The sequence below is a fragment of the Onychostruthus taczanowskii genome, unplaced genomic scaffold (genome assembly GCF_017590055.1).
Source record: "Onychostruthus taczanowskii isolate IOZ18803 unplaced genomic scaffold, ASM1759005v1 scaffold1, whole genome shotgun sequence".
Lineage (NCBI taxonomy): Eukaryota > Metazoa > Chordata > Aves > Passeriformes > Passeridae > Onychostruthus > Onychostruthus taczanowskii.
In genome coordinates, this window is record NW_024496525.1 from 26,384,377 (window position 1) to 26,499,159 (window position 114,783).

General features: G+C 38.7%; 1 protein-coding gene across 3 annotated transcripts; it reads right to left on the reverse strand.

The window, feature by feature from the left end:
- Positions 1-36,902: 36,902 nt before the first annotated feature.
- On the reverse strand, positions 36,903-103,284 carry DICER1 (dicer 1, ribonuclease III). Of its 3 annotated transcripts, none has more exons than XM_041414088.1 (29): positions 103,214-103,284; positions 85,614-85,679; positions 84,579-84,679; positions 77,072-77,261; positions 75,998-76,160; positions 75,458-75,588; positions 74,437-74,571; positions 73,515-73,675; positions 72,116-72,284; positions 69,548-70,020; positions 65,786-65,918; positions 64,593-64,835; positions 64,343-64,497; positions 62,892-63,024; positions 62,365-62,440; positions 61,134-61,273; positions 57,529-57,708; positions 56,483-56,696; positions 56,248-56,401; positions 54,616-54,798; positions 54,204-54,309; positions 53,933-54,108; positions 52,869-53,652; positions 51,336-51,491; positions 47,280-48,162; positions 44,973-45,241; positions 42,163-42,325; positions 41,991-42,066; positions 36,903-41,700 (listed from the first exon to the last, which is right to left on the reverse strand). In XM_041414088.1, exons 4-29 carry the CDS (start codon positions 77,213-77,215, stop codon positions 41,535-41,537), a joined length of 5,766 nt encoding a protein of 1,921 aa, XP_041270022.1. In that variant the 5' UTR covers positions 77,216-77,261; positions 84,579-84,679; positions 85,614-85,679; positions 103,214-103,284; the 3' UTR covers positions 36,903-41,534. The 3 variants fall into 3 exon arrangements, with proteins under 3 accessions (XP_041270022.1, XP_041269954.1, XP_041270108.1); XM_041414020.1 differs by lacking the exon at positions 103,214-103,284 and adding an exon at positions 102,990-103,189 and having other exon boundaries at positions 77,072-77,264; XM_041414174.1 differs by lacking the exon at positions 103,214-103,284 and adding an exon at positions 101,948-101,962 and having other exon boundaries at positions 77,072-77,264.
- Positions 103,285-114,783: the final 11,499 nt, after the last annotated feature.

Here is a 114,783-nt window from a genome sequence, read left to right on the forward strand (position 1 = left end):
TTCACATCACGTTGCTGGCATCGGAGAGCACCTGGTGCTTCAGAAAGAAAATGAACTAAAGTTAGCACATTGATGAGAATCAGGATCAAGCCTTGAATTCTGGAGGACTCCAAATTCATGCTTCATCACATAAGGGAAGCACAATATTTATACATCTAGACATGTGTGTGGAAGCATATACCTCAATGCCCATACGCAGTATGTAAGGCACGTATGCAATGTTTATACAATTTAATAGAAACATAATAGAAGCTTCCTTCTAACTTGCAGATGCATTTGGGATCACATACTGGTTCTACAAGGCCATAATCATACCTTCTTAGGCTAGAAAATAGCAACCAAGGAGCGCAAAGCTGATTTTGACAGTGTTTGAAACTCAGCTGGTGCCATGGAGATGTCAGTAGCTCACAGGGCTGCAGTGTGCTGTGGTTGCTAAGCCCAGGCTGCTGACACAGGCTGTGTGACTGCTGGGCTTCTCTGCTGAGGCTGACCTGCCTGCCAGCGAAAGTGCTGGTGTGGGCACTGCAATGGCCAAAGAGATGGCCTAAAGCTGAAGGCTGGGAGAAAAGAGTGAGGGCTTCCTGCAGCCTAGCTGACTGTCTCAAACCTTTCTGAGTACAAGAAGCAGGACAGATTTGCTTAACCTAAACCCACAAAGGCTCAGGCAGAACAGAAGAGGCAGGCCATTGCAGCTGTCGAAGACAAGACAACCACAGGCCTGCGTGTGAATGCGAGTTAACACCATCAGCTTCTCTTCCAAATTCTCCTGCATGAATGAAACAAAATATCTTGGGAAAATACCTGTTGTTTCATCATAGATTTCCTGGTTGAATTTGAAAGTCACATACTTCTGGAAGTTTTCTAGACTGGAGGGCAGGTCTGCTATGATGTGCTCCCAGGTTGGCATGTGCTGACCTGAGTGCAGACACAGCCCCTGGTGCCCTCGCGTGCTGCTCCTCCCTTTCTCACAATGGAGCCTGTGAGCACATGGCATTTCAGAAGGGCTTTGCTGGCATTCCCCACCAGGGAGCCAGCACATGGCAGAGGCTGAAGGATCCTGTTCTGAAGGATCCCATGCCCTTCCACCCACAGTAGATGTAGGCTCAACATCATCATCATCATCATCCTGTTTTTCCACAATAAGGATAAAGGCCCTTCCTGTGTGTGCCCTGGCCTGTAGGTTGTAGCTCCTCTGGGGAAGAGACTATCCATCCCTGGGAAGTGAAGGAAACACCCAGCACAGCGGCGTGCCATTTCACCCGGGGCCTCTAGAAGGTACTGTAAGACAAACAGAGAATAATCCTGCTGCATGGATAAGGGCTAGACAAAGACCAGGACACTGCTCAGGGCTGTGTTCCCATCTCTGGTGGAGCAGTGGTGCAAACAGATTGGGAACACACAACCAAGATTTCTCCCATCTGAAGCTGCCCTAAGCATTACCTCAAAAGATGAATTCTCCAGCAGCAGCAACTACAAAAAGGTTTCTAACCCCATTCCAAGAGCAAAATGTGGCTTGAACTGGTCAAAACCTGCTGACAGCCTTAAGCAGCATGAGAAACCTGTTTCGTGATGGCAGTTGGTTATTTTAAAACTGAGCTGAAAGATTAATGGTGAGATTTTCAAAAAATGTAGGCTCTCAGTGACAGGAACTGACAATTTGCTCATGCAATTTCCCATCGCTGTGTGTGCAGTAGGGAGGAACGGGTGGGCAAAATGACACACAGCTATTCTGTGCCTACACTTTTTCTGGAAATCCTAGCCCTGAAAAGACAATAAGCAAATAAGAAAAGCATTTATATGAAAGGCAGAAAGACTTAGGCTGAGAAATACATTGATATTCTTTGTTAATTTTTTTATTCAATTAAAAGGCACATGCTGATTATTTTTAGCAGTGTCCCCCTGATACAATTCAGATGTAAATCACATTTCTGTAGTCAGCTGCTGCTGTTTAAGCAGAAATATTTTGACACTATAATTACAGGGTTGAAACTATGCTTTACATTAGTGTATAAAACACTCATTAAATTAAAATTCCTCCATGAAATCATGAAAATAAACAGTCTGTCTGAACTAGCATCAACAAATTCACAGGATGCTTCTGCGTTTTCTCAGGGCTGGCCTTCAAGTGACTGTGTTACAAGGCCCTTATTTAACCGTGAAGTGTTAAAGGTTCACATTCTTTTGAAGGTCCCATTCTGCTTATTTTTAAAATTATTGCTTTAATTGTTTTTACAACTTGTAAGATTTTAAAGCTATTAAGCCTCAAAGTTGTGGGAAAAATTAAAATTGTGATTATTACAACTTGCATAAGTCTGTGAGATGCCTGTGGCGCTGCATTTTTTTCCAAGCTGGATTAAATAAAAGGTGTCCGTGGCACCATATGTGACATGTCTCATTGGTCTATTATGGCTGAGAAGCAGGATACATAATGTATACACAGCACCTTGAGGGATGGAAAAGAGACCAAAAACTTCAGATTGTAATGTGTTAGGGGATCCTTCTTGTCCTCTCCTTTTCTCCCAACCATCTCCTTGCCTTTCATTTCCCTCCCATCCATCACGAACCTGATAGTCCTGAAGGCAGCAGGTCCTGTCTGTGCCTCAAAGCAGGCAGAAGTTTCTGGCAGGAGGTGCCAGGACAGGAACATCCCAGTGAGGTTCATCCACATTGCAGGAGTGGGAATGAGGGAAAGAGTGCCTTAGCCCTGCCCTACTAATATGGGGATTCATTTACTAGGTCTGTTTTCATTTGCTTTTCTTCCCAAGGATAAGAAGACAAAAAGCGAGGTCGCTGACCATGGGAAGAGAGTCTGCTCTGGCCTGATGGTCTCATCAGAGGGACCACTGATGGGCAATTGCATCAGTCCAGGTCCCTCCACCCCCCACCATGGGCAAAGCTTCCTGGGTGGGACCACGGTCAAGACCCCTGAGCCTCACAGGCATTCCCTGAGCATGCTGGAAAATCTGCATATGTTAACACACTAATCCCTATAAGCCCTGACTGGGTTTTGTTTGTTTTCTCTTCATCTGTACAGTGTCACTGGTCTTCACAGTGCACCAAGCGAGCTGTGGCTGTGCTGGGTTTGGGAGTGAAAGCACGGGATCTTCAAGATGCAGATGATGTAATCACAGCGGTCTGAGACATTTTTGCTACATCTATATTCTACCGAAATCCACAATTATGGTTGACTTTTCTTTGATTGAAGATATTCCAGAAAGATGGACTGCAATGGTAATTGCACCATTTTATCTTAAGATATGAATCTGAGACTGATCCCTCTGGTCTTATGAAATTACAGTCAACATGTTATTTTCTCCATTTGTGCATGAAACGTATATGCAACAGTGGTTGCTGCAATGTATATTTAGCCTTAACTTGTCAGAGCCATCAGCTAAAAAATATTCAAACCCTTCAACCATTTTATTAATTGGGATTATGCACAAGAAAGTCTGTTTCAGAGTGTAAGCTTTAGTACACACTGTAATTCAATAGTAAAGATTTTTTTTAATGTTGCAGTTGTTTTCTTTCAGCTGGCACATGGAGGATTGTTTTTTCTGTCCAGTATTACTAGCATTATGGTTAGCCCTCCTCTACCACAGGATGACATTTTCCAAGCTGGGTAGGAATAACCTTCTTTTCAGACCCTAGATATTATAGCCCAATAAATAAGAAAATAAAACATTTTACCACTGGAAAACATTAATATATTATTCTGGCTTCACATTATCATGATACCTGTGGGGTATGTTCGGTGTGATTTTGAGAAATCCCACTGATAATAGCAGAAGTTACCCTTTTATTTTTGTTCCAGACCAATTCACAAAATATATTTAGTTCTCAAATAAGATAACTAATGAATTTTTTTTTTACTTAATATGTTTATTCAGATGAATTACTGGAACTCTTGGTCTTGGATTTTCAGGTTCTAAACAGAATCTCACGATTTTTTGAACACTTCATGTAGTTTTGTTGTTAAACGAGGAAAGAAAGCCCAGAAAGAAGCATTTCTTGGCTAATACAGGCTTCTTCAGAAGAAGGACAAAGAATTTTTAAAAATCTAATTTTTTTTCTTGAAAAAGAAAAACAGGCCAAAAAATATTTCTAGTAATTTATTACAAATATCCACCATTAAATTTCTCAAACACATTGCTTTTACTGCCTCTGTTTGGATTGCCACAGGATAGGTGTTTATGAACCCTTCTACATAGTTATAGTTTGCTTTCTGTTGATATTTTCTAGAGTCCGCTTACCACTCTTTTTTCTTAAAAACATCACTGTTAGCAAAGTTCCTGTCTATGACAATCACAGAAGAAAAACAGCTGAAGTGAGCTCAGGACTTGTTTTAAGAAAAATATTTTTCTAGAAATTCTTTGCTGGGACTATCTCTTATTAAAGACATTACATACATAAAATTTAGTGAGAAGTAAATGATAACATATTGGTGTAAGGGTGAGTGTAAACTCTGAGACCTGTGACTTAAAACAGTACCTAGTGATGGCAGCATAAACAGACATTAGTAAACACTTGCCATGACCAATGCCCAAATAAATCAGATTACTCTGCAGTATATATGTTTACAGAAATAGTCATTTTGATGAATTTAAGGCACTTAAGATATTAGCCTCACATTTCAGAGCTGTGTGACTGCCCACTGATGTCAGCGAATTTAACTGCCTGGTCCTACCTCTTTGGGCACAGCTTTTGGAATATTTTTGAGTAACTCCACAAACACAACTCCATAATCTTCATTTTCCAAAGGCTGTTCTACCTCCCCATTTCCCCCTGTGACTGGAGCAGCTCTAGGGATACTCAGGAAACACAGAGCTCCTTCTGGCTGAAGACCTGTCACCGACCATGAGAATTAAATATCCAGCCCTGCATCTTTCAAGAGAGGCTGTCTGACACCCATTTTGTATTCAGTTTCATCTGTCTCTTGTCGCTTCCTGTCCTTCAGGAACAACTCCATTTTTCCTGCCCTATGGTAGGGTGGTCCATTTGTGTCCCCTTACTTTAACAGTGATGATGAAGACATCTGAATTCCTCTGTGTCCAAGATCAACAGCTGACACAACCATGACTACAGACTTCCTCTTCTTGCCCATATCTACCCCAGCTGTGGAAATTCAGGAGCTTGTGACTTCCTCAGCTTTCCCATGGACAGGAAACACCAATATAGTCTAAACCATTGGGAAATATTAGCTCTTCCCCTATCTTCTACACATCCTTCCACATTTTCTTACATTCTCCAGGATGAAGTTTGAAATCCTCTACCTTCTCACATGCAGGAGTTGAAAGAGTAAAGTAGGGACTAGATCTCTGTCCTTCTTAAGATCCCAATTGATGATTGCTGCTATGGGGTGGCTCAGGCATCTGGGTCAGCACCATCAGCTGGCTCTGCTGGCAGACAACTCAAGGAACATACAGCTGAAGTAGACAGAATGAGGAATTATGACCAATAACCTGCACATCCTCTCAGTAAAGCATATTTCTGTAGGGATGAGCATTTTACTCTTTTTTAAAGTTGAGGAAGCTGCAGCCTAAGTTCTCCACTTGTACAGCCATCATCCCAGCTGGAAGGCCTTGGTGTGAGGTAGAAGTAGAGGTGACAGACAGACAGTCTTTAGAAAACGTGAATGTATGACACGCACACACTCCCCCCACCATGATGACAAAGACTGTTAACTGAGGACCAGATCACTGTCCGTGCTGCAAATGGTAGCAGACTTCAATTTAATGCTCACATTTTTCCTGAAAACTGGAGAGGCGCTTCAGGCTCCTCTACTTCAGAAACCTGGGAAATATTTAGGAGGCAAAAGAAGGACCAGCCCCATTTTAGTGCCCAAGACTTCTCCTGGACTTGCTCCAGAGTGGCTTGAAGGCCAATTTCCACACAAGGCCTCTGCCTGAGCAAAGTGCAAGGGTCTCCTGCAATATCCAGTGGAGATCAAAGCTTGAGCCAGAAATGCAGTGTTGTTCTACTTCTCCTCCCTCATGGCAACCAGGTGTGAGGCAAGAATAAACAACTCAAGCCTTGGAAACATACCCTTAACTCCACTGTGTCCCCAGGGGTTTGGAAGACGCTGGTTGCAGGGAAGGTGCTAGACAGTAACTCCTGAGCATGAAGGATAAAACCTGCAGGGCAGCACCCACAAAGGGGCATCTGGCTGCCCTTCTACCAGCAGGCTTTTGGTAACTAGGTGTTAATGGCCATCTTCACTTCAGCTGACTGTCCAATGATGAGGTTAGAGCATTAACACCCAGCCTGACACAGAAAAAAAATCGATGGAAACATTACTTGGCCTTGCAGGCAGCTAGAACTCCCTCTCTCCACCACCTCCACCTCCCTCAGCCTCTCACTCACATGTCTCCAGGCACACTTGCAGCCTCTGATCACTTTATTGGTTCCAGGGGAAGAACACTACTTGTTCTTTGCACAGATCTCTCTGCCTTCCCCTACCTCTCTCTTTCTTCCCATCCTCAATTCCTGAATATGTTAGTAGTACTAAATAAGCAGCACATCAAATGGTTTTGAAGCTTCCTCTGGCAAAACCATAAAATCTGCACTGGTAAAATATGTATATATTTCTGTCCCAGATTCCCAATCTGTTTCCTTTAAATCCAATAAAATTTATATCATAGGGCTTAAGGGCAGAGAGCTTCATACAATTGAAATTGATTCAGTAAATGCAAAACATAAAAATAAAGTATTGGCATTCGGTATTGCTATGTTTCAATACTGCTTTGATATTTCACTATGAAACTTAAACTGGGCTGGGGTTTTATGCATTCTTTTTCCCCCTCTTTTGTTCCCCCACTTTTTCCTTTGAATTTCATCTCTTTAATCACTGGACCATGGATCAGAAATTCTCACAACTTGTTTGTGGATGGCCAGAGTCTAAAGCAACAGCTTGTTTAGGAGTTATTTCACCATCTGTTCTTGCTTTTTCCATTAGATGGCTGGTTTTACACAGAGATTCATTTTATCGTTCTCTCTGTAGTGCATCATCTTGTTTCATTCACATACTCACACAATTGCTCACTTATCTTCCTGTTTGTGCACAGTACCTATTTGTACAGGGAGTGCACATTCTTCAATAGGCAATATTCTCCACTGACTTTCACCAGGACCACATGTGACTCATGGGAGCCAGGGCTGGGATTTCCTAAAATTGTATAATATATCCAAAGTTCTGGTGGCTGAAAGGGGCTGTTATGATTATCTAGTCTGACTTTTGATATAACAAAGGCCATAAAACAACAAAGACGAAGAAGCAATTCCTGAGCCAAACAAAAACCCTTTGGCTATGCTGGAAAATGTTAACAGAGATCTCCAGTTTGGGTAATCCACTACAGCTTTGGAGAAGTTGTTCCAGCAGTCAGAGGTAGCTGGCCTCTTTTTGTGAAGAAAACCTCACTGCATTCTAAAGTTTCCCATTGCAGACACTGATTTGTATTCCCTTTCCACTGATAAAATCAAGACCTATCTGATACCCAAAATTTTCTCCCCATAATGGATTCTGGGTGTGCTGGTGGCCCCCAGAGGAGACAGCAGGCACCCAGGCTATCCTTTTGAGCAGAAGTGAGCTGTTGGAGTTGTTCCACTTTCATCTGCAACCATGCCCAGTTTCTGTCTGACAGAATAAATAGGTTGCATTGCTTTCAATTTTTGCTATAAAGCAGGTTTGAAGACCTTATCAGCTCAAACATTTCTGAACACTTCTCAGTCGTAATCCTGCAACAGACCAGCAAGAAATGGTGTTGCAAAATACTCTCAGCTCTGGGTTGAGGAAGCTTTTTCATCATCAAGGTGAATTCACCTGATTCCTGTCTGTATCACAGGAAGGCTTGATCTCTGCTGTCTGAAAGCAAGCACAGATGGCATAGGTCACACACTTCTGATCACTTCACCTGCACAGGAAAATGCAGATAAGACCCCACATGACACATGAAGTTGATCCCATCTCAGCAGAGAAAATTAGAATAACTAACTTTTTGAATTTCTTCCTAGCCCTGTTTCCCATGTGTCTAAAATACATTTAATTCACAAGGCTGTGTAATTAATGTTTATTTTCCTACCATCACCTGCATTCAATGAGTTAAACATCTCCCTAAGGCTTCCTGAGGCAATTTCGAACAGTCATTTAAAATACTTATATAGATATACTAGAAAAATCTTTTATTTCCTCCAAAACCTGGGATTCTATATCAATGTGATAATTTCTTGACATCTTCTCCTTTCAACATTTAATGTGATATAGTGACATCATTTCCATAAGTAAAACTACCATAAGCTGAGGGGCTGACAACTCACAGCCTGAAAAGTGAGAGATTGGAGTCTTGCACTGCTGGGAGGGTGAATGGGGCTGGAGCATGGAAGGGTCAGCCAGTACTTGCCCCAGCCCTGGACTAAACAAGGGATTAGACATGAAAACCTGAATGGTTTTAGCTTTGGAAAAACTATTTTTCATACAACTTTTTATCTATTACTTGGTAAAATTTTCCACCCAAAAAAGTGGTATTTGTCAATGAGCTTTTTTCAGAACATCTAGTCTTTAGCTTCTCAAGAAGGTCTTTGTATGGGGAAGATTTTTGCTGTTCACTAAGGAAAGCAAAAAAAAAAAAATTTAGGAAGCTTTATAATTTTTTTTTTCCTTGATAATCCCTTTACATTCCTGGTTTATTTGATCTTATGAACTATTCTTGAAGTTACCAAGAACAGCACCTGGCCTATGATTTCCTCCCATGTAGAGGATGTGTGTCTCCTTTCTTGTCATACTTGGTGGCTCATGGCATTTTTCAGGTTTTTTCTGAGGTACAGTTATTTTCAGAAATTCATTTTTTCATGTATACAGAGACATTTTGCTATGGGGGCCTGAAAGAGACAGAATTCAACTGGAGTATCACAAGTTCTGAAGCATCCTTTTAATGGCCAAATAGCTGACCTCTGATTCTTGGGGAGGAGCCCTGGGTAATTCAGCCTTTTCTGTGGGGTGATTTTTAAAACTTAAAACTGCCATTTTAAGTCATATCATGCCTGTTTGCTAGTGCAAATAGCTTAACACATCCAGCTCTTTGAAGACAGCAAGAAATCAGTTTGACAAGCATTCATTATTCTGAAATCACATCTTAAAGAGAGTAACATTTGCAAAAGTACCACAACTATTAAGGGAGAAGAACTTATATGAGGTATAACTTTACTGTGCAGTGGGTAACAGAAGCATTAATAGGAAAAACCTAAGTGGAAACACTTGACAAAATAAATTAAAGCACAACCTTCCCCTTAAAAGTGACTGAAAATGGCATCCTAGGGTCCCATGTTTATTATGTGTTACCAAGTCCAGATCAGATTTGCTCAATGTACAAATAAGGGGTGAAATTCTAGCTGGGTTGAATTCAACTAGAGCTTTGCAGATTACTTCAATGGGGCCAGGATTTCATCCTAGGAAACTTTTTTTCTTCCTTTTTGAGCAGTCTGTGGAGACTTGACTTGGAAGATCACAAGACTGGTTGAAATGTGAAACAGAAAAATCCTAAAAAATTTTAAAATTGTTTCCATTTTGTAGGGATGAAAACAGGTCAGTGTTTAATTTCTGTATTTTATAGCTGAAGATTTTGCATATGGTGTTTTTTATCAATCTTCTTATCAAGGATATCACTGACATGTTTATTGGCATTCTTTTCTGCCAGAAACACAGAATTTGGAAAAATGAAAAATCTAAATGATCATGTTGGCATTGATCTTGATACACTTGTCAGCAAAAATGTCAACAAAAAAAAAAAAGAAGCCAAAACATGATGTGAAAAAGTCCACTTTTTTCTAATGATCTTTGTCTTGAGAAAAAGTGAGCTTTTGAAAGAGAGGAGGACAGAATGGCTTCGCCACAACACGGACTCGCATTCCCCAGTGGTTTGTGTATGTGGACTGTTTTTTTGGGTACCTCAGGTGATTTCTCAACCTGCAGCCCATGAAGGCTGGTGGCTGCTAGCCTTGAGTGCTTTAAGATGTTGCAGAAGCCTGTGGAGAAGGGTAGCCCACTGTGCTTCCTCCTCTCTGGCACTGATGGGGTTGTGGCTCGGGCTGGGGAAGGAAGTTTGTTTTGCCATTTCCCATGCTGTACTCTTTCTGTGGTTAAAAAGAGGCTCCAGACTCCAGAGCTGCCAATCTGGCACTTTTCACTAGCACTTAAAAACAATTTCAAAATCTATTAAAAAAATGAGATCCCAAACCTGCTGTATGCAAACAGACAACAGCAAGAGCCATATCAAGGGCTTTGATTGCAGGCGAGGCTGGCTGGAAAGAGCCGGTGCTGTGCGGATATTGCATTTTATTCTTGATAGCACAGGACCTCGCTGGGCTTCTGTCATGTTTAAGCTGTCTGTTTCCATCAGGGAAAGGTCTTACAAGCACAAAACACATGGTCAGCCTTTCAGCCCTGTTTCAAATTTCTGCAACACAATAAATCCGTTTGTTTTTATTTCTTCTTTCTGTAAACATTTCTCCATCTAACATAGTAACCGCTGTTTATACAGTGCAGTAAAAGCACAGGTCAGAGCACAATAAGATTATAGTCTTACTTCAATATGTCCAATCCACAATAAAATAAAACCTTACAAAATATCCAGAGGAACAGTTTGGGGTTCTCTTCATATTAATGTATCTCGTATGGGAGGGTTGTATTGGGGCATAATATTTTCCACAGCTGTCAGGACTTATTTAAAAGGCAATATCCTTTTTCTGGGATTTTATTTAGGTTCTGTTTATACCATGTGTAGGATTGTTAATCCCATGATGTATGACTCAGTGGTGTATGATTACTTGAAGGTAATATGTACAAAATGAGCTAAATATTTTGGGATAGATCCTTGGGATTAAACACACTGGGCTCACAAGAGAGGGGCAGTATGATAAGGAGGGGACAGAAAGGTAACTCCAGTCTGCTTTTGTGTTGTGTGCTTGGCCCAAAGGCAAACATCAGTCCTGCTCAAGTGCATTCCCCATCCTCCGTGGCCCCTGTGCTCCCTTCCACAGGGAGGCTCAGATGCTTTGAAAGTCTTGAATCCTTTTCCACAACTCTCTGTGCTATACTCCTCTGGGAAGGAAGGTGCATTTATCCCCCTGCCCTGGCTCTGTTCCATTCACTGGGGCATGCCTGAAGAGGCAGAAATCCTAAAAGGTCAGCTACCTCCACTTTCATGGATGAGTTAACCATGAATGTTGATACAGCATTCTGTGGGCTATTTGACAAGAAATACAAAACACATAGTATGTCTTCAGGTTTAGAGAACATGAAACGTGGGTTCATTTCGTGGGCAGCATGAATGTCCTGAGATGCGTTTCCGATCAGCTGAGAGTTCTTTGAGATGGAAAACAGAGGCATACCTAAATCCACTCAGCTAAACTTGTCCCAAGTGTAACTTTGGCCTTACACCAGGAATGTGTTTGGCCCACAGGTACTTATTTTTGTCATTTAGTCAAATTCTTTCCAAATGAATGAAAATGAAAGGACCTATTAAAAGGCCATAAAGGAGCTGTACTATTAGGCAGCTAATTTTCTCAGTGTGTTTGGTAACCAGCTTGTTTGGTTAGAGAATTTGCAGAGACACCAACTTCAGTACTACCAAACTCTAGGTACCCCTGGAAAAAGATGAAATATTAAGAAATATGGACTTGTTAAGGTACCAATAAGCACCAGAGCAACAAGGTGCAACAAGGCCAGAGCCTCATAAGTATTTAAGTGCCTGGAAAAGAAGACAGACTCCCAAGGGGATTGTTTCACATTGCCCATATGCCTGAAGCTCCCAGGTCATGCAGGGGTGGTTGAGATGGGAAGGAAGAGCTCAGACATCTGAGTAAGATGCCAGGCCAAGATGATTTAGCAGCTGAAATCAAGGTAAGTGTTTTTGTCATTTTAATAATCAGCTTTTGAAGGGTATAAAGCAATACAATTCTCTTGAAGGACAGGACCTGAAAAGGACTTAGTTGCTGGGTGCATCACCAGGAGATATCAATGTGAAACCTTGAAATCTCTGAGGCCTTGGCTCATCCCAGCCCTGCAGTTACCTTGAATGATGCTTTTGAGCTCTGAGCACCCCTCTAATCTTACACAGCTGCATAAAACTGCCAGGAACAGCCTGTACTGCTGTACAGTGTTCAAGGTCTCCTACCAGAAAGAGCTGAGAGAGGTGCTCCACCAATGCAAGGCTGCTCAGGAGGCTGGGAGAAGGCTCTTGCCCCAGCCACGGGCAGGCAAGGAAAAAGAGGCAACAGTAAAGTAGGAGGAGAAGAGGTGATCCCCCATGGCAGAACAGGCCTGCTTTGCTTGAGATTTTGGAGACCACCTGGAGAAATAGCATGTGTGGGGCTGGAGGGTACAGCCTCCTGCATTGCTGCTTGTTGGGTTGATGCACAGGGCAACACGGGGCAGAGGGAGAGAAAGCAGCTGGGAAGGGTCCATGAAATATGGGGAGAGCCAGTATGGGACAGCATGGGACCAGGATACTGCTGTGTTACCTCAGCATGAGGGAGTTGGGAAGGACATGGCCTGTTTCAGAGAAAATAGATGGGCTTGAGGCGCTTTCACCACTTAAAGCCAGATTCAGAAGTATTTACGTATCCCTAGGTAGGGATCTGAAACCTGATTAGAGGGAAAGGCTGGAAGGTATTCAGCGCAGCACAGCTGTGCTAGGCTGTATTTGTACATTCCCCAGGTGGAAATTCATACTCAAACTTTGCTCTTATCATGGAATCATGTATTAGTTTGGGTTGGAAGGCACCTTTGAGATCATCTAGTTCCAACCACCATGCCATGGGCAGGGACAGTTTCCACTAGACTAAGTTGCTCCAAGCCCTGTCTGGTCTGGACTTGGACATTTCCAGGGATGGGATATCCACAGCTCCTCTGGGACAACATGTATCAGTGTCTGACCACCCTCACAGTGAAGAATTTCTTTCTAATATCAGATGTAAATCTACTCTCTTTCACTTTTCTGCAACAATTAACTCTTTTTAAGCTCAAAGAGGCCATATGGGCAGCCTTGGCATCACAGCTGAGGGCAGGAACTGAGAGGAGGTTGTGAAGAACTGTGGGGAGAAGTGGGGAGATGTCTAGGGCAGTGGGAAGGGTGCTGAAAGTTCTCCCTAGGCTGAACTAGGTGATTGGGGCAGTCATTTCACCACCACAATTACAGGCAGCGTTCCACCAGCAGTGCAGCAGCCTTGGTTACAGCTGAGCCGTGAGTGCTTTGATGGAAAACAGCTCTTAATGGGATGAATTTTGTAACTGCAATTTTCCTCCAGACTGCCAGTATGATACTTACTCAGCAGGGAAATTCCTTTTAAGGAGAGTGGCAGAGCTTTTCTCACACAGGATGTTAAACACAGCAAGATGCTACTCAAACATCTGTAGGTGAGATTCCAACCAGCACACATTGTGCTGGCCACTGGCAAACCAGGGGGCTGACACAAGCTCTTCTTCCCTCTTGTTCCCAGATGCTACCCTGCATTAAAAAAAAAAATAAAGAAGCAAAATGCTGAGTAAAATTACTTTTCTCATGTCAAATGCTGGAAAATTACAGAGAGACAATGTGATGCCAGAGAGAGGGGAACAGGCAGTGGGATGCATCCTTCCAGGGATGGGAACAGCAATGAATCCTCACAAAATTGGAACAGTGGCTTAAAAATAATCCATGTGTTTCATTTGCTTAAAAATGCAGGGCAACTGCTGCCTGCTCTCCTGCTTTTCAACCCTGAATAATGAGTTTGCTTCCAGTTCCAAAGTTTTCTGTGTCCCCATGACATCTAGAAATTTACATTTCTTCATTCAGAAGTTAAGGAATATTGATTGTTCAGGCTTTTTTTTTTTTCCTACCAACACAGTGGGGCATTATGCAATATACTGGATATCATGATATTGGGTAGCTTCTTTTGACATCGTGTCTTCATTAACATACAGCCACAGTTAGAAAAAAATTGAGAAAACTCATGTACACTTCATAATCTGACAGACCTATCCTATTTATCATTTCTATGGGCCAGATCCTGAAGATATTTATTAGCTATGGATAAGATTCTTGTTTATTTTTCGGTGCAGATAAAAGACCTTATCTCAGAGCAGGACCTTCTGCTGGATGCTGTACAAACCTTCCTTTTAGTTTAGGGAAAATAACATTTACACGGTGTTTTCCAGGCAAACATTGCCTTGCTCTGCCCGTGCTCAGAGCAGAGTGAATGCAATGGGGTTGTGTTAGCACAGTGTGGTATCTGTCCTAATCTACATTTCAAATTATTAATAGGGCTGCAGCAACCATAAGTTCTGGTCAGAACAGGCCATAGCAGAAGAAGTTTTTGTTTGTACAGTACAATGAGACATTAAACCACTTCAGAAAATGGACAGAGCAGGCTCAGATACAGGCAAGCTCTACAAGTGGCTTGCAGAAGCTGCTAGCTTAAGTTGGTGAAAGATGCAGGATTTTCTGCAATTTAATTTTTTTTTTTTTACACATAAAAGAGGCTGAAGACCTTCTGAAGCCATAAATATATCTGGTGAAAACTGTGGAAATTGATGGAAGCTTTGTCTAGCCTTCCTGTAAGCACTATTTGATGATGAAGGCAAGGCCAGAGTGGTACCTGATGTAGCTAACTCTTGTGGTTAGCTCTTTGGAACTCCATCACACTAAAACCACGTGGTTTCTACAAAAACCCCAACACTTCCCCATGTGGCATGATATTTGGAAGTTGACACTGTGACCGTGTTTTGGGCCCAGTCAGAAGCTGCAGTCTCCAATTTTCTGCATTGTGCAGCACAAAAAGAAAATTAAGATTTTATGTTGGCATTCTTGAGACAAAGAAGTTCCATGGTGTGCCTGGTATCCAAGGGCAGAGGCTTTCCTCTAATTCTCATTACTTGTGACAAGCTCTGGTTGCATGTAAATAACTCCTGCTCACAATAATGCTATTATCCAGTAGTGTCTTTTTCTTGCCTTTCAATATCATTGTCAAGTTTATTTACATGGCCCCTTGCTCTTCAGTTAACACTCTTCCAGACATACTATTTTCTTGCTCTGTAATTATCTAGCCATTGTAAAGATGAATTGGCAGGCACTATATTGTAATTCTGGCACTTTTAGCCTAATTGGGGATAACTACATCAAGAGAAGATGGTCAGTGGAAAATGAGCACTTTTTTACCCTGAAAAGTAATAGTTAGCTGCTACTTCAATCATTTTTTGACAGTTTAACATTATAATATTTTCAATATATATTTCTACAAGAAGAAAGCTATTACTAATACACCATACAAGCATGTCCTGTCCATAAATCTATATTTTTTTTTATTATGGTACAGCTTCACAACTCAAAACAGTGTGGGTGACTTTCTGCATTAATTTCAGTAGGCATGTCTAGCAAGGACTACAGCCTCTCCACCTGGTGAAACAGGACCAAGAGCTGCTAGACATCCTGTGGGCCACTAAAGGGTCATGGAACAGCTTAATGGACAAATCAGAGAAATCAGGGCTCAAGAGAAATATGTGATAGCAGCAATGTGAAAATATGGGACTGCTGTCCCTGGGATTACAGAGGTTTTTCTACACTTTGAAAAGTATTTAAACTCATTCATGACATATGGGCCTTGGAAGTCAGACAAGTCTTGTGAGATATTAAATATGGAATGCCTTGTGGTGACAAATGCACACTGCTGAACACAGGGTGACAGGGCCGTGTTTTGGGACAGCTTGTTTTGTCTTCTCTTTCTGGGGGTTGACGTGAGCACGGAGCTCAGTGCTGGGACATGCCAGTGCAAACATTCTCCATGACCCGTCCAGCATCCCAGCCAACACAGATCCCCATGGGCTGTCAGAAGGGACTTCAGATCCTCCAGAAAACTTCTCATGACACCACAAGGCCCATGGGGATGCAAGAGACCTCCTGCCCCTCCAAAGTCTTTCTTCTCACCTCAGGTCAGCTTCAAAATCCCTTTGGTCTGTGGGAACCCAAAGTACTCTCAATGAAACACTCTTTCGTTTCACTCTTTTGTTGGTATCTAGTGCAGCACAAAGTAAAATAACTCAAATCTTCCCTAGGCCTTTAATCTAAGAGTTTCAACCTATACATTTGTACCTCTATTAAATATCTTGCTTATTCTATCTCAGAATTTCTGCATAATCCTTCCATCCAATACACCCTATAGCAAATATTTTGCCCTGTCATCTCCTTGTAAAGAGAGGGTGTCAAATACATGGCCACCTCATTGGACACAGCTAGGGAAACAGTTTAGTCTTCCCAGTGGAGTAATTAGAGAAATCATCCCACCTAGTTGGTCAGCTCTAACTACACACCTAATCAACCAGGCTGGAAGCAGGAAACTTGTGATACACATGGACTGAAGGGGAGGGACATGCAGCACATGTAGTCATACATGGAGAATTTATGGTTTTGACACCAGTGCTCTCAAGGATCCTACAGTGGGATTCAGTCTGAGAAAAGTGGCTCTGAAGACCGGAGAGCTGTTAAAAGGCCTATGATGGACTGTCCTGGTAACTCCTCCAGGGAAGGCAAACCTTTGAGCTCAGCTGTGGTTGTGTACATTGTGTCCCTTCTTGATTAAACTGCTATCACGTTTTGAGCAGCAGCACTCCAGCTGCAGTCACAAGCAAGTCTTGCCCACCCAAACAAGAAAAAAGTTATCCATGAAACTTCTTTTGGGCCAGTATTTGTACAGTATAGTTCAAAAGCACTGTATTGCATTGTATCCCACCATGTCTGCTACAAACCCTGAGCAAAAAGGATCTGATAACCCAAAGACTGGAGTTTCTTCCTTTCCTCATTTTCTTGAAGTTTCTTTTTGCCCTACTTAGATTTGTGCTGCATGTCAAAAAAACCCCAAATTCTCCAAACCAATAATTGTCTGTTGTGACAATACTCTAACTCAATAACAAGACTGGAATTTAATTAAAATCTCTTATTTCAGTCCTTCTATGTACAAGTTGGCAATCCGTGAACTTTTCGTGAACTAAAAGTCTTTTTCAAAGAGCCAGGCACTTTGGCAGAGGAAAGAATGGAGATGAGTAAACTTGAGATGTGCATTGGCATCACTTCTCTTTCTGTGTCTTCAGTTCTTGAAATGGAGAGAAGAGAAGGAACTTGACCAATATTGACAGACAACACTCATTTTTGCTGTGTCCCATGGTGGCAGTGCAGGAATTGTTTCTTGTCTTTTTTATTTAGTACTAGGATTTTAATGGGCTTTCTTATTTTTCTTCTTCATCTCCATAGGGAAGAATATTTCTTTTCCTTTCCATTTTATTTCCATTTGCCTCCCCAAAGGAACTCTTCATAGAAAAAAGAGAAAACTGCAACAGAACTGTTCATCCTAATGTGTTTCTAGCATGGTTCCACATTTATAGATGAGACTTAGCTGTGCTTCTCTTATGTGCTTTAATTAAGTCAAAGTCCCACCATACCCAATAGAAACCTTTGGCATGGAAGTGTGACTGGAGGCATCAAGGGGAAAAAGGAATTCAGGGGAACAAGGCAGTCAGTGCACTAATTAGTGTCCAACATCTGCATCAGAAGTCTAAAAATTGTGATTTTGAGCCTGCGTCTGAAAGGGCATGAACTGTTCTTTCCTTTGTGCTCAGCCACGTGTACCTGTGCCTCGCTGTGCTCACAGCAGGACTCAAGGAGCTGAGGCCATTGGATGAGGGAACTGATCTGACTGACCTAAGGAAACACGAAGCAAAAGGACAGGAATATCCAGTACAACCAGCATGTCTCTAGGATGACAAGGAGGCAACAGCTGGCTGTAAAACTACACCCAGGTATATGGAAAGTAACATTTAAAATGTCTGATCTCTGAATATTTATTGCTGTGCATCAGCAGAATATGCTGTTAGCATAGAATAAATTCACTCCAGGTTTCTCCTGCCTCAGCTCACCAGAAAATTTGTATGTTTAAGTTCTCAAACTCAAACACAAACATGTTTCTTTGAAGAGTGCAGTCTGCTTGGAATTCATAAAAAGTGTTCTTGTATTATGGATTTTAATATTTATTTTAACTTTCTGAAGAACCAGAAGAAAAGGCTCATTTATCAATGGTGCATTTCAGCAGGAGAAATTTGCTTCTGCAGGGGTGTCTGTCAGCTGCTCTTAGGAGGAGGAAGGCAGCAGGTTTCCAAAGCTTTGTCTGTTTGTACCAGAGGTCTCAATTAGGTTAGGGTACCTTGCTTGCTGAAACAGGCTGCAGTGAGATTTCCACGCTGACACTACTAAAATCCTGTAGAAGAAAGAAAAACTGACTTGTGAACTGAAATGAGGCTTTTGATAACTGCAGAAGTGAAATAATACATCCTATTCAACAGTGATGTTTAGATGTGTCACAGTGTAGAAAACATTTCAGAATCATTGATTAGACATCTGCCAGAGAAAGGCAAGCAAACCTCACAGGAGAAGATATTTTTCAATCAGCAGTGCTCATAACACTGCCCATGGAAGCTGTTCCATTACAAACAGCTCTGTTTCCTCTGCTGAAGGTATAGTGGAAACATCTCATTTTTATTTAGCTGATCAGACAGCCATTTCTTTGCAAAGTGGAGTGTGCTATAAAACATGCAGAATGAGGTCTTTAAGTTATACATTTTCTTGGACAGTTTTTAATTTTATACGTCTGAGTCTTATTACTGTCCAGTCAGAGCTTGTTGGCACTTGGGGAGTGCCAGCTTCCTTAGTGTTTGAAGTGACAACTACATGAACTGTGACATTTTAAAAGCATGATGTCTGCTAGGCTTGTCTCAAAAGTTGTATGTGTTTGTTAAGTCCATAAATCTTCATGTCCACTTGTTGCATTACAGTTTTAAATTCAGATTCCAACTTTTGCTTCTTTTTGCCAAAAAAAATGTATATGCCAGTGTTTAATATTTCACTGCAAATTTATTAAAACTGGGAGAACTCATGTAGAGTAAGACTCTCAGACAGAGGGTGTGTCTATACTGCAGCCTGGAGGTGTGACTGTGACTTGAGCAGACAGCAGGAGTAGTTTTCATCTGGCTTGCTGGGTGCTGATAACAGTGCAGTGATGGCAGCAGAAGGTTGAGTAGCCTATGGAGATCTGTTGTGCACCTTCCCATCATTTCCAAGCACTCTGAGGCTGCTAGCTTCAAGCTGGGTTGGAGAGTTTTCATGAGCTGCAATCCTCTTTGGGTTTCTACACATGGACACACAGAAGCAAAAGGAGACTATATTAGAACTCCTAATATACTACATTAGTTATTTGAACTTACTGTGCAGTGACCACACACTGGAAGAGAATATCCAGAGAGGCTGTGGAGTCTCCCTCACTGGAGGTATTCAAGAACTGTCTGGACACCTTCTGTGATTCTGTATCTCTTGCTGAGCCCATCTGATTAGAGCTTCAGCTCATCTGTGGACGAGGAGAGTAAGGGAGCAGCAGAGGCTCTGAGATGTCTCAGGACATGCTGGGTGAAAAGCTGTGAGGAGGCAGGAAGAAGAAGGTACAAGAAATGCCCATGGGGACATAATATCTTGTGTGTAGACTGTTCACTCCACTCCATCCTATGGGACTGGGCCAAGCAAGCTCAGAACAACCAAGAGGAGGCACCTTCTTACCCAGAAGGTGAGACAACATGGGATGACACTGCTACAGCATATAGCCATGATCAAAATATAAAAAGGATTCAAGAAGGAATAAAAATTTTAAAGTGTTTATTAATCCCTGTGGTGGGGACATAACCTCAAGCTCCATTAGGAATCCACAAGGTATGAAGCCCCAGGATTAGATGGTTTACCAAGAAGGATAGCTCTTCAATAACTCCATTGCTTATGTTCTTTCCTCAGACACCTACAGACAGCTGCAAAGGTCCCTCCTGGCAGGGCAGCCTTCCAGTCTGATCTGTTCTGACAGTTGTATGTAGTTCACCCCCAGAACAGACTGGCTTCCTCCATATATATGTTTTCATTTCTAGCTAACAACTTGCCAGTGAAAAGAAGTGACAATGAACCATTTGTAAAATGGCAATCTACAAGAGTGACAGATCTGGGACACAATAAGATATTGGTTTTTACATTGTTTGAACAAGCAGTTATTTTCCAGAGCACAGAAGGAACGAGGGTGAGTGCTGCTCTAATAGCTCTAGAGTACATCTGCAGTACTGTATATTTAATAGGAAATGTGCTTGACAGAGTGGATCAGACCAGTGGTCTACTCTCTTCATCAGTAGTTATTCCCAGAGAGTTCACAGGAATGTGAGAGACATCCCACAACAGACCACTAGAAAATAATCTATTCATAAGAAAACCATCTCCTTAACTCACTTTGTTTAATGATGTCCTCCCTACTTTGAAGGCTGATACCTTTTCCACTTTGAACCTCTTATTATTCATATAAATTCCTAACCCTGCAGAGCGGTTGGCCTCAGTAATACTTCCTGGCAGAAAGTTCCACAGGTTAATTATGTGTTAATTATTTCCCATGTTCCCTTTAAAATACCTGCATCCAAGTCAAAGAAAATGCTCACCTCCCTTTGGTTTCAGTAGACTCAGGGGCTCTAGGCCTTGGCAGTTGGGGGTGGCACTGACAAGGTGGTAAGGAATCCAGCTATACATGCAGTTTACATTAAATGGAGCGTACTCCAGCTGCCCTCATTTTTGATAGAGATCTGAGCGCTGCAGAGATTTAAGGTTCCCCACAGTGATCCATCACGGCTCTAGACGCAAACAGAGCTGCATTCTGGGATGTGCAGCTCCCCGTGGAGCATTCTCCACTCCAACAAAGAAGTCATTGTGTGTGTGTTTGTGTGCGTGCGGGGTGGACGGGGAGCAGGCAGTGAGCCACAGTGCACAGACTGGTACCCGCAGAAGTATTAAGTAAATTGCTTCTGTCCCATCCTCAAGGTAAATTGTTAAATGCTCGCTTGTGTCTGACACGAGGATGCTGAGCTGGTGCTTTGATTTGTGCCTTCCAGGTCCAGTTTCACACCACACCTATTCTGACCCACTGTCAACCTGAAAGAAATGGCCCAGCTCTCCCTCACCTGTTCACTGTCAACCATTTCCAATGAGTTCCTTGTGCTGGGACCACAGGACCACTCCATACTGACACATCAGCTCACTGAGTAACCTGAGCACCAGGGCAGCAGCTGGTCCTGGTGATGTGGCCGTGGCTGGTGTGATGGGATACACAGGCTGGAGCACATGGCTGGAGGTCTCACAGAAGCTCACAGCCAGGGGCACAGGAGATTGGTGTCAGCTCCTGAAATTTTTATGCAGTAGGTCAGATGAGGAACCTGATCCAGCCTAAAGCTAACATGACCTTAAAACAGAAAAATACCTTAAGAGATAGGCTGTGATGAGAATAGTTCTCTTGCCCAGCTTAGTGTGCAGGCTGCAAACACTGCTGCTGGGGTGGCAGGGGCAGGAACACAGTGCTGGGAGGGCAGGAAAGCAAGGTTGGATGTCAGTCTACACAGTGATTAGATTACAGGGATTGAAAAATGATAATCTTTTTCACCTTTGAGTCCTTTCATTTGGGAAATTCTAAACATGCTACCGACACAGCCAGCAGCCTTGGGTTTGCACAGCATGTTGTGCACAGATGCCGGCCCGTCAGTGAGGCTGAGTGCTCCCAGCCCAGGCTGCACTGATCCCATGTGCCCTCCACAGCACAGGGGCAGGATGTGAACGGGAACATGAGATCCAGCAGGAGTTCAGATAAGGGGAGCCTTGCAAAGAAAAGGAAAACAAGCAGCACAAGAGAGTTTAGGGATGTGAAATCATAAGAAAATTAGGTGAGCAAGAAACAGATTTGCTTTCCAGGGTACTCAAGCTGAAACATCATATGTTCTCTTGTTCTCTCCCTCTGGGGACAGTAGCTGCTCAGACGTGGTGGGAGGTGACATCTGATAGCCTGGAACCTCTCACCCAGGTCTGAGAGACCAGACCAACACAATGGCCCTGCTAGACAGGATGCGCATTTTTTTGCAGACCAGAACACCAAAGCTATTATAACTGTGCTTAATGTCACAAGAGTTTCAGTCTTATCTTAATGGATAGGCTGGTCCTATTTTTAGAATCAGTCATGAATCTAAGATCAGCTCAAAACTGAGCTTCCTCCAGCACCCAGGTTACATTGCTGACTTTGAGGAAAGAGAATAAACCCAGAGACTGAAATTTCAAAATAGAAACACATGAACAGGGATATTTTAGGATATAATTTTCACAGGTCATGGAGTGCTTGATGGATGTGTCTGATGTGTGTCAGAACTGCTGGCTCCTGATCCAGTAGCCATTTCCTTCCATATTTCCAGTTGTAGAACATTTTTTTCCATGGTCTTAGCAATACATTAAGGATGGCAGCAACGGGACAAGGACCATTGACTCTGCACCTATTGGAGGTTTCCTAGGGAATGGTGCAATGACAAATTTACCCATTCCAGCCTTAAAGACAAAGTCTGAAAACCCGGCCTTCATTCTTTCCCTCTGTAAATGTTGGGTTTTCCTAGCAAGCCAAAAATCATAGCACCTAAATACTTGGGAGAGAACAGTCATCAAGAACAGTATAAGCACTTTTGCTACACCTTGGCATTAGCAGTGACTGCGCTGTTTTCTTTAGAAGCTTCAGAGTGGCAGGAAAGTGGATGTAAAAAAAGAAGAAATAGTTAGAAATTGTACAATATTCAAGCAGACTGTAATAATGTTAAATACCATTTTAAAGCCCCTAAACTACTTTAAAAACAACAAAAAAGGGACTGATTTACAATCTGCTTCACAGTTGAAGGGTGGAGTCCAGTAGGAGTATTTGCCTTTGGATATGCTATTAAAATAACAAACGTATATTAATCCAGCCTTGAACCTAACTGCCAACATTTTGAGTATATCCGTCTGTTAACAGCACAGCAGAACAGTCAAAACAGACTTTATTTTAAAAAGGAATAAAAAGATGAAGGCACCACTAAGACAGAAGTCAGTTATTCATTATAATACTTTTTGCAGCAGTGCTTCACTTCAGAAGCTGGAGAGCTGGTGGTTTCCTTTGCTTTGTCGTCAGATGTTTGACATGCAAGTCGTAGATGAACGAGTCATATACACACCCACTTACAGTGTGTATGCATATATGAGTATATTTACAGATATATATGTACTAAAGATTGAATTAGTAAACTTTTTACTTGTGGAAGAGGCATGAGGTATAGATATAAGTCCCAATGCACAGAGAAAATCATATTTTGATCATGGTTCGTGGGCACCATGATAGAATTAGGTCACCAATCATGTACCCTCTTGTGACCAGCTCATCACAATGTCAACAGCTCATGGGCATGAAGGAAGAGAGCAACTACCTTCAAAGCCATTGAACAGAACAGGCATGTTTGAATTGAAATGTAACATGATGGGGCACAACCATGACTGGCAAACAAAACAGGGAAGAGGTACCTAATACCAGCAGCTCCCACATGACACTGCCCTGTAGGAAGGGATGTGCTGCCAGAGCAAGGTGACTGTGAGAGACAGAACAGCTCAGCGACGTCTCTGCAAAACTCAGCTGATCAGCTCATGGTGCTAACAGCCTTGCTCAAAATTGCTAACAGATTGCAATTATTCACACCACACAGAATACTGGGAGTGAACCGAGATGTCTCTTATGGAAACCATTACAGAGCAAACCACTGGGCCCTATCTTGTCTGCATAGACAACAGAGCTTGACTGAGTCAGCAGAGGTTCCCCTTTTAACATGAGCAAAGAATGTGGCCCCCCTGCTTCAAGCCCTCAAAACATGCCAAAATTGTCACCTTTAAGGTCTGAGTGAGCAAAATTTGCTCTTTACCTCTCTAACAATTCTTTCACCAAGTCCCTCAACACAGGAGAGTAAAATAAATTGAAATATTCCAACCCATACTTGAACAAAAATTAAATAATAAAAAAGACAGACTTACAACAAGAGAACAGGTTGTGCTTGATTGGTTGTACCAAACTCTTCCTCAATGAGAAGTTTGATTTTTGTCTGTTTCCCAGACAGTTGTAGACAACGTGGTGGAGACACAGGCCTGCCCCAGCACCAGTACCTGGCAGATGACACAAGGCACATGACAGGAGGAAAGCACCTTTCTGTATGTGCTGGGATCTTGAAGAACCACACTGCTAATTGCCCTCACCATTGCCAGTAGTTTGTGACTAAACAAGAGCATCCAAAGATGTCAGTAATAGCTATTCACTGTAGGGATTACTCTAAAAATGAGTGAAGAAATCTTCTCTTCCCCACGTAACTTCAAACACAAAAACCAGAAGTCTAAGGGCATAAGCACAGGCAATTCTAAAATAAAACAATTTATTATAACAAACAGCTCCCCCACACACTTGTCCCAAAAAATACTTGTTGGGTATCCCTCATTGTTCATGGCAGAATAGGAGCATTTTGAATTGAAAACAAGTGCTCTTACCATTCTTTTGTTTTTCTGCATACAGAAAAGCAGCCCTCCACCTCAGCACCATTCTCCAGTTAGCTTTCTTCTGGTACATCCATGTCAAATTCAGGATGACACTGGCACCCCAGCTATCTCCATCAGGCAGCTCCAAAATGACAGCTCTCATTTTAATGACAAAAGTTTATAATTATGTGGTAATTATCTGTGATTTGGGCTTCTGGGTACTATTTTTACCTAAAGCAAAAGAAACTGCTGGTGAGCTCCTGAGCACACTGGAGCCAATGGGTCTGATGGATCTATGGACTCAGGCCAACAGTATGAGGTTCAAGGCCAATTGCTGCATTTGGCCACAACAACCCCAGGCAGTGCCACCGGCTGAGGACAGAGTGGCTGGAAAGCTGCCTGGGGCAAAAGGACCTAGGGGTGCTGGTCAACAGCAGCTGAACATGAGCCAGCTGTGCCCAGGTGGCCAAGAAGGCCAATGGCATCCTGGCCTGTGTCAGCAGTACTGTGGCCAGCAGGACCAGGGCAGGGATTGTCCCCATGACTGTCAGCACTGGTGAGGCTACACCTCAAATCCTGTGTTCAGTTCTGGGCCCCTCATGACAAGAGAGACATTGAGGGGCTGGAGCATTGAGGGCAACAGAGCTGGAGAAGGGTCCAGAACACAAATCCTGTGAGGAGCAGCTGAGGGAGCTGGGGGTGTTTAGCTTGGAAGAAAGGAGGCTCAGAAAGGACCCTGCTACTTTCTACGACTACATGAAAAGAACTTCTAGCTAGGTGGGGATTGGTGCCTTTTCCCAGACAGCAAGTGACAGGACAAGATGACATAGTCTCAAACCATAGGAGGTTTAGATATCAGGAAGAATTTGTTCTCTGAAAGAGTTGTGTAATCGGCTGCCCAGGAAATGGTGGAATCACCATCCCTGGAGGTGTTCAATAAATGACTGGACATGGCACTTAGTGCTGTGGTCTAGTTGACAGGGATGTGATCAGTCCAAGATTGAACTTCATCATCTGAGAGGTCTTTTCCAACCCAAACAATTTTGTGATTCAGTGACTTTCACCATTAGTATCAAAGGATCAGGATTTCAGTCCATACTCTAGCTCAGTCTATAAACTAGGCTGGGCAAATTACTTAACAAACCATTTAACAATCTGTTGCTTTTGGGAGAGTTACTTATTTCCCTCTGCCTTTGTTTTCTCTTCTGATAGAACACTCAGAGCCTTATAAACCATAATTAGCAAGCTTTGAAAGAACTCAGAGATCTTGAGATAACAGCACTCTACAGGTGCATGGTGTATTTATTCTTAACACTTCAGGCCAGCAGTCCTCAGCCTAGAAGCTGCAAAGCCATAGCTTACAGAGTTGGGTTGCAAGTTCATTGGAAGTACAATGGCTGACAAGTAGAAACCATGACATGAACCTAGAAGTGGTATTGGGAATGAGGTCACGAAGCTGCTGGTGAAATCAGAAGAAATGTCCATCCATTTTTCTAGTTCCAGAAGAGCTTAAAATAGCAGGCTTTGTGCTTATAATTATGCTTCCACTCAAGGCTACAATGAAAAGTCCCACAGATATGTTTTTCTGTTGAGCTCTCCCTCAAGAACAACAACAGAAAGTTGTACCTATGCCAGTGATCTACTCAATTAGATTTTATTTCAATATGTGTTAAGAGATTGGAACAAGATTTTAAACAAATGTTTACCTTCAAAAAGAGCCTTAACAGAATCAAACCTGTATTTCCCATGTGTATACATCATCCAAATAATAATAATAAAAAGTCTCTGGGACATACTGTGAATATCAGTTTGGCTACCAGCTTTACTGCATGGAAAACTTCCCAGCAGGTGGTTGTAATCCTTCTAGAGAGGAACAGGGCTGGATCAGCAGCGCCTTGGGGTGTTAGGTGCCCGTCTCTTATAGGATTTACACTGTGATAATCTAAGCACAAAACCATTGCTTCTTGGGTTACTTCATTAAAAAGCTGACATTTTGGTTCATGAAGCCATGACCAATCTAAGCACTCGGTTTGCAGTCAGTTTACCAATGGCAAAAAACTGGTGTCTTCAGCTTTTACAAAGCTTATTGGTTTTTTCCTGGGCATAGGACTCTCTCTTTGTCCTAAAAGTATATTTCATTTTCCAGAAACATTGTGTCCTGGAAAACATTTTTCATAGGGCAATAATAAATAAATAAATAAATAAATTCCCCTCCAAAGGGTTTTCATTTGTCACATATAATTTATGCCCACATAAGATTCATTCCTTAAAATAAATACTGGAACCTCAGAGAAAGCCCTTGTTCAGGTCTGCAAAGGGAAAAAGTGCCGTGTAAATGGGAGTGGTGGTTCGGTGCAGCCTGAGCCCCACTGGTACCCTCAGAGAGCAGAGCAGCAGACCAGGATTTTTACTGGCCTCTGTTGTGTCTGTTGAACTGTTGCTCCGTCTTTAGTGAAATCTCAAGCAACAGAAATCCTCTATTAAAACCACCTGCACAGCTTTGTCAGCCGAGCTCCGTGCTGTCAAATGACTTAGCTTCTTAAGCCAATACAAGTCATTAAGAAGAAGGTGAATTAGAGATTTAGACGTTGCCGATAGTAACTATCTCTGATCAATTGATATCTTCCTCTGATAAAGCGGCGCTGCCCGGCCGACCCCCTCCTCTGCCTCATCCGCGCGGGCCCCGACCACTGGATCTAATTACGGCTGAGGAACACCAGGCCCTCGTCAGCGCTGAAAGGCCATCAGTAGGCCTATCCATTAATAACTCTCCTGTGCGCTGTACATTGTAATTGTCAGACTGCAATTTACAGTAATCCTCCAATGCAAAAACTTAAATAGCTGCAGCTGATTTGAAATTCATACAACCAGTTGAAAGAGAGAAAAACAAGATGCACGGGTTAAAAGGCCAAATTGTGCAAGTGTGTGCGCTGAGTGACAGACATTTTAGTACTAGCCTGGGACCATATTTTAAAAGGTCACTGAAAACTTTTGGCTTGGGCCCTCTGACAAACAATGAACTTTCCATATATTTATTTGCCATCTCTTTGTTTTTACAGCAAGCAGAATAAATGAGTTAAATGACGTTGTGCGGGTCTGCACATTGTCAGCACAGGTTATAAGTCATTATTAAACTCCATCAAATCAGACCAAACCCGGTCTAGGCAATGAGACTAAAAGTTATTTGCATTCCTTCTGTCATAAAAAATCATATCCCCTTACCCAAGACTTTCGTTTCTTTATTAAATGCAGCCACAAGAGTATTTCAGGTCTGGCAATGTGAGCTCAGGAAAACCTACTCTGTATAACTCAGTGTAACAGCTTAGAACCGATTCCACTAAAATGTCCCAGTTGAGTGTATCTGGGCACTCAATCAAGACACACATATTACTTTTAAATAAGATTAGCCTTTATATTTTGCTGCTTAAGTTAAAACTTTTCATGTCATTCTCTCATTTTATGTAAACTCCAACATAATTCTGTTTTAGAGAATACTTCAAACAAATTAAAATCCTCAACTTGAATGTGTCTAGCAAAACTCACCTAATGGCATAGCAAGCTGTTTGGTGACACTAAAACACTTTTAAATAAGATGAATTTTCCCTGCGTTGCCCTGGCTTTGTAATTACTGCTGCTGAACAGCAGACGCCTTTGGTTACAATGGCAAAAGCAGCGGCTTGTGCTCTGAAACTTATTTGACAAATAACTTACAAGTGACCTGCAACATCTGTTTAAAAAATCGTCCTTTGGTATCTGCCTCAAGTCGAGTTCAGCATCAATTATGAAACGCAAACATATCATCTGGGGCCAAGGGCAGCTTTTACACATACACAAGGCACGGTGTGGGGAGGGGGCAGGCTGCAGGCGCCTTCCTTACGCCAGTCAAGGGGAAAGAAAATGTGTAAGTAAAACTCCAACCCAGCTACCAGCTTGTAGCATCACCTGGTGAGATCCAGTGACACTCAGCCACGGGCCTGACTGCTGTGGTGCTCGGCTCCTGGGCGTTCAGGAGGGCTTGAGCCATGGTGGGATGGGACTTGGAGAGGTGGGCAGTGATGACCAGGACTTTCAGCCACCCTGGACATCAGCTGGAACAGCAGGACCACAGAACATCCTACACCCAGCCATGAGCATCGCTCATCTGGAAGGTGCCAGCAATGGCCATGGAGGTGTGTAAGTCACATCAACCCCTCAGGAGCTGAAAACACCTACTTAGCAAGCAAAGGACTCCACACTCCAAAGAACACCAGCAAAAGGCGTTCATAAAACTAATGACAGCCTGGTTTACACTCACAAGATCCTAAAGTGATGGAGATGATGCTCTTCAGTCTCTAAAGTTCTCCTCAACCCTACTCTCAATAGTTTCACACTGTGCTGCTTGGCATAACAACAGCCCAGGCTGAGGTTTTGTTCATGGTACAAAAGCAGATGGAAGAGTGAAATAGAGCACTTCTCTCTTCTTCAGAGATTGGAAAAATTTTTCAAGTTCTTTTAAGTCTTTTTATGTGGAAGTCAGTAAAAAATAAAAATAAGAAATTCTGACTGTATGTAATCCCAAATTACATTATTTTGGATCTGATTTAAAAGCTATACTACAAGGTTTGATTCAAGTAACATGTGCAGCACAGATATCCCTTCACATCAATAAATATAAATAGTTTAACTATTGAATATAAACTTTTAGAGAACTATTTCATTATTTCAATCAAAATAGTCTGCTTCTAACTTATGTGACAGCACATGTAAAATACAGGTTGAACAACACTGAAAATATTGATTTCTGCAGCTTTAAAAGATATTTGCTTGTAAGAGATCAAAGGCAGATCTAAAAGTTTACTTATGCAGGTCTCTTTTTCTCTCTGCTGCTTTTTTCATTTACTTTCTTATACATGAACTTAACCAGCCACCAAGCTCAACCATCAAGTGATAACATTTCTGCAGCTAATTGTAGCATATTGGAGTCTAGTAAGGAATATTATTAAACTGTCCTATAACTCACATTTTGTGTGAAAAACTGGGACTTGAAAAACACCTGCCCAAACAATTCATAAACACACAGCACAGCAAATACCTATGGTAATTCACTGGATTTACAACCGTCATATTATATTAAACATACAGTATCAAAATTTATCACCTATTACACAGATTCCTGTTTTAATAATATCTTGTTCTTGTACAATTGCACCTTCTCTCCCAAAGGGTCCCAAAGCACTTTAAAATCATCCATACAGGAATTGCTTCATTCGCTGTGGAAATACAGCTGCCTCTGGGGTGGAACAGGGGTTAGGGCAGCAGAGGAATTGTGCACATTGTGCACAGTCATTACAAGCACTGACAGAGAGAGATGATGGCTGGGGACAGGGAGCAGAGAAAATTACACCCGAGTCTCAGGAGCATCGTATAAAAGGCATGATCACAGTTGCAGGTGAGAGACGTGCACAGGCAGCTGTGGCAGAACTCAGCACAGTTCGGGGCATTCTTGCCCTAGCCACCACTGGTAAGCAATCCTACCACCACTGTAGGGCCAGCCTTCAGCTCCAGCCCTCAGGCAGTGGGTCATGGACAGGGATGAGCTCCCCATGGTGCACCTCTGGCTGGTGAGGGGGTTGAGCTGGAAGTTTGAAGGCTCTGTCTCAGTATCACCACATGCAGCGCCCAGATCCCCCAGAGAAAACCCCAGCTGTGTTTCTAGGAAACCACAGGAAAATGGGAGCACATGATAGATGTCTCTGTGGTGGGCAACTGGATGAAATTTTATAAAAATAATGCAATATTGGGACAGATCAGGAAATGCATGGATGTTTGCTAGGCTGTTTACCCAGTTAGAAGTTGCCTGTCAAATACTGTTGCTACCTACACCACTGAAAAATGTTTGTGTTCCTCAGCTGGCTTCAACTGCAGTTTCATCTCCTTCATACCTACCATAATTGCCAAAGCAGTCTCATGTGCCTTCATGTCAGCCCCAAATCTCTCCAGCTCACCCTCATTCAGGACCTTCTCTAACCGTCTTTGATCAAGGCAAGGAATCAACTTCTGAATCGTTAGATTTAGCTTTACAAGGAAATCAAGTGAGAAGCTTAAAACTGGCTTAAAACTGAAATTCACTACCAGTGGATTTACTCCTGCCTGCTAGACTACTCTGGTTCTGCCTGTTTCCACCACTGCCCAGCTCTTCCCTACAATGCTCACCCCTTTTCTGGGTGTGTTATTTATCTGCTGGGTTGCCCAGCTCTGTTTCCTTTCCTCTGTATATTTGAAGTGTCTCTGAATCTTGGCATTTCTTCCAGCATATTTTCAGTCTGCACCTTTCTCTATTTGTTGATACATTTCAGGTGTTTATGCAGGTCCCCCATTGCTCCTTGCCTCAGTGGTTGCAGTTTCTGGGATTTGTTGATGTGACACACGTCAACACAGTGTGTCCTACAGAAAAAGCAGCTGCTGTATGTCTAGCATAGACCATGTACTCACATCTAGTTTAGTTCCTACAGCCTATGTGCCATAAGGCTCTGCTGTGATTTATCCAGCTGCTGCATTAAGTAACCCTTCACCTTAGCTAACTTGCCAATAAACCAACATCACTTTACAAGAAACCTTCCACAGAGCTTGCTGTATTGTTATTTTATACTAAATTCAACAGCTTGCTATTAAATGTTGAGTAAAATAAGGATTTCCCTCTCAATGTGCATGCACAAGGATGTGTGTTTGATTCAGCCCTGCAAGGTGGATGGGGAAGGTCTCACTTGCCTTTCTCTGCCTTGCTGTACCTGCTGAGAAGAGGGGAATTCTTTGGGAATTCAGCCCTCCGTGGGAGGCAGTATATTCAGTGCTCCGTGCAGGAACCCTCCTAGCTGACAAATTCCACAGAAAGAAACTTTTTAAAGCCCAACAAAGGCATTTGGTCTAGCAAAAAATGGTTACCAAGTCTTCCACAGATCCCTTCCCATCTCCACCACAAGCAATTTCAACATCATTGTTGAGGCAGAGTCCCAGGAATGCTTGCCCTTGTTCTACACGAGGTTTTTGCTGGCCCAGGCCTGCACAGCAGCCAGCTGGCCAGACAGGGAGTCCAGCTGCCTGTGCCATGCTTGTTTGTATAATGAGCTCTCTTTTGCCTAGAGCACATGTACTATGTAAAGCTGGGAAAAAGGTGGTGAGTGTTGCTGGCAGGGACATAATGCCCTGCTATTCCAGCTAGAATCACCCTGAAAGCAGTAATTTCTTAACTTGAAATTGGTGCTGCAAAATAGCGTAAATTGGTATAGTTGTGTGAGGATTGGGCAGATCTTGGAATAGGCAGAGAAGTGGTGAATGCCCAGTCCCTGGAAGTGTTGAAGGCCAGCCTGGATGGGGCTTTGGATGGAGCTAGTGGAAGGTGCTCCTGACCATTGTGGGGTATGGTGAAAGATAAGATCCCTTTCATTCCAAACTATGACTCTCTAATCTTAAACATCAAGCTCCTGAGGCTCTACTGAATTCCAGGAGGGTTCCATTCAGACACTTTAGACAGGTCTTGTCGAAAGTCAGGTGGTGACTGGCAAATGAATACACAAAAGTAAAAACTGAGATCTAAGTGGCTGTAGTATAAGAACATGGAAGCAGATGTCTGTGCTTAACAAGACATGTTTCCTGCTTTTTTCTAATGATGGTAGTGAGACAGGCAACACAAACACCAATAGCTCTGCTCTTGATGTTGCTGTGTAGATGAGAAGCTAAGTAAAGTTAAAAGCCTTACCCTAAAAGTGATGTGAAAGTGCCACTCAAGTACTTCTGTGATAGCTACTTTTTTAAAGGAATATACAGTTGAGGACTGGACTGGTGATCCTGAAGTCTCCTCATGGAGCTCATGCCTCAGTTAGCTAAGTCTGCAACTTAGCACCAGTTTATTACAAATACTGGAACAGCTGCAGCAGTTCATCTCTCCTTCTTCAGGCCAAGTGGCTGTAAAGAAGAGAGGATCATCCTCACCTTGTAAAGAGATGAGAGTGATCCTGGAGTAACAGGTGACTCCCTGGCCATGCTCCACTCTGATGAAATCTTTTCCCTTTGTTCCATCACTTTCCCTGGAAGAACATTTCCAGCTTCAGGCCACTGTGTGAGATCTGTGTCATCAGCTGAGTGCCATCCCAAGGTTAGGGAGGAAGGGGCCTCTTTCTCATTCAACTCACCTCATTTTGAAAGGGTGATCTCAGGACAGGAAAACCAAATGGTGCCCTGCAGCTCTGCTGACAGCAGAGGAATGGGTGGGCGTTAGCCCCAATGCTGTCTGCAGAGGGCACATTGGAATAGTCAGAGTCATTGAGTTGTTTAGGGTAAAAATTATCTCTAACATCATCAGGTCCAGCCATTAACCCAGCACCACTCTGTTCACCACAAAACCATGTCCCCAAGTTCCACATCCACATGCCTTTTGAAGACTTCCAGGGATGGTGATTCTATCAGTTCCCTGAGCAGCCTCTTCCAGTGCCTGACCACTCTTTCAGTAAAGAAATTTTTCCTAATATCCAACAACCTGCACAACTCAAGTCCATATCCTCTAGTTCTGTCACTTGTTACTTAGGAGAAGAGACTGGGTTATCTCAGAAGCAGGCAGCTAGTGAATGTGCCACATTTTATTGAAAAGCCTGAAAAAACAGAAGCAGAACAGCAGAGGCTGCCTTTGCACATCCCTGTGTTTCTCACCTTTTGTCCTTGACATCTGGAATTTACACTTATCATGTCTGAAGGACTTTTGTGTTAAATTCAAATACACACAAGTTACAGACCCCAAGTGGATGTCTTCCCAGTGACTTCTGTGAGAGCCAGACAGGAACTCAGAACTACAGGAAATTTTCAAGCTAACAGAAGAAAATTACTTCAATTTAAAAGCTAGCATGAGACTTTCAATAAAATACACATAAAGAGTAATGTTAAAAATATAGTATAAGCCAGGTAAGTGGAGATGGTTAAGCAGCAAAACAAATGATACTGTTTCCATAAAACTGGAAAGGTTCTTGGTTATTTTACTCACCAAAATGAAATTATTGTTCACATTCTACAATAAGGAAAGACCTAATCACTGCTATGAGGAAAATAAAACGTGCTTACATGTCAGTACTGCCTGTGTCCACTGACATGGAGATTTCCTCTAAGGAACAGATCCTGCACCTGGACTCTGGCAGCAGAGTTAAGGGAAGCCCATACAGACACCAAACCCACTCCTCTGTGTTTCTGGATTTGGAGTTATGATTAGCTTTGTTACTGCCTCTTTTCAGACAAGCATTGTCCAAAACTTACTCCCCTCAGTTTTCAAATTCCTTTTTTTGGTATGATTTTACTTGAGAGTAATAACAGCTAACCAATTGCATCTTATTTCAACTGATGCAATTATGAAACACATTTTTTTCTTGTAATAAGGAGATGAGAAACCAGTACCTGCAGACTCTTCCACAGATAGACAGGTGTGTTCTCTCTTCAGTTCCTATGAGGTGAGCACTGAGGATTGTCAGAAGGACAAAGAGCAGAGCTTCAAACTAGCATTGAAGGGGGAAAGGGTCAAAACCAGGCTCAGCAGTGATGAGTGATGGGATGATTTGCCAGAACTTGAGGGAAGGAGCTAATGGGATCTCTCAGTGTCAGGCATTGGCTAAACTGCACTACCCCTGAAATGTTTCTACACTAATGCACACACCATGAGGAGCAAACGAGGAGCTGAAGGCTTTGGCTAGTCCCAGAGGTCAGACATCACTGGCATAAGTGAAATCTGGTGGGATGAGTCCTGTGACTGGAATGCCCTGTTGGAGGGTTCCAGGCTCTTCAGTAGGGACAGGCAGGGCAGAAGAGGCAGGCAGTGGTACTGCAGGTAAGAGAAGGGATAGTAGAATGTATGGAGATCACAGCTGGCAATGGCACAGTTGAGAGCCTCTGGGTAAGAATCAAGAAGCAAACAAATGATGTGGATGTCATTGTGGGAGTGTCTAAGGGACCTCCCAGCCAGGATGATGGCAATGACAAATTATTCTCTGAGGAACAAAGCGTCACTTTCAAGTCAACTTCCCTCATCATTATGGGAACTTCAACTTGCCAGGAATCAATTGCAAGCATCACACAGCTGGTTGTACAAGCCAGGCCAGAAGATGCCTAAAAAACCTGGATGACTTTGTGAAATAGGTCCTAAGTGAGCCAGCTCAGAAAGACACCCTCCTTGGTTTGCTGCTTGTCAGCAGAGAGGACCAGTAAGCCAAGTGGAGATTGGTGACCACAAAGTGATCATTTGAAATCTCTGGTGACATGAGGAAAAGAGCCAGCAAAACCTCAACTCTGGACTTCAGGATGCTCACCGTAAAATCAAAGTAAAATCTCCTGGGACAATGTCTTTGCAGGTGCTGGGGTTCATCAGCGCTGGTCATTTTTTAAATGTCACCTCCTAATGGCCCAAGAACACACAATACCCAGTGGAAGGTGACATAGAGGAACAGAGATGCTGCTCACCACTGGAGGGAGAGAATCCCTGTGGCCAAAGCTCAGCTGGAGTTGAAGCTGCTAGAAATATGGGGACAATAAAGTTTTTTTCAAATATGGCAATAGGCAGTGTAGAAGCAGTATCAGCCCATTCCAGGACACCTCACAAACAGACAGGAACAAGATAGAGGTGTTTAATGCATTCCTTACCTGTCTTCAGCATTAGTGATGGACTGAGAGGGCCTCAGGTGCCCTGAGCTGGAGGACAATAACTGTGACAATGATCGAACCCCAGTCAACCATGAATTTGTGTGCGATCTGCTGCTCCAACTGGATCCCTATAAATCTATGGGGCCTAATGGGATTCATCTAAGATTCCTCAAAGGGCTGGCTGATGTTATCACAAAACCTCTCTTCGATAATTTTTGAGCAGTCTTGGGAATCCAGGGAGGTCCCAGCTGACTGGAAGCTGGTGCATGCTGTCCTCATTTTCCAGAAGGGCAAGGAGGACTCTGGAAACTACAGGCCTGTAAGTCTCACTCCAGAGCCTGGTAAAGTTATGGAGATTATTCAGGGAGGTATTAAAACACTCCAGAAAGGCAACAGTCACTCACTGGTCACAGCCAGCACAGCTCCATGAAGGGAAAGTCCTGCTTATCAAATCTGATTTCCTTTTATGACAATGTAACCCAGGTGGTTGATACAGGAAAGCCAGTAGACATAATATGTTTGGACTTCAGTAAAGCTTTTGATACTGTCTCTTGAAAGAGTTCTTCTGGACAAAATGTCCAGCACACAGCTGGATAAACGCATCATGGGAGGGTGAGCAACTGGCCCACATGTCAGATACAAAGGGTTGACATCAGATTGGGGACCTGTCACTAGTTGAGCTCCACAGAGCTCCATCCTTGGCCCTGTGCTCTTCAACTTCATAAATGTCTTGGACGCAGGACTGGAAACAATACTAAGCAAGTTTGCAGACAAAAAAATGCCTTTGAAACAGAACCTCTACTGATCTTACACCTTGACTTTCTGGAGAACTCCATCTGCTTCACAGTGCTACTCACCTTCTTGCAGACCCCAGTTGAGAAGCCCATCCCTCACCTCACCACCACCCCACAAAAAATTGTAGCCAGTTTTGCCACAATTAAGAGGGTATAATGGCATCCTCAACCAATTTTTAATATTATTATTTTCTGACCAATTTTCCTGCAGAAAACCTGGGGGAAGTTTTCTGATTTGACTCACTTGCTAGAACTGAGGAGGTGGGGGCTGTGTTGTCATCATTACAAGCCCACACACTGGAGCCTGAAGGGCCTGGCCCTTAAAGGCACCTTTTCCAAATCCAGAAAAAGCTATCACCATGCCTACCAGCAGCCTAGCAGGCTTTTCTCTGTAACATAAAACAAAATGAGCAGTAAAAGATGCTCACTGCAGATGCCAAACAAGTGACTGCTACACTGTTAAGTTTTCAGGAAGGAACACTCCTGATCATTGTCTGGCAGGTCTGACTTGTCTCCATAAAAGATACAAGACACTGCTGTGCCAGTCAGAGCATTCTATAGACACACTGCCAATATTCAGGATAAGCAAAATACTAACAGAAACCAACAGAAAAATAATGAAACTGACATTATTAATGCTGGACTATTAGCTCATATTAACATATAATTTTTAAAACGTGCCAGTCATGCAAACCTGTGTTCCAGAACCCTTGTGCTCTGGGGCTTCCCCGCTCCAGCAGACATTTTGCAGGTTTAATGGTCAACACAGAGATCAAATCGTAGCACATACACCATCATTTTTAACCTGAGTGTCCCTTAAGAGTCTTCACATAGCTCTGAAGACAGTTCATTCATCAGAGGAAGGAGACAAGCAGACTTGTCTTTAAACAAGGTGAAGAAATATTGTTTTCACAAATGTTTTCACTTTTTTTTTAAAATTTAGACCGAACAGCAATTTTTTTGTAAACTCAGGAAGATTTATGGAGATATTAACAGGAATTTTTAAAAAAGCAAAACAACAATACAAGGTGAACAGACCATAACTTTATTGGAGATATACTCAGCTACAATTATTACAAAAAACTATTAAAGGTAATTGTGATCCATAAGGTGCAGATTGCAAACTTCTGCAGCATGATTACAGTATGAATGAATTACATTTTATGTCCCTTACAGACAGCTGCAGCATGTGATGGTAAATATTTTATTGTCCATCAAATTATATTTGTTATTCTTTCTACTTGATTTTAACCATCTTTTCAGTCACGCTATTTACAATAAAAATGCCTGCAATTTCCAATTATTGTTCACAAACATTTTTCTTCCCAACTTGCTGCTGCAGTAAATTCTGAGTGCATCTACAAAGCAATTAAAGTAGTCTGTGGTTGCCATTCAAATAAAAGAGGGAAAACCCCAAGGATTTTATTGGATGAAATTTATTTTCAAGAATTTTAGTTAGCTTTGATAGAAGTTAATTTTAACTGCTAGTGGAGTATACTACAATGACCTCTAGATATTTGCTAACATAATTCATATTGAGTTACAGCTGATATTTAGATTACATTTGATGGTCATGAACTGTAGTGTTTAAAGTTTAAAATCTAATATGAAAGTAAAGAAATTAACTTCTTGAATATTAGAGCAATTGAAAAAAGATCAATGTCAGTAATTAAGTACCAAAAATCAAAATGCTTCTTGTTTCATTCATATAAAAAATACAAGAGATTTCCATGAGAATGTGTTCATGGGGAACCCCATCCAAAACAAACCCAGAATACTGTCAGAGTCAAGTGCAGTATCACAGCAGACCACAATGCTATTTGTCATTTTTGGACTGTGTGTGCTGCTGTGACCGGACACAAAGAGTTCATTTTCTGTACAGATAAATGCATAGAATATGTAGCATATGTTTTGTCATATGCAGTAACATAAACCCCCCACATTTTCCAGTTGATGGTTCTGTATCTGCTCACAAGGAGGAAAAATGAAACTGAAACACACATACAAGCACAAGATCTTCAGATATGTAAATGAATGCAGTTCCATTGACTAAAATGATATAACATCAATTTGCACCAGCTGAGGATCCAGCACCTCGTCCCTGGGCCACACTATATTCCTCCCTGGCACTGAAACTGGTTCTCTTTCAAGTTCTGTACTTGGCAGTTGCAACATACTACTGTGTAATGAGACTTAAAAATAGTAGGCTTTTTTTTTTTTTTTTGTATGGACTTTAGCAGCATCAGGCTGAACAAACACTTCAGAAGTCACTACTGAGCACTCAATATTCAGACTGGACAGATTTAGTTGAGGTTGACCAAATTACTAGGGGCTGTCTTCTCCCAAAAACTATATTATATGTGTAAAATGTTGGTTTGTTCAGAGATAATTACTGGAGTGTCAGTCAGAGGTCATTCTAATTTTAATTACTTCACATAACAGTAAAATGATGCAGTAGAAAAATAATAGCTTTAAAATACAATCAAGAGTTGTTGCACATCTTTGTTGTATTTTTTCCACGTACAGTAAAAATGCCACAGACGTTACAAATGACCTATTTAAGTTGTGCAAGTAAATGACACATTGCAGGCATTAAAAACTATCTTTTTCAAAGTCACTAAATCAGAACAGCAGCAAGGCCAAACCACATTTTTCCCCTCTGTTAAGCATTTTTTCCTTGAAATGAGGTAAAGCATGGTACCAAGTGCAATGCTTATTTGTGCTACATGAACAGAACAGCGCAAAAAAAAAGCCATAAAAATAAAAACGCAGCATAGTTAGGAGGACTGTTTAAAGTACAGTATAACAGGACTTAGATAAAAAACCCCAAGGTTCATGCCAATTAACCCCCACACCATTTATGATGAGCCTGTGTGGTTGCTTTTGAAGATGGGCTGCAACAGTCCGCTTACACTTGTGCTTATAGCATGTCAAGTGATTTCTATCCCAACCTTCAAATGATCAGATTCAGGTCTTTAATAGCGTACACTGTCCAGTATCAAAATCATATCAACTGTAGGGTAAAACACACAAATGTGTAACATGGAAACTAATATGGATTTTCTGCCTCAAAAGATAAAAAGTATTTCAATGAGGTCACACTGGAAAAAATCACGGCATTTAAAATGCATTTAAAAATGCATCAGCAGCAGAAACTACTTTATAGTCAGCCACTACACATTTCAGATGTCCAATTCATACGCTTTATCTAGTAACAAAGTGATCATTAAACTGTTCTGAAACACAGAGTAGGTTCAGCTGATTTTGTCTGCACCCAAACACTCCATAACCACTTCACTGCTAACAACTACCCGAAACCCCTGAGAATCTATAACCTTGCAACAATCAGTAAGAATTTTAGGCATTCAAAGAATAACTGAAATTTTAGCTTTTCATAATGCAACTAAAACTACTTAAGACTTTCTAGATGGTCTGATTTAATCTGCTGATTGATGTCTGGCCAGAAACACAGAATTGTTGACATGAGCAATCATGTATTTTCACTAAGAAAATTCAGTCCTACTAGAAGGAGCAAGCTATAGCTTAAATCAGTGACCTTTTATAAACAGCTACGCAAAGCAATTTACATTTGAGAATTCGGACTGCATGTTTTTATTGTTCCATATCACTATATCATCTACTTGCTGTTCTTATATCTCCTGACTGAAGTACCAAATACTAGACTTTTTTATAAGCTAGTATCTTAATTCTTGGTTTGACTCCTATAACAAGCAGCTTTCAAATACAAGAACAGTCCTTTTCACAGACTGAAAAGTGACTGAGATAGCAAATATATGAAATTTTGAAAACTGTATTTCAGAAAAGCTTAATGTCTGCCCCTTGTCACTAAGGCATTCACTTTATTTTTTTGTTAAGAAAGCAAGAGCTGACAGTTTTTGTTTTGTTTTAGTGTGCATTTGTGAGGAAAGGAATAGGGTTTAAAAGCAGGAAATACAGTATTTGTTTGTAATTTAGTTCATAAGACACAGCATCAAGTTCAAACTATTGTGCTGGAAAATGTTAAAACACCTTGCTCTGCTTTCTCAAACTTCAAGCATAATTAACAGGGCAAAATTGCAGCAAACCTCTACTGATACTGGTGGGAACACAAGACCCACAGCTTTTTTTAAAAGGTAAATTAAGAGGTATTATAGTTACAGTGCAAAAAATTAAAATTTCAAGCATAATATATAAACATAGCACCAAAACAGAAAAAAACCCAATGCATGCAAAAATAAAAAGGAAAAGAAGAGAAAAAAAGAACTGAGGTATTTAAGTGAAGAGTGCCTACAAAAATCTAATTAAAGAAGTATAGGCAAAGCCTAAAAAATACAAGTATGACTTCCCCCCACGCTCCCAGTAGACCAAAACATCAATGAGCTAGTTTCTCTAAATTAAGGACCTAAATCACAGATGTATCAAAAGTACGGCAGTTATATCTCAAACATCAACTTTCATGTAATTTAACAGCACAGCTTTGGTAGATGAAATATGCATGCAATTCTGAAAAGTACAGTAAGAAATTTACGTGGAAATATCTCTAAGTGTAAAGGTGCTCTGTTTGTTAAATACGTAACCAATTGACTATAAAATCTGCAGCATATCTTAGGTGTGATATGTCTAAGGTTGTTTTGTTAGTGACAGTTTGCACTGTGCAATTATTTGTTGCTGTTTCCAGTATTGGAACTATCTAGCTTGCAGGTTTGTGTAAAATTGGAATTTTAGCCAAAGACCATATTTCATTTATGGTATAAAAAAAACTGTAGACTAACCACCTCCTCAGAATTGTTAAAAATAACCTAATTACATATATATGAATATAATTTCTATTATAATCCTGTAATAAGTCACAGCTATAGTAATGAGTTGTACTGTAAATATAGAGCTGTATCATTGTAAAATGCATAAGAAAATGAAGGGAATGTAAAACAGTTTGTTCCAAAAAAGATCAGAAATTAAAGATTATTAATGAGGGTTTATTTATTTTTAAGGCAAGAACCTTTTTTTATGCAAGACTGCGTGGCATAAGGAAACCGAAGTTTCACTCTACCAGTATGCCAGCCATTTCAACTAAAATCTGTCCCTAACAAATAAGTGCAATAATGATTGGGAATGCCATCTTAATGTAAAAAGATGACATGGAGAGAAAAAAAAAAAGGAAAATAAAAAGGAGAATACTGGCACACTTAATCTTTCTTATACCCAATCATCCAGTACAGTTTATCAACTGCTTTATGACTGGCACTAGTGCACAGATTGAAAAATTCCAAGATTACTATATATATAAATCTAGCAACTGCATTAGGCATAAGCTCCCTGGCCTTCTAATACTAAGCAAAGCTGTACTGACAAGAAAAGTAAACCAAAAAGACCTGACAACAATTATTCTGAACACTTGCTAATGTCATCATTAAAGCACTCTCGTGATTAAACAAAGCAGAAGTGAGGAAAGAAGACAAGATTGTGTTTGCGCAAAAAACTATAACTACAATTAGTTCGAAAATTTTATACATGTTAAATGTTTTGTTATCTATTCTGTTATCAAACAAACTTTAAATTCTGTCTTCCAATTTGTTCCTCTCAACGTCAACTTTTAAAAATTTGCTTTATCTGCATGTTATTTTTTTCCCCATTTCATTTATTTTTAAGAGGAGTCTCAGCTGTTTGGGACCTGAGGTTGATTTGCTTTGAGGCTTCGTAGTGCTCTTCTCGCAGCTGCAGATTTGGCAATCCTGTAGCTTCTGCCAACACCTTTAAACTTTCCCTTTCCTACAACTTCCACTGTAACTCTGACCTTCCCATCGTAAGTTCTTTCTGCAGGACTGCAAAAATATACACAAGAATTACTTACTGACAAGGCAAGGTAATGTGAAATAAGAGACATACATTCTTTTTTCTACAGTAGTTAAAGCAGTAAAATTAAACAGAAATCATTACATTTTTCAGAAAACTATGCAAGAAAAAAAAAGAACAGTGCACACAATGATTAGGTTAGGTGCTTAGTGCAAAAGAAATTACAAGTACTTTGTGATATTTAAAAATTCATGTAGTTCAAGAAGCACAGTTTAGAAACACTTTCTGTCAGTGTGTATGGAAGAAAGCATATTCTTACCTAAATTTGGCTGTCTCTGGCTCCATTTCCAGCAGCTCTCGCACTGGGGAACGGGGCACATTAGCAGAAAATTTTTCTATTTGGAAAAAAAAGTGAAAAACAAAAATTAGCTTTGTTCTTTTCACAGCAGATGGCATTTAATTATTAGTAATTTTCTGAAAGCTGGCAATACCTATTAGTGGCCTCATCATTGGATAGTACACTTGCCAAACCATTTCCAAAGACATTCCACTATCCATATAAATGGCACCAGCAAGGGACTCAAATATATCCCCCATGGCCTTTGGTACTTCAATGTCTTCCTCTTTTTCTTCATCTTCTTCAGATCTTCTGAGCTGTTGGCAATTAAAAAAAAAAAAGACAAGGATGGGAGGGAGAGAATAGGGGAGGGGAAAAGAGAGAAACAATTGCTTCAGTTACAGTAAAACAATGATCTTCAGAAATGTAAGCTCTCCTATATCCTGTGATGCCTCCTTTAAGTTTCTAACTGACAACCTTCCACAGCAAAACTGTTTGTTTTATTCCCCAGTGAAACCAAGCTGCTGGTTGTATAATTTTTCAAATATGAAAAAAAAAAAAAAACCAACCAAATACCATTGGGTACAAAATACTTTCATACTACGTGAATTCCTTCTGTGACAATTCTGTAGGATTTCACCATGGGTCTGTTCTTCCCAATTAGAACCAGACTTCCATCAGTTAATATAAGAAAGCTACTCATAACAAAGGAAGAGTTCACACATCATCTATCTCCCAAAAAGAGACTTTCAAAACCTCTTTAAGTCCAGTCTCTGGATGAAAGTTGCATGTACCTCTCCTAACCTTATTTACCCCTGAAGACAAGCATGAAACAAGCACTAGTAAAAGAAGACATTAATAACTGAAAAACACCAGCACCAGACTGAGCTAAAAGATACCTAAATGGTATCTTTTTATACCTAAATGGTGTTTAATACCTAAATGGTTTATACCTAAATGGTGTTCAATGCAGCAGGCAGTGTTTTCTTCTATGCTACCAATTTAAGACAATAATCTATTCTCATTATAAACAAAAATTATTATTCTCAAAAATAAACTTTCAGTGTATGTCTTAAAGGTCTTGAGCTAATCTAATCCTTTACTAAAATACTTTAAATACATGTAATATACATTTGACTAACTCTAAATAAAGTAACTTGAAAATAAAGATTTTGACCATCATGCTACTCTGCCTGAAGAGAAATAAGTTTCTATCAGTCTTCTCCCCCAGCAGTTACACTCTCACTCTGTTTGGGGCTTAAAATCCAATTCAGCTCTCTTAAGAGTGAGCATAATACTTCATAAATGTGTTCCACCCAGTATTTCTACCTGAAATAAATCAAACAAGTAGTCAGACCTGACGCATACAGCAATACAAACGGGAATTCTGATGTTAAAAACCAAGTCCAACCGTTTCGAATAGGGCACTTCATACCAGTGTAAACTGAAGCACTTTTGCATGATACTGAAATAATAGAAGAAGAGAGAAACTAAGAGCAGTAAGGCAAGGGACAGATGTTTCATGAGTGAGATTTGAAAAAACAGAAAAGCAGATGACGTGGAGATACACATGGAAACCAGTCTAGCTGGCATGAACTGCAGAAACAAAGACTCTTACATTAAACGATGAAACAAGAGTTTCAGTAATTCAGTGCCAGACCAAGATAGGGAGCAGGCGTAGGGAGAGTGAAACAAGGATTTTATTTGAAACAGCCATCACACAATTTGGTTGCAACTTTGGTGAAAGTTTCTTTTTGCATACTTGCAAATAGTGAACAAAGCAAAAAACAACACAGTAAGCTCTGAAAAGAAGTTCCTAGCCTTTTCACTCATATTGTGGGGAAAACAAAAGAGATAAGAGTTTAATCTCCTAATGTAAAGTAATTTGTATTATCTAAACTTGAGTGGCATGTTTCTTATTCAAGGTTTAATGAATTTTTCCCTTAAAACCTGGTTTTCACTTTGCAACAGAGTGCAAGGGTTATGAACGCATGTGACTGAAATATTTTGATTCCTTAAGTTTCAAATTGTCTACCAGGAAAAAACCTACTAAATACAAAAATAACATGTTTATTTAGTGCTTGCATGTTGTCAGACAGAACACTTTTTAAAAGATTGGTCAGTTTTTCATAAGACAAATTATTATGGATATCTACTGGGTAACACTTGAAAGAAGGATAATGAGTAGTCCCTATCTTCTAGATCCTGATTAGAACTTGACTCACAGGGACCTTGTTCTCACAGATTTCCTAACCAGCTTATGTAAATGAATTACTTTTACCACATTCTCCCAAAATTAGAAGTTCATTATCATCAGCTTTCCTGTACAGCACAAAATATGACCTATGTTTGCAGGTCTTCAATGCAACTATTTTTCAAGTGGCTTACTTGAAAGATGCATATAATGTTTCCCTGGCTAGCAGCATGCCTTTAGGAGCATGTCAGACACACTTGAGTATAGTGTAGTAACATCTCCTTCAGTAGAAACCGTAAGAAAAACAGCAGAAATCTCTTTGTCAGTGTACTACATTTAATAATCCCAGCACTGTGCACAGGTAGCTTTGTTCATGGTGTTGTACAGATACCCCACCCTGAGTCAGCACTAAGTGATTTAGTAACTCTTCACCACTCTTTTATGTTGTAGTGCTTCCTATCAGCTGGTGAAAGCAGCAAGCTAAGTGTGTGCCCCACACAGTTCTAACAACACAAGAGCAAAACAACAACTAAAATCAAGTGCCACAGAAAAACCTAGAGGCAAATGGCCTTCAAATTAATTAATTGCTGTAAATTCTAATGGATTTTATACTTTCTAAAGGCTGTATTTTACTTTGCAGATTGCATCCTTTTACTACTGGGAGCCTGCTTGCTTGGCTGCTGTATGCATAAAACATTACAAAAATGTTAAGAAATCCAGTGACATGCTTCAAATCAGATACTGAACATATTTCTTCTACTTCCACTAACCTCAGAATCCATTCCTTGCATTTCATTCTTTTCCATTTGAAACTGCACAAAGTCATCAATAACATGAAACAGTTCAGGAGAGACAGCTTTGAAGTACTTGTGGTAGTCATACTTTACAGCTAATGATGCAAAAATGGTATTATTGACTAGAGCAGATCGTAGGTCAGTAAGAACTCCTGGAGAGTGTTGCCGTGGGTCTTCATAAAGGTGCTTGGTTATGAGGTAGTCCAAAATTGCATCTCCCAGGAATTCTAAGCGCTGGTAACAATCTTAAAGCATTGGAAATAAAAGAATGTACAACACCAAAATTAAGTTTAACATACACATTTTTTCCAGGCTTTCTGGATAAGAAGTTTGGTACAGTGCCATGTAAATTCCACAAACTAACCAACAGTCAGAGAAGACAATCTGCTTTTTAAAAGAAGTATCCTTGTGTTTAAAGAGATTCCTAATAAAATACTAAAAAAAAGAAATCAGGAAAAGCAGGAGCTATATCTAATAATAAACCCAATTTTGAACAAAATGTTAATTTGGTAGACTAGAAAAACAGCTGTGTTTATAATCAGTTAATGTTTTTACTCAACATCTTCACATGCTGAGAAACATCAAAAAGTAAATTTAAGAGATTCTGCCAGCAGCCTGAACACTGTTACAGTTAAAACAAAACAAAAAAAAATTAAAATGCAAAATCAATTAATATAAAAATCAATGTATTAAGAACAGGGGAGCACAAAATCTCAGTTTTTGGCCTGATTTGCCACATATTAAGACACCTTCAACAAAGATCCCTTTTTAGGCTATGTCTTTTAAACTGGAAATTGTCAAGCCTTTGCTTTTTTGACAGTTGACAGGGGCCATGGGCGCAGAGAGCTAACAACTATTTTTAAAACTCAAACAAGAGCAAAAACCCTCTTGAATGCAAATATAGGTAGGAAGATTGAGAAGGAAGAAGACACAGTACTGAAGAAGTTACCATGAGAGTGAACTGACTAGCACTAAATTGCTTTTATAGCAGCTGAACCTATGACACTGCCAGATCTCAACTGCTAGCTATGCCTTGAAGAGAAAAAGTTACAGGTAACAGCTATTCACAGTTGTCTCACTTGGTAAACAGAAATGAAATCAAAAGTTTTCCTACAGCTTCAACAATGTAATTTTAACTGGACACTATGCCTCAAGGTTTCTGCTAGTGTATATATATATTTATTATGTCTAAAAATAAAGAAGTCATTTACTTTCAATACATTTTGTGAAATATTGGTAAAAAGTAAATACATATGTGAGTAATATCTCCTACAACAAAAAACCAAAGGAGCGCTTCTGTGTTTTGTCAGAATTGTTTCTCAGCATAGTAGCATTTAAAATTACTTATTTCTTTAATGAAAGCAGAGCTTTCTCACTCTTTGGAATAAGGGTCCAATTCACTATGGGAAAAATTCAGACTGCTGACTGCAAAGAAATTTGCCTATCACTATAAATAGGATTTGGATTTTACCATGGTTTGCTTTTGATATTATTGTAGGAAAATGCATGCAGGTTTTAGAATGAACAAATATTACATCAATTAGTATAAGCAAGAGGAATTAAAGATCACAGAAATACAAATTTCTACTGCTGTAAAGTATTTTATGAGATCATGTACAGAAACATTAAACGTTAATCTGAAACTAATATTTAGTCTGATTTAGTCAATTACTTCAAACTTTGACTTTAAATATTTACTCAATAAAATGCCTAGAATTAAATTAAGACTTTGAATTCACAGCTTCAAAGGGAAGTCTCCACATTCTGCACTCCTACAGATTATTCAGCTAATAAAAGCTGTAGTCTACAGCTCGTCTTCAGAAGTACAAAGTATAACATTCCTGGGATTCAATTACAGAACAAATTTGCTAAATATATTTGGAAAATATTACTGCTATTTCCTGAAGTACATGGCAATTTTCCAGAGTTCTACAAGAACTTATTTCCATTAAATGAGGATCTAATGTCAGTCATACACAGCTAGTGATAGAACATTTATCACTGATGCTGTTTCTCGAAGCTTTGTGAGGCCTCAGTAAATATAAAGTATAAATACTTTATCTGCATCAAGTCAAAATATGAATAATCACTGAGATACAAATTGAACAAGCATCCCCCTCTAAACAGTGAGCAAAATACTATTTTTAAGACACTGTATTCCAAGACTATTGTAACATGTGATGTCTAAAAAAAGTCTACACATGGGAACACAAGATACTACTTCTCTTGCTTTTACAATATGGAGAAAAAAAAAAACTATAGGGCTTTTTGAAAACAACTTACCAGTAATGGTATTATAATGGTAAGAGGCATGAGTAAATGCCTGAAGAAGATAAGCCTTGTTCTTAAAACTGTAGTTTATTTTCTTCTCAAAGTTTTCAAAACCAGAAATAAGGTGATTTAGGGTTTTTTCAGCATCTGGGTGATCAAACATACACCTTGGTGGAATCTTCAAACAGCCATACTCCAGGTCTTTACACAGAGAAGGCTCTAAATTAATTACAGAAGCAGCAACAGAATTTGGTGAAAGATTTTTCTGCTCACTGTTACAGTTCTCTCTGGTAGCACACACAGTGTCTTCCCAATCAGTCTTTTTAATTACAGGGAGCACCTTCAGCCCCAATGAACACAGGAAAAGCTGAGCAGCTCTTTCACCACAGCTGGTCAGATAGCAGCCCAACAGGGCTTCCACACAGTCTGCAATGCTCTTGTCAGCAATACACTGCTCTGTATGCAAATCATAGGAGATCGACTGTTTTCCTGCATCAACACCACAGTTTTCTTCTGATGGATTCCAGAAGCCCACTACAAAATCATCCTCTTCAACAGCCTTGCTAGGATCCAGATAGCACATAGCATCCCAAGAGCTATAGTCAAAATCATCAAAATCTGATGAACACTGAACATTACCCATGGATGACTTTTTGGGTGCTTTCCATTCATAGTTTGAATCAGTGGTTGAAAAGTGTGAGAGTGAAATTTTCTTCACAAAAGCCCCTGATCCCATTAACATATTATCAATGAATTTGATATGCTCCTGATCATACTCCAGAAAATCATCTTCAAAGTCTGTTTCTTCCTTGGGCAACCTCCACATTAGGTCTTCATTCTCTTCATCATCATTATAATCATCAAGTTTACCATTAGCCAACATGTTTTCCTTTGCCTATGAAAGAACACAAAAAAAACCCAAACAGTGCTGAAGAGGGAAACAAGACACTTTTACTGCAGAAAGATCAGAAAAGCAGGATTTGAGAATAATATATCTTAATAATAATACTGCTTTTTTTTACGTTCCTAAGTACATTGTCTGATCAGATGCACAATACATTGTTACTAACATACAACAGCCTGTGTTCTACACACAGCACATGCTGCATTTCGTAGGAACCTGTGCTTGTACTTGAATACGAGGCAGACACAATGAACTTTATATCCACTAAACATTACACACTTGCACACCACAGTAAACAACAGAAAATTCTAAATTAACAAATTTGAGGGAGTATAAGAAAGTTCTGGATGCATCCTTCTCTCAAGCTGCTAAGTTAGGCTATTACAAATGTTGAATCAATGCAATTTTGAAGATTTTTTCCTACATCTTTCTACATGGAAAATGCATTCAGTGTGGTTTTCTTCAGTCTTTTGGTTTTGTTTTTTTTTTTTTTTTACAGGCTATACTTCTAGTCCTAACTAATAAAAGAAAAAGCAAAAAATGGTTATCAATTTTCTAATACTTACATATACACCCACAACAGCAAAATTAATGACATCATATGTCTTTTCCCTCCTCATAATGAACAAATTGGTAAGGACTGATGTAAATTAAGAACTGAACACAAATATTCCCAAACTATATAATTCTTTACAATTTGCCATGGCCCCTATCCAGGAAAGCACTTAAATATATTAGCTAAATGCACTGGTAGTCTTCCTAACATCAAAAGGATTATTAAGAGGCTCAACACAGCAACACTGATGTCAGCAGGAATCCTGCCACTGAATTTGACAGGAGTAAGATCAGATTCAAAGCACTTTCCTGGACTGGGTCCTGAAAGCCAACAACATTTTGAATCAAGTGAAACAGCCTCCATCTGCCCTGAACCTATGCGTGTCATATTGCAGGGCTCAGTCACTAATCTTGCAAATCTGTGAACCAGATGCTGCCATGGGGGATGCTTCCCTTTGGGCAAAATGCACACCCATCCAGAGGTGTGGATGGGAGGTAGGTCTAAGGGGCACTGGGCAGCACTTAAAGCTGCCTAAAGATCAAACAGATCTCAGTGTTCCTCATCGGATGGACCAGGCTTACTCAGGTTTAGTAATCAGAAGAGAGGGGAAAAAAGCGGCTATAGAAGTTCTTAGTTTAGACATTCTGCTGAAAGAATTCCTGCTGCCATAATTCCCTATCTCACACACACACAGCAGGGACTTCTTTAACTTAAACTGATCAGAAAGAGATAACAAAACTGGATTTGAGATAACTATTTTAGATACCTGTAGTAATATAAAACTTAAAATAAGATTCATTTAACCAGTCCCAACAAGGACAAGTGCTGCTTTTTTCTTGTTACACACCACCTGCTACACTTACTACTGAAATAAAAAAAGTCTCTGAATGAGACACGTCTATATGCATGCTCCAAAACAGATTCTGGCATCTGTTTTTACAAAGATGTAACAAATTATGATAAATTTTTACTGTGGTTTCATTCACAAATTTCATAAAATGAAATTGTAAGTAGCAGGACAGCTACATGAACTATCTTAATGTTGTCTGTACATTACTTCTTGTACATTAGAAAAAAATTCTAAGCAATAAGGATGAGCAGTGGCTAAAGGAAACAGAAAGCAATTCTGATCATTAATTCTTTTGTCATTAGCATTCAAAAAAAAAAATCAACCATGAACCTCAGAAGAATGATTTTTTTCTTAAATAGTACCTGACTAATTTTCAGGAAGTTATTGCCAATTAAAAGATGACACAAAATACATGTTAAGTGCTTTTTTAATGCTCTTTTGGAAATCAGCCATTTGATGAAATGAATGGAGAAAGATTCTTCTCTTTCATAAAGCTTGATAAATACTAAAATTTGACTACTATGTTTTAGTAATAATTTGCCATAAAGAGATCTCTGTTTTCAGTTATAGACCATCAGCCCATGGATGGAGAATGAAATTTACATGCAGGAAAGCAAAATAGATACTTGGCATAAACCCCCCTCCACCACTATTTAGCTGCATCACTCTCTGCATTTTTGCCTGAAACCGTATGTTTTATTTACAAATAAACAGTGACTATCACAGAGGAAGTGGCCACTGAAATGTTGTTGAAAACTGAAACCTTCTGAAAACCAACAATTAGCTCCAGTCCCAAACGTACTATCTCATTCCCCAGAAAGGTACAGCAGGAAGTCTCTTTGAAATGAAATCTTGGCACAGTACAGAACCACAATAATCAGGTTGTTTTATTCTGCAATAAACATTTATTTGCACAGTACATCCAACTAACAGTACTCTCATGTGCCCTCTGGTGGCTCTACAGCCTGAGTGTGGTCTTCAGAACTGGGAAATGAAAGATATCCTTCCACCTCCTTCCCCTGAACTCCAAACCAGTCTGAAACACTTTAGGGTCATGTTACTGACTGCTGTGATTGCAGGTACTTCTGAACATGTCCTTCTACTCCTATAATGCCAGAAAATAGCGTGAACCTTTCCTCATTAGGAGTTGTCATTGTGAAGTATTTGATAAGACAATGAGGATGTCAGACAGTGAGAGAGCTTAAGCCAGCACTGTATTTGACATGAGAAGCAGCTCTCAGTCATACCCATGGTGTAGCCACCAGCCATTAATATTGAACATTATCTCAAGCCAGTTCTACTCTTCAATTTGCCTCAGCACTATGAAAAACACCAACTCTTTTTCATATATTCTACAAAGGTGAATTCATTATTAAAAAGCAGAGTGTTCTTTCTGCCTGAATATATTACAGCTAAAGCAGTGGTGATAATACCATTTAAAATTTCCAACAGAAACTTCTGAAAAACTCCTGGGAGAAGGCTAAATATCAGCAAAAAAGCTTTTCTTCTCTGCTTCTCCATTAGTATCTACACTCAATACTGGATGATGTGTAATACATTTCCTTACTTCAGGTTCTGGTTAGAATCTGTTTTCCTCTCATTTTCTTACAGAGAAGTTTTAGAAAGAAAAGAAATATACAGATTTACCTTTTCTTTGCTGAAAACAGCAAAATAACTGGGTGTGGTGGGATGAGGTAGGGGTGAAAGAATACAGACACACAAAAAATTACTTGTCAACATAGTTAAATAAATTCTTACCATTTCATCTTTCTCCCACTTGTCAGTGTTGCTCTTGTCCTGATTTACTATGTAACCAGGAGGAAGCCAATTGACAGGGGGATCAAAAATCGACACCACCATGCGACTTGGCAGTCCTTTCTTTTTTCCAAGGCGATACAAGTTACAGTTGCTGACCTTTAAGAAGAACATTCCGATAAACCTTTTACATTTACATAAAGAGGTTAAAAGGCAAAAGGAGCAAAAAAAGTTACGAGTCAAGGTGAATCTTATATTATTATGCATTTTTTCCAACTCTCAAAGGGGAGTTCAGCCTTCAAAATACAGTAGAACCAACTCATAGCAAGATACACATCTTCCTTTTTTTTTCCTGAGGCCAAGCATATTAGGTGTGACTGTTTCAGTTAAAGAAATTAAATAAATTACCTTCTCCTCACAAAACAAATTGATTTCTACTTTTAAAATAATAGTAAATGGAACTTCCACAAGTGTCATTTATTACCAGTATAAATAATCATCATTCAGACTACATTTGGACTGAAAAATTCTTCTTTATAGGTAGATTGACCTATAGATTGGCAGTAGAAAGTTCTAAAACAGTTCCATATAACATTTATTAAGTCATAATCCAGATGCTATTTTGATAGCCTCTAAAATGATTGTAAGTATTTTAAAAGGAAGGGAAAAAAGCATTCTCAGCTACAAATATATTTCCTTTTCAACTATCAACCACTGATCTTTTTTTCTCTTTTTAAAAGTACTTTGCATGTTTTAAAGTCTTGAAATTTGAACTTGAATATTCAAGCACTTCTTTAATTTGAACAGTGTAAATTATTTAGCCAACCTTATCTTCCAAGATTAATCTATACAATCATTTCATTTTCAGAGTGATGCATTTTTTAGAGGTCAACAGTCAATGCCTTGGCATTCAATTGAAATTATCACATTCATTTGGAAGAAAAAACAAACAAAAGTTTTCACGGTTGATTTTTCTAGCAGAAGCAGAACTTAAGACTCTGCTCCCTACTGTTTACATTTACTCTAAAATACTTTTACAAGCTTTGTTGCAACAAAATTCTGTAAGATTTCTCTGTTGTTTCATTTTTAAGTAAGGCACTAAAAATTTCAAGGGAATCTCTTCTTGAGGAAACAAAGGAAAGGTCAAGTAAAGATACAAACTAAGGCTCTGTGCTGCTAACTCAATCCTTCATTCAAGCATTGCTGTTAAAGAGCTTCTACCCAATACTGCTCTAGAGGTTCAGTGCACCAAATGCTCTCACTAACACAGAACTTTTAGTTTCATTCAATCCATAATCAGCTGGTTCAGATTTCAAATTGAATTGTAGAAAACAGTTTCAATCAATCACAGTTATGGCAACATTAAGCCCACAGACCTGAATTTTTATTCCTAATATTCATGATACTCAATGTATAATGAACAAAGCTGTGGAATTAAATCAACCTGTTCCCATCCAACCTTCTGGCAAAGATTTAATTTATATGGCTTGTTACAGTATGCCTTTTACATAATCTGACTGGATTGTTTCTACTCACTTTTTTGCTTCTCATGTATGACAGCCGTCCCTCGTGAGCATCAGGGTAAGTGCAAAACAAGTATGTAGTGATGGCATGCTTTAAAAATGAATCACCAAGCATCTCTAGTCGCTCCAGGTTAAATCCATCACTAGCATTTGAAAGAGTCAAAGCTTGAAGAATGAGACCAGGATTAGGACCGAGAGTTTTTGAGGAGTACCCACTGCAAGGGCTCTTTTCAGAATCTGCTCTGTCTTTTGAAAGATTAATAGCTTTTGAAGTACTGGTGGTCACTGCCATTATGGGGCATCCATCTGAGGTAGATCTGTTAGCATTTCCATCAAGGTATTTATTACTCGGTAGAGTACATTCATTGCTGGGCTTGGGCTGGTTCTCACTGTTGTATAAATTCTGAATGGGATATGAGGTAGTTGGTTGTACAGGTATGTCCTGCCTGCAGTAATTCAGCTGATTTCCTTGGCAAAAGTCTCTGTTAACTAAATCACAATTGCCATTGGCAAGATTTTTATTATAAGAAACACCATTAATTGCTGCAAGTTCTACCGAGACTTCAATTTGGAGTTTACTGGGTGACTCATTGAGCAATGTTCTGTAACTCACAGACATTTGGTCATGGTTTTCTGTAGAAGAGGTTCTATTAGCACCTTGATGTGCAGCATTTTCAGGGACTACAATTGTGCTGTGCTTACAGTAATTTTCATTCTCTACTACAGAGGAGTTAGGAAGAGAGATGAAGGACTTGCTGTCAATAGACTTTTTCCATCCAAAGTCCAAGTTAGGATATCTGTAAAGATAAACAGGAGGTTTGTTAACAAAAAATATTAGCAGAAAACAGGAAGAGTCTACATGCACATACATGTTTAAAAAGAATCACAGCCTTTTGAAAAGAACAGTGACTGCAATATGTAACTTCACTTCTCACAATCAAATATTTTTAAACTGTGTTTCACTAAGTGCCATCAGTTAAACAAGAGTTACCAGTTTCATAATTCATGCAGTAATAGTTGTTTCCACCTTGTAAATTACACATCATATTGAAAAATACCTATTGAAAAAATACATGCCTGAAGTCTGCAGGAAGTGATTTAACCCCTACACCAGCATCAGTGGCTGTTTGAGCTCTTAGTTCCTCTGCTGTCAAAAGGCAGTGCAGGCGGTAAAGGATGCTGGGGAGGCAAACTGCTTTTCTCCACAATGATGCTGGAATAGGATGTATAGCACAAAGCTCAGGAACCAGTATCTGGGAGAGGAGGGGAAGAAAATAATATTCCTTGTAAAGGTAGCCATCAGATAACTATTAAGAGAGTCCACTTGAATTAGATGCTTCTATTTTACCTGTTTATTCTGCAAACTTTCCCACTTTGCTTTCCTCTTCTCAGCACTGCTTAGTGGAAGTGCTTTTCCCTTCTGATTCAAATGGCGAGGAGTCAAAAGATTAAGTCTAAAAACCATGTGAAAATACTGTGGTGTAAGTACATAATTAATGACTAGAACTTACTAGCCTAAACTTTCTTAAGTCTCTTAGTATTCAACTTCAATGCACTGTGAAGTGACAGCACCATTACCTCAGGGAAAAAACAGATTCAATTAATGGTTCTTGTTACAAGTTAAGTATCTCTCCCTCTCAAGAAAAAAGTCAGTAATTATTTTGGAAGACCCAAACTCTCAGCTTTATCCCATATTAAAAAAAAAAAGGCACTTCACTGTCAAACTATAAACATCAGACAAAAAATATGACTGTTGTTACCTTGAAGATGTGTGGTCCACATCCAGCAGCGGCTGGTTAAGATTGGTAAGGTCAAGATTATACTTTGTTTTATAATATTCAGCAAAAGTTTCATATTCAGGGGAAGGGAATTTACTGAGTGGAGTAAGATCAGTGTACACATCAGCTACGTAGAATCGATGAGGCTGATCAAAATTTCGGTATCTAAAAAAAATAATATTTTGGCATTACAGTAAAGCTTTTGTTAAGTTCTTCATGTTCTAACATGGTCAGGAGATTAGCAGTTAAACAGTGCCCTTGAGGTTTTTGGCTAATGAGGGTTCTTTTTGTTGTAGATATCATGTGCTTTAAGACAAAGACGAATAAAGTCAATCTATAATCTGTGAAATTTCCTCTACACAGATAAACACTTAAATTAAATTGAGGATCTAGGTCTTCAACATATAATACAAAATCAAGCTCTGGACAACAGTAATGCTAAAAATTATAAGTTCTTAATTCAAAACCCCTAACAATTAAGTTTGGTAATTTGGCTTTTTAGCATCTGGTCTCCAATGCAGTATTCTACATCAGTAGAAACTGAGTTCCTCTGTATACAAAGACTGTACTACCCCATGTCTAAACTGGCACTTTAACCAAGTCATCTTCTAAATAGTTAAAATACAAAACCTCAAATACATAGCAAGGTAAATTCACAAGCCTTTCAACTACAGTGAAGTTCTTGCAATACAAGTAGAATATTAAAATTAAAGCCAGACTGTGGCAACATCTTTTTTGAGGCTACCAAGGCTCATTGGAAACTGTGGTGATAAACATGCCCAAAAAATAACAGTAATAATAATTTAAAAAATAATACAAACAATATTCAACAAATAGATTTGCATATTAAGTTATTTCACACTTTGACCTGCTGCATCTATAATTTTAAGTTTCTACTGAAATATCTAAATAGAAACTCTAAACAAATAGTATCTCTAAATAAAATTTACACACTAAATTAAAAAAAAAAGTATAAGACAGATGAGGCCAAAAAACAAAGTTTAAAATTAAATTTATCCTCTCTATATATTTAGCAAGTACCACTGTTTACAATATACTAGGTATAGCAGAAGCCAGTTGGTCCACAGGGAGTAATTAAGCCTCCACAAAGCCTACCAGTTCTGGAGAACCTTTGCATATCCAGTACATAAAGTGAATATCACTCAATACAAAGATTCTATTAAATGGTCTTCATCACTTTTAATTTTCCCATCTACCAACATGATACCTTCCTTTAGCAGGCCTTCGGTGTGCATAAGCAGTAATCAGAGAACAGGACTCCCATGCAAATCTTCCAAACTAAGACTGGTTTCAGTAAGCCACTTCTTGACAAAGTTTTGGTGTTTTATCAGAATACTATGTTAGTTTTGTAGTGAACTCTACTATTCCTTATAGTAATGAACCTTGGGATGCCTGAACACTTAAATCCTACTAATGTAAGATTAACTACTGATTTAAAAAAATCTTTAAATTATTTGAAACGCTACCACACACCTTCAGACTAACAGCATACAGTTCTTAAAAAGCAATTCTGCTGCACATATTAACATGCCCTTATTACAAGTGTTTGTATAAATGCAATAGGTACACACCTACACTATGTAGAGCACTCACCGTGGAATGATAACTGCATCCTGGTAATCTTCTAACTTGAAAATAAAAGGCATTTCTTTTGTATACTGCGTACTGGGAATGCCTGTACGTGCCTCAGACTTCTCAATGTCTTCCATAAACTTAAAGTCAATGTCCAAAGTGCTGGAGTCATCAACTTAAAAAGGAAAATGCATAACTCAGTTTTCTGAGCTGAACTTTTCTGACAAGCTGTAAATTACAAAATTTTTGTTCTTACCAACATTTAGAGGTAGAACACAATAGGCTGAATCAGCTTCTGTAGGTTTGAACTCTAGTGCAGGTTTCTCAAGACGAAGAATATGTGAAAAAATGTACTGGTGGAGTCGTGTTATCAGCTCAAGCATTTGCAGAGACAGAGTAAAACCAGATTTCTTAAGCTCAATGGATATTGTAACCTCTCCAGAGCGAGTATACACAGGAAAGTGAGGAATCTAAACAAGAACAAAATCGAAAGAAATCACAAAGAAAATCCAAAGTGGGACTCCTTTACAGAGTACTGTCAGTTTTGTGCAGATTCTGAGGCAATGCTTGACTGACCCTACAGCAAATCAGAACAAACAGGATCAGAATTTTGAACTGTGATGACCCTTCAACTACAGATGAGACTCTGAATGTTAAAGAATGACGGATTTGGTTTTTTAAATAGTGTCTTACAGCTCTTCTCTTTATAAAAGCTAAGTAGAAAAGGGAGTATTTTCTATTATGAAGTAAGAAATGTGAAAAACAGCAATATTCCTGCAAACATCATCTTATGTGGACTGCAGAAAATACAATTTGAAAAAATCGTCCTCAGCTGAGTCTCACCAACAGAAAATGCCTATTAAAAATTTTCTGAAGCAAGAGGTGCCAATTTCAATTAACATGGCCCACTTTTTCTGCTGCTGCTGCAGACTAGGAATGCTGAGAGAATTTGTTACCTTAGCCTTTGTATAGATAAGGTAGTCCAGTGCAGGCCACCTCCATAGCTGGTACGGCTACTCCTATCATACCTCATATAAAAAAGGAGGGATATCTTGAATTTGCCAATGCAAAATACCAAATTTCTAAACCAAAAGTTCAGCAAAAATAGATGATTCCATCCCTAAAGACAGAAAAGTAAGTGGTGACTTGACTGGATGGATAGTGTTGCTTATTTTCTGGAGGTTACTTGATACAGGCATAACTTATGGTCATTTCCAACTCCTCACTTTGTTGGGTGAGGATTAAGTGGAAAATAACAAGTGGCAAAGCATGCAGAATAAGGAAAGCAAATAGATTCCTTACTTGAGGTATAGGTTTGGCTGTCAATATGCCAAAGCATCTTGTCGTATCCTCAGGAGGATATAGCTTTCGTCTCCTGAAGTTGAGCTCATCAGGTAGAGGAGTCGTTAACACCATTCCTATTACATACAAGTAACAGGGCTGATCAGGTTTGGGATAACTATCCCTCAAACACTCTGGAATCTGAAAAAAAAATCAAAAAAAGAAAAAACATTAACATGATAAAAATCAGCAAAGTTCACCTAATTCTTTGAATAAGTGGTCTTAGGTTTATTTGGAAGCACATTGCTAAAAATAAGGAACAAAAAAAATTATTCTGGACTCAAGCAGTGTTTTCTTTCTTAAGCAAAAATGTTTGGCCAGCAGCCTGGTATAGCAGCCATGAGATTTCCTTTGTCCTCAGTAGGTGAGCTGGGGGGCAGAGGGCTTTTCAAAAGAAGACTTACTAATAACCTGTCCTATTGGGCCCCATAGAGTTCTTGTAACTTTTCTAGTAGATACTGGAGCTCAAATGTCTGCCCCCAAAATTGAAGATGCCTCTTCACATGGAATCATTCCCTCAAATAAAGGTGTATTGGTGGTGGGTGCATTTGGACACGCCCAGCCTCAAAAGATTGCTAAGGTAAGATGCTGGTTGCTGGGAAAGGAGAAAGAGATTGAAACTCTAATACTTTTGGGACACTTCCCTACAAATTTATTACGACTGGACCTCCTGAAGAGAAAGTTGTGGACTGACAAAGAAGGTAAAATATGGGTGCTTGGGAAAGAAACTCACCACCTATGCTTATCAGGTGCCACCCCAACTCTTTCTCACTCTCTTGTAACCAATGTCAAGCCCTACCCCATACCCCTGGGAGCAAGTACAGATCACCCCATTTACTGACTACTTGAAAAACAAAGGGGTATTGCTTCCAGCACATTCTCCTTGTAACTGAGTGTTCTTGCATTGCCATCCATAATGCCTCATCCTCCACTGAGGAGGCATGAGCCAAGGTGAAAGAAGTAAGTGATTAAGCTGGAGAACTATTTCAATCTATGCAAACATGAGACTGGTTTGATAGATCACAGCCTAGATCATGGGTCACTACCCTCCTAAAGTCTTTAGAGCTTACAGGATGGGGAAGTGGCTAGCACAAATTAGGAGTTGCACCTGTCACCAAATTTGTATTTTTAATTGTTGGCACTAGCCTGGTTACGTGCATGATAACATGCTTATTCATCTTGCTTTCCCTCTCTGCTTGCTACACTTGTATCACCACCATGGCAGAAGAAGACTACATCCATGTTCCTCAAGGCAATGGAGAACCACAGGGTGGAATGTCGTGAACGAGTAAAAAGTAAGGAATGTGTCCCCATTGCCTCTTTGAAGATTAAGGTTTGAAAAATCAAGTTTCAAATTGCCTCTAACAAAAGCCTTAGAAACTGCTTTGTTTCAGTAAATTAGCATCCAGTTCAAAAATTATTAAAATAGCTTGTAGTTGATACATCAAGCAAGCAAGTAGCAGATTTTTGACACATCATGAGAGCTAGCCAATGAACTTTATGAGGTGGATGTGCTGTCACTCTCAAAACCCTCTACAAGCAAGTGCCCAACCTGCCACAGGTGCTGCCACATCTATACAGTGCAGGAATCTTTGCTGTCTGTGCTGCCCTACACTGCCCTGTGAGCTCTGGGAGGGACTTGACTGCAGAGAGACACATCACACTCTGTAAGCCAGCGCCATGGTGCTGGCAGCCCCTTTCCTGTGCTTCTCGTAATTATTCTGGGCATTCTCCTACTTTTCTATTTTCTCTCTATCCTTCCTCTTTTATAAAATATAAAGCTGTATTATTGCTTTAGATCACACTATATAACCTTGTTTGTATTTTAATCTTACGTTCAGGTATGCTTAGAACCTTCCTTTCTGCAGTAGTGGATGGAGGCAAAACTCTCCTCACTTCAGGCAGACTGAAACAAGCTTTGATGCAAATGTCTACATTTAACCAGTAACACTAGAGCACATTTTATCCCAAAGACCTTTGGAACTTAACAGTAGAACAGGGGGAAAAAAAAGGTAAAAAGGAAAGTGTGCATACTCAGGGGAAAAAAAAAAGCTTGACTGAACTTACAGCTTCATTAACATACTCTTTTTCCAGCAGAATTATTTAAAAGTATCAAAAACGTTTTGATACACTTGGGACAAACACACAAACAAAATTCAATACATGCCCCTTTACCCAGGCACTACACTATATATGTTTTCTCATTAAAATTCTAGCTGGTAGATGTGAATACTCGCAACAGCCACAAGCACTTTTAATTCTGCTGCTCATATTTGTCATAGACATTAAGAAACCATGCTTCATGTTTGGTAGAAGTTCATTACTTTGCAGGTCTCAAAACGATCCTCCTGTTTGTCTAAAACTCAACTGCAATAAATGTAGTTCTGGATTTTAAAGTTATACTGCAGTAAAACTATGTCCTTGGCTTAATGGAAAATTACTCATAAATTTAATAACTGCATTAAACCCAAGAGGATCTTGCAGACCTTAAACATTTGGCAAAGCTTCTTTTCCAGATGTGAGAAGCTGGGACAAAGGCAAGGGAAAGTATTCTTAGATTCCCTATTAATAAAGAAATAACTGAGAAAGAATGATGCATCACTTGACAAATCAGCTCCTCTGAATGAGATACCATAATCTTGCATTTTATGAATCACCCCTATTCCAACAATCACTAGGGAGGGAAAAGGACAGGAGAAAAGCACTTGTAACAAGAAATACTGTGCAAAAATGCAAACTGTGCATCTCTGTAAAATGCAAAGATTATCAGATTCTATATGAGTTACCTGTCCTATTCAAAGGACCTTACACAGAACCTGTAACAACTTCAGAGGAAAAAGAAAGGTTCCAGAGTAGCTGCCAAATACTCTTACGAAGCTTTTTTTCTCCATTTTCTCTTAAAGTATTTCCAATTCCCCCACAAATACCATTTAAGAAGTCAAATTTTACAAGCTGGTGTGGTTGAAACCTGTTGTAATAGACTGTGAATACTTTACTTAACATAGAGCTGTATTTTATTGTGTGACCCTTTCAACAGATCAATTATAATATTAAGTATAATATTTAGAACTATGTTAAAAGTAAAAAGAAAAAAAATGTAGGTACACTTATTTGATACTCTAAGATTTAAATCAGGAATTATGAAATTCTGTGTTCAACCAGTAAACTTGCCAAACTCAACCAGGCATCCAAAAAAAACTCCTAACATATATCTGTATTTAGCCCAGGGCACATCTTTAGTATTCAATTATTTGTCCTGAAAGCCAGTAATAAGGTAAAGATTTTACAGAGTATTAATGCAGGACTGTTTTCTTCACAGTTATTTTCATACTAGGCAAGAGAAACCCTACAGAAAGTGAATGTTTTTTGAACTTATAGATATGCTTCCAAAGCATGTGGTACCATAAACTCAGGTAGCATTGCAGGTTTCCACAGAATTAGAACACCAAAGTAAATACAAGACTTCTAAAAATTGCTAATCAGCTAAGATTAAGAGTTGGCAATTCTGTCTTATTAGTACATAAAGCATTAGATCAGAGATCTGGACAGCAGTAAGTGATACTAACAGCTTTAGGATAGCACTGTCTTCGTTTTGTAGAGCCTGGCCTTCCTGGAACACTGGTTTCTTCTTCATCATGTAAATCAAGTTCCTCCTCATATTTAACCGTTTCTTTACCAACTGGCATCAAATGATCATCCAGTTCACCTGAATATCATGAAAGAATGCAAAGAAATAGCATTATGAACAATCAAATCTTGGTTCCTTCAGATACTACACAGTAGTCTGATTGCCTGTGAAAACACTTCACATGTAAGGTTTTAAAATACATGGACTACTGCAAGAGTCCAAAAGTCCAACTTTGGGGAAAGAGTGATAAAGACTGAATTTTGGAAAAAAATGCTTATTTGTAGTAAATAAAACCTCTTACACTTAATTAAAAAAATGAATTCTTCTTGCCCAAAAGCGAGCTTTGACTGGAACATTTACTTTAAAATCGCTCATATGGAGTTATACAAGGGAAGAAAGAAAACTTCTATTTCTCTATCGTTCTAAAAAATAAATTACTGCTGTTCAATGTGCATTCCAACACTGGGTTGAGCCACCATCAGGGTGCCATTCTGGGATATATTTGTTGGTATGAATTCAATGTTCAGAATGTTTAACTCAGAAAAAAAATACAAACCCCAGACCTACAATTATTTTTTTGCTTCAGAAATACATAAATACTTCCATACTTCATCAAAAAAAGTAACACAGAATTATCTTTAAAATGTTCCACAATGAAGAACATGCTTGATCATCCTTACTAGAAAAAAGAGCTGAAGTAGTCCTGCAATGCCCTATTTTTGGACCATGACTTAGAATACAGTAGAGAAAGCAATAAATTTAGGGTTGTTTGTTTTATATTTTGTCACAGTTCACTTTAAAAACCATGTTCTTTTGGCTTTATGATGTAGTTCCTGACCCATAATCAGTATCTTCTAGAGAACAAAGCTCTTTTCCCCTGTTAAGTATATTCAATGCCAAAAATCTTTGTCTCTTGTATTAATGTTGCTTTTGCTGTTTGAAACAAAATTTGTTAAATAACCAGATTTCCCTGGAAAATTTAACTTCAGCTTACAAGGTGTAAGCTAAATTATTAAGTACATGACTGCACCACAAAACAAGGCAAGTGAAAGAAAGCTGCAACAGATGGCTACAGGAGAAGGGCACGTACATATACAACAGCCCTATCATATGCAATTTCTCAACTATAAAATATACTTTAACTAAGAGGTTGTTTTTCCAGTTCTTACCAATTTTGTGCAGTTTTTCACAGCAAATAAGAGCGACAACTCTCTCAGCCAGTCTTGCACAACTCATTGGAGGGCCCTATAAACATTTAAATACTTCATAAAAACTTTGGTTTATTAGCAAGTTACTTATATATATTTAGTTTAACACAATCATTTGAGACAAACAAAATTTTTGTAAAAAACACATTGATGGCAGTTTTTTGAAGATATTCAGGCTTGCTTTTCCATGGAAACCAAAATTACAAGAACTCAACTATACTATTGATCAAAACTAATAAAGGACAAGCGCATGAAACAAAAAATGTACAGGGGAGAATATCTAAATACTTTTGCCTTTGGCATAAAAAGTAACTGATTTATGAATTATAACAAAAACAGACATTGATCTAAAACCAGTTAAGAGAACACAATACAGAAAAAATTGGTTTTCATTACCAACAGTGAAACTAAATCTAGAAATGGCACAGACCAGTTCTTAGCCCAAAACATTTATGTATTTCCATGCTTTTCCTTGCCCAAATACCTACAACAATTGAAGCTCGAAGAGGTGAGTTGATTGGCAGGTAGAGAGTAGAGTAAAACGTATGGTCAGGTAGTTCCCAGGTCTTACACTTGGGAGCCAGGTGTGTAAATGGATCACTTGGTAATCTAGCGCAGTACCTGGGTTGACAAAACATTTTACACATCGTCAAAACCTGCAAATCGAAATCTGAACACATTTCAGTGGAACCTTACCTTACTGGTATGAATGCTAAAGATGATTTCAGGCATACTGAGCACTGTAAAGGTACACTACTGACTCATATTCAATTAACTTTTAAGCAGAAGACCTCCAAGTCCTTTATTATAAACCTGGTCTCCAGGAAGGTCACTCCAGCTTGTAATGATGCACAAGGCTGTTTCCTGCCAGGTCCCAGGTCCCCATTATGTCTCCTGACTTTACTGTTGTCTTATTCCTCCTATTTATCATTGCTTCCCCCTCCTGCCTTTCCTTGCTTGTACTGACTTCCCTCCCTCCCTCCCTCCCAGATTGGTATTAAATGCAAACATCCTTATGTTAAACTGTGCTGGACCTCTTAGCAGTACAAAGGTAACGGCACATAGACCCAGCTGCCAGCCAGCCTTTGAACTATTAACCATCTGCCATTCATGCTTCAAATCTGACTGCTTTGAGAGGTTTTATTTACCAGGCAGTCCATCAAAATGGTCGGCATCTCAAGAATTTAGCTACTAAGGTAGTACTTTGGCAATTGCATCACAAACTTTACTTAAGTAAATGACATTCACTGCTTTTCACAAAGTCAACCACTTCATGACACAGGAGATAAAAAGCCCTCAGTAAAACCTGGCTGGTTTCTGCCAACCCCCTTTTCTTTACGGGCCTAAAAACTGTTGCCATGAGCACTTGGTCCATCGCATTCGATATGACTATTGTTAAATTGACTGGTCCACAGCTCCCTGGATCTTCTTCCTTGTCTTTTTTGCCTTCCCATCACTGAGAACCTCCTCTAATTACCATCCCCTTACAGAGTTAGCATTTGAGTAGCTCCCATCCTGTCTGGTGGACTTTAGTTACTGTGGTTTTTTTTGTAAAGATGACAACAGACTGCTACTAACAAATGTGAATATTAGAACTGGAAGATTTAACTACTCTTTTAACAGTTTATTTATTTTTAAAACTAGCTTGACAAGAGCAAAAATGCAAATTTACTACAAATTTTGAAGCTGAATGTTTTCAGAGAAGCTTTTACTTAAACAGGAAACAACATCACTACATTTATTATCAGATCTAGAACCTCTGGTAGGATAAAGCAAGCAAATAATCCCTTCAAACCTCTGTGACCACTTTCTTTAGGAGAAGATTCTGTCAAGATGCCTAAGAGGAAATGTGTATAACAACCCATGCATCCATGTTGCGAGACGAACTAAGAAATCTTTTATTGAATGATATGAAGTAAGAAGTGAATATACCTCTTACCTATTTATGTGTCCAATAGCAGTGTTAATAGTAACCCTTGGACTGTTCTCATCTGGCCTCAATACATAGGGTGGAAAGACATCATCATCATCAACAACGGGTTCAGTTTCAGTTTCATTGGCATCAACAGATTTTGAGCATTTGTTTCGGAGGATCTTAACATTTCAAGAAAAAAACATAAGAAATTTTTCCCTGAAAAAGTACTAAGATACACTTGAAAAACCCCAGGCCCATTCCTTTGACCTCATACCTTCTCAATTGCTTTGTATGTCTTAAGATCTTCTTCAAAACTTTTGATTTTGTCTGTATCTGCTAACATAATGTAATTGGAAATGGGTGCTCGAGCTCTTCCTTTTGACTGCACATAGGAACGGTACTCTGTGGGCAAATCAAAACGCACCACCAGGTTGCATTTTGGTATGTCAACACCTTCTTCTACAATACTAGTAGCAATAAGTAAGTTGGTCTCATGTGCTCGAAATTTTCTAAGAACCTACAAAAGTAATGAAGACAAATTTAACATATTAGTCCAGCCAACAATTAGTCCATTCCATCATGAGATTCAACAAAAAGCAATCAAACCAAGACAAGTGGCTCAAACACCCCCAAAACATGTCCAGACATGGAAATACAAAACTATTACAAAGAATCTTTTCAGAAACATAGCCAAACTGTTTATCAGAACCAGCAGACCTCTATGAATAAAATCAGGTATGTGGAATTACATTTTTCTAAGAAGCTACTATAACCCCTAGCAATGGAGAGGATCCCCCACTATTTACTTACAAGTTTTCATTTGTGGTATTAAAGAAAAAACAAATGATGCTTTCAGGACACCATCTTTTCCCAAGGATTCCTGAGGCTGAAGCATCCTCAGGGGGTAGAGCACACTCTATAGCTGGCATTTCCAATATTTATACTATATATGAAACAATACTAAGGAAAATTGTAGTGTCTGAAGCACAACCCAGCCAGGATGAGCTTTAAACAATGTGAAATCAGGGGTTTTTTTTAAGATTTTAACTTTCAATAATTAACCCAATTCACAAATTCAAATTCACATTTAGAAAATATAAATATTGAAATCAGCTAAACTACTGAAAATGTCAGTAAGCCTGACATTCTTTACATTCTTAACGTATTATATTACCACTAACACAATGCAGAAAAACTAGATAATGATCTGACTAGATATTAACATGAATTTACATGAAGTTTTAATTTCTGTTTGTGTAATGTGACATAGTAATGTCTCCAAACATACTTTTATTGTTTTACAAACAATACCTGTATCTCTAATAAGTAAGTGTATTTCTTTAAAAAAAGCTATGAACTTTGAGTGACTGTGCCCCAGACCCTCCCTGATTTGTTTTGTTTTCAAAGGCACACACATACACACACAAAAGAGTGCTGCCAGTTTAATTTTTTTTTTCTTGAAGTTACCTCTTCCTGTTTTCTAAATTCTACTTCCATCTGCTTGTTACGAGGCTGGTTCTTGCCAATGCCATGTCCAGTTATAAAATTGCTACTGATGTAAGCCAGTTCTGGATCTTGCTTGCCAGCTTCTTTTATCAACCTAAAAATATTACACGTGTTTTTAGAAGTTACACAACCTACAAAATGGAGGAAAATCTATTATTTATAAGACCTATATTAAAAGGAAAAGTGGAAGCACGACACTTGTCATGTGAACATATAAATTGGCTGCAGTCTTCTCAAAAACCACTGCAAGGTTACCACAAGATAGAGTGCATACAGAAACAAAAGGAGTGCTCATGCATCACACACATTTCAGAACTATCATGCTAAAACTAGATTATTTTTAAACCAATCTATTACTCTAAGGCTCTCTGTTGTTAAAGCACTCTATTCAAAATTACTTTGTTAATCTTTTTCAGTAAGCTCTAGCTGATTTTAGAAGAAAAACCTCTATCTGCTTCCTCAACAGAAGTATATTTCTTCAGTATAAAATGTTAACTTCTAGGTTAAAATGTAAGGTGGTAATTCTACTTAATATTACAATATATGTTCTGTTCAAGTATACTGGTGACAAAATGTTGACCTGCTTTTCTCAAGAGTGATGCTCAGCCTACACGGTGACATGTTCACTACTTGTGAAATTAACCCAAACAGAGGATGCAATAAAATTCTTTAAAAGGAATAATCAACAAGGGATGTGAGGAACTTTCATGCTCTCACTTTATTTCCACTCAGTTTATTTTTTATGTTACAGAAGCAGAAAAGGCTGGCTTCTGCAGTGTTCTAATTTCACAGATAAAGCAGAAGATTGCTCACCTAAATAATGCATGAAATCTAAAAATGAGGCATTTATGGATTTAAAACCACAGTGTGGTATGCTGAGCATCATTAGTTGATCAGTTTTCAGGATAAACAGAATTTGGAATTACTCAACTGCAACAAAATAAATCAGCCAATAAAACTGAACAGGAGAGCCAATAAAAACCAAGGGATTACATACAACAAATAATCCCTTGCATGTGTCACTATAGCCATACCACTACTACTCTGCTCAGAGCACATCCATCATGTCCATTATCAGGTGCTCCCCACAGCCAAAGAACAGCTGGTCTCTCTACACCTCCAGCAGTAACTCAAACCTTTTCCCAAAAAATCTCTAGCACTTCTGCCTCACACAGAAGTAGATGGATGCTGTGCCAGTCCCCAGTTACAAGCCTACCATCTGCCCAGCAAGCTGCTGCCAAACCAGAGGGAAAAAGGCAAAGTTCTCCCTGCTCTTTCTTCCCTTGGGAAAATACTGAAGTCTGGCCCCCTTTCCTAGTCCCCATTTTAAACAAAATTTATGGGAACATAAAACACCTCGAAGGCTTTCCTCCTTTGCAATCTGTTAAAACTGGAATGAACAAGGAGATAGACAAGAGGACAGAACACAGGCATACAGCTTGCCATCCTTAGGGAAACAGACTAAAAGGACCCTCTTGTGCTGAAGTTGCAAATGTGGTTTGTTAGTTCAAGGCCAGATGGAGTTACATTTCTGTATGCAGTCTAGGCTCTTGAGACAGACACTCTAAGGAAGTATGGGTTAATAACTGCACAGAAATAATTTTTTAATTTCTTTTTTGACATGGCATTTCTGTGAGGTCATACAAACTGAGTACCTACTAAACATCTCAAACATTCTTACTTCAGTTTACATGTGTAGAAATGGACAATAAAAAGCATCTGAATAAACACTTCATTGCAAATCTTCGCCAAGTTCCTGAGAAACATATAGGACTTCAAACTTGTGACTAAAAAAACCTATTTGTGGTAGGTAACAGGTGGTGTTTTTCAAACAGTTAACTTCTGCTTTTCAAACTTCTGCTTTCAAACCCTTCTCTTAAGGGAGCTAAGAGACACTTACAATGCAAATGGAAGGGAACTGGGCTTTAGAAAATGTCTTCTATTCTGAAAAGAAGTTTATAGGCACCACAACTGAACTGTATACATCAACTTAAACACTGAGCAAGCCACTCCACCAACTGAGTGCAATAATAAAGACAGAAAGTACAATTCATGCCATGAATTTTGCCCTTCTTCAGTCATCCTAGATTTCATGAAATGGTATTGTAAATTCTATGATAATAACTGTGTTTTAAGAAAAAATTATATTTCTGTTTTAACTCAGTTCCATTCCTGGAAGTAGCTGTGATACACTAATTCAAACACTCGTGACTTTCTCATTCCGTAGAGAGTCTTTCCCCTACATACAGCCTAGGTCCATACAGCAGGGGCCCTTGAATTAAATGCACCCTGCTGTAGAAGGCCTACAGTGAGCTTCTCCACCAAAAGCTTCCAGTCTGATGGTCAATACAGTATCAGGTGTTCTGAAATCAGGTGCTACACAAGGCAAAGGAGCATTCTGAGAGTCTGGTAGCCAGCTTTCAGAAGGGGATAAAAAGTTACATATAGTTTTATATTTTACCACCAATAACCTCTACTAAAGGTGCCTAAAGCTCAAAGATGGCAGAATTTGATCACCTATTTAATCTAGATTCTGTATTCTGTCAGGTTCAACAGCAGCCAGGATATTGTATAATGTATAAATCACAGAATACAAGAATGAATGCACAGTGGAAAACCAGTATGTTTTAAATCACATTCATAACTGAAAAGAGAAGAAAAAAGTAGTCAGAATTCTGTTCATTCCCTGTAGGGTAATGAAATACTCATTTCAGCTCAGCAAAAGACTGTTAATGTCATTTCTGCAGGACATATTAATAGAATATATTCATTTTGCTAAACAGCTTGGTTTGCCTCGTACTGCAGATTTATGTGAACATATTTAAAATGCAAAAAAGGAAAAGAGAAAAGATAAAAGTTGACAAAAGTTGAAACAGACAAGTCTGCAGATCAAAGGACATGTTATGCACTTATTAACAAGAGCAAAAAATGTACCAAGAGAGACATTAGATTTAGAGGTATCCAGAGTGCAATGAACACCTGGCACAGGACATTTGCTACACTATCTGAGAAACCTATCCAAAACCAAAACCAGGATAGCTGAATCAATCATGTCATTCACAGCTTGTGGCAAATGGCTTTTAACAATTAAGTGTTATACATAACTGACACGTATCACATTCAAGAATAGGAACTGATATGGAACTACAATACTGCCAGTTGGCAAATTCTCCCACATTGATATTTTTCTTGGTGGAGACTTTAAGAAGGACTTTTAGTGTTGACTAAATAGGTGCTTTATTAACATCAACTGGGAAAGCAGTACTGGTACATCTCGAGAGATATTTGTGCAAGGGTAAATTTGATTTTTCCTAGACTTGGATCATACAATATTGTGATTTAGTAATGGTGAGATGTCCAGAAGTATTGAACACAGTAGGCTAGAGAAGTTTCCAACATCTATGGAAAATATAAATCTAAAAACCAATTGCAGCAAATCAGTATATGCTTATTTTACAGGTTTAGTACAGTACTTCACATTTTGCCTTCTAAAGGAATCAAATTAAAAACTCAGGTTTGAAACAAAGTCCTTGAATACAACTTTCAAAGACATACGCTCTTCTCATATGCTTTAGAAATATTCCATATGATCTCCTAAACCAACTTCATGAATAGAGTTTTGAAAATACAAGGCAATCCCCTACATATTCATGATATTAACATCCTGGCAGCTGAGTCCGCCTTTTTCCTTCAGAATATTTTTCTTTTAACAAAAAGCTTTACCTATTTAGAACAACTGCTGTGTATCTTCTTTCCACAAAAATAATTCCACATAAAATATTAGTAAAGGGAGATGGGAAATTAGTCTCTGGCTTCTCTTTCTCCTCAATTTCTTCGTCCTCATCATCATCTTCAGAATCACTCCAAGATACGTAATTATCCTGATTCCTATTGTTATACCATTCAACACTTTCAAACTGCTGCCGTTCATATGGTTTGTATTTGCGCAAGATTTCAAGCAGCTTTATTACTTTTGGGGTCACAAATTTCAGGTCAAGTGAGGCAGGCGAGAAGTGCTCTTCACAGAGTGCATGTATTTTCCTTAGGAAAGTGTCTGTAAACAATAAAAATTTCCTGTGCAGCTCCTCTTGTTCATGTTTGATATACTTCTGCAGCTCTCTCACCATCATCCCAGCTACCTTATCTGCACACCACGGTCCCAGAACAACCAACACAGCTCGACAGTCTGACAATATCTACAACAAATGAATTCAAGTATCAGTTCAAAGAGTACATTCATGAACTATTCATTTAAGGCTAGGGGCTTTTTTTTGTTACAGCACAGTCTTTGTAAGGATTATGGCAATTTTTCTACTTAAAAATATGCAGAAGTCTGCTTTTGTTATTTAGATGACCTTGGAAAATTTTGTGTTTCTAATGGAACAAGTTCCCCCCTCCCCCTTAAATTACTACCAATCAACTTCAAACTGTACATTTCTGAATCTCCAAAAAACCCCAAACTTAATCAAAATTTGGCCATTTTGTAGAACTGTAATTTTAAATTTATACTAAAAAGAAGAATACTTTATGAAGCAGCCAGATAAACAAAGCAAAACTTCTTATTGTTACTATATAACACAGAACTAATAGAATAAACACTTCACTGGGCATTTTTACTTTATTTACTACTGACAGCAGGCAGGGTTTCAAAAGTATATAACCAGAAAGTTGCACGGTGGCCTTAAAGTAGCCTTAGGAAGTCTATGCATTGGAAGGAAAAACAGAACAGAGTGGTTTGTATGTGTGGGTGGAACAGTAAAAGGAGAAAACTACATCCTCACTCATAGGAAACAGAATAGGCATTAGAGTACTATCATAATCTTATGAGAAGTTGCTTCCTCTGGAAGAGTGAAGTTGTCAGACTTAATAAACTAGGAATTCAGAAATGGGGTAACACTACTAAAAGGACTTATCATTTGGATGCCCTATATTGTACCAGAACAACTACAATGGTACCATAACAGGACACTGGCTTTGAAGTGCTGCTTTAATTTCTCTTCCTTTCCTTCTGTGAGGAAAAAGAAGAACAGGCTATCATCCTCTTGATGCTATCCTAGCCACTGAGGAGCTTATTAGTTCTAAGACTCAAGGGCAAAACTATCTAGACTAGTTGTAACTGCAATACAGAGGTGTGATACTCTATACTGCCATGACATAAAGCACTTCAGCCTCAAACTCATTTCTTTTCTTAATATGGTGCCTCCATCTTCTCCGAGAGCTACTGGTTTAAAAGCAGCACAGAGGGTTACAAACTTTAGATGTAGAGCAGTTAATCCACTCTTCTGGACTCTGCAAGGCATGAAGATTGCCTCCAGCCAGCATTTCTTATGTATTTAAGCCTATTATGGTTTAAGTTTAGCACAAAAGTAACTGGGACTTCCAATTCCCAAGCACTGTGATAGGCTGCCTTATGTACCATCTTTCCCTCTGGCACAAATAATATTCTATAGACAGTGTCAGACTCTTCAGATTCTGAGAATGCCAAAGGAAACTTGAATATTTTGTGCTGAAGAAAGAAATATGTTCTCCAAATTTCTCATGCATTATTACAGGAATAGTCACAGTAGTGACTCACTACTGACTTCTTGTTCAAAGACTTACATCCCTACACAGCTGTAATTTAGCAAGCAATTTCAAACCAGGAAGGCCAAGCAGAGTTAAAAAAAGGTACCTGGACCCCCTATGTGACAGGTCCCTGCTAAACACTCCACACCTTCTGGACCATCCTCTGCCAAAGGTCAGGACAACACAGGGGCAAACACAGAGAAAGTCAAGCAAGACTTGAGATTCAAATTCTATTCCAGCAAGGTGTGACACTAGTTCAACATTGTTCTAAGATAAATTACAGACACTGTACATCTCTGGCTGGAATTTTTGCCTAAATTCTGCCTTTACCATATCTTAATACAACAGGGAACAGTCCAAATTCTTCCTGAAGCATTATTTCCTCTTCTGTACTGAATTATTCAAAGGTCATAGGAGATTGTGAAAATGTCAGATTCTTGACCTCAGAGATAAGGACCTACAACATCAGGGTGCAGAATTGTTTTAGTGATTTAAGCAAACCTCAATGTCAAACTAAATGGAATTTTAATCAATGCTTGACATTGAAGCCCCACTCATTTATGGAAACAACTGCATGTTAATGAACACAAAAATCAGAAGTCTTTTTGCTTCAGATAATCAAGGATGGCTAGCTAAGGAGGTTTTACCTATGTAACATACATGGCAAAGAAAAACAGCAGTAAGATTTCTTTTCCCCAGGTTTCTCATACTTCTTGATATCCTTACCTGCTTAGAAATTAAGGTAGAATCTCTTTCTTTTGAATGTACAGATATGTTGCAGTCATTTAGAAAAGCAAGTGCTTCATCCAATTCCTTTAATAATCTTCCATACAACCCACTTTTGTCCGTATATGGTCCACAGTCTACAACAATCTCACATGGCTGAGAAGTATATCTTAATGAGGGCAAAGATCAAGTTAAAGACAGCTTCTGAAAGCCAGAACTATTTCAGCTCTTAAGGTCATACAGCAAACACAACAGCAACATGATATGTATTCAAGAACATTTGTTTCCCCACCACGAATCAATAATTATTAAAAATTATACAGTTAAACACTTCAGAAAAACCTCCACCTCCCAAAATACTGAACTACTTAATTCTAGATACTGTTCTAATACACCCTTAAAAAGAAGGCTAATATTGCTATTCTCATTTCAAATATTGGAAATTTAAGCAAATTCTAATTCCTTCAACATCTTTACTTGTTTTTCGATAGTGCACTCTCTTGCTATACAAAACAAAACCAACCTACATAATGTAAATTTATGTCTCTAAATACATTTACACAAGTAAAGTAATTATTATTCTTGAATGGCAGCAGGAAATTCTTAAAAGGAAATGGCTCAGACAAGTGAAAAAAATGCATTTAAAACATTTATGCATGGATAAAGCACCTGTTCCATAACTTTTAACCTTTAACTTTATTTGAAACTCAACAATACAGTACAGGTGCTCAAAGAAATCATGCTACATAGCAATCATTTCGCGCTACTTTCCCCTACAAGAAGTTACTGCATTATCACCACCTTTACTTTAAACAACACTCACATGATTCTAGATTCTGTAACTCACTTGTTCTGTTACTTAAGTCTTTATTCCTCCTCTCATCTCCCTCTATCTTTCATTAGCCTTTAAAACCCAGGCTATGCATTTGGGGGAAAAGAAAAAAAAAAGGCAACTTCTCTTGCATTAAGAGCACATTGTACTGTGGATGTTGCCACATTTTCCTAAATAGTTACATTATGGCATACACTGGATGCATACACAAAAGAGTGCACTTTAAAAGTTCAGAAGTATTTCGAAAAATGTCCGTAAAAGGTTTTTAGCTTGGTGGTGTGTTGAGGGGTTTTCGTTGTTTTTGGTTGGGTTTTTTTCTTAGAGGATCTGTTTTGTTGTATCTTTTGTTTTGCTTTTTAACAACAGAAAATCTCCCCCTACCAAGGCAAATCAGCCTTTATACTCAAAAGCCATTTAACATTCTATCTCCACCCTAAATGGAACATCAGCATCATATACACACAAACTCTTCTAAAATTTAGAAGACTAAATATTGCTACTGGTTTATTCCTCTAACCAAAACGAAAATGCAGGCATTAATTTACTAACAATCATTATAAAACACACCTGTCCAAGACCACCAAATCAGTTGCAGTTTCAGCATTGCTCTTCAAAATTTTCTCCAGTTTCTGGATCTTCTCCTCTAACTCAGCAGGATCACATTTCCCATTTAAAATGGAAGCTGTTAATCCCAAAATTCGAGGACATGATGGATAATCCTCACAGATCTGTGAAATCAAATCAAATTAAATTATTTACAAAAGATATCCTGTTAATCTACCTACAAATTTACGATGCTTAGGCTGGAAACTTTTATTTCAATAGCAGGTGTTGCAAAAGGAACCAAACACTGAATTAATATTTTCTGTTCTACTGAGTGGAAGTTAAACAGCCATCAGATTTAAAGGTAAGTATTTACAACTTGGAAAAATGGAAACAGTTAGCACTACACAGAATACTCTTGTCACACCTACTAATATGTAACATAATATTTCCACACCATATAAAAAGGCACATACACTTGAAAAGAGATTTGGAAAGATACTTATTATGCAGGTATCTCTCACTTATAAGCCAAAAACGACAGGGAGCCAATAATAATCTGGAAAGAGCCCCAGTAACACCTTTAGAGATCAGCATTTTTAAAAGTAATAAAAACAGATTAGCATATCCCATTCCCTAACTAAAATATTTTATTGATGAATTTTTAAAATTCCCCTAATTCAATAAATTTAGCTTCTCTGTTAAAGGGATTTGTTTTTAATCCCCACTGTAAAATACAGTAAATACACTATTCTTCTACCACATAGTAACACTGAAGTCTTAACTCAATACAGTAACTTCACAGTCCCAGGAACATGCTAACATTGGTTCCAGTAATATCTTTTTTGGTAGCAAAAGTTGCCTTAAATGGTTTCCAATTCTCCAGCTCTCCCTCTGACTTTTCTTCCTCAACCAAGTGTATTAAACAGTCACACAATAAATGCACCTTCATAATCTCACGGTATGGATGATCCTGGATTGCAAGATGGCACTCATCAAACACCAGAAGATTAATATTTGACAGGGATAAATACTCATTCCTCAAAACAGTCAAAGCAACATGACATGTCATAACCAGAACCTAGATTGAAAGGAAAAAAATGTCAGTACAAGAAAAGTACAAGCTATCAGAGGTCAAGGTGAAGCAGGAAAAGTTTTTTGCAGGTCTTGTGAGACAGCATTGGCAAATATCAATCCCTATTGATATACCTACACCAGGTAAGGACAATAGAGACTAAAACATTCTCTACTGGAGAAAGCAGTCTCTGAATGGGGGTGTATTTATATATGTGTCTGTATCTCTCCAGGCACATGCCTAGTTAAAAAATGAATATAACAGACAATCTCAACAGCAACCAGACCACACAGAACAAGTACCATTAAATAATCCTAATAAATTAAGTTAGTGTCCTTGTATGTGTCCCACTATCATGTCTCCAGCAAGAAAGGTAGCTCTCCATAAGCTCTTAACTATCTGCAGCTGTAACATAAGCAGGACATTATCAGAATTATTTTTGAAGAAAAAGCTTATTTCTTGTACACTAACAAAAATTGAGTTTGTTGATAAAATTGTATCGTTTTTACACTCACTTTGAACTTCACTAAGTATAGTAACACTTTCTTCTGTCAGAATTCCTCAGACATATTCAATAAAACATTACTAATCACCAGAAAGTAAACCCCAAAACCCAAACATTAAAAAAAAAATTAACATCATTTAAAGCATTTAAAATTTCTTCTGCAATCAACCTAATGAACAAGTCAGAGAGGTTGAAAATAAAGGACTTAGAGGATGGCTTTCTAAAAACAACCTGAAAACACCTACATATATTTGCCTCAAAATTAACATACAAATATACCAATATGCTGGATTTCTTTCTAAAGAAGACTGAATGCATAATCGGAAGGAATCACTTTTGATCCAATCTGACTCTCTGTATGCTTTTAGTTTTTACTTAATACATTACCTGATGCTTAGAGAATTCCTGACTCCATTTTTCTTTTGTCCATGATTCAGTTATCTCCAAACTCGAATACTCTCCCACTTTAAGGTCTGAATGTGTCCTGACAGCTGACACTTGTTGAGCAACTTGATTTGCTTAAGGAAAAGAAAAAAATCTCATTTACATAAAGGTCTTGTCATACTTCAATTTATAAGATGTGTGTCCTATAACCTAGCACGACATTTCACGTGTTCTTTAGCTTAGACTAATGTTAAACCAAGTGTAGATGGCAACTGCCTCTACTGAGAACCACATCAAGGAAATAGATTGCTAACTAAATTGCACTTCAGATTCAATGTCTTAACTTTAAACTAGAAAACAGAACATGTTATATATATAAACAGATTACATTAAACAGACAATGAAGCAAAAGATGAAAGGTATCACATCCTTGCTGTTGAAGGCTTTACACAGAAGATTCTCCCAACTTGGTTTTCAAGGAACTTCTGTTACAAAACATTCCATGGAAGTATTAGCAGTGTGTTTAGGAACATTTCCTCTTACCCGAGTTGACCAAGAACACAGTTCTTTTTCCATTTTTGTTGAAATCTCCCCTGATCTGATAGGACAGCTCTTTAGTGAGTAGTACTGCAATAAAAGTCTTCCCTGAGCCAGTGTTTAAGCAGACTATTGTATTATGATCCAAAGCTGCTTCAAGCAGTTCAACCTAGGTTTAAAAAATAAGAATGTCCTTACTTGCAGTAATGCAGTGAAAAAGCCGACAAAAAAAAAAACCAAAAGTGATAAATAAACTATAGACAAGTACAAGTCAATAGTATCACTTGAAATCTTTCAAGTGCCATATAATTAACACATCTCTCTCATAACAACGTATTCTCACAATCCTTCATAAATGTTAACACACTATATATAGTCCAGCTTTTAAATCTAAAATCCTTCAATACCACAATATACTCTCAGGTAGCTTTCTGAGTTTATCTTTTTAACAGATTATTCTGTTGCTACATACATGGAATGAAGAAAGAAACTACAGCTTTTAAATCTAATGCATACATCAATTCAGCACAATAAGCAAGTAGACTAGCTGAAGGTGATCCAAGTTTCTTATTAATGCTAACAAAATGCTTCTGGGCACCTCTGCAGTGTAAAAGTACTGGTATTCTAGAACTCAGTTTTCCTTGAAGTGAAAAATCAGAGTACCCTGATGGGGTCTCTGACTTTAAAGGGCTGCTTTGAGCAGGATGTGAACCAAAAATCAAAATTAGTATACCATGTGGAAGACAAAGTGAGAGGTTGAAGGAAACATGATGTATAAATTCAATTAAGAGGCACAGTTTATTTGCCCCTAGCAGCCTTCTGCAGAGAGTGGCAGGAGAACACTCCACTTAAAAGCTGTCCTGCTTGTTAGAGCAAACTGAGAAGAGGCAAGGGAGGATGTAACAAATGCCAAACAAAGCCAAACCAAAAAATTAGCTCCCAACAGGTGGAGCTGAGAGACACATGTCCTGACAGTCTGCATCACAGCACATTATCCACTTGCTCTTGTTCTTTTTCCATTAATTAATGGATTTAATTGTACTTTTTTTGATGTCACTGTGTTAGCACTATCACTAGTACCTGATATTTTCTTGGCGTGTAAATGTTATCATGAATTGCTTCTTGTTGCCATGGTAGTCCAAAAAATGGACCCATTGGGGAGGAAGCAGGGGTCATGAGCTGCAGTCCCGCCATGCTGAGGGATTGCAAAGCAGGGCTTTTCATTCATTCATCCAGTGTTTCTTTCATTGCATTTTTGTTCCAGCACAGCCTACTATGAGAAGAAAATGAAACGGTATTAGATATACTCGCAATCTCAAGCAATAAGAGAAAATTTTTGTCAAGAAAAGGACATTACTTGATTTTACTTGCAGAAGTATTTTTTCTCATACTATTTTCAGCAGAAAATGTTAAGTTTAAATTTACAGGCACTTCTCCCCTTGAAGATGTGTGCTTATCAAAGTACCCCAGAAATTCAAAAGGAGCTGTACTTTACAGGACAATGCTCAACACAGGCATTTGGATTTACACACATACATTTTAATATGAAGTTCCACGTATGGGCTGACAGAATTTCATTTTAAATTTAAGCTTTAAAAAGTAAAGCTATCTTAGCTTTAACTCAGGAAAGAAAAACACTGAAATTTACAGCACAGGCACAAGTATCAGATTTTCTATTTTTCTTTCCAACCAAAAAGGCCTTTGACAAATTAAAGCTTTAAATACACAGGAATATTATTCTAATTGCTAGGAAAAGAACAGAAACTACGCAAGAATGTCAATATTTTCAAATCATCAGATTCTGATTAGATTATCTTTTTAAGAACTGGCAGAAGCATTACTGATAATTGCTAATGACTCTAGTAAGGACTAAAAGAGAATGGGATCCTTACCAGGTTTACCACCAACTTCCATAAAGACATTGTAATTCATAAACAAAGCATTTGGAACTTCATGACAATTGAGCACTGCAGAACACTTTCCTTCTGAGGCTATGAAGTCTCATCATTGGGGTGTGTGTGTGTGTGTGTGTTAAAAACATCTGCTATTTGTCAGGAATGATCAAAGTTACAACAAACAAGACTCAACAAAAAAAATCACCAACTAAAACAAACAAACCCCACAACGTAAAAACCTTTAGCCTGAGAAAGTGATTATGGCCTCATGATACAGAAAAATATTGAAGCATACAGAAACATACTATGTGAAATCTAAGAAATTTTGAATACTCCCTCCTTAAATTGGATGCATACCCTATTAAGAAACCAGTATCTGCAAAAGTTAGTTTTTCTCAAATTCCTACAAGCTCTATATTAATTTTAGCATCAATATGTGTGGAGAAATGCATAAAATAGATGATGAATTCATACTTAATAATTCATTAAAAAGGCACGAGAAAAAGCTAATTCTCATTTTATCACATTGAAATGTTCTTGTTTTCTATACAATAAGAAAGTTACTAAAGCTTTGCAAATGTGCAGTAAGGAAGAAAAATAAGTAAGACAAGTATAATACTCTATCTAAGAGGGAACCAGTAATGGTTATCAGAAATAACTGAAGAGAGTGAGTAAAAAAAAGAAGCAGTAAAATTAAATCAAAAACAGGGCACTGACTAGATTTCCAGAGGTCCCTTCCAACCCGAGTAATTATGTAATTCTGTAATTAAGTATTCATTTAGATTTGTTCCAACACTGTTGTTCTATGTTAATATTTTCAAATTAAATATCATAATCTGGACCATGTCTAGACACTGATATTAAACTAGTATTAAATAATTATAGGAAGCTCTGAATAAAGAGATTAAACCGATGATCTCACTTTCCATCTCAGGTATATATTGTAAAATAAAGGCAATACATTGAACTACAGGATCACTCCTCCTGCAGAGTCAGAAGTAATTTCAGTTTACAGTAAGTGGTCAGATAAAGCTTTGTCTCAATTCATTTAAGTGGCAGGAGAAGCCCTGAAGGACAGTGTAAGCTGAAATAACACACACGCAGCCCCATTGTAAAAACGTATTTATCTTTTGTAGACAAACATTCAGTAGTAAATGCTACTTAGTGAAAAAAAATTAATATAACTTCCTGAGTTTAGGAGCAGCAATAAACATACTTCCCCCCCTCATCAAAAATGTCCCTCTTTAATATATACAGTGTGTCGATAACCGCTGGAATATTGTCCAATATTTTTATTTGGGTGTTACCAAAACTGTCATAGTGAGAAGATTCCAGAAAGATGTCTTAAAATCTTAAAAAAACCTCAAAAGGAACAAATGTGCATTTCCACAGGATATAGTAAAGAACATGCCTGACACTATGTTTTTACAGTTGTTTTAGGATGATCTCCAAACTCTCAGCAACCTTCTCATTCACTTTTCACTCCTGTAATATAAGTTACCATTTGAGCCCAAGTATTTCAGATTACCTAAACAGATAAAATGGATCAATATTGCTTTATTTAGCTGTAAATAAAGAACTACAGTCTACACAAATCACAAAATCAGTATTATGTCATTATTCATAGCAATTGTAATACAAAAAAAGGCTCCTGTTGATTCTTAAACTGTTTCTATACATTTCAGAGAACGCATGCAGGTTCTAACAATGCAACTATAGTAATAGTTTTATAGAGCATTCTAATCTGGCACAGCCAAAGATGTTCATTCGCCCCTTGGAACTAGTGGCTGTTCCTCCACTGGGACTCAAAAGCTTTGGGTTACAGGATACAGCTGGCAGGAAAGATACAATCATCCTAGAATGGTTTAGGTGTTATACAGCTGCACATAGCAATCTGATCATCCTTGACATTCTGATCTACTGAGCATTCACACATCAAATGTACTTGATGTTTATCAGTATGTGACTGATAGTCACATGGCAAGGACAATAAAGTGACACAGAGTCTTCCGCAGACACCAGCAGAAAATATCAGAAAACCCTGGGCACCACTAACCTTAGAGAAGCTTTTGTATGAACTGACAGCTCAGGTACAGGAAAACAGGGAAGAAGGGAAAAAAGCGAGGAAAGGTGTCATCCCCAACACCCCCTTCTCCAAGCTTACACATGAAGCCCTCCTTTAATATATCTAGCTTCTCTTTCTGTATCCAGTGAGTGGAAGCATGAGTTGGTAACAGACAAAAAAATCCTTAGAATCATGGAATGGTTTGGGTTGGAACGAACCTGTAAGATTGTACAGTTCAAATCCCCTGTATCTGAAGAACACAAAGGTCTTTTGCATGACTGTAGTATTTCACTGAAACAGTCTCAATCATGCTTCTCTACTTGCACAGGGCGACTGGGGAAAAACAACTGATGTTTGCTTTGTTTAACATGAGACCACACTGTCATAATAATTGCTAGAATGGACTAGAGAAAAAATATCCAAACATTTTCCATCGTAAAAGCTGAAGCTGATTCCTCAATTGTTCTTGTACATAAGCCCAGCCACTTCAGTTATTTATAAATCACTTCAGATGAGAAGCTCCTCCTCTTTGTTTACTGTTCCATCTGTCATCTGTTTCTTTTTCAAATGACAAATACAACTTTGGGAACATATAAAATAGCTATATCACAACACCAGAAGGGAATTAAGGAGAGAAAACCAACCTTATTTTAAAAGGCTGCTAATAAAAAACAGGATCCAATATTAGAAATAATTCACTTCTTTTGCTATGCACCTAATAACAGCCACCTTGCTGTAAGAAGAAAGAGGATTTATGCTTACATATGGGTCCAGCTTGATCTGGAAAGGCTGTGAAAAAACATATACTCTAAACTACAGCTTTGGTTTCTGTGTACCAAAACAGCATTGTGTGCCACTGCAATCATACCTGGGCTGAGTTTGCATGAGACACAACATATTTGAAAGAACATATAGGGAGAGGGAATTTAAGCAAAGTCAGGTAAAAAGAAAAAGTTATCCTCCCAAATCAATGTTTCTTTCTGCTGTACTAAGGTTTCCTAGTCCTGGCTCTCATTTCTATGATTTGTATTGGAAGTATATAACATCTGACAAGATCAATGTCAACATTATTATGGGAGTAAGCCAGAATAATGCAGTAATTGTATCATTCTAGAGTCTCTATTTCAATAGCAAGGAAAAATATCAAGTTCTTCAATAAAAGAAAAGCAGAACAGGATCATCTAGAAATAAAAAGGGAAAGAACACATCTATTTGAAGAACATATTTTAAATTGAAAACATTTGAGATGTAAGCACATATGTTCAGATCTGTGGAGAGAAAACTGAACATGAGATAATGAAACTAGCTAACAGTGAAGTATAAGAAAAAGCCAAACTAGTCTTGCTCAGCCAGTGCTGGGTAATAAAGATACTTGCTAAGATGTTCCATCTTTGTCCACTGCATTATTTTGAAATCTGACGGAACAAGAAACTCTAAGAACTTGCTGAAGCTGAATTTGGAGTGAGGAACACCTGAAACAAATCATACTTCCTGTGACTCTAGACAAGTTAGAGAAGCTGGATAAGGCTCAAGCTTGTTTGCTCTACTTAAATAATAGTCAAAGTTCCAGTTTCATGGTCACCAATCTTGAGAGTTTTAAGAGCAGAATTCACAACCTAGCGTCCTTATTTTAATGTACATTTGTGTGAACAGATGGTAACTGCAAAGCTAAAATTAACCCCTTATTCCATCATTTAAAGAACTGTTTTTCAGAAAAATATACAATGTTGGAAATGAAGTCAACAATATACAATAGCATTTTTTCCAGTCTCCAATAAATCTGGAACTGTGGTGTAGGTTTTTCAGTCACATGACTATATCCAATTTGAAGCCATCCTCCAGTGCACAAAAAGCTTACTTCAAGGTTTACTGCACTATGGAATACAAGCCAAACCAACCAGAGGCTTCACCTGGAATGAGACATCCTGGATCCACTCCTGCTTGGAGGACAGTTTAAAACATTTATGGAATGGCACTGAGGTAGAAAGAGAAGAGAGTAGTGTCCTGGGGATGCAACTTTCAAGTTTTTACCACCATTTGTGAGCATAGTTTGTGCTGTATACACAAGTTAATGCAAAACTATAATCATCTCCGATTAACAACAAAAAGTTCTTACTGTCATTTGCAGTGTATTTAATTTGCTTTCTATACTGATTCGTAAATTTGTACCTAATATAATCCTTGTGATACAAACATTATTTCTGATCATTTAGGACTTCACCTTTGTCCTACAATATTTAATTCATCCTCTAAAAGCATTCTCAGCATCAGACAAAACAAGTTAGCCTCAAGAGGTAAAAATAATCCACTTACTCTAAATTAAATAAACCACAATTTATAAAAAAAAATATTAATAGAACCTTGCTGCTTGAAAATTCTCTTACATGAACACTTGAAGAGTCTGAATGTAGTTTCTTTATAGCACTTTCTATGTTCAAGTGCTACATGAAATATTAACTTGCAGAATGATCTAACACAGAGAATTCTTACTTGGGTAAAGGAGGACCAAATAAAAATAAAAAATTTAAAATATTACAAATATGGAATACAGAGAAAATGAATGTAAATGTTAATAAACAAAATGTAAAATGCCACTGAGAATGTTCCATACCAACTTACACTGTAAGCATTCACAGGCAAGAATTGGTTTTGCATCAATTTAGGTGAACTTGCAGTATTTCTGTTGCCTGGTTTCTAAGCTTTCTTTTAAAAGTGTACTTTTTAAAAGGATTTGACTTTTTCAGTGACAGCCCAGAAGAGCACACTACTACTTCCAGAAAAAGAGGCCTATTTTGTTAATATTACTCCTGCAACTTTAGTTCTCTTAAGAGAACATAAGAATCCCAAACCAAACACCCTCAGTTTTATATCCAAAAAGAAGAAGTCCAAAACTCAAACATCAGACAACTGTCAATATTACCCAGTAAGATGAATCTCTTTTATATAGTGCTCTCTTTAACACAGACCATATCTTATGAGACATTATTTCTCTCTCATCCTTTAAAGATCTTTATCCCATGCATTGCCTAACAGCAATTTTTAAATTTAGTCTTATAATATTCTTAAATGAAAAAAAAAGAAGGCATTTCAGATGTTTTCCTTTCCAAGAAGGGAATATGTAGATGCTTACAAAGCTCAAATGTAAGTATTCCTTTAAGGACCATCTTCCTTGGTTTCCCTAGCACAATCAGAAATATACTTTGTGAATACTCATTTTGACTACAAGAATTCTATTCTTCTGATACCTAACCAGACAAACATTGTTCTTTAATAGCCTACCAAGGCATACCAGCACAACAACAGCTGCTTTCTGTCATCCAGGAAAAGTTTCATTACCGAGCTTATTAAACCAAAAGTTACATTGAGGTTCTGCATTTGGATGAGCTGATCCTGAAGCAGTTCTACAAGCAGTACACCAGTTAACAGGTGACATTCCTGGCAGACACCTCCTAAATGTCTGCTTGTAGGAGAGAAATGGAGTACAACATGACACTTAGCAGACTCAGAAAGCCCCTGAAGTCCTCCGCAAAGTGTTCAGTATGACCAAACCTAGACTCGGGGAAAAGTGTAATAAACACTTTGTGCTGCAATCAGTCCACCTCAACCAACAGAGCCAGCCAAGTCATCATTCACATAGAAGTTGTGCTGCTGCACACTGAACAGTCAAATGCAAAAGGACTATGCCAATATTTATCAGTATAACACACACAGGCTGCAGGACATTTACAAGTAAAGTAATACAATGTAAAAACAAAAATCAGGTTTGTAGCACGTCTCTAGTGATACCAGTATGTGAGGCATTCAGAATGGGGATGTCTCTGCTTTAAAGAATACACACCTGCAGCCAGATTCTGGAACGAACTTTAATTTTTTAAAATTACGTGTACAAGGCCAGTGCAACAATCCTAACTATGCAGTTGCTTAATCAGCAGTGTAGAACTGGTGCTATGCAGACTCCTTTCACCTCCATAACACAGATGACAAAAGATAAAACATGAGGTATATGGATCCAAGATGCAAGGCAAGGTGAGCACAGCAGAACTAAAGACATTTCTGTCTTCCCTATGTTATCAAAGCACATTTTTCTGCTATGTAGTTTTAATCAGATAGCCTCTTCCCCTATTTTTGCTGAACTCATATTTCAAACTGAAGCATACTATTGAAACTAAGACATTAATTTACCTGTCATTTCTTTTCCTTACCATTTACTTTGTGTCTCCTATCTGGAACAACATATGAATTCAATTCTAATTCTAAGCCCTTGTGCCAACTCTTTTTTTTTTTTAAAGCTGATCATATTTCACTAACACAACCACATTTGAATATAAGATCCACAAGAAAAGCACACACACATCCTTATAAAAAACGGAATAGATTTCTAATCATATTCAGCTTCATAAGAAGTATCAGAGCAAAAGTTTCATGATAAACATCTAAACTTCTATGAATAAAATGAAGTAGCTACTTTCATTTTTCTTTCCAAAGAAATTCAGTCAATTTCTATAAACTCACATATGGAAGTTACTTTACTCTATGGTTCTGAAGCATCTTTAAATATAAAACAGGAGAACACAGTGCAGTGACACATCAAAACCTGCTTTTCCCATACCACAAAGCACAGTCTTACCGTTTTAATTTCCGCAGTCTCTGTGTTTATGCTTCCTGAACTGCATTTTGACATCATGATATCAGCTTGTAGAGTAATCACATAATTTGTAAGCCTTGACTCTTAAAAAAAAAAAAAAAAAAAAAAAAAAACAAGAGCAAAAACCCATGAACTATAAAAATTATTTGAAAAGGGAACTACAACAGCAAAATTAATTGTGGTAATTCAGTTGCTTAAAAACATTTATATGTGTTAAGCCTACAACACAACTTGCTGACAGAAACAAACCCTTTAGGTTTACTCTGAACATGAATTATTTTAGTTTACTATCAGAACCTAAAATTTAGAAGATAATTTAGTTTAAATGTGCACATACTTCCCCAGTCCTATTTCCAGGTTACTTTCATTAATTAGTATTCCATGTGGGAAATACATGAGTAGAGCGCTTGGTATAATTTTGCTATGGTTTGTATAATTGTATTGCTTTTTCCAGTCACAAGTATTTGAGTTAAGGCATTAAAAAAAAAAAATCAAGAGTTCAAGCTTCTTTAAAATATTTCAATTTAAAACTCCAAGAAATACAGTCAACTCACGGAAAAGCAACACCTATTTCTCTCAACATAAACCAGTCCTTTTAGTAAAAGAAAAAATACTGTGCACTTAACATGGTGATTTAACCATAAAAGTAAAATTCAAAAATATACAAATTCATGACAGCGAATTTCTAGATATAATAGCCAAATACAGGTATATTTATACTGAACATTATTATAAATATACACACATACGTAAAACTACAACTTAAAGTAAAAATACCATATTTCAGCAGATCTAGAGTGTTCTTAAAGCTGTACAATAAAAAAATTTACACAATACATACACCTAGAAGTGTGAGTTTTGCCAGACCTAAAAAGAGACTATGAAGTCCAATTATTTAAAATCGATACTGAAAACTTAACCACAAAATGGATCTTGATGAAAATTTCTCCTCCAATCAATTCCATAAAGTTAACAAAGAGGACACTCCCAAGATTAGTTCAGTATGTTCATTTTTACCTCAAACGCTGATGCTGAGCTTTTCCAGAGTCTCCAATCCTGTAATTTTGTTTCACCCTAGGTAACCTAAAAGGTAACATAAAGAGAGAGCATTTTACCATGAACTGCCATTAAAATCAACGGTGCCATGTGGTAGTCTGCTTTCTTGCGTTTTAAAATTTAGCTCTGAAGCAAGAGCACATGGTCCCTCAAAAATCTAACTATCATATGTCCCTTTATGGCTAGGGATACAGTCAGTGTCTGAAAGATCAGCCTTAAGCTCTCGGGAGACATTTGCATGTTTTGTTTTATCTGCTGAAGTAATGGCTAGCTAAGGCCAACTAGATTCACAGCTTTTCTCCCCTGTGCCCCATGTATGTTTCACCTAACAGAGTAGGGAAATCCAGAAGAAAATCATTATTCAACACATTTAAGAGAGATCTGAAAGAATGTATGTTTTTCCAGAAAACAAAGTAAACAGTTATTATTTTATTTTACAGGAATACAAAAGGAATGCAGCACAGAAAATCTAATGGGTACTGCATTCATGTACAAAATAGACTGACAAAAAATTAATTCCCTGGGCTTCATTTAAAATTTGTGTTTGCAGCATACATAAATATATCCTTTATTTTCAGCACAAAATACAGCAAATTGCTTCTAAGATGTAGTAAGTAGAACTTAGATTTATTACAGCATGTTCCTGTTATGTCTAGGTTATTCATTTATTCACTGCCTCTAAACAAGAACCAGTATGGTTCAACAAGAACCAGTATATGGTTTTCTGGTTCAATTCCACTGAACCAGAAAACAACCTAACAACAGAAAACTGCCACATTCACGATAAAAATATAGAAATATGCTCCTGTCTCTATATATTTGCAAGAAAAGCTGAAGCGAACAATGCAGCATTTGGATACCCCAGCAAAAAGCAAACACCAGCAGAAAGAAAGGTTCAACCCTTGTCAGTAAAGCTACTGCCGCATGTGTGGCTTAACAGAGCAAATTTACTTTACTGCCAAATCGCAGATGGCAAACACAAAGCACAGAGACCAGCAGGTAAGATCTGAGAACCAAAGAAAAATACAAATCTAATTCTCCACCAGCACAACCGCTTCCTTCGGCACACGGAAGCCAGAAGACCTGGGCTAGAATCAATGGATCGGCGGCAGGAATTACAGTAGGCCGTTTGAATGCCAACCTAAAACCAGACAGGCCACATTCCTGAGATGCAGTCAAGGTCTAGCACAAAACAGCAGCGTCTATCACATTAGCATCTAAATGGCGCTGGTGCACCCACTCAGACAAAGCCTGGAGCGATCATTCCCCGGCGGGCCACGGGCACCTGCCCCTGGCGCTGCCCGGCGCTGAACATCCCCCATGCTGCAGCCACAGCCGCCAAAATACTTTATACCACATAAGAAAAAAAAAAAAAAAAAAAAAAGTTTTATTTTGCTCTATAGTTTCTGAGGGTCTTGTTAAAAATAAGCAAAAAAAGACAAAAAGGAAAAATTAGCGACATTTTAGAAACCTAATTTTTAGGAATGTCAGTGTCTCCTATGAAACAGCAAGGCTCCCCCTTTTTTTAAATGTCACCTTTTAAGAGCACAACATTCACGTATTTTACCAACAGCTAGAAGGAAAAAGTTCTAAGGTAAGCAGACACTCCTCCGAAACACACCACAAACACAATAAATACTCAAATCATTAACAAAAAAACAAAAAAAAAATCGGCTCCTATAAAGACATCAGGAGAAGCTTCCAAGAAGTGACACAGCAGGCACTTCTGCAAATCTCCAGCGCTCTAGAAACCTGCAAGCAACCACAAGCTACTTCTGCAAATCTCAGCCAACATCTTCAAGTACCTTGGCTATTTGCTACTGAAACACAACTAATGCAAAAACCAAGTATCCAAATATATCAGAGAATACAGAATATATCAACAGGTTTTGTTTTTATTTCGTGGGTTTGTAATTCAGTCCCTGAAAATAATCACATTCATATGACACCTAACTTGCTATTAAAAAAGGATGGTCAGAAAAAGGTTAACTGAAATTTACAGTACAACACTTGCTGTCACAGTCTAAGCAACAGGCTGAACCTGAAAGACTATCAATGTTCTTGCTCTTCAACATCTTTGACGATTTGAAATTAAACAGCTAATCCCTAGAGCAATTAAATCATTATTCAAACTGTTAACAACTTGAAAATGAAGTTATTTTGTAGTAAGTTCTATGCAACTAGACTCTTACAATCACTTGACTTATTTAGTGAACAATCTTTAGGCAAATACAACTGAATTCCAGCACGAACAACGTCCTGCATGATCTTTAGGGGGTGAGGTAAAAACTGCATTTATGGTTGGGAAGCAAAAGTACATCTGGGCTAGCAACCTGCCTCTATGATCACAGCTGGCTGCAGAAGCTAAGGGCAGAGGGAAGGGGTGACTACAGAACAGGACGTATCCTTTTCTTTTTGTTACTCCAGCAACTTAATACTTCAACTATTTTTCTTTGGTTTATTATGGTACAAATAATAATGTTACATCAGAAACCATAGTACAGACTCCCTACTGCCTCAGATTAATTTGAAAGCAAAACACTGACATCTAAGGACCTAAGCCTTCATGAAAATCAGGAAAAAAAACTACACTCAGGACACACAGCTCTCTAAATATAAAAATATCTGAACCATACATCTGGACACTCTGAAACACATAACTTTTAACAGCAATTAGAATTAAATTATGCCACATATTTCAGGGTTTTTTAGTGCATAGGAAAATTGCAGGTCCATGTGTAGATTCTAATTTATGGGTAACTATAACAGTATCACAGGTAGGGATAACTAACCATTATCTGTGAATTTATTTATCATTTGGTCATTTACTTGACTACCAAATTATTTACTTGTGATGATTTAGTTAATTTAAAGGTTATGTTCAAGCTTTTCAGGCACTTATGGCTTTCTACAGGAAGGCAATTAAGCAGACATTAGAGCAGGGCTTTCTCTCTTCCCCAATTTGGGGGCAAGCTGTGAGGCAAGTACAGTTCCAAAGCATTAATTATTCTTGCTTTGGATAAGTAAAAGCAGCAGCTGCCCTATGACTATAACCCCATGTGGAGACTTCAATCCCATTATTTGCATAAACATAAACCCTTTCTCTGCATGGGGCTGAAAGTCAAGCTCCTCGAAACATGGGTATTCAACAGCTCACAGTTGTCACTGTGCCACAACATCCAAAATTACTAAGTTCCCTACATTACAAAAGGCTTTCTCTGAAGTCAGTAATTGTATGATGCAAGGCCAGCAGACACTTGGATTGTAAATCGAGCTCTAAAACTTCTACCAAATCTAAAATGAGAGTTCACATCTACTGCAGTCAGCCATATCAAGAACCAGCGTTCAAATTCTAGCCCAAATTTCAAAAAAAAATCCACCAACAAAACAAAACAAAAAAGTATTCACCATCAATGGTGAATCAAACCAACTCTTTCTAGTGCAACCTTAAAATGTGTACTATATGTTGGTTAGCACATTATTTACTCCAGATTTTATGGTTTTTTTCTTTTTTTGATTTCATCCTACAAAAGACTTCTCACCAGTTCACTACTTGTCTTCACATGGCCTTTTCCTGAAAGGAACTTGTGGGCACACTACTGGAATTTTCTTTAATGTGAAGCTGGGATGAAGTCAGTATTAAATTCATAAAAATATGCAGTACAAAGAAACTTTCTTCTTCCCAAATTTAGAAGACATTCAAAGCTCCTCAGCTGTCACAGAATTCACCAGAGGAGAGAAAAAAATCCCACAACAATCAAAAATTATACTTGATTTTATTTTATTGAAGGACAATCTGTGAATAACTTCCAAGACATTTCCATAGGCCCACTAGGTTGTTGTTTTTTGTTTCATTTTTTGTTTGCCTGTTGTTGGGTTTGTCTTTCTTTTGGAACATGTAAGAATATGTAAAGGTGAAGATGCTACCCAGGTGGAGTCAACACCCCTGGAGGTGTTCAACAAAATGTGTAGATGTGGCACTTAGGGATATGGTTTTGTGTGGACTGGGCAGTCTTACATTGACAGCTGGATTTTAGGAGTCTTTTCCTTAAATCATATGGAATTCTACAATCCTATGAAAATGCTCTGTGGCAAACCAAGGGTGTTGCAAGGGCTCTCACACAAGATATGAGCAGAAAAAATGCGCATCATGTAAAATGATCTGACTTAATTCCAAAGTGGAGAAGATATAGTTATTTCCCTCCTCTATGTAAATACATGTGCTTAGACTAGAACATGAGCATTCTTACACACACTTTACATTTAAATTAACATGAGACTTCAGCAGCTCTTACCAATTAACAACTTTTATCTTTTAATGCAATCTTTATTTCTCAATATTGTCCAATAAAGCAAACATTTGCACACTGTGGTTCAAAAGTGGTGAGAAGCCATAAATATTACATTTTACCAGTATAATGCTTCAAGCCTCGTGTAGCAATTTCCTACCACAGGTTATCTGTAGCACTGTTGACCTTCCAAAACAACTGACACAATACTGAATCAAAAATATTCAACAATTTACATGGCAAAAAAGGTAGTGATAGAAGAACTGAAGTCCTTATTTAAGGTGAAGTGGTGAAAAATACCTCTGAGAATAAGACATGTTTGTTCTGTGTACTGTCAGTCCTGAGCTATTGGTGGGAAAAACTGGAACAATTTGTACAGATTTGAGGACTTCCTCTTGTGCTAAGTAAATCCAAAGGTTTTTATCTTCAATTAAAGCTTCTTTTTTAATAGATGCCTTAAATCAAATTCTTAGGTTTAGGAGTAAATATGGAATCCCAACTGAATTTGAAAAATATAAATATTTAAGATCCACAAAATGTAATGTGGACAGCTTCTTTTCCCCAATACGTGGGGTCATAGGCATCTAAATATTGACTGAGAAGCTTTATCTTTTCTTTCCTTCTTTGAAAGCTTTTCATATTATGATCAACCATGACAGCTGGAACAAGGTCAAACATACTTCACTGCTAACAGAGGAGGTGATTTAACCAGTCAGTTCATAAAGGTCCCCTAGCTTCAATCCTGGTGCAACAAAGCACCTCTAAACTTTGCAGTGCAGAGATCCAAATCAGAAAACAGACCCATTCCTGATTTATCCATCAATCTTGCACAGTAGAACAAATTCAAGATGAAAAAAGAATAAATTGAGCTAAAATAGGTATCCATGAGAGAGTTCTCTGAATGCATATTGATAGGCATCTTTCCCTTATGCCAAATGTACATTACAGTTCAGTGCAGTATTAATCCAATTTTCCACATTAGATCTGCTCATAACATATAGTGATGGATACTTTTAACTATGTGGGTTAAAAAAATGTATGTAAGTTGTTCCTCCTTGTTGAATGCTAACAAAAGCTTTAAAACCGGAAATAAGTTGCTTTGATACAACAATCATTAACCCAAAAAAAAAAAAAAAAAGTGGGGAGGCATGAAGGTGGAGGTAACTTTTTACCTTTCATTTTCCAGAATGGAGTGACAGCTATTCCTGTATATATACAAAAGCATTCCCAGATATGCAAATGACAGCATTGTTCCAGACATTAAAGAAGTTGTAAATACTGGATATAGTATTTACTGAATACTCATTTAATGATTATAGAGGCAATTTAGAAGGAAATAGAAATGAAATTACTGTTAATTCCATTTTTTTATATTATTATCTAAAACTACTCAGGCCTGAGAAATAATGTTTCCAAGGAGATAAATCCCTATAAATGGTGCAACTGAGGGTTTCTGACAAGGGTTCTGGAAACAATATAACTCAGTTAACATTGTACTAAACCTGTCAATTAACTCTTCTGCTAAGCACAATTCAGAATTAATATATTCCTAAATGTGTTTCAATTCCAGTCCCTGTTTATATTATTCACTCAATATTACATTAAAAAAGACACACATATGTACAGGACCCTAGTCCACAGCCATCAGCTGAAGAGAGTTCCTTTCCCCTGTAATATTAACAGACAGTCCTGTAATTCAGTCAGTTGTGAACTGCATTTTCAGAGCAGAACACAAACATACAAGTTTGAACAGAGACTCCTGTCTAAAAACAACACTGCAGATTTTGCTTTATTCAGGATTACTGGCTCCACAAATCCTGGTTATCAAAAAACAGAAAATACAAAGCAAAAGAAATTCCTTCCTGTTCTTACCACATTAGTTGTAGTTTGCACCGATGTTTCCAAACCACCAATTATTATGCCTGGTATCATCTAATTAGATGTACAGTGGCTTGATTGCAGCAACATTAAGTAACCAACATCAAGCAACTATGAGCAAAAACTGAGGTGTTTTCCTAATGCAACAGTTCTCAATTTTCAGAAAAAAATGCAGCCACATTCTGTGAGGCTGACTGGCAGCTGCACTGGCAGAGCCTGGACTACCTCCCCTTTGTGCTGCTGCTGTGCTCAGCTTCTACCTGGGATATAGTAAGACCTACCAGAAGAACACAGTAACAGCCTGGCAGGTACATTCCTGGTGACAAGGAATGGCCTGGAAAGGACAGAAGAATGAGATAAGCAGTAAACACATCTCCTCCATTCTAAATGGGGGAAACGAAACTCAAATTCACATATAATCTCTCACAGTTATCACTGCATCACTCCTCCAGTCTGGGCAGCTCTGCACATGCATAAATTCTTTCACTTATTCATGAGTACTGCATTAAAAGCACTTTCTTAGCCTCATTTATTCTCCCAGTACCCTGCAGATGACCAATTCCAGCAGGTCAGACTACGTTTCTCCAGAGGTCAATCAAACCCAGACTCTCTGAAGACACTCATGAAACAGCACAGAAGTGAAGGGCAGCTGTAATGAACACACAGTCAGACTGGCCGGATCAGAAGAAGCACTTGGGAGCATGCAACCAACCAAGAACTCAACCTAGTTATGAGGGAACTAAAGGAAAGGTGCAAGTTTCTAGAAGCAAACCAAAAAAGACATGAATGCAATCAAAGATTTAGAAAAGCAGAGATATTTCAGATTTTAAAAAAAGAAAAAACACTAAGAACTCCCAAACCTTACTAAAAGTTTTCATATACCAAATAATTTATTTTATCAACAAGCAATAATCAAGCATTTTAAAGTTAATTACTCCACCATTAACATGCCAATACAGCAAGTCCAATTAAATTAGAGGCATTAACGTCCCTAATTTTGACGTATAGTGCTAAACATCACAGATTTATACTAGGAAAGCTTACATCTAGGATTATTACAAAACTACCGTATTAGATGGGAGCTTATAGTGTTTTTATAGTTTTCCTTAGAAACTACTGCATCCATATTGATAGCATTTAGGCTGATTCATAACACAGGCATCTGACTAATTAGAAGAATAGCATCACAGCCATCAACACTGCAGTAATCACACCATTATGCTTATTAATTCTCATACTGAATTATGTAGAACAACTTTCCCCCTAAATACAATGGTGTATTTGGAAAGAATTTATAACTCAATTAATGCAAATACATTACATTTATAATAATAAAAGTTGAAATTATTCAGAATAAATATTTAAATACAAGTGACTTTCAATTTCATTGACTAATCATTTGCTTTCATCAGCTAACGAGCAGCTTATTTGAGAGGGCATACATAGATGCATTAAGATGCCTAAAGAGGCAGATAATTGATGACTTCCAGAATGACTTAAACAGATTACATGCCTAACTTTCAATGGAGATTTCCCTCTTCTTCCTCAGCACTGCTTTCTCAACCGTGAACAGGAAGTCTCTCACCTCTCTTTAACTAATGATTTTAAGAAATGAACCTTTTCATAAGTTCCTAATTTGCAATTCAAGCTACTTCAAATACATACTAAGACTGGTGAAAAAAAAAAACAAACTACCAAACCACTAAAGCAAAGAAAACCCCAAAACCCAACATATAGGCCTCTAAGACTTGTAATAGGAAAGTAGTTTTGAAATAAAAATCATCACCTTTAAAATTTTAAGTTAATAATTATTTTGACCTTGCTGCACAGACGAGATGTTACAGAAACTGAGACTAATCAACTAAAGCAATTAAGTATATTGAAAACGAAGAGTGCCTTAAATCCTTATAAGCAAGCTGTCACTGAGAAGAGTGACCTTATTACTCCTCTTTTAGTAGGATTAAGCACGTGGCATGTGCAGAGGTTTTACATCCCATCATTTTACCAGATCGGTATTTCATTTGAGTTTTCTCAAACATGCTCATAAAAACCTGTAGCTGGTTGTACAGTCAAATTTTTCTAAAACAATCAGAGAAGAAATAAATTCCTGATGTAAACAAAGCACAGGAAAGATTCTTTTCATTTTATCACTTTTTTTTTTCATTTTCACTCAACACCAAGACAAAACACTGTATAACAAAGGCTTACCACACATTTATTACAGCATGGTTCCACACCCAAAGCATCACTCTTACCCTCTCTTCCATCTACCTGCTGCCCCCACAACTGTTTCCAAGTCATCTGTGGCCACCGCTGAGTCAGACCATAACAGAATGAAAGAATCACACAGAATAAATTGTTTCTTAGATGAATTAGTCTTGTTAATTCATTCTACCATAGAACTTCAGAAATGCTTCCTCCAATGATGGTTAACAACAAATACCAGGACCTGGGGGGAAAAAGTTTGTGTTTTTTCCTAGGCAGATATGCCATCTAAAATGCATGTCAAACCAGAGCCCAAGACACAGCCTATGCTCCTCAGGTGCCTAACAGGAAAAAGTTTGCTGTTTTGAGTAGCACGTATGTGATCATGTACCCCCCTAATTAGAATGCCAATTTTTACTTTTTAAAATAATCTAAAGTTTACTGATTTTGTCTTTTTAATTAACCCTCTTGACAATATCATAACATTAACTGAAAACAATCCTGGCATTAAGCATTGGCTACTACTTCATATGAAAATTTACACATACACATATGAAATTACACATACACTCAAACAATATTCCTGAAGTACACCAGTAAACTAAAATCTGTAAACATTGTTTACCTTTTAAATCCAACAGGATATAAGAGTTAAGCCCACACACCCCTAGTTCTACTGGTTCTACTTTGAAGGCAACTTTATGGGGTGGGGAAAAAAACAAACAAACCAACAAACAAACAAGAAAGTTTTCCTGATTTGCAAAGCAACCCACCACTCTCAACTACTCTAACTTGTTTCTTTTGAACTTCTCACATAATTATATAGCTAATTCTGCTCTGGATAGCGTGGAGTCCTAAAGCCCTGACTTCAAGTGAGTGATTACAAATCTCTACAAGGTTCATGGTAAACAAACTAGAGAGTTGTGTGGTTCTGTTTGGGGACTACGATGGTTGGCTTTAGGGGCTTTATTTGTTTCTTTTGAATTAGGACAATGATTTCCCCTTCCCCCACTAAAGTGGAAACACTGAGCTTTGAAGAGTGTTTAAAGCTCATAAATTATACCCGAGACCTTGAACCTATCATCTAAAAAAAAAAAATCTCACTCCATCACTTTCATAAGAATGGAAAACTGGGCAGAGGAAAGTATTAATTTTAATAAAACTTAATAACTTGATTTTACTAAGTGAAGTCATTGATTTGTATCTAATTGTATTAGTGTCTCTTAGAAGATACACTGGCTACATCTGAGGCAAAAAGGAAAATAAGACCTAGAATTTTAAGTAGTTTCTTGCACAGATTCCTAATTATGGGATCACAACTACAAATTACCACTAGGCAAAAATGAGAGGTTTTAATCTAGGCATAACTTCAGATGTGACTTTTCCAAGTTAATAGCTAGTCTAAGTGTTCCATCTTGATTACTGAGCTGATTATAGTTACTTTTATTAAAAAGCTGTTCATATCTCAGAATAGTACTTGCTAAAGAAGTGTTGTTAAATCCAATTGTTTTATAATTTAATTTTCATAGCATAATTTTCCCCTCACTTTGTTCCTTTACTGGATTTACCACAGCTGATTTTTATACACAAACCCACAAAATTACTGTGGGTTATAAACACACTTGTTTATAACAGCAGCTATTAACAGTAAGTGAGAAAGTACAGAGTCGAGAAAAACATGGTACAATTATTTCAATTAATTGGTGAGAAGTAGTAGTTTGAGATTAGTTTTCATGAGACTGTAGATACAATCTGATGACAACCTAGTGCTCAATGGAGGAACCCCACTGTCACTGCTCCTTCCCTTCTCTAACAGCTTTGACTGTCTGGTTTTCTGGGAGAAAAACAGTTCAGGACAATATAACCAAGTGGTATTTTTTTCCTTGGCCGAGGCAAGTTTTCTACTGGCTCAGCAAGCTGAATTAAGTAGTTGATATGGATCAGAGGAGTATTAGAGCTGCCATGAGGAGGAGGTTGTCATCCACTTTGACAGCCACTTGAACACCTTCATTACAGAAAACAAGGAAATTGGATTCAACAGGTTTTCGACTGTGCAATTTAAAATCAGACACCAGCTTCTCTTCTCTACTGCCAACTGCTGCTAAACTGTGTTACACTAAGGGCAATAAAAATTCCAAACCCAAAACTTCTTCCTGTGTAATCCAAAATTATTTAAATGGTGCCAGAGGAAACACCTAGAGGCAGCAGACTGCAGTAAGGGGATGAAAGATAAAAGGTTTTAACAACTCCTAATAGCTGGCAATGTATACATTAGTAGCATACTACTCCAAATGCCTGGAAGCAACCAGCACCTGTTTCATCATTATGCCCTAAAATCGTCCAATAATTCCTTACAGACTCTCATCAGCTGAGATAAAAACTGGTCAATAGACAGTTTACATGAATCATGAATTCTGTCACTAAAAACTCATCCTGTATTCAGTTTAGGCAACACATAGTCATTAGAAAACCATTCTCCAGACAACTTACTATTAATCAAGGACGCTTTAACTTAACTTCAACATAGCAAAGCATTAACTATGCAAGGATTACAACATGGAAAATTGCTCATCTCCTGGAAGCTGATCATACGTCTTTCAAAGACCCAGGGAGCTCATAAATGTCTTTGGCATTCTTCCAATCCTTTTTTCAATTAAATACTTGAAGATAAAAATGCATTACTTTCCTAAAACCTATACACTTTCTCCTCCAGAGCTTCATCACCCATCATGCCTCAAACCCATTGCTTTCAAATCGCTCAGTAGGTGGTATAGCCACACTTCTGTAGTGGAAGATTTAATTAACTCTGAGCCTTTGTGACTGATTGCACAGTAAACAAATCAACTTATCTATTCGCTATATAAACCTACGGACATACTGGGTATACGTTTCTGGAAATACCTGGATATATTTTTATTTTTTGATTTATAATCTTTGAAAGTACACAGTTTCTTGTTGCCCTGTCACTTACAGCTTGCTATCTTTCTTCAGTGTCAGTGAAATCCTGAGGCTAATGCTGATAGAGTTCAATATTCTTTAGAAACAATGAAGAAAGGAAAAACTTTCCTCACATGCTTTTTTTTACAAGTTGTAAAAAATTGTGAGGCAGTCCATGAGACCTTGCTGGCAGTAACTGTAGAAATAATGAAAAAGATACAAAGATAATCCCATGGCTCTCAGTAACAAGCTTCTGTCACTTCCCCCTTACAGTCTCTGCCATTCACGCTGACTCTGTTTATTAAACTGGTAGAAAACATTCATATTCCAATTTTCCTCTTACTTTGTTTCACACAAACAGGAAAGTATAAGCAGCAAGAAGAACAAATTACAAAAACACATAATCAAAAAACACACAGCAGAAACAGAGGTTTAAATGTGTGCTTGTTCAGGGTATTTTTGTTTTAAGAAGCAGTATGCTTTTTTATGCTCATTATCTATCTCCACTAGTAATTTAGTTTCTGCAGTCTTGGAGGTCATTGAGATAGCACTATGTTAGACAGCAAGAGCCATGAAAAATTATCTTCAGTAGCAGGGGGGAAGAGAGAAGCATGGATTTTTCTCACCGAAACAAATTTTAACAGAGGTCATACCCCTTCTTAACAACTTTATGTAGCAAGTTGACAATACGGGCATTTAACTTCAGTTGAAAGATGTAAAGGTTATGGGTCACTACAGAAAATTGACCAGACTTTTGCTTGTATTGTCAGCACTTTGTCTTCTTCCAAAAACAAAAGCCTAGCAGCCATTGACCATGAAGATATAGCAAAGCACGACTTTGCTTGTTCAGAAATACACAGTTTCAGTGAGGAATTAAAAGTCATACTTAAGACTGATCCCAGACACTAATATCCTGAATAAAGAAGATATACTATCAATTAATATAATTAATTCATAAAACCCCAGTTAATAAGTCAGATTAGATACATTTAAATGTTTAAAGGTATGCAGAATATAAATATCTCGAAAATGGCTTTTATTTATGCACTTGAAAGTTAAAAGAGGAGGTGAAAACAAAAATACCTGAATTAACTTGCCAAAACTTAGTGAGAGAAGTTAGGTCTTCTAAGGTTCGAGTGCTGTCTGGGATTCAGATCACCTCTAAAAGATTTTACTACAAACTACAACGCAACTTCACTTTTAGATATTAATTTCTGCTTGAACAAAAAAATATAGAGCAGAAATATCATAGAAGGCCAGTAACAGTTCAAAGAAAGCTGTAACAAACCTGGTCTAGATCAGAAACAAAGCAGACTTTGCAAACGAAAGAGAAACATGAATTGCAAAGGTAGCCAGCCCAGACATGCTTGCACAGCCTAATCACCTCAATGGAATCAAACAAATTAACTTTAAAAAGCAAAATGTATTTACCTCACTTCCTAAGGAAAGGAGACTTAAGCAATCAATGGGCAAGTCTAAAACTCCAATTCAGCTTTCAAAAATAAAATTCCTAAATTCTTATATTTAAGACCAGTTTCTTCACTGCCACCCAGCTGCTTACTAGCATCTCAGCTGAGGAAAAGGCTGCTACATGGCCTGACAAATTATCAAGAATCAGAATCCAAAAGAGGAGACAGGCACCAGAAATCAGGTTTTAATAACTAACAATAAGGAGCTGGTTCAAAAAGCATTTGAGGTTGGGGTTTTTTTTATGTTTGTGTATGCATTTGCAAAAATGAAAAAAACTCAAGGATACTGATATTTAAAACAAACAAAAAAAATCCCAAGGCCAGCTAAAAGAGTCCCAAATGACCACCTCTGTTTCCAGCAACCAATCCATCAAGTCAGTAGCCACCCTGCTGCTTCTCAGATCTCTTACGCTCATTCAATGAGCCCAAAGGAATTAATCCTTTACAAAGAATAACAGAATATTTAAAACATGGGCAGAAACTGATCCTGCCAGCTTACATGATGGAAGCACTGAGTCACTGACAGAAAGAGAAGAAAGCACAGCAAACCAAGATTTTCTACTACCATTAGCAAAGATCAAGAGAGAACTCTTTTGATTTTTTTTTGTCTTGGTAAGAAGGAACTCACTAGAAACACCCATGCCAACCAAAACACAAATCACAGGCTGACAAGTGCATTGCACTTCAAGGAAGGACCACAACAAGCAGTACTGAAGTCTCTTGGATCCAGGCGTATTTTCAACAGGAGAAAGTGGAAAATATTGCCCTTTCTTCTCTTTTGCATCAGAGAACAGCCTTTCAACACCGCCAGCTGTGCAATAATGCAAGTAAATTCCTTGACATGAGTTTCAGTTCTCTGCTTCTTGACTATATGGTTTTGAAGGTAACAAATAGAATGGAAAACTGATTTAACTAACGCAGTCTGCAGTACAGAGCAGAAATAACAAGGGAATTCCAAATATATTGCTCAGCTCGCAGACTTGAAAAATCATGTTACTAGTATGCAAGAATTATCAAAACCAAGAGTTTACCTAATATAATAACTTGGCACACATTAAAATGAGCACTACTTTGTTTTCTATATTAAGTCTTCTAGAATGTTTATTTTAGTCACAGTCCTAAAGCCTCCATACCCCCAGTCAATACAGTTTAAACACCAAAACTTGAAATGTCAATGAAGACTGCAACTTCAGCTAAAAAATTAACTTTTAGTTTTTATTATATATCAAGTTTCTTCTCTTCTGGTTTATCACAATAGATATGATACTCACAAAAGGCTAAAGGATGAAAAAATAGATGTCAGGAAGGTGTAAAGCAAAATCATGCTTTCTGATCTACTCCAACTGTTCTTAGCCTTCAGGATACAACATTCTAAAAGCACATTCCAAACATTTTCTAGAAGCTCCTGTTCTACACAACACTATAATTATACTTTTATCTTATTTAAAAGTAGCACTTTCTAAAAATATCTATATAAATAAAACCAAACCTCTGCTATCAGTCTGAAGAAATTACTTGAACACATGAAGGTGATGGGATACAGATGGTCAGTGGTTGGTTACAGTCAGGCACTGGGGCACAGGAGCCACCTTGCTGTTCTGCTAACAACCTATCACACTCAGCACACTCCCTGGTTTGTATTGCCTACATGAGAGGGAAAAAGATCAGAGAGAACTGTGGACAACAGAACAACCTATCTCAGGATGTTCTGAAGTTCTACCTGCTGCCTGACAGTGATGCCTTTTCACTGGCCCTGAAGTCATGAGCCAGACACAGGTGATTAAAAGGGGTTACCTTTACAAGGGTCCTTATGGTGCACAACACGCTGGACAAAAAGCGTTGAAGATGCACAAATAACACAAAGCAGATACAATTTATACGTTTAGAAATTAGCATAACCTACAAGAATCCCCAATTAGAGACACAGGTGATGAGGCAATTCCCCCCCGGTTCTACACTTTTCCGAAATTTCCCCCAGGCTAACAACTAAACTCTGTTCATGAAATTGTCTCGAGAAGTCATTTTGACCACAGTTCCCAGAGGACCTAACCTTGGACCCTCAGGGCTTGGAGCTGCTGGAGAATTTATTTTGTCTTTCTGTCCAATGGAGTAGGTAAAACGCTAGCTACGAATACAAAAATAGGCTACAGAGCTACAAATACATATGTAAAGACTATAGAAAATATATAAAAGCAAAAAAGGCAAAACCCAATTTGGTATCAATCAATTAACCTATGCCCCAAAATAAAAAACCTGTCTGTAGTCTTAGCACTTACTGTAAAGCTCATTGTCCCTAAAGCCCTAGAATCCTTTTCAAAATCTTCCGGAATTCTTGCTCTCACTTATTCAAGTAAGTAGAGCTTACCTAAAGAGAACTCAAATTATTTCAGCTCTTTTGTCCATTTTGCTAAGTAACTCCTCGCTCTTTTAGGAATGCATGTGTTTTTATTTTGTTTTGCCAGTAATTTGCATTCAGTAGAGATAAATGCACATTTAGTCAGCTCATACTGAAAGCCAGCATGGGTCAAGCAGAGATACTCAGACTCTGAGCACCTGTGCTGAAGCAAATCCACACACTTCGCTGAAAAAGGGGCAAAGTACTTCACACATTTTTGAGGTGAAAAAGGAGAAACATCTACGGGCTATATAAAAAACCCCATGATAACACATCTTTTTTTGAACTGCAGGGTTTAGATTTTTTTTTTTCATTTGTATGCTACAGATGATCAAAGTATTTTTAAAAAGAAAGAAAAACATTAGTGTAATATAACAAACAAAACAGCTTGTTTGGCTACCAGTAACCAGTGGAGCTGCCTAACTGCAGGGCAGGCAGAAGTACCTTCCAAGGACCAGTCACCTTGGTGTCTGCCAAGACTGAAAAGATACTCTGGTTTTTAGAGCCTTGGGTGAATTTCACTACAAATTAATTGTTTCAACTGTCTGGTAAACTTCTGGCATTCCCAATAGACTGAAGTCCCATGTCTGTCAGTTACATACAGTGTAAAGGAGTATCACATTTGTGTTCAGTCTGTAGGATACAGCAATCCTTCAAAAAGAGGAGAAACAAGCAAACAATCAACACTTCCCTCTTCTACTTTCTTCATGACTCTTTGTGACGTTTGTTATCCCTGCAGTGATATGTCCTTCCTCATGTCAAAAGCCCCAGTCAATTTTCCATCTACACTGCTCTTAGCCTAATACAACCTTTCTAAAGTAGAAGAGGGATAAAGAGAAAATACCCAAACTGCATTTAATATTAAACATATGGACTGAGAACAGATTTATACAATCACATGTTGATGTCACTGCCTTCTCAATTAATTGTTAATTCTCGTATTAAGCGCTTTGTGGTTGCCAAGTAATGACTTGCCACTTTCACAGAACTGTATTATCAGGATGCTTTGAAGAACAGCAGTTGCTAATTCAGGGTAAACACTTCTGAATAAATATATACATATTTTTAACCCTACCAATTAATAAAGTAACAATCCAATTAATAAACACGTAAAAAAAGCACCTTCCAGCTGAAAACTGCTAGTAGCATCTTCAAATCTCACGGACCGTAGTGTGGAGATAGACAATAAGAAAGACTCTCTTAAGAGAGGAACTTGGGAAAATAGCTATGAAATTAATTTCAGTTAGTGTCTGTAGGAACTTGCTAAAACAAGCACCACCCCCACCTACGGCACGTGCAGTCAGCATTTCAACAGAGCATCTATAGTGGCTTATTTAAAGAAAACACGTAAAACACAGTGAAACAGGGCAAACTGACTGTCTGCAAATTAACTGTTTTGATTACCACGTTTAGAGAAAAGAAAACCAATCTTTCAGCCTACACACTTTCACCACTTGAGACCACCACCTAACTTGAAGACCAAAATCTTAACACTAACAATACTCAAAGCTGATCTGAAGTGCCAAACATCCTCTGGACTGTTAGCGGTTCACTGAGATTCACTATTCACTTTGAGAGCCACTTTCATTAAACACTAATTTCTGGTTAAGCATAATGCACACAAAAAAAATACTTTTTTTTTTGGTCAGATATCAATATCACCCCCCCATTTTCTACTCATGCGGGCTACATCTATATTACCTAACAGAGCAACAAAGTCCTGTCCAAAAATATATGTCTTGCAACCTTTCACTTCTCAACGCACATTCACACAACACAAGGTCTGCCTTAATCACGCTGCCTTCATTTACCCTGGAAAAAGACGGAAAGGAAGCAAACAAGAACCAAGGCATTCTTACATCGCCTTTAACATCAGCACCGCCGAGTTTAAACTCCTTCCCTACTCGCCACTGCTCTCCCCGGACACGGCGGGAGGGCCCCAGGGCCCCGGGGGGCGCCGCTCACAGACAAAGCCGAGCGGGGCCGCAGCGCGGCCCAGCCGTGCGGGCCCGCGGGCGCCGGGGCAGCTGCCCAGGCCGATGCGGGGCCCGGGTGCCGCCATCCCACCGCGCTGGCGGCGGGGCCGGGCCGCGGGAGCTGCGGCCAGCGGGCGCGACACACCCGCGCTCGGCCGCCATGCAGCTCCCGGCGCGCCATCTCCTACCTGCTCGGACCGGACCCAGCCCGGCGCTTCCCCCTACTACAGGCCGCGTCTCATTGTGCTCCCGCCGCCGCCATTTCCCCGCCGCCGCCGCCGCCTCAGTCCCCGCAGCTGTCAGGTCCTTCCATTCACCTGGGCCCGGGACGGCCTCCCCCTCCCTCCCTTGCCCCTGCGCTACGGCCGGCGCTACGCAAACGGAGCGCCGCCCCCGCCCCTCCCGCCCGTACCAACGGGGGCCGCCCAGCGCCCGCGGCGCAACCCCGCTCCGAGAATTCCGCCCTGCGCAGTCCGCACGCTCCGCATCCCCCCACGCTATGAGAGGAAGCAGGCGATTGGCGGCCGCGGCCGGGTAAAAGGTGAAAGGTTCGCCAGACGGCCAATGGGACGGCGGGATACAGCGGCTGCCGGAGAGGCTCCGGGCGCGCACGTGCGTGCGCGCTCCCGCCCCTCCCCCGCCGGAGCGGAGCGAGCACTCGGCCGTGCCCGCGGCGGGCGGGTCTCGCGCGCTGGGGCGGGGGGCGGCGGGCGCGCGCGCGGAGGCGCTGAGGCGAGGGCGGCGCCCGCCATCTTGGGAGGGCGGCCGGGGCCCGGGCCTTCGCTCCCTGTGCCACTCAGGGTCATGGAGAGCCGGATCTGAGGGAATAGGGTTGTTCCATCGCACGGCAAGCCCTAGGGGAAGAAGGTGATCCCTTTGTGGCAATGCGGACAGAGAGCAGCGTGGAGCTACTCTCTATCAAAAATCCCACCTTTCCATACACAGGGGGCCATTTCCATAAGAAGTCACCTCCCTGCCACAGGCAAAGTGCTACTTTCCCACTCCGGGGAGCCTTCAGTCCCCGCTGGTGCAGGGCCCAGAAGGTGGAAGAAGAAAGGACAGCTGAAGGTAGTTGGGTTATGTGGACTCCCAGGGCAGCATCTCCATCTGTCACTGCATGAGGCAGATTGTTGCCTGGCTGGAGCACTGGTCTCACTCCAATATTTTGGCAACACTCCATTGATCTAGTAGATGTTACTACTAAGTATTTTTAAAAGTGCCTTGAAATATCTAGAATTAAACAGCTGGTGTAGGGTCAGGTTTTGCCACCACCAAAACTCTTCAGGCAGAGGTGAATGAGTTACATTTGTGTTAAACCAGGGGACCAAGTGAGAGTCTCCTGTGATCTCGTGTGCTTGCAGAAGGACTGGATGGTGATCGACCTTGGTGCCTGATAAAGAAGATGACCATAAATGCGATGCCATTCTGGCCAGCCACTGCCCTTTTAAGTTGTGCAGAAGGCAGTGTGTTTTCAGTGGAAGATCTGTCACTGGATGTCCAGCTTCCTCCTTCCATCTACCCTCTGCCAGGGACTTGCCATTTTAACACGACTGTGCCTGCAAAATCAGTATGAAAAAATAAAGCTGTCTGGAGCACTCCTAAGATTCATTTAAAACAACCTGAATAAAATTATTTCAGATTCAAAAAGTGATCTAGAGGCCTGGGGTATTATGAAATTAAGTATTTTCTTGGCACAAACCTCTGCTGCTGTTTAGAACACAACTTCTGTAATGCCTGCCGTTATTATGTTGTTAAATGTTACGGTACTGGGTATTTTTGTAGGATTGAAAGGGCATCCTTCTGGGTTTTTTTATGGATGGAAGAATAATTATATCCCATGACAAAAGCTGAGGAAGAAGAGCAGCTGTTCAGTCTTATCCAGTGGGAACTGTCAGAGCATATGGGTCTATTTTTCCAATTTTAGCTGAAGTACTGAAGGAAATTGGCATTCTTGATTCCTTCTAACATGAAATAGAGCAGAAAGAAACCCTCCTTAGTGCAGGCCGTGGTTAAATAATGAATTTTATCCATTTCAAGTAGGTTCAAAGAGAAAGCAAGCAGAATACTTAGAAAACAAAATAGACAAAAACCAGGAGAATTCTGGAAGTTATTTTCTTATAAAATTGGGTGTCTTTCTCCACAGCTACTTCCTCCTTGAGCCTGCCTGCTGACAGGAGTTTTTGATATAAAAGCACAGGGTACAATCCGTGCTGTTCCTTGCAATCCTGTCCCCACTCCCCTCTCTCTATTCTAAGAAACAGATATTTGATGTCATGTATTTGTGTAATCAGAACTAACCGTCAGAGTTCAACCCCAAATTTAAAATTTACTTCTATGTTGATTTCACAAATTCCTTACAAAGATTTTTAAAGTGAGATGCACTCGTCAATGTGAGACACAACTGAAAAATTCCACATATTTCAAACTGGTTGGCATTGAGAGTTTGGTGAAAAACCACACAGCCAACCATAAAAAGAAAACAGACTGTGGGATGAAAAGGACTCACTGCCTAACTATTAAAATCTGGAAAAGAATAAGTTACACTGTACCAAGTAACAGCCTTCCCTGTATCTTTAGTTCAATAAATTCTGATATTTACTCTATGGGGTAACTGTTGTTAAACAAAAAGAAAATACAGACATTTATCTCCCTTCTTGAAAGAATTAGTAATGGATGGGGAGTGGAGGTTTTTCTGTTTTGTTTTTTTTTTCCTGTTGACTAAGACGAAAGAAAGATTCTGTTTGGGTTAGAAAAGAGGAAAACTGACATAAAAAATCACTTTGTCACAACGAATTGTCTTTGTTCATGCTACAGAACTCTCCAGTCATGCTGGTGGAAATCAGGCATTTCAGCTCCACTCGTACCAGGGTCTAAAATGGACTCTGAAGAGATTCCTTCCTGCGAGACAATGGTGACCTCTGTTGTTCCCTGCTGCTGGTACCAGCCACGGTGCCTTCTGGCCTCCTGTCACACCCTGGTTCACTAAGGCACTTTGAAACAGGCTGGCACTTACCGAGGGACTGCGTGCCCAAGTGTTGCATCCTAGTTTCTGGCCAGGAAAGGATGTGTCTATTGTGCACTCCACTTGGGAAATTTTCCCTTGAGGCTTTCCTCTCAGGAGGCCCCCAGTCTGGCTACCAGGTTTTCCAGCCCATAGCTGTGAATCACTGCTGGGAAGAGCAGTTGAAAACGCTTTAAACCACAGTGTTAATTATAACACCTGCAATGTATTATGAGAAAAAGCTGCAAGTATGATTATAGAGAAGGATGTTGGGAGAAAGAAAGAAGATTCCATTTCTAAAACTGAAGCTTGGATTTTAACAAGGTGTTAGGTTTCATGAATCTTTGTCTCACCCTAAAATGCATTAAAAAAAAATTGGCATGCTGTCCCACTTCAGTGACCCAGACTTCATAATTCCAAGGATATTTTCCTTAGTGCAAGAGAAACTTCAGTAATATTTTCTTTTTTTACCTCTTTAAATTACTGACATGAGGATATGAGCTGACGTAGTTTGGAAACTGGCCCCTCTCTCTCCTGGCAGCATTTCCCAGGCAAAGTTCCCTGCTTTTTCCTTGTGTTTCTTCAGACTGATGATCTCCTCCATAATGGAGAAAAATAAATGGAAAGAAATCCATTTTTGACCCCCTATAGCTATCAGTGGCTGAAAAAAATGGGGAACAAAATTTATGTCAACCACAAGATTTGTATTCAACTCCGAGCTTGTAATTCTGTTGGCTGTTCTGGAATGCCTCGCAGAGAGAGAATATTTTTAAACAAAAATTGGCTTCCTACTCCTCTAGAAATGATTTTTGGCTTTTTTGCTGCCTTCAAATATACAATGGGTTTGGATGTTGTGATTAATTTTCCTATAAATTTAGAAATACATCAAAAGTAGAAAAAGGAGGGAGTCAGAAAATACTTCGGTGTGACTAAAAACATCTCCTGAACATGGGCAGCAAGAAGGAAAAGTTTTGCTCAGGTTTACTGATTATGTTAGCCTGTGAAGAACTGAGCACTGCACTGTTTCCTTTCAGGTGTGTGCCAGTAGGGAACTAGAGGAGCAAGGGGAAAGGCTCTTTCTGCCTTTTCTAAGAATGGGTGCAGGGTTTCCTTTTTCCAATCACCTGGGACTTCATCTGATGGGTTTTTTTACTGAAAGAGCGGAGCAGTTTCACAAGTACCTTCAATGGCACAATGCAAATAACTGTCGTACAATAGTTAACAGAGGGTCCTAATGCCCTTGAGATATACCCTTGTTAATGCTCATTTATGCCTGAGAACCAAGAAATACCACTTTACAATGTATAAATCTACATGTATGTCGATTCTTGTTAACATGCAGAAAATACGTATCAGCAGAGTGATAAATCTGCTCCCCAGGGTACAGAGCAACCATAAAAAAGAAATTAATCAATTCAAAGTATTTACAGCAGATGGAGCTATGCATTTTGCTTTGATCATATGTTATATGATATTCCAAGATAAAGAGTAGTTTGCCAAGGTCTGTGGTAAGCCAGTGGTACTGTCTCACCAAGGAATGGAGTTAGTCACAGAAGGCATTTCATAAATTGCTGCAATTAGCTCTCCTGGAAATAATCCTTGTAACATCAGTAGAAATAGCAACTCAAGAAAAGATTACCATAGAGAGCACAGCTCAAGTGAAAGGCTTTGCTCTCTCCACTCACCAGCTGGAAAGTTCTCCTGCTGGCTTTTGTTTACTGACCAAGAGAATGAGCCCTGAGGAGAGGATGAAGGTTTCAGTTCGCACTACCAACAAGAATATGTGTGATGGGCACAGGTTATCCTTAGGAGGTCTGGGCTCCTGCACAACCCAAGTGCATGCTCAGTGTGTACACATGTGTAGGGCTCCTTATCTGAAATGAACCCTCTGCTTGTCTTTGTTTCTGCCAAGATCCAGATGGATCCAGTGTGTCTCCAACACTGCCTGTGCATCATCTTCAAGCTACACTAATTGTGATTACACAGCAAGGATAAGGGAGATTATTTTTGAGTTTCTGTCAGAATTACTTTTGTCCCAGAGTAGTTAAAAGAAAACCAGTCCAACGGTTCCTGTCTTACTATGTTTGAGTCTGAACTAAAGTTTGGATCTCATACCACTGTAGAAGTTTACTCTGCCTCCACACACTGAGATGACCCATCTTACCTGTTTGAACCTTGCACCCTCCCCTCTCCAGTGCACTTGCAAATTCCTAACCACAATGTCAGTAGAAAAAAAAAAATCCAATTAAAACCAAAAACCAAACCAAAACCAAAAACCAAAGTTTTGGTTATGAAAAGTGGTAGATGCCCTATCCCTGGAAACATTTGGCCAGACTGGACAGTTCTCCAAGCAACCTGCTTTGATGGAGATGCTCATGGCAGAGCAGTTAGACTGGATAACATTTAAAGGTCTCTTCTAGCCCAAACTGTTTTATGATTCTGGGAGTCTACGTCGCTAACAGGACTGGACCCAAATATCCCAAATTCTCAACAGAAACATGAATGTTCTCTTGCTATGTACACTTCGGTGTGGGGGAGGTTGGTCCAACAGGCAGGTGCAACTACTGCAGGAGTGTTAGAAACACTTTGAAAACATGTGGGATGATTTGATTTTGTAGAAGGATTAGAGGAATATTTACAACTCCTAAAGCATGATACCCATGAAACCTTTAGAGAGGAAGCATTCCTATACCTTTCCCATATGCCATTTCTTTTCCGTGTGTTTATCCAATTTAGATATATTTTTCAGGACACACATCATGGGGCTGATTCTGAACTGTACTGCAAATCTATTGTATTATATTTTCTTTTTCTCTTATACTGCAAAGGGATTTGAAGTGTAGGGGGAAGTACATAGTAAATATGAAATGGTACTGCTGCTAGTAATTTACTAATCCCCAAGTCTAAACATGTATATAGAAACAGCCCAGATAAACAAATTGTAAGAACAGTAAGTAATTAAGCTTGACTTATTTTTGTGAGCTTTCCCATGGCTTCCCTTTATAATGCCAGTTTCTATGCATTAATAAATTAGTAATTCTTCCCCTTTTTAAAAATTTTAAATCCATGTTTGTTGACCAGAAAAAAAGTTTAGATTCTTCCTCCAAAATGAAAAGTCACTTTTTGGGTAAGTGGGAAACAATGCACTTTATGAATATGCAGTCTTTACTGGGGTCTTCTCCCCTAGAACATGCATTAGTTTTGGGCATGAAAATATGTAATAGATATAAAATAATATATATAACAGATACAATATATAATTACAACAATTAATAAATTGAACAATTAGAATCCACAAGACAAACCCACAGGTAACAGATTAGATACAGGAAGCCTGTTCATTTATTTCAAAATTGGAGATTCTGTAAAATAAATTGGAGCTATTCACTAGTAAATACTATTCTTATTACAGCATAACAATTTCTAAAAACATTTTGTTTACCAGCTATACAGAAGAATTTAGTTCTTTCTCACAAAAATTAGCTTTGATCAACTAGTGCAAACATCCAGTACAAGCCCCTGACTGAAATTATTCAGAATAAATGTATTTGAAAGTACATGAAAATGCATTTCCTTCAGTATATCTGGACACCACTCAAGTCCTCCCAGCATTTGTTCTCATTTTAAAAAACCATCAGTCCTCACCACTTGCCAAAGAGAAACATGTATTTTAAATATTACATTCCTTACTTAGAAATTATTTATTTAGGAGAAGTCCCTCATTAACTCTTTAGCCATCTAGCACTTTACAGTTTAAACTAGAGAACTTTAACAAGAAAGGTAAAACAGTTTGTTCAGCTTTTTATACAGTGGTATACAATAGCACAAGGTGGTATGCCTACTAAAATGTTTTCTTCAAGGCAAAAGTACAAGTTGAATTTTTCATTACAGTAAAAAATACTTATTTTACTTGTGTAACTTACTTGGCATTAAAATATGACTGCATTGTTTCTCTCATGAACTCAGCAGCATATATGTTGGAAGTTACTTGATTCACATCAGACCAGTCATTTTGAAATAAACAAGAGTGATTTTCTGTTACAGCCTTAATAATGGCCATGGACCAAAGAACCCCCTGTATATATTCACATCAAATCCATTATGTGAATCAAAGAGATTCCAGGAAGGCCCAGTGAAATTAAGGAAACTTATTTGGGGAATAAGATATTACCTGGCCTTAACACAGCAGTGATGACCAGGAACTAGTCTTTCTTGGAATGGTAGGTTTTAGTATTTCTTGCTAAGGTAAAATCATTTTTATTGGTCCTTCTAACCTTTTCACGAAGAAAAAATATATTAATCACTCAGGGGCCAATTTTATGTTCCAGAGACACAAACTTAAGGCATTTCTGTCCATTATGGGGAGAAATAACATGGGTCTCATTTTCCAGAATCAGCAGTAGCAGCTGCTTGGAAAGGAATTGTTAAATGTGCCACTGAAGTGGAAAGAGGTTTTCCATGTCTTACATTTAGTGGAGGAGAGAAATACTTTGATGTTTCACAATTTCAGTTAAGATAACTCTGAAATGACTATGGCACTTGGAAAAAAATTTTTCACCCTTTGTGAGCTCTGTAGTTGTGAGAAGCTGTGGACAGAGCAAGCGAGCTACTCCACAGAGAACATGACTTTTCCATATAATTTAATGTGCATGTATCCCATTCTCCTGCACGAATGGCTTAATAATCTTAGGCTAGTATGGGTGGGGACAAGCCATATTGTGTGTCCTGTTTACATACAAACCTGGAACATGAACAATGGTAGGTCGGGCAGCTGTAAAATAGTGTTAGCTGTGGTGTACCAGGGGAAGTTATTTACCTGACAAAAACCTGCACAATGCAGAAATACAAAGTATTTTGGGGTTTTTACCTCCATTCAGATCTGCCTATTAGCTCAATGGAAACAGCAGGCAACCGATTTTCAGGGTATGAGCTTTCAGCTGTAGCAGTTTGGGAACTTCCATTGCCATACCCCAGCCTGAAACCTCATCCTTGTTTTCCAGTTATTTGTTCCCTGCTGCTGTTCTCTTGATTGAAGATGGAAGTAGATGTTAACTTCCTCTCTTTGGAGGGTTGATTCTGCAGAATTTAGGTAAACAAATGCTCTGTATAAAATGGAGGTGACTGAAGTGAGTGGTGTATGGTTGGTGTACATTGGATTTGCATGGGCATTGCATAGGCTTCAGCGACTTCCTGGCCTATGTAGTTGATGTTGATTTAAGTGCCCTCAGGGCCAGATCTTGTAGTGTGTGCTTAGCACACAGATGTGTTGCACTGACTTCCACAGAAGTAGAGGAACTGAACACATCACTGGATGCATTCACGTTTGTGCTTGGCAAGAAGGGACTCCCAAGTATTTAAAGCTAGCATAAGTGATAATGCACAGTTATAATTATTATTGTGTTAGATGGCTGAATGTGATTCCACATACACTGGCCAAATTAATCTCCTAAAGCTCGAATTCTTTGAGGATTAGTGTAGAGAACCCTAAAAACCCCTACTGGGTATGGCATAGTACCCTTGTAAACTCAGTGGAGCACTGCTTGAATAAAGAAGTTACAGTCATATTGAACAGGAGTAAACTGAGAGTGTCCAGAAAATGTATGGGATTTAAGTGTGTTTAGACGCCAAATATCAACATGTAGAAATTTCAGCCTCAGGAAGTTTTAATGGAAGAAAGTAGCTCAATCACTCAGTATATTTTGCAACTTTAGCTGAAAGTTTAACATCACAAAATGACATATTGCTATGCAGCTTTAAGAATCACACAAATGTATGCAATCATTTCCCCTGCTTTTCAGATCTGCTGTTCATTAAAAGCTCTTCTCCTATTTGCAGTTTCCAGTTTTCAAATGGATGACACAACCAATGCATAGCTTAATGTTCATTCTCATGAGTCATAATTAATAAATAATTGTATCACATACATAGAATTTTACAGGTACTCTTAAAATGGTTTTACAATTCTATTAAATATATAGATAAAATAATCACTGCTATATAAAAAAAATCATTTTAAAACAGCTGAACTCTCAAGCTTTGCATAAAATTCTGTAGACACATTCATTACAATCTAGAAACTCAATAAAAATACATTTTAGAGCTCAATCTCTCAAAAATATTCATGGCGTTGAAAATTGATTGTCATTTTTTTTACTGTAGTCTGTGTTTGCCCTGCATTTGCACTGATAATTTCCTACAATTTGGCAAAAGCTATATTCTGGTCAGTTTGTAGATTATGTGACTGTTTAACTCACTTCTTCAACTCTAAGTCATCTGCCCCATAAATGTTTAGTGGGGTTCTGTATTTAATGGTGTATCTTTTCCTTGCACTTTCTGTAAAATCACGATGAAACACTTCGCAGTTAAGTTACATGACTACAATGACATTGAACCATCCTATTACAGTTGCCACTCAGTCTTTAATGCTACTTCTGTGAACACCCAACATCCTTTATCCAGTGATCCTCAAGGCACTTCCTGACACTTACACTTCACAACGCTCTGCTACCCACATTTGCTCAAAAGCAGCAGGTTTTAGAGTCTTAATAGATCAGTACCTCTGTGTATCTGAATTCAGCTGCCAAATCCATATACCATATGTGGTCAGTTCAAGCTTAGCATTCTTCAACCCAGGCAAAAGTTCAGCAAAAAATTCTGTATTCAGACAGTGCACATATCTGTTGGAAAATGGGTAGACAATGAATTGCCCACCAGGGTTTAAACCAGCCAGTCCTCTGGGCAGCAAGTTAAAATAGGCTTTGCCATAATAAATGTTTCATAATCAGGCTTATAGGCAGTAGCTCAGGATAGGCCACAAACCCCAAAACCAAGCAGTGTTTTCAGAACAGGGCCCCTGCATTTAGGAATTTGATCTTGCACTGTGGAAGAAGAGATGCAGGCTCACAAGTCAGTTTAACTGGGGGAACCTCTTGCTTATGCAGATGTCAGTCTTTACAGTTTGAGGTAAAGGCAAAACTCTTGAAAGAGTTCAGTTTTTCTAAGCACAGTTAACCAATATAATCACTCTAACTGTTTCACCCTGGGTCTTCTCATCTATGGTATGGCTGGGTAAGGTACACTGCTTCTGTCAAGAGTTCAGTTTTTCTAAGCGCAGTTAACCAATATAATCACCCTGGGTCTTCTCATCTATGGTATGGCTGGGTAAGGTACACTGCTTCTGTTATAGCACACCCACAATAAAACAAACCCAAAAACTGAAAGCAATGTAATACCAAGTATCATGGAATGGCTTGGTATTTTTTTTCATCTATTTTGGATGGAAGACGCAGTCTCTGTCTCTCAGTGGGATAGGCTGGAAAGTGTACATCAATTGAATCACTGGCGGAGATGATCAATACAATTGTGGGATGCTGTTTGACATTTAAACTGCTCATTGCAATGTATCAGTCACTGTTCATCAGTGGCAGGTTAACAAAGAAAACCTTGAGTTTTCTCCTCCTTGAACAAAAATACCGGGTAATGGCATTTCTGGTATCACTGCATTCCCGTTCACCTTTCCATTCTTCATGGATGTCAGTTGCTTAGTTAAGACATCCAAAGAGCTCCTCATCCTGATTAATTTTCTTAGGAAGAAGGAAAGCAGAAGGGAGGGAGCATACTTGATTGAACTTTGATAGCTGTAAAGCCCTATAAAGAGAGTGTAATCCAACTCCAAATATCCTCTGCTGAAGATTAATAAACATGGAAGAACCAGAGTAAAGATACAAAGGGTCAGAAAAAGTTACCATAAACCAAAGAAGCCTATGAAGAATGGAACATAATGAAAACTGTCAACATTTTGCTCCAAACTAGTGTAGTACACTGCTGCTTGCAGCTATTAAATAGATGCTGTACCCCAGCCTCATATTCCCTGGTTTTCAGGATATGCATAATATGTTTCTTGTACTAAGTTTTATTCTTTCAGGACAAAGCACTAACCCTTCAACTTTCTATTTTAGTCTACTTCCAGAAAGCACCTTCAAAAAATTCTTATATAGATTTTCTTTTAGAAGAAAGTATCACTGTCTTCTACAACCAGCACAAACAAGTTCATGGATCTCAAAGTCAGCTGACTCAAAATCTTGACTGCTTTCGTGAACAAGATGAAAGACATGTTTTTTTGTTTTTTTTTTTTTTTACTTAAGCTGATTTAAACCAAATTAGGTTGGGATATTTGGATCTCTTCCTCAAGAGCAATTGATCTTATTTCTAGGATCACGGGGTGAATCCAGCTCTAGTCAACAGTGGCAGGACAGAATAAGATTTCAGCTTTGTTGAAAGGTGTTCAGAATTTTATCTTCGATGTTTAAGATCTCCTGTCATTCTTTACTTCTACTGAATTCTAACTGCAGCTCAGGAGAAAATCTCAGGGGAACAAAAAGCTTATGAAGAAGAATGAAGTGTGACGGATGGTTAGGATTGCCCCAGCAGATAACATGACTACAGACAGATTTTAAATACCTGCAAAGAAATTGCTGTATATTTTGATGTATCTTGACCCCAGGTGTGATTAGTTTCATCTGAAAACTTAGCCAGGCTAGGGATACACCTTATGCTACAACAAAATAGGTAAAATGTATAGCCATTTTATTTAATCTTCACTCACTGTAAAATTATAAAACCCTTCATTTTAGGAAGTGCATTGCAGTCAACCTTCTGAATTTTCAGATGAAAGCAGCAATGTGATGTAGTCTCATAAAGCACAGCGTGAAACTAAAAATGTACCAATGAGAAGTAGTGACTTCACTAAAAGTCACATGGAGAGAAGTTACTGCTATGAAATTGAAGACTTCTCTTTTGTCCTACAAAGCACAGGTAACACCTTCTCTGGCGAAAATCCTATATGAAATATCCTAAAGTGATCACTGATGAGGACAAAAAATACAAGAGGCAGAAGTAGCTCAACTGTGCCCATGGATAAGCCACAGGAATCTCTTCAGTCACACTAGGAAGTCAATACTTGTTGTCAGCATTTTTCTGTA

Coding starts and splice junctions, on each gene's coding strand:
- DICER1 (XM_041414088.1), bottom strand. CDS start 77,215: ATGAAAAGCCCTGCTTTGCAATCCCTCAGCATGGCGGGACTGCAGCTC. Junction 75,589..75,997: donor TGTGTTCTTGGTCAACTCGG/GTAAGAGGAAAT, acceptor CTTTTCCTTAAG/CAAATCAAGTTGCTCAACAA. Junction 56,697..57,528: donor CAGCCAAACCTATACCTCAA/GTAAGGAATCTA, acceptor GTTCTTGTTTAG/ATTCCTCACTTTCCTGTGTA.